The sequence below is a fragment of the Sminthopsis crassicaudata genome, chromosome 2 (genome assembly GCF_048593235.1).
Source record: "Sminthopsis crassicaudata isolate SCR6 chromosome 2, ASM4859323v1, whole genome shotgun sequence".
In the NCBI taxonomy this organism is placed as follows: domain Eukaryota; kingdom Metazoa; phylum Chordata; class Mammalia; order Dasyuromorphia; family Dasyuridae; genus Sminthopsis; species Sminthopsis crassicaudata.
In genome coordinates, this window is record NC_133618.1 from 409,521,139 (window position 1) to 409,665,317 (window position 144,179).

General features: G+C 36.2%; 1 protein-coding gene across 2 annotated transcripts; it reads left to right on the forward strand.

Annotated features, from left to right (window-relative positions):
• The first annotated feature begins 5,530 nt into the window (after nucleotides 1-5,530).
• ADRA1B (adrenoceptor alpha 1B) lies at nucleotides 5,531-110,810 on the forward strand. 2 transcript variants are annotated; one of them, XM_074291955.1, is made up of 3 exons: nucleotides 5,531-5,664; nucleotides 70,836-71,981; nucleotides 109,631-110,810. In XM_074291955.1, exons 2-3 carry the CDS (start codon nucleotides 71,033-71,035, stop codon nucleotides 110,197-110,199), a joined length of 1,518 nt encoding a protein of 505 aa, XP_074148056.1. In that variant the 5' UTR covers nucleotides 5,531-5,664; nucleotides 70,836-71,032; the 3' UTR covers nucleotides 110,200-110,810. The 2 variants fall into 2 exon arrangements, with proteins under 2 accessions (XP_074148056.1, XP_074148057.1); XM_074291956.1 differs by lacking the exon at nucleotides 5,531-5,664 and adding an exon at nucleotides 30,476-30,748.
• Nucleotides 110,811-144,179: the final 33,369 nt, after the last annotated feature.

Genomic DNA, 144,179 nt, shown 5'->3' on the forward strand with positions numbered 1-144,179 from the left:
GCTGTCAGACAGACTTGAATTCAAATGAAGCCTCAGATATTTCCTAGCTAAGTAAAGTGAAATCATTTTTCTTCTGTTCATCTCATTTTTCTCATCTATAAAATAGGGATAATAATTGGACTTACCTTTTTTCCCATTTCTCAGTAGTTATGTTGCTTTTGGACTTCTTGCCCCAATGTTCAGCACCTTCTCCTTCCCATCTTTTCAGCTTCCTTTTGTGTGCACTGTCTTCTCTTATGAGTTTGTAAAGTTCTGTTTTTTGTTTGTTTGTTTGTTTTTTGAGGCTGGGGTTAAGTGACTTGCCCAGGGTCACACAGCTAGGAAGTGTTAAGTTTCTGAGACCAGATTTGAACACTGGTCCTCCTGAATTCAAGGCTAGTGCTCTATCCACTGCGCCACCTAGCTACCCCGAGTTTGTAAAGTTCTTGAGAGCAGGAACTATGTTTTTATTTGTATTTGTGTTACCCAGAGCTTAGCACAGTGCCTGGCACATATTAGGAATATAAGAAATGTTTATTGCTTATTGACTACCTCACAAGATTATTGTAAATATAAAAATTAGGTAACATTTGTAAACATTAGATTTTAAATTTGATACTTCTAAAATTTGTATCTAAATATTATTTTTATTGTTATTATTTTTATCATTATCATTCATTATTACCTCAGATCCCTCCATTATTGCCAGTTTCCTCATCTGTAAAATAACTGGAAAATATGGAAGGAATGACAAACTATTCCATTGTCTTTGCCAAAAAAAAAAAACAAAAAAAACTAAATGAGATCATGAAGAGTTGGACATAAGTAAGCAACAAAAAGAAGAAAGTGTGAAGGAAATCACTGAGAAAGTCTGTAATGTATGCACATCCATCAATCAATCAATTACCCAATTAAGCAGGCACTGTGTCAGTGCTAAGCATTGGATTGCCAGGGAAGAGCTTCTTCCCTTACCCCTAGCTGTTGACAGCATACTGTTGTGGAAATAATACCAGATTTGAAGTTGGGAGATCTGAATTAGATCTAATCTGAATTAGAACCCTACCTCTCTTACTGCTTTTATGACCTGAGAAAAGTGACTTCACCACTCTGAGACTCAGTTTCTTTATCTGTAAGTAAGGACATTAGACTAGATAATCTTTGGAGAGGCCCTCCAGCTCTAAATCCTATGACACTTCTAAGCTGGCATGTTCCCCAGCTCTCTGGATTTTTACAATCAGGTCAGCTGCCTGCTCACACTCTATCCAGAACTTCACTTTTTGATCTTGAGGCACCTGAGGAAGTTCCATGCTAGCCATACTTGCTTTTAATTCATTTCTGCTCCTAATTCTAGGATAGTTACACCTTTGTACTACCTCCCTTCTGTCATCTCCCTTTTATGTGTCGTTTTCCCCTATAAATTCCTTAAGGATATTAATGGTCTTTCTTTTTGCCTATATTCCCAATGCACGGCACCTGGCATATAGTAAATTCTTAATAAATCTTTGTTCAATTTAATATAAATAATAAGATGAGGGAAGAAAGGGAAGACATCCAAGGGCATAGGGCATAGTCTCATAAATCCCTTTCCCTACCTCAGGAATGGAACTATGACTCCCTAAAACAAAATAAAAGTGCTAGTACTCCATCCTCTAGCTAGTGAATTAATTCTTTCTACATCATTTCCAATTTAAGCTCCTAGTAGTCAAAGAGCAAAGATGTCAGCACCTTTTTGCAGAAAGTTAAACTTGGTTGATATCAGCCAATGGCTGCCAGTGAGACCTTAATCTCAGACTATAAGGACAAATGCCCCTAAAACTGAAATATGTTCCTCCATCTGTATGAGGGTGTGTCATCCAAATTCATGGACATTGAAGGGCAAAGGGGATAAACAAGTACTGGGAAACACAAGTTTCTATTGAAAAGCCAAGTCCAGGACAGCTAAACTGGGATGAACTCTCACTTTTGGATAGCTAGACCAGGACTTCAACTGGTCCCAAAAGGAGAAAAGAAAAAAAAAGTGCAAAAAGAATAGAAATACAGTTAAAAACTTCAATAATGGCTTAGGTTCTGAAGGATTTTGGTCCAGCGACATAGTGACGCTCCAGGTTGAATTTCTCATGGAAGGTTAAACCAAATTTGATCCATGCTCCACTCTGTCTGGGTTTCTCTCACTGTCAACAAACAGAGCTGGGGAAGAATATTCAGCTGTGTCTCTTTTCCTTCTGACATTAAAACTAGACAATACTCCTCTGAGCCAAATCTTATTGATTGCCATATGATATCAGAGAAAACTCTACCTGAGCCTTTTTACAGTTACCTGAGTACTCATCCTACTGCATAGAATAATAAACTAAACAATGAAAGATGGTTGGCTTGGGCCAGATTTGAAGTCAGTGGCATTCATTTGTTCTCTAAAGTAGAGAAGGCCATATTACAAAGGAAATACTTTTCTTCAGTTTTTGAAGTATCTGGGAAAAGTCTAGGGCAGAATATATAAATACATACATATAAATGCACATATATTGAATTGTTTATATACATATACATGTGTGTATGTATATTTGTGTGTATGTGTATATATTATATATGTTTGTATGTATATAGAGGATATATATATACATACGTATATATATATATATATATGTATATAAATATCTTCTAAAAAGATAATCTAAACAGATCCAAGATGAAGCATATGTCCAAAAAGCAAACTATTTGAGGCTGTTCCACAGTGATGATTTGAGAGATCAGAGGGAAAAAGAAGCTGTTTATGTGTTAATTTCTTTCTTCATGGTTAAGAAAACTGCTACCACAATGTCTCTGCAGAAGGCTGTTTTATGCCATTGATCATATGTGTACAAAAGCATACTCTGACCTTGGGACCCTTCCCTCCCTCTAATTGGAGAATAGAGAGCCCTCCTAGAATGGTAAACAGGCCAGTCATCTCTCCTTTCCTACCAGAATGCCCTCTTCTGAACTTCTCCATCATATCCCTGGGGGTTTCTTCCTCTATCCAACTATTCCTTCCCTTTTCAGTTTGTTTTTATGAGCTTTATTCCTCTATAAGAATGTAAGCTCTTTGAAGTCAGGGCCTATTTTTTTTTCTTGCTTGTATTGATATTCTCAGTTTTTTGTTTTGTTTGTTTTTTGTTTTTTGTTTTTTGTTTTTAGAACAGAGCCTAGCACCATACTAAGTGTTTAAAAATATTTATTGACCGGCTAATTCACACACACATACACTTTTAATTTGGCATGATAACACTATCGACAGCATTATTGACAGATTAAGGAATCACCCAACAATTTCCTAAATTACAGCTCCAATTCCATGATATTTTTAAGTTGTAAACCCTGTAAATCTTTGCTGATATCCAAGACTGTATTTACACACTCAAAATAGTTTGGTAACTGGCTAGACCTGTAGAGCTTTTTATTATCATCATTATTATTTCATGATGTAGTCAAAACTATCAAGCTGGTTTGTGCATGAAGACAGCCTAATAGAAGAAATGAACTCCCCTTGGTGGTAATCCAGTGCTCTAAGCTCATATTGCTATTCCTATCACTTCCTTGCCTTTCTGCATGAAAGGCTGTTTCTCATATCCATAATGACCTTATTCTTTACCTCTGCCTTTTAGAATTCCCAGCTTCTAATTCTATATAATATATAACTAATGGATATTAGAGTTTTAAGGGGGCAACTTAGAAAGCTTTTGAATGACTTCTTCTCCTTTCTCCCTATATCACCTCATGTTGTGAGAGGTAGGAGAAAATTGTGTGTACCTGTGTGGTACTAATAGCATATTGCAGTAGAGAGTACTCTACATCTATAGTGGATAGTATTCTACAATGCCTCTAGGAATACCCTATCTCAAATGCTACTTCTATCTGCAGCCTTTCCTCATCTACCAAATGGTTAGTACTCTCCCCCACATTAGTCTCTCCCTCAATCCTTCTCCCTTCCCTACCTCTCTCATTATCTCTTTCCCCTCTCCTTCCTCCCTCTTTATCTGTCTCTGTCTCTGTCTCTATATCTCTCTCTCCTTTCCCTTCCTCTTCCTCTCTCCCTTTTTCCCCTTTTCTCTCCCTTTCTTTTCCCTCCCTCTCTTTCTCTTCTTCCTCCTCCTCTCTTATCTCTCCTCTCCCTCTCCCTCCTTCCACTCTTTTCCTTCCTATTTTTCATTCCTCTTTTCTCTCCCCCTTCATTTTCTTTGCATTCCTAATATTTAGCACAGTGCCTGGCATATAAGTGCTTGATAAATGCTTAATAACTGACTAAAGATGCACAAGTATTGATCAAACCTTTGAATGTGTCAGTTTGAGGTAACCCCAACACTGAACTTTCTGCTGCCAAGACAAATCACCAACTTAATTGTATCTCAGTCTTAGATAGTAGCGTGGGGACACTGAGAAATAGTTACTCAGCTACATGTAAGAGACAAGAATTTTCTATCCACCCTAAACTTCATATTTTCTTTATGAAAATTTTGTGTTGATTTACCCATGTACATGTTGTTTCCACTCCAGTAAACAATAAACTCCTATAGGCCAAAAATTATTCATTTTTGTTTTCACATCTTCAGTGTCTCAAATAGGCCTTTAAACAAAAAGAGGTCCTTAACAATTGATTGCTACATGTTGACTACTACTTTAGAACCAAATAGAATAATTAATATTTTGCTAGCAGGGGAAGGGCAAAAATAATTCATTAAATTCATCAATAAACAAGCCTATATTGATTTAAATATTTAAGCTCAATTATAGTCTCTGTACTGAGTACTTAACAGTATATCACTCTGAGTCAAGGGAGATAGCATGTGTGTTATTGTTCAATCATTTCAGTCTTGTCCAACTCTCCCTGACCTGTTTGGGTATTTCTTGACTAAGAAAGTATTTTGAATTTCCTTTTCTAGCTCATTGTACAAATGAAGAAACTCAGGCAAACGGGGTTAAATGACTTGTCCAAAGTCACACAGCTAGCAAGTTTTTGAGGACATATTTGAACTCAGGAAGATGAGTCTTCCTGACTTCAGGTTCAGCCCTCTTTGCACTGCCCCACCTAGCTGCCCTAAAATGCAAACTTATAAATATAATAAATAGGTACAGAATAATTGAGGGCTAGGAGTAGGGAAAGCATTAACAGCTACAAGGATTAAGAAAGGCTTCATATAGAAGATGGTGCTTATTATTGAGCCTTGAAGGAAACTATCTTGACGGTACTTTTAGAATTTGAAAATCTCCTGGTCTGGATGCAACGGCTAAAATTAAGTCCAATTTTTATTGACTATGGACTGAGAAAATAATCATTCAGAGCCATTTGCTAAGCAAAAAAAAAAAAAAATTTCGTTTCAGTGTATGCATGTCCCACATTATCCCCAAGAATCACAGTTTTGTGCTTACATTCTGCTAAGTATGGCCATCTTAAGAAAAAAATTAAAAACGGAGGTGGGAGGATGGGGGATTCTTCCCATTAGTATCATTCTGTCCAATCATTAACCAAACTGATGAAGCCATGACAGTAATTCAACTGCAAAGTTCACTTTCAGAAAGAAGGGAGGTCTGAAGATCAGAATGGCATTCACAGGAAACTTCTGGAGTCCAGTTGCAATATGAATGAATGCGTAAATCACGGAGAAATTTAAGAGGCTCTATAGGGAGGCCGTGAGTCTGGAATTAGCGCATTCGGTGAGTACAAAAACTTCTAGCTGATTGGACTCAAAAATGAAATCCACTTTCTGAAAAGGTTTGGTTGTTGAAAGTTGGCCCGGCCTCATTTGTTTTTCTCTGGCCCTTATGCAATCTTGTGGGATGCGGAGTCAGAAAGTCATAAATCACTCATGGCTGTGAAAAATCACCGGGTGAGGCAGATGCAGCTTCAACTGAAAGGGGAAACATTTGCACAAAACCCAAAAGACAACGTCACTCATTTGGTTCATAACTCACATTGGTATGAATTCCTACCCTTAGCACCATTTCTCCCACATTTGTTTGGGGCCTGGGCTTTGTTTGGTTTCCAATGGAGCCTGAAAAATGGCCTGTCACAATCAATCTACATTGATAGTATCTCTCAGTGGCTTTGGGGGATAATTTCCTAGCTTGTGACTTTTAATGGCTCTACTGAAGCTAAGAGCCCTCATTATCAACTAGGTCCTAATTTTGTGAATAAACACAGGAAAGGTCACCTGTGGCATAAGGGATACCAGCCAGGCTTTCCCTTCCCTTCCCTCCAAAAATCTCTCCCCTAACACCCACCCCCTTTTATGGTCAATCAACAAGCATTTATTAAGAGTTTCCTACGGACTATACTAAGTGCTAGGCTGAAGAGAAAAATAAAAGCAATTCCTTGACCTCAAGAAGCTCACATTCTAATGGGAAAGACAAAAAGTAAATAATCATATGTATACATGTGTATATTGAATGGATTGTGATATGTGTATATGTATATATTTAAACATGTATATACCATATATAATTGTATTTATAAAGTATATCAGAGTAGTTGAAGGTATTCTAAAGGGGAAGGCATTTGTCTAGATTTTTCCTATTAGCAATGCATTCATTGTTTTGAGGTTTCTCTTCATTTTTTAGATAAAAATGTTTGTGGTAGTACTAATACTTTAATCTCCTTTATCAGTTATTAATGCCTTTAGGATAAATTTGTTTTTCATATTTTTCTACAATGTAAGAATATCTCCCTCCAGAAATATATTTAATGTAGAAAAAGGAAAGAAATTGGGAGTAGATAATAACACAAGAATGGCAAAAGAGTTGGGGAAACATGCATGTGGGGGATTTGGGGAAGCTTATACAGCATAAAGAAGCTAGAAAAAGATAGCTGTAAGGGAAGAAATAAGACCATAAATACAAGCAGCCTGACTAACCATTTTGTCTTGCCCTAATAACATCAATTTAATTAAAATCAATTGTATTTCTTGTAATAGTATTACTTAGAAGCAATAGAGTACTAGGAATAAAGAGACCTGGTTTCTAGTGCCACTTGTGTCATTAACAGTTATGTAACTCTAAATAAATAATTTCAGCTCTCTCAACCTCAGTTTCCTCCTTGATAAAATAAGCAAATCATACTAGAATATCTTGAAGGGCTTAAATTTTATTTTCAACTTACCCGCTGGGAAGTATTAAATTCAGAGATCAGTTTTTTATTACTCTTTAGTCTTGAAGCTTATTAAAAAAAACAAATTCAGCCCTATCTTAGTTTATAATAAAACTCTCCTTTTCTCATCCTCATTTAACTTTCATTTTCTTGTATTTTATCAGCAGAGGTGTTGATGAGTTTTCTCCAAAATGATCCTCACTGCTTGTTCTTTTTTCTAATCTTGCATCTGATTAGAGTGACCAGATACCCCAGTTTTCTATTAATCTAACGGCTTCCAAGATAGTCATTTGGAGAGTTAATTTCTTCCCAATTAATTGCAAATTTAAAAAAAATTTTATTCAGTAGATTTTATGGTATAAAGCATAGGAAATTATAGTTTAATAGCAAAGTTATATGGTTTGAAACAAAGGAAAGCATGGAGTATGTTCTTAAATAATATTTTCAGCATATTCTTGTTTTTTTTCCTTATATTCTACTGAAATGTGCACCATAGGAAAGTACAGAATTAAATGAAGTTGGAGAAAATAATTTATTATTTTAAAAAATTTATCTACGGAAACTGGAAATCTCCCCACTAACCAATTACTACTCTGTTTTAAACACTAGCCTCTTCCTGCTACATCTGTAAAATATGGATACTCCTTGGAGGGGTAAAAACATGCACATAAAGTCTTAGACTCAGGATAAGAAGGGACTTTGGATGTCTTCTAAGACAGTCTTTATATAACACATAAGTCAAGTACCCTCTAATATTTTCCCTGAAACGTGCTTGTCGGATAATAAATCTAAAGCCAGAAGCTACTTCTGAACCCATCTAATCCATTCCACTCCAACCCACTCATTTTATAAGTGAGGCAGGTACAGGGATTTGCTCTAGGTCAATGTCAAACTCAAAGAGAAATGGGGGCCATTGAACCTTAAATATAGATATCTGTAAACTGTACATTGACTTAGAAAACTACAAATCAACATTATGTATGCTCTATTGTATTTTTATTTATTTTGTTTAAAATTTTCCAATTACATTTTCTTCTGGTTCAAGTCACATTTGGGAATATGATGGTATCATCCAACAGCTCTGCACCTGGTCACACAGGTATCAAGGTTCTCTTGCTCCTGAATCAATGCTCTTTCCATTGCACCACACTGTTAAGTGGGCCTCTGCTTGGACACCTTAGGGAGACTGAGCTCTCTGTATGTCTGCTGGAGGAACCCTGAAAGTGAAAACCAACTTAGGTCATGTTCTAATTCTATTAAAGACCAATCTCCCCTTGGGCCTCTCTTTCTTCTGGGTTTTAAAAACTGCTTTTGCTTGCTATTGAAAGGACAGTAGGAACTGGACCATTGTGGAATCAGAGAATATTAAAACCTGAAGGTCATTTAGTCCAATCTCTTCATTTTATAGCTGAATGAACAGAGGTCTGGAATGGAGAAGTGACTTTGGCAAGATAATGGTAGGATTTGAATCCAAGTCTCCCAACTTTTAGTCAGATGCATGATGTTATACCCAACTTGATTTATTTCATCTGTTGTTTCATGGCTAGTTTTCAAATGGGTCAAATGAATGATAAACCTGGATATCACTTGCATCCTGTTTAACTGCTAGGTTTAGTGTTTTTTTTGTTTTTGTTTTTTTGGGTTTTTTTGGCTCATCATTATTAGCACTTGTAGCAATAGTCATATAGTAAAAATAGAATGTTGGGGTAGGAAGGAAAAAAAACACAGGATCACAAAATTCCCAGATTGGGAGAGACCTCACAGACCATGTAATCTAACCTAAAATAAATGAGAATTTTCTCTCCAATCTCCCCAGTAAGGAATCATCCAGCCTTTACTTAAAGTCTACCATGGAGAGGCAACCCTCCACTTCCAAAGGCAGCCCATTTTGGATAGCCCAAATTGTCAAGAAAGTTTTGTTTCTTTTAAAAGAGATAATACTTCCATGAATCTTTCCAACACATTTTTTCCATAACAACAATTTACCTTTCTATGAAGAAGCATTTCTATTTACTGCACTAGCAGATCTGTAAATCATCCTAAAACAGATAACTCCAAAATAATTTTTGAATCTTAGAAATCATTTTTTCCAACCCTTATTTTATAAAGCATAATATACATAGTAGGTAGCCATCTAATAACAATTGACTGGCCCATCTGTGGCATCCTGACTATCTCATCTCCAAGGGATATTGTGACTTCTTGTCTTTATGAGGAGCAAGAGGAGGGCCTTGAACTGTCACTACCCACTCGTCTACTTTTGGTGCCGGCAGTATTGCTTTCAATGATCATTTTGCCAAGCTCATTTCCTGATAGGACAACGAGTATGATTTTAGCAACTGTGTGGTGGACCTCATTGTCTACATGGCCTCCAAGGAGTAAAGTGGAAAGCCATGGATCTTCATCCCCAGCCAATAAAAGGAGTGGTTTGGAATCCACATCCCTAACCTATATTGCTCTACTGGGGATCTGATGCCCCATTCACATCCTTGTCCCAAAGCCAATCATGTAGTGGGGGGAAGGGGGAGAAGCTTAGAATCCTAGGCAGTGTACTATCAATAAAAATCATTATATTAAAGGCAAAAAAAGGAGGATCCTAGTGAGATGTCTCATCCATCATCAAAAAGAGTATTGGGTTAGAATTATATCCATCTACCATACATCAAATAAAATATGTGTAGTCATGGTAAAATGCTTTCTTTTTAGGGTCAAAATAAAGGCCATTTCCCCTGGTCACTCTAAATGGAAGGGTAACAGCTTTCTCTTGTCAACTAAACTTCCGACAAATTCTTGTCACACACACACACATACATTTTGGTTAGTAAGCAAACCTATTTATCCAAGTAAATAGTAAGTAAACATCAGGGAAGTGATGCAAATTAGAGTAGACAATAGAAATATAAGAATAAATAAGTTCTTTAACTCAGGAATGAGATAAAATCTCAATTCTTCCAAAGAAAGAATAAGCTCATCAATCTCACTGTCTCATCAAGAAATCTTCCCTCCAATCTCTAGGATTGGAGGCACTGAGAATCAAGGGCTTTGAGAATTCAGCATTCCCATATGTCTTAGCTCTTTGGGGAATTTCTCAGCTGCCTTTCACAAGTTTATACCTGGACCTTCTCACTCTTGTCTCAAATTCCAATTCTTGATCTCTTTGCTTAAAGTTTCTCCACTCCACATAGCATCTGGTACTCAGGACTCCTTTGGCTGATCAGAAGTCATCTCCCATCTGGTATGCAGCAAAGTTGCAGGGCTGTCCTTCAGAGAACTGACTCAAAGGCAACTTTAGAATTTTGGGTATTTCAGAAGGCACTTGTCCAAAGATAATAACAAATACACAAAGTGGATCCTGATTAGCTATTCAGAACCATTAACACTGGCCATTTGGTTTTCCATGAATAAAATTTACTAAAAAGACCCAATAAGCAACAGAAAAGAAACAAACAATAGTCATGTTATTCTGGGTTTTAAAGCATATTGTTGGGAAGATAGAACCTATATTCATTTTATATGAATAATTTCTAAAGTATGACAGTCTATAATAAGACAGTATGGCCTTCTATGGAATTGGAGACAATTTAGCTTAGTAAATTTTTGCACAATCCTAGGCACGTAAATGATGGTAACAGTGCAAATTCAGTTCCATGTGCTTTTAGGGTTCAGAAACTTTTCCTCTGAAATCTAGATAATTTCTTATAAGTCATCAGCAAAAGCCTGTAGCCTGTCTAGTGGGGAAAGGAAAGGGGAAACCAACAGAGTTTATTTTCTTCACCTTTTCAACTCTCCCTCTCATGGCTCAGTTTCCTCCCTGATACTTTAATCTTAGCCCTTAACCCTCAAGGTACCTCCATTGGAGTCCCATTCTTTCTATAGTCATTTCCCTATCCTTAACATATGCTTCTTTCCATCCCCCAAAGTAGCTACTCTCTGAGAAGCAGTGATTTAATTTGATAAAATAATTCTCATTAATGTGCTAAATAGTTACTCTCAGGCAAATTTAATCTTGTAATAATGATTTAATTCTATAGTGATGCACGTCCTCTGTCCTAGGCACTGTGCTAGTCTGGTTGCTAAGAGATATATTTTAGGGTAGGGGAAATTTCAGAACAATCCAGAACATTATAATTGGATTAAGGTTTGACTCTGTTTGTATATTTAAAGGGGAAGGAATTGTGGAATTTGGGAGAGGGTGCTGTTTGGTTATAAATAATTGTTTTTTTGATCTCAGTAACCTTTTGATTCATATTAAATGATGATAAAAAAGTGGTAGTGATAATTTTGTATTGCTTCCTCTTAGCTTATTTTATAATCAAGACTAGCTTGACCATTTTAGTGTTAATTTGAACTGATAAATGAGCAATGGAACTACCAGATTCTATAACAACATCTAATAAGTTTACTAGTGACTAACAATTCTTTTGCACTTCCGTGGTCTGTCACCTTTTTGATGTGGGTACCCCCTCCATTGCTGTAGATGCTAACCAATCAATACTTTCTCATCCATGTGTAACTCTGTGCCCACACAATCTGCCAAAGACCTTCCTCCAGTTTTTTTAAAAATAATTTGTTGACACTGATGGAGTTGACCATACATCTTATATTTTTCTCTCCTTGAATGACTAACATCCCTATTCCTGGATGACATCCCTTTGTCTTACATTCAGTGAGGTCATCATTGGAACTAGAGTACAAACTATCTATTCCCCATAATGCATTACTTCTGAAGAATACTTTAGCTGCATCTCAGAAATTTTGGTATGTCTCATCAGTAACATTCCCTTTCAGGAAGTGACTAATTGTTTCAAAGATTTTATTCTTTGACCCCTCTCATTATTCAGGATGTCATTATAAAGTTTCCATTTATATCTTTGCCTTTTCCTCATATTAATTATTATTTTATTTTGTATGGTCTATAAAGTATATATTTAGTATATTTTTACATTTATTTATAATTTCTGAGCTCTAGCACAAGGTTTGTCAGTTAAATATTAAGCACCTATTATGTGCTAAACATTGCGCTAACTGCTGGGGATACGAAAAGAGGCAAAAAATAATCCCTATCTCAAGGAAATTACGATCCTAATGGGAGAGACAAGAAAATAAATAAATATAAACAAGCTATATACAGGAAAAATAAGAAATAATTTAAAGATGGAAAATAGTATAATTAAAAAGGGCTGAGAAATACTTCACATTTGAAGAGAACCTTTTAGTTCAAGGCAAATCAGGAAGCAGAGATAAGGACAGAGAACATTCCAGGTCCAGAAGATAGCCAAAGAAATGCCCAGATCTGAAAGATGAAGTTTCTTATTCATAGAACAGCAAGGAGATGTGTCACAAGTTTGAAAAGCATGAGACAGAGAATAAAACTAGAAAGATAGAAAGGGGCTAGATCATAAAGGGCTTTGAGGGCCCAACAGTAGATTTAGAATTTGATCCTGAGGAAAATTGGGAACCATTAGAATTTATTAAGTAGAGGAATGACATAGTCAGACTTGTGCTTTAGCAAAATCACTTTGGCAACTGAATGGAGGATGCAATGGAGTGGGGGAGACTTGAAACAAGCAATAATCCAGGCCTGTGGTGATAAGAACCTATTACAGAGTGATGGCAGTGTCCAAGGAGAAAAAGGGGAATATCTGAAAGTTGTTGGCAAAGGTAAAATTGATAGGCCTTAGTAATACATTGGACATGAGAGATAAGAGATAGTAAGGAGTCAAAAGTGACACCTACATTGTTTAGTCTGAGAGACTGAGGATGCTTAGGGAAGTAAGGAGAAAGAAGAAGACTTAAGGAAAAAAAATTATGAATTCAGTTTTGGACATGATGTTTTAAGATATTTACTGGACATCCAACTCAAGATGTCTGGAGATGTGAGTCTAGAAGTCACCAGGTAGGTTAGAGAAGGTTAAGTATATTTGAGAATCATTCATATAGTGATAATAATTAAATCCATAAGAGCTGATGAGATCACCAAATGAAGTAGTAGAGAAGGAGAAGAGAAGAGGTCCCAGAGCAGAATCCTATGGAACATGTATGATTAGAGAACATGTTCTGGGCAAAGGTCTTTCAAAGAGACAGATGGAATGATCTGATCAATTTTTGTCAAGGTACTATGTAATGCTATGAAAAATGTATATTCTTAAATGTACCCATTCAGAATACACCATAAATGTTTCAGATCTAATTGTCTAATTTTTTTTATGTTATATTTGACCACCTTAGGAAAAAAGTCTCCTACAATAATTGTCTTATTCGTTATATCTTTTTGCATTTTTATTAACCTTTTATTTTATGAATTTAGATGCTGTGCAAATTAGTTCATACATATTTAGTATTGATAATGGTTCAATGTCTATGGCTTCTTTAAGGATGATGTACTTTCCCTAGGTATTGTCAGTTGTGTTTTGTTTTGTTTTCTTTGCTTTGATAGCATGATTATTATTCCTGCCTTTTGGAGATATACCTGATGTGTAGTAAATTTTGTTTCAGTCTCTCATTTTTCATTCTCTATTTGTCCTTACTCTTAGTTGTATTTTTTCATATACAACAGATTGTTGGGTTTTGTTTTCTTATCCATCTGTTACTGTCCTTTTCTTAAATTCTTAAATAATTCAAATTAAATATGAATTATGATTGTTAGCTTATGTTTTCCTCCATTTACTTCTGTCATATTATGCTTTTTTTGAGAACTGTTAAATATAAGGAGAATTTGACTTTTTCCATTTCCATCTACAGAAAAAAAAACTAGGAGTAACAAGTAGATGTTCCAGGCAGATTTAGGCTCTTTATAAGGAAAAAAGAACCTAAATAACATCTATTTAGTATTCTTCTCATATTACTAGACTGATTAATGTCTCCATTAAGGGAGATTGAGGAAGGATCCTATCTGTATTCTAGCTTGTTAAATTGGAATTGCCAATATATTTCTGTAGAAATTTTCTAACTAAATCCCACTGAGCACTTTATTAAGAGTTAAACAGTGATGAACAATCTGGAAGGACAGTACCCCCTGAGACCATTAAGCCTATTCCATCATCAATTTTATTAAAGGAAAGAGAAAGAAAGGTGGTAAAACGGGGAAAAAACACTAATTCTGGAGGAGAAGGGTTCAAATTCTATCTGTGATGCTAACTAGGTGCAAGTAACTTAACCTCTGTGGGCCTCAGTTTCCTCGACTTTAAAAAAAGGAAATTGAATTGGAAATGCACTTGAAATTCTAATTCTACAAAGTATCTGATGAAATCCATAGTTTCATTTCCTTCTCTCCCAAACAAATTTCTACCACTACTTTATACACATACTCTCAACCTCCACTCTAATTAGCTTTTCTCTCCCTCACAATAGGGCTTCATCACCAACCAATTCTTATCCTTGACCTTCTTAGATGTCAGCCAGGCGCCTATTATTCATGATTTTATTGACATTTCTTCTAAATCCCAGAAGACAATTGTGACTCAAATAATTTGTCACTGCAGGACTAGTCTCTACACAATACAGTAAGTGGAGTTCATATTAGTTTCTCTCTAGCACTTTCTAACTGAAGATTTCAGATAACTTTTAATTAAATTACCTGCATGCAAACACTCTGGTTCCTACTTTGATTGCCTCAGGAATAGAGTTAAGCAACTTGGCTGGGGTCAATCAAGGACCCAGATTCCTTTACTTTCTACCCAGCATGGAGTCTACAAGTTCACAAAAAGTTATCTTAGCAAAGGCTCATGACGGCAATGACTGGTCAGTGTCCCCAGTGCAAAGATCATCATGTACTGACTGACCCATAAAACTTGTTGGCAGCTAAAATTAAATAGCTTTTCTGTGCTGGCCAAGTTTTTTTCTGCATAGGGCCTCCCTTGGGTCTCTCATGGGGTATTTTTTCTTTGGTCGATTCCAAAGAATAATAGGACATCTAACTTGAGAATCCAGAGAATTTGCCTCCAAGCTCCACCTCCAGCTCAGCTTTTAATGAGATCACAAGGAAAGTCACCAATACCCAGAATTCCTTATGTCTAATGAATGGACTTTGCTTGCTGAAGGAAGGTTTCCTACTTTGGCCCAACATCTTTATTTGGTTTCCAGGTTCTCTCCTTCTCCTGCACACTACAACAGATGTGGTAGGAGTAGGTCTCTGGGATTCAGCCTTGCATTTTGAAAAGCAGCCCATCTGGACAAGGCCCCTTCCTAAAAGGGACACATGATAGAGTTTCTGGGGAGGAAGCCTAGGGTCATAAATCAAGGCTCATTGTTTGGCTCCTCAGCAGTTCCTTCTCCAATGACTCACCCTTGCCAGCAGCTGAGCTACATCTATCAGTAGCGTTTGTTCAAAGGAAAGCACTAAACAAAACAAGACTTGAAGCCCCTACTTCTGCAGCTGGGGGCTGATACTGTCTCAGAGTGCTAAGGTCAACCAAGGGCAGAGCTGATATCTCTGGGTAACATTGATCCCCAGCTGGTTTATGCAGGTCAACGTAAACCTGCCCCAAAGGCCTCCAGACACTGACTCTGAGTATCCTACTGAAAGCCAGAGCTGGAGCCTGGAATCCTATGACTTTGTCTGGCTGCTATTTCTAATTCTTGTATGATATTGGTTCAGTTGGCTACTTCATACTTTCTCCGCAGAAACCAAAAAGAAAATATCTTATCCTTATGTATGGCCCCAAATTAACACCCTATGTTTACAAGGAGAGGGTTCATTTTGGGGGGTTGGGGGACACTTTGTTTAAAAATTTTACACCATCTGATCCAAGGATTCCACTCCACACTCCCAAAAGAGATTTAAGTATATCTTTTAGGTTGTATCTCCAACCAGGATTTGCTCTAGAAGCATTACAATTTGATTCACAAATAAGTTTCAAAGCAAAAAGGTAAGGGAATTTAGCTTTCCATGCAAGAAGTTGGGCTAAAATTTTGAACATAGAACAAGCTTTCTTTAACACAAAGGATTGTTGTGAGGTCCAAATGAGATCATATATGCAAACTTTAAAGAGCTATATAAATGTTAGCTATTTCCAAAAGAAAGATGCATATTCCCATTCAGTCAAAAGACTGTTCTTCCTTTTCTGACCTCCCCCAGGGACCTATATGATCTTGAGACTTATACTATCCTCAGGTCAGAGACCCTATTCTGCAGTAAAGCTCTCAAGGGCATTAGAATGTATTATTTTTCTCCCTCTCTAGCAGATCTTTTTTGTATTGGGACTTTTACAATATCCATAACTCATTGTACTAATATAGGGCAAGGTTCAAGTTTGTTCCTCCACATCATAGCTCTGTCCCTTACTGTACTATTTGGCTCCAAATCCTGACTGGTCTAAAGCTGGCTTTCCACTTATTTTAACTTATTCAAAGTATTTTCACATCTATTATCTTCTCTGATCTTCATGACAACCCTGTGAAGTAAGCATGTTGTTCTCTTTTTTAATTTTCTTAATCAACCTTTTTTTTAAAAAGCAGTTATCTACAGCCAGAGAAGGAACACTGGGAAGTTAATGTAAATTGTTAGCATTACTGTCTATCTACCCAGGTTACTTATACCTTCGGAATCTAATACTTAATGTGCAACAAAAAAAATGGTATTTACACACATATATTGTATCTAGGTTATATTGTAACATATGTAAAATGTATGGGATTGCCTGTCATCTAGGGGAGGGAGTAGAGGGAGGGAGGGGATAATGTGGAAAAATGAATACAAGGGATAATGTTATAAAAAAAATTACTCATGCATATATACTGTCAAAAAATTTTATAAATAAAATTAAAAAAAAAAAAAAGCAGTTATCAAGGGGCAGCTAGGTGGTGAAGTAGATAGAGCACCAGCCCTGAATTCAGGAGGACCCGAGTTCAATCTGGTCTCAGACACTTAACATGTCCTAGCTGTGTGACCCTGGGCAAGTCACTTAACCCCAGCCTCAGGGGGAAAAAAAAAGATAATATTTGTAAGATGCTTAGCATATTGAGGCTTTGGCCCTTTTCCCCTTATCCCCTTAGAGAATTACCTGGGACATTGAGAGATTAATTCACTTGCCTACAGATTCACTGCTTGGGATAGATGTAGCTTGGTCCCAGATCTTCCCATTTCTGGTCAGCTCATCTAAAATATGAAGTAAATGTTTGGGAAAGTTAATACTCAATAAACTCATTCATTCAATAAAATGATATACATTTAGTATATACAAAGTTCTATAGCAAATAAGTGCTTGTCAAGGAAAATGAGTGATCTCAGGTTTTGATGGATAAGATGACTTACTCATGATTGTGCTAAAAATGTGTCACAAAGCCATAACTAGGAACCAAGTTTCTCAAGGACTATTCTCCTGCCAGGTTTGGGATTATTTGTTTAAAAGGTGGAGTTATGAATTTATCTAATCATTCTGTATTACAATTTGGATTTGTGCTATTAAAAATGTCCATTCTTTTTGACCCAGAGATTCTACACTAGATACATACTCCAAGAAGATCGAAGAATGGGAAAAAAAGTTGACTATATCAATAATCAATCATTAAACATTAATAAATGTCTGTAACAGACACTGTGCTAAGTTGGTCATAGAAAAAGAGAAAAAGCACCCTCAAAGCACTCAATCTAATGAGAGAGATAATGTGCAAAAAAATGTATATAAAGCAAACTATATAAAAGATAAATAGGAAATAATCAACAGATGGAAGGCATTAGAATTAAGAAGGGTTGGGAAGGGTTCAAATAAAAGATGGAATTTTAATTGGGATATACAGGAAGATAGGAAAGTCAGTAGTTGGAGATGAAGAAGAGGAACATTTCAGGCCTGGGGTACAAAGAACATTCCCAGAGCTGAGAGATAGAGTGCCCTATTAATGAAATACCCAAGAAGCAAGTGTCACTGAATGGAAGAGTTCATGATGAAGTTAAGAAGGTTGGTTGAGAAAGAATTTGAATGCCAAACAGAATATTTTATATTTGACCCTGGAGGCAATAGAGAGCCACTAGAGTTAATTGAGTAACATGATCAAACCTGCATTTTAGGAAAATCATTTTTGTGGCTGGATAGAGAAGGATTTGGGGAGATATTTAAGTCAGGCAGATCTAGCAGCAGACTGTTTACAGTAGTCAAAATATGAGGTGATAAGGGTCTGCACTAGGGTGGTAGCAATGTCAGAGGAGAGAAATGGACATATTTGAAAGATGTTGCAAAGGTGAGATAAAAAGACCTTGGCAACACTTGACTATGAGAGGTGAGAAACAGTGAGGAATACAGGATGATTCTTAAGTTATGAACCTGAAGAACTGAGAGAATGATGTTCCCTTCTATAGTAATTGGGAAGGTAGGAGCCAGGAGAGCTTTTAGGGGAAAGCTAATGCTCCATTTTAATCATACTGAATTTAAGATGTTTACTGAATATCCAGTTTTAAATGTCTGAAATACAGTTGGATATGCAAGATAAGAAGCCAGCAGAGACTTTGAGACAGGATGGATATATTTGAGAATCATCAACTAAACATCAATTAAATCCCTGGGAGATGATCACCAAGTCAAGTAGTATAGAGAGAGGAGAGAAGAAGGTCCAGGAAAGACTCCTGAGGGACATCTACAGTTCAAGAGTGTGTTCTGAAAGAAGATTTAGCAAAGGAAACAGAGTGATTAGATAAGTAAGATAAGAAGCAGAAAAGAGGGGTATCCCAAAATCTTAGAAAGAATAAAATATCAAGGAGAAGAGGATAATCAATAGTATAAAAGACTAAAGAGGTGTCAGGGAGAATCAGTATTTAGAAAAGGTCATTAGATTTGGCAATTAAGAAATCCACTAACTTTGGAAAGAGAACTTTTAATGAAATGATAAGATAGAAACCTGATTGTAAGGGGTTTGGAAGAGAGAGGAAGGAAATGGAGGCACCTATTACAGATAACCTTTTCCAGGAGTTTAGCTACAAAAGGAAGAAGAAATATAGAACAATAGTTAAAGGATGGAAGAATTAAATGAAGATTTTTTTCAAGATGTAAGAGGCACAGACATGTTTATATACAGTGAGGAATAAGTTAGTAGAAAAGGAAAAAGTTGAAATAAGTGGAAAACGTGAGGTAGATATGGAGGAAGCTCTTGGAAGAGATGGAATAAATGGGATTACTCTAACAAGTAGAGGATAAAAAATAAGACTACTTCATCATGTGAGCCAGGGGTGAAGGAAGAGATGCTGACAGAAAACATCTGAGTGATAAGAGATGGGGAAGAGAGAAGAAAAGTGAGGTCACAGAAAATAGCCTCAATTTTTTCCCTGTAAAACATGAGACAAAGTTTTCACCTGAGGAAATGAGGGGAAAGGAATCCATAAAACATTTAAAGATGGATGAAAAGATTGGGAAGAGACAATGCAAAAAAAAAGAGTAAGATAATGAATTGATAAAAAAAAAATTATAATAGAATTGCCTACCAACAACAAGGAACTAGTAGAGGTTGTATAACATAAATTTGTAGTGCACAGGGTATGACTGATTGATTTTTTTTTCCATCTTCATTCAGCAACAAAGGCAGCTAATGATGAGAATGATCCAAGGCTGAGGCTTGACTGTGCATAACTGACAATATTATAAGGAGATTGGGAATTCAAGAGAGTACTATAGAACTGAATTGGTTCACCAATGGAGTTAAGATGGGGGAAAGAGGAAAGAGTGTTTAAGAGAGAGAATTGAGGAGCTGAGGAATTGGGGAGAATGAAAAGTGGGGTTTAATAAGGGCAGACAAAGGGAAAAGGGAAAAGCTAATAGTTATGGTCTACATAAGATCAGGGAAATTCATAATGCTTAAACATAAAGGTGGTACATTTGTGACTGATGACAAGATCAAGAGCATATAACAAAATATCTATGGAAACAAACTGTGGCACGTGAATGTAATAGAACTTTGCAACACAATAAGAAACAACTATGAAGTATCTAGAGAACCATGAGAAGGCTTACATGAAATGATATGGCCAGAAGCAAACAGAGCTAGGAAAAAAAATATACATAGTGACTTCAAGGTAAACAGAAAGAAACATAAAGAAGCCAGATAGCTAATTTAGAGTTTCTATAGAGAAGAAACTAGGATATTGAAGCATTTTTTTTTTTACTTTGATGGGCACCTCCCTTCTCTCCTCTCCTTCCAAATCTTTCCTTCCATTCTCTACCTAATTCTCCTTTATGTGTCAAGATTGCTAGTTTACATTGTTCTCCTGTTTCTACTCGCTTCATTGTGCTTCAGTTCATACAGGTCTTCCCAGGTATCTCTGAAAATTTCCTTTTCATCATTTCTTACATCACAATATCCACCTCTAATCCCTCACATTCATGTATTAGAACTTATTAATGACAACATATTTAATGGTTTTGCAAACCTCAGAGCTATTTAATGTGCTGGGCCTGGAGCCAGGAAGGATTAAGTTCAACTCTGTCCTCATACACCTACTAGTTATGTGACCCCAGGCAAGTCACTTACCTAACCCCTGTTCACTATGTTTCCTTAACTTTAAAATAGGAATAATAATAATGTCTATTTCCCAAGGCTGTTGTAATGATCAAATGGGATGGTAATTGTAAAGTGCTATAGGCACCTAGCTATAGGAAGCCTATATAAATATTAGCTATGATGCTAGTCTTCATTACTGTTATTATTATCATCATTATCCTCATACATTATTGTGCCATTCTTAAAATGCAAATTGAGGTATTAATCAGTCATGTACACCTTAGCATGAATTAGATCTCTTAAATCTATTGTAATTGACTGGGGGGGGGGAGAGAAGAACATCTGGGAATGGATCAATTTTGATTGAGGACTGGGATGTCTGTTTGGGATAAATGGGAAGGAAAGTTCTAGCAGCCACTCCCTTAAGGAAGGCAGACCAGGTGGGGCATTTCAGTGGGAATAAAAAAAAGAACTTAATGTGCAGGAGATACTGAGCAAGTAAGAGGGATCCAGTTTAAAAAAGTATCATAATTTGGGATATGGAGCCAGAGGATGTGGGTTCCAATCTAATGCATGTGACCTTGGGTCTCAATTATCTATAAAATTAGAGCATTATTCTAAATGATATCTAAGGTCCCTTCTAAGTCTAAATCCTAGAATCTAATGGGGAGGAAAGATGAAGGAATTGGGAGAAAGAATTTTCCTGATTATCCTCCAAACCACACCACAGAGAGCTCCTCCTTCTTACAGGTAAAGTTGTCCCTGGAATCTGGATCAGTTTATGTAATTTATCCTGCCTCTTACAGAAACCACACTGTTTACAGAGGCAGAGCTGTACAGTTCCAGAAGTGGAATGTGTATGGTTTTGATCTTAACCATATCAATGGCCTCAGCCCTGCTACGGCATTTTTTGTTGTTGTTGTTGTTTGTTTTGGATAGCTTCTGTGTTTGCTCAGATTAACAGGGAGTTCATGTATATTCAGCCCAGAGAAAGCTTCTTCCGGCACACAAAGTCAAAGGAATGCAGCAAATGTGGTTCTGTCCCTGGTAGACGGCAGGGTCTGCACACTTAAGAATGGCACAGTGGTTTTGGAGGTCTTTGTTACCACAATAAGCTCCTGTGAAAAGTACATTATGGTGGGAATGAAATATTTTGGTTATCTTATCGCTATCCATCACTGAAGCTCCTCAGGAATGATTTTATTCGTCTCCTTGGCTATCCATCACATTGGCTTGAGCTATAAAATAAAGATTCCCCAGGGATGCTGGATCCTGCCCTTCAGCCCAATGCCTCTGTGACTCATCCTGCAAACAGATTTCTATTCCATAGCCTCTAACTGCAAGGGGGGGATGAAAGTGCCTATATGTACATTTCTCTTCCTGCTGTGCATATGTGTGTGTGTGTGTGTGTGTGTGTGTGTATATGTGTACATGAGTCTGTGTGTTTAGTCTGAAAAGGCTGAATCTGTGGCTCTTTTTTTCAGTAGTGAGAAAGAGACAGATGGATGTAGCAGAACAAACACCCCAGCACCAATCAGGAATCCTGACTCCCTGGGGCAACCATGGGCAAAGCATTTTACTGATGAGGACTTTGGTTCTCCAGTTGTAAAATGGCAGGGCTGGACAAAATCATTAGAATTATAATTTAGACCAGAAAAGAATATTAGGAGTCATTGAATTCAACTCCCTCATTTGACAGATAAGAACATAGCTTTTTTTTTTTTTTTTTTTTTTTTTAATGAAAATTAAGGAAAATAAGTGTCTTCCTCAGAGTCATAAACCTAGTGTCAGAGAATTTCAATGCAGTTCTTCCTTAATCCACAATAAATCCTCTACCTTGTGGCAGCTAGATGGCTCAGTAGATAAAGTACCAGCTCTGAAGTCAGGAGGATTTGAGTTTAAATCTGGCCTCAGATACTTGATACTTCCTAGCTGTGTGACCCTGGGCAAGTCACTTAACCCAAATTGCCTCAGAAAAAAAAAATTCCACTACCTCTATGAAGTTAAAATTAGATCATACCAATTCCTTCGTTTGATTGAATAAGATAATGAATATAAAGGTCATTGTAAAATTTTGTTGTTTTTGCCAATAGGTTTTTTCATTTGTGTTTGATACTTCATAGCCCCAATTGGCGTTTTCTTCACAAAGATACTGGGATGGTTTGCCATTTCTTTCTCCAGCTCATTTTACAAATGAGGAAACTGAGGCAAAAACTCAGAGTCAACTAGCTAGGAAGTGCCTGAGACAATTTGAATTCAGGTTCTCCTAACTCCAAGCCTGGAGATCTATCTACTGTGCCACCTAGCTGCCCTAAAAATCTTTAAAACACTTTTTATCATCATCATCATTATTATCATCACCTCCACTGCCACCACCACCACCATCATAATTATTTTACACGTTAAAACAAAAGATGTACAAAATTCTGTCATTTGTCCAGGTAGTACAGGTGACAAGTAAAGCTAAAACTTCAATCTATATTCTACAAATTTAGAGCTTTTTCCACTCCACAAGATTTCTATAATTTCTTTTAGCTTGAAAAATTTTATAATTCTATATTAAAAGCTAGTTTAATCTAAAAATACTAATGACTAAGATGATTTCAAATTAAATTTTCATTAAATACCTACCAGATGCAAGGCACTGTGTAATGGAAGCACCACTTTCTGGATCATGGGTGCTTATAAAAGTTATAACCCACTTGGTGGCTATCAGAACTTAAAGAAGATAATCTTGTCAACACAATTGTGTCTTGTTATTCTCAGAGACTGGTTAAGATTGCTCTCACTACAACTCAAGGTTCTTGAAATCCTTTCAGAGTGGAAACCCACCTGTTATGCTTTCAGTGAAGACAGAGGTAGGAAATGGGGAGAAATGGAATTATGGTTTCTAATGGAAGAAAATTCTTCTGACTGTCCTAGAATTCTAGGGATAAACCCAACTTAATTAAAAGCATGTATCTCACCCACATCCTTAACATCCTGTCAGTCCTATAGGAGTCCTCTTAGATCCAAAAGGAGACTGCCTTTTTCAGAGATCAAGTAAATTCCTTCCACTCATCACAATTGCAAATTGTATGTGGAGTTTTGCTGGAGATAAGTAGCAGAGTCTGTAATCTGTATCCATTGGATAAGAGTAGTTCTTTAGATCAATTTTATATACCTTTGACACTGGGGTACCCCAGGGCAATCAACCAGACCTGGAGAAGTGGACAATAAATGGGGCTCTAAGAATCCTTGCAGTCACCCAGATATGGTGGTCTGGGATTTCTTCTCTGTGTCTTCCCCAGCTGTGTTGGGTATGGCCCTTAATGCCTTATCCTTACTGAGGACATCCATATGGGATCCTTCTCTATTCCTTTCAGGTCTTGTGTGACCCATAATCAGGTCTTGCAATGCTTGGAAACTAGAGCTCAGAACACATCTAAAAGGGAACTTGAATAGAAATCATGCATTTTAAAGATTCAGCTCCCAAGAGATGTATCTTACCCTTCATGACAGAGCAAACTCTCCTATCACTGAGGAACACCACCCTGCAGGGGACCCTTTTGCAGCAGACAGGGATTACAATAGCACTAGGAAGAAAGCCTTAGACCAAGCACTATGTGTGTTCAAAGAGCACTGTTCCTCTTGGCCTCTATCTTCTCCCACCATTCACTCTCACTGCATTTTTTAAACCAATCATTTATATGTCAGTTCACCCAAGATATTTATCCCACATAAAATATCTGCCTTCAATTCATTGTCAAAGTGCCAGTCACCATTTGTTTTACACTAGTTATGAATTATAAATATATGTGTATATAATGTATTATAATATATAATGATATATACTCTTTATGTTTATATAAATAAATTTATTGCATTTATTGCAGCCCACATCCATCAATAGCGTTTCTCCTATGTACTTCCTGTGGGGCTGCCTATTCTCTCCTTTCACTGAAACATGTTGTACCCCATTCTTCCCACAATGCTGGCAAAAAGGTGAAGCATCTAGATAGTGTTAGTGGATAAAGCACCAGCCCTGAAGTCAGGAATACCTGAGTTCAAATCCAGCCTCAGACACTTGACAATTACTAGTCGTGTGGACCTGGGCAAGTCACTTAACCCTAATTGCCTCACCAGCCCCCCCAAAAAGGAAGAAAAATGAGGAAATAAAAACCAATCCTAAGGAATTTATGACCAGAGGAGAACTAGAGATCATTGTTGATCACAAAATAGAAGATTTTGATTACATCAAACTAAAAAGTTTCTGTACAAACAATACTAATGCAAACAAGATTAGAAGGGAAGTAACAAATTGGGGAAATAATTTTACAGTCAAAGGTTCTGATAAAGGTCTCATTTCCAAAATATATAGAGAACTGACCCTAATTTATAAGAAATCAAACAATTCTCCAATTGATAAATGGTCAAAGGATGTGAACAGACAATTCTCAGATGATGAAATTAAAATTATATCCACTCATATGAAAGAGTGTTCCAAATCACTACTGATCAGAGAAATGCAAATTAAGACAACTCTGAGATACCACTACACACCTGTCAGATTGGCTAAGATGACAGGAACAAATACTGATGAATGTTGGAGGGGATGTGGGAAAACTGGGACATTAATGCATTGTTGGTGGAGTTGTGAAAGAATTCAGCCATTCTGGAGAGCAATCTGGAATTATGCCCAAAAAGTTATCAAACTGTGCATGCCCTTTTGGGCTTATATCCCAAAGAAATACGGAGGAGGGGAAAGGGACCTGTATGTGCCAAAATGTTTGTGGCAGCTCTTTTTGTTGTAGCTAGAAACTGGAAGATGAATGGATGTCCATCAATTGGAGAATGGTTGGGTAAATTATGGTATATGAAAGTTATGGAATATTACTGCTCTATAAGAAATGACCAGCAGGACGAATACAGAGAGGTTTGGAAAGACTTACATCAACTGATGCTGAGTGAAATGAATAGAACCAGAAGATCGCTGTATGCTTCAATGTTATATGAAGATGTATTCTGATGGAAGTGGAGATCTTCAACATAAAGAAGATCCAACTCACTTCCAGTTGATCAATGATGGACAGAAATAACTACACCCAGAGAAGGAACACTGGGAAGTGAATGTAAATTGTTAGCACTACTGTCTATCTACCCAGGTTACTTATATCTTTGGAATCTAATACTTAACGGGCAACAAGAAAATTGGATTTACATACATATATTGTATCTAGGTTATACTGTAATGCCTGTAAAATGTATGGAATTGCCTGTCATCTAGGGGAGGGAGTAGAGGGAGGGAGGGGATAATTTGGAAAAATGATTACAAGGGATAATGTTATTTAAAAAATTACTCATCCATATATATTGTCAAAAAAAATTTATAATAAAGTGACTTTGTTTTCAATTAAAAAAAAAAAAACAATCCTATAGGAAAGATTCATGAGTCATAGATTTAGATCTTTAAGAGATATTTATAGAGCCAGCTCTGTTGGTTTACCATTGAAAAATCTGAAAACCCACTTGCCTTTTGTTGTACTTATACCAAACAGCAGAGATGGATTTTGAACTCAGATCTTCCAGCTTACAAACCATCATGATTTCTATTATATCATTCTGCGTCGATGGTTTTGAAGTATTAGAAGACCTGATAGGGCTGTTGGTGATTTAGAGACAGAGATCAATTCATATCTAGTGTTTAGTAGAAATTTAGCCAGTTGTTGCCAAAATGTTTCTATAGCCCTCACACGAAGCTTTGTTCAAGTATTCTAGCTAAAGGGCTAGCAGGAGGCTCAAATATTACCCAAGAGGCTCCTAAAGGATTATTTCTTTCAAAGTTTAAAGTAAATAAGAGTATTCCTTCTAGAATTATGGCTTAGTACCCAACAAAGTAAGATTTTGGTTTTGCCTTAATGTTACCCAAACATAATGAGGTCCCTCAATGGCCTTCAAATTACTTCATTTTTGAAAGAATGACTTCACTTCCAGCCTAAAGATCCCTGATAAAAGAGCAAGGCTTAGTTGCTTAGACTGGAAGAAGGAAACCTGGGTCTTAGACCATTTTCTGGCAATTTAGCTGTATCCTACCAACCTCAAAGTTTTAAGGAAAGAGTTTGTCAACCATAAAATAATATATATTGTAATTAGAATTTATACAATATTTAAAGCTTGCTTTTCCCCAATCACATGTAAAAACAATTTTTAAAATTCATTTTTTCAAAGTTTGGAGTTCCAAATTCTGTTCTTCCCTCCTCTCAAAGAGGGTAAGCAATCTAATATAGGTAATACATGTGCTAATATGTAAAACATATTTCTATTTTAGACATTTTGTGGGAGAGAGGAAGGAAGGAAGGAAGGAAGGAAGGAAGGAAGGAAGGAAGGAAGGAAGGAAGGAAGGAAGGAAGGAAGGAAGGAAGGAAGGAAGGAAGGAAGGAAGGAAGGAAGGAAGGAAGGAAGGAAGGAAGGAAGGAAGGAAGGAAGGAAGGAAGGAAGGAAGGAAGGAAAGAAGGAAGGAAGGGAAGGAAGGAAAGTATACACTTCTGTCTGTATTTAGATGCTTTCATTTCTTTCTCTGGAGGCAAGTAGCATTTTTCATCTTGAGTACTTTGAAATTATCTTGGATTATTGTATTTCTGAAAATACCTAAGTCATCTACAATTGTTCATCAGACAATATTGTTATTACTGTGTACCATGTTCTCCTGGTTCTACTTATATCAGTCTTACAAATATTATATTCTCACAACTCTGGGAGATAGATGCTATTATCCTTATTTTACAGATGAGAAAACTGAGATACACAGAAATTGAGCGAATTGCCCAGGGTCACACAGTTGTTCTGTGACTAGATTCAAACTCCTGTCTTCCTGACTCCAGTTGCAACACTGTGCCACTTGCTGCCTCTGCTGTTGATAATGATAGTGGTGGTAGTGGTGATGATGGTTATAATGGTAATGAAGATAATGAGGAGGAAATGAGGTCTATTTACTCAACATTGCCTAGCAGAGCTAATCCAGTGACTTTCCATCACATTCTAATTGTAAAGAACCGATTTAATGATAAGAAAACTTCATAATGTAGTGTTCAAGAATATTTGGAATAGATCTAAAAGTCCAGATGTTTAACTATATGATAGGTATCAAGTATTTATGACAATAGGGGACAAGAATAATTAAGAATAATAGATTTCAGATTGCAGACTTCTGTCCCCAAAAAGGTGGGAAAGAAGACAAGGAATTCATGAATCCATATTTTTTTCCCAAGAAATTTTATTTTGTACTCTAAATAACAAATATCTGACAATTTTTTCATAACTCTGTGATTTTAGACAAACTACTTTTCACCTTCCCTCTTGCCAAATCAATTTCCTTCTCTATAAAAATGAAGACATTGTATTAAATGGTTCCTCTCACCTCATCTACCCCTGATTTTATAATGAAGTTAGGTGGTTTAGTGGATAAGGTTCTAGATCTAGAGGCAGGAGAGTACTTACCTCCTCAGATTGTTGTGAGTTAAAAATGAAATAGTATTTGTAAAATGCATCTAGCTAGCATGGATAGTTTGCTGGGCCTGGATTCAGGAAGACCTGAACCCAAATCAGACCTCCAGTGCTAGCTATGTGGCCCTGGGCAAATCACTTCCCTATTTGCCTCAGTTTCCTCATCTGTAAAATGAGATAGAAAAGGAAATGGCAAACCCCTCCAGTATCTTTGCCAAGAAAACACCAAATGGGGTCACAAAAGTCAGATATGACTGAAAACAACTAAAACAAAAACAATTTCCAACCAAAGCAGGATACAAATGCAGATTATTACTATTTTTTGTTACTTATTGAATTCTAAAGATAATATCTTCCTTATTGGACTATAATAGACTGTGTTGACTTAAGGACTAATATGTATATAAATACATGGCTACAGTGTTAAATTGTTCCCTTCTTGTTGAAAACAAGGCCTGACTTGTGAAAAAAGTTATTTAAACTATGTGGCAATGAAGAAATAAAGCCACTTCTATACCCAGTCAGTACTAAATTAACTATTTATTGTTGCTAATCTACAGAAAGCAATATGTCTTGAAACGAACACTGGTTTTGGATTTAGAGGACTTGCATTTAAAACTGGGTCAACCTGTGTGACTCTGGACAAACCACTGTTCCCCACTGGGGCAATGAATGCTTGCTTTCCATACAAGAATCTATGATTGCCAAAAAAATGTGTATTTCTATAAAAATAAAAGGATTTCTGCATGGTCGATTAGATTTAATGGTTGAGACAGTTGAAGAAGCAGAGTATCATGTTTATTCAAAGATCAATCATTATTGTGGGCAAAAAAAAAGCAAGAATTCCAAAATTCAGTTTTTTATATGAAACCCTTCTATGACATGGGTTGCCTTTAGTACATTAGAATATTCTTCTAATCCCCATCACTAATAATCCATGTACTTTAAATGGAGGGAGGGGAAGATCAGTTTCAAGCAACTGACTAGCATTTATTCAATGTTTACTATGTGTCATACATTGTGCCAGGTGTTTAGAATACAAATACTAAAATACCATTACCCTTCCCCCCCAGCCCAATGCTCACATTTTAATACTCTTTTTTTTTTCTATATGAAAAAACTTCTAATTACCTCATGGTGGGGATTTGTGATGACAATTGCATAAAGGATAGTTAAGATTATTATGTGACTATAAAATAGAGTAGTTAATAGATTTATATAAGAACTAATGATAATACTTCATTTTCAAAGCAGGGGCTCCTTATTTGGCACAGGTGCCCAATGGTACTTAGGTTTCTTTTCTTCCACTAATTATTGAATGAAAGCTATTTCCTGAATTATATTGTTCAGTCATTTCATTCATATCCAATTCTATGTGACCTCAATTGGTGTTTCCTTGGCAAAGATATTGGATTTGTCCTTTTCTTCTCCAGCTCATGTTATAGATGAGGAAACTGAGGCAAAAAGCGTTAAGCGACTTGCCCAGGATCCCACAGGTACTAAGTATCTGAGTCTAGATTTGAACTGAGGAAGATGAGTCTTCCTGCCTCTGGTCCTGACTCTCCACTGTACCACTCTAGAATTATCTAGAGTTTATATCCAGTGATCATACTGGAGATTTTCTGGAAATGTCATTGAAAGAATCCATTTTAATATCAGCACTGTTTTGTTGAGCCATTTACGACTCATTACCAGTGTGTCAGAATTCCAAAAATAATTTTCTTTGGCCAACCAGAATTTCCTAAAGGGAATAACTTTGGTTCTAGAAACTAGAGATAGATGTCACAGGATACTTTTGCTTCTCCCTTCAAAAAGAACATGAGTCAACAGTTCAGCCCATTCTAAGGATACCCATGATCATTGAATGATAGAATCTTGAGTTAGAAAAGGCCTTATATTTCATTTAGTCAAACCCTCTCACTTTATTGAAATTAAGAGGCAATGAAGTGATCTTCCTTAAGTTGCACAGTGAGTTAATGGCATCTAGTCCAATGCTCTTCCCACTAATCACATCATGAGTTGAATTTTGTTCTTTGATGTTATTGATTAAACCCCATGATCTTTACCAGGACCCCTGCCAACATCAGTAATCTCTTGGGGACATTCCTTCTGATTAAGCCCTCCTGACTTCAATGTCTGAGCCCTTCTTGTCTTATTTTCCTTCTCTGTTCTCATCCTCCATCCTCACTCTCCTATCAGCCTCCGCTGCACATTAATTGACTTTTGCAGTCACTGAAAGGAGACATGTGCCTTTCCTGGAAATTCCCCTTTTGGAGGGGCAAAATCATTGCCAGAGATGAGTTGTTACCAGCATGGAAATTAATCTCTCCACCTGGGATGAGGCCGAGTTGGCATGGCTCCCATGCTAATTGGCTTTGTTCTTGATTTAACAGGCCTCTGGAGCAAGGGCAATAGCCTCACTATGCCCAGCTGCTCCATAGCAATGTGTAGCTTCGGAATGAAAATGAGGCAGACATTTGCAGCTTCACACAGAGAGTGAGTCACATAGGGGCTTAGTTGGCTAAAAATGAGGGGGTGAGACTGGCACTGACAATAACCTCAAGGTAGTGAGTTAGATGGAAATCAAAGCTGGGCTCAGAAATGAAGTAGGAGTCAAGGAAATTGAAAGAGGTTGCAGAAAATAATCCTAATTTTCATGTCAGACTTCTCAGATGATATAGGTCAATTCAAGGCTAGACCCAAACTTCTCATGGGCTACACCATGTCCCATTTTCTTCCTTCTACCTAAAGGTAAGTACATTCCAATGCATTTGAACTGGATGTGTAGTGGGGGTGGTATGATGTTCTTAAAAGGAAAACTTGTTTGCCTTGTTATTCCCAAATTTCAGATATTCTTATTGCTTTATTATGTTCAAATCTCTCAAGATTCCTTACTTCCTTCTAAAAGATTTCTGAACATCTAGCTAAGTTCAGAAATTGCTTAGAATTTATATTAATATAAAGAACAAGAACAATTTACATAAAAATAGCAAGCATGGTGATATTCAAGAAATAAAGCATTTATATTCAACACCTGTGGCCCAAGCAAGCTACTTCACCTTATCCTAACTCCTCAGGTGGGAAGCCTGATTTCTCCCACACTCAGTTCTCTCATAAATTCCATGCAGAGAATAGAAACTAGGTAATAAGTGGTTTCTCAGAAATCCATCAGTCCCTCAGTGCAGAGGAAAGAGAGAGATTGCTCAGCTACTCACCTCACCTTCTAGGAAAGCTTTAACTGCTTTTAGAGGGTGGGATGAACTTGCCTTGAGAACTAGACAATCTCTGGAACTTTCTGCCACAGATTAGTTCAAATTTGCCATTTCTCTTTATTTGGTCTCATGGGTGTTAGGAATGTATGTAAGAAAAGCAAGATGGATGGATCTTTAATATCCACAGGCCAAAGCTGAAAGAACGCAGCTAGCTAGAGTCTTCCAGCTCCACGTAGTCATTCACCTTGTCACCTTTGCTCCCCTATAAATCTTCACCACCCAATGCCATTGGTACCACATGCCTTATTTTATCTATATAATATAACAAATCAGAAATCAGTCCCTTCAATCACAGTTCACTCTAAAGGTTACATCACCATTCATTTGTGATTCATTGTGTCTGGAAACATGTACCATCAATCATTCCCCTCTCATTTTGTAATCTTCAATATCTTGTTATTCATTAACTCCTCCCCTACTATCTACAAACATAACTAGAACTTCCTAATTCTTAAAAAACAATCCATCATTTGACCCAACAATCCTTTGAAGATATTACCCTATTTCTCCCCCTTAGAAAAAACTGTGTTTAATGTTTCCTCTTTTTCACCTTCCATTTATTCACTTCTCAGTGCTTCCAATTTAGCTTTGAATTCCGCCAATTAAACAAATCTTTTCTCTCCAAAGTTCCCAGTTATCTCTTAATAGCTAAATCCATTGGCCTTTTCTAGGTCCTTATCCTCCTTATCCTCCTAACAGGTTTTGATTCTATGGACCATTGTCCCCTCCCAAACAATCTCCTCCTGAGGACGTTCTCTCTGTCTGATCCTGCAGTCTGAGTCTCCTTTGTAGGACCATCATCCATGATCTTTCCCCTCTGTACAAGTGCATCCCTGTGATCTGACTTAGACCCTTTTTTTCTCTATATCTTCTCTTAGTGGTCTCATCATTTACCATGCCTTTAAGCCATCTCATCTCACATACTGATGTCAATTAGTTAGTCAATAAATGTTTATTAAATACCTACTATAGGAGCAGCTAGATTGTGCAGTGGATAGAGCACTGGCCCTGGAGTCAAGAGTTCTTGAGTTCAAATTTGGCCTCAAATACTTACCACTTACTAGATGTGTGATCCTGGGCAAGTCATTTAACCCCAATTACCTTGCCAAAAAAAAAAAAGCCTACTATGTGCCAAGAAGCCTCAGCTAAGTGCTAAGGATACAAGTAAAGATAAAAGATAATATTTGTTCTCAAGGAGCTCAAAATCTGATGATTGTGAAGAATATAAAGGGACTAAATCAAGGAAATATGGACAAACTGTATACAGAATTACTGTAAAAAATTTAAAAGAGGAAAGATGACTTCAAAATATGTAGTCCGCTTTCATCTTTAATTTTTATAACTTACTGGGATGGCTTGCAGTAATTTAAACCTTAAAATGTCTAATACAGAATTTTATTATCTCCCCCTACCACCCCATTGCCACCAAAATATAAAAGCTACCTTTCTCCTCCTTTCTCTTTGGACGGCTAGGTAGTATAGTAGATAGAGTTCTAAGCCTAGCATCAGGAGGTTTCTGGAGTTCACATCCAACCTCAATTTTCTTACTAGTTCTATGATCCTCTGCTTCATTTTCCTCACCTATAAAATGGGGATAATATCAGCATCCATCTTGCAAGATTATTGTATGAATCAAAATAATATTTTAAAGCCCATAACACAATGTCTGGCACATAGTAGGCATTATATTAATACTTGTTATCTCTCCTCCCCTTTCCTTCTTTCTGTCCAAGACACTGTCATCCTTCCAGTCTTATGTTGTTGTTATTCAGTTATTTTCAGTAATGTCCAACTCTCTATAACTCCTTTTGGAGTTTTCTTGGCAGAGACACTGGAATTCTCTTGCTCATTTGACAGATGAGGAAACTGAGGCAAACAGATTCCTTGCCCCAGAATCACCCAACTAGTAAGTGTTTGAAGCCAGATTTGGACTTGGGAAGATGAATCTTTCTAACTCCAAGCTTGGCCCTCTATATTCACTGTGCCACCTAGCTGCCATATGTAGGCCTAAAATTTCAATCATTCTCAACTCTTCTCCCTCACCCTTATATCCAATGAGCTGCTAAATTCTGTCAATTCTGTCTCCACAGCATTTTTTACAACTGTTCCCTTCTCTTCTCTCACAGTTACCACCTGAGCTCTCCCATATCACTTCCCACCTAGGCTCTTGCATTATCAGAATTGTCCTCCATACCTCCAATCTCTCTCTTTGCCAATCCATCTTCCACAACACTGCTAAACTGAAATTTCTAAAGCACAGGTCTGGTCTTACTCAGAAACTTTTAGTGGCTTCCTCTTATCTTTCTGATGATATGTAAAGTCTTTCTCTTCTCCCTCATACTTCTTTGGTTAACATAAATTCCTCAGTTTAATTTCCATATCTTTTGCAGTCTGGTTCCCAACCTATTTCTCCAACTTTTTCATATATGACTTCTCTTCCCATAGTTTATGATTTAGCGAAGCTGACTCATGGATGGTATTCCATTTTCCATCCCTGTTGCCTTTGATCTGACTTAGACCCTTTTCTCTTCTTTCTTTATATCTTCTACAATCCTACACAAGGGAGATGTGGCCATCGTCCTTACATGGCACATATTCTCATCTCTTCTCAGCCCCTAAAATCCTTTCTTTCAAAATTTCTGCTAAACATTGAACCTTTCCTGATATGCTCTTCTATCTACCTTTCCAGGCTGCTAATGCCTTTCCCCCCCCCAAAAAAAAAATATGTTGTATTTGTTTTATCTAAATTTTCTGTATACTGTTTTCTGCATGAGTTGTCTCCTCTAGTGGAATATAAGCTCCTTAAGGTCAAGAACTGTTTCATCTAGTGACTGGGACAGTGCCTGGAACATAAATGTTAGTGATTTGATTGATTCACCATCTGCATCTGAACTTATTATACATGACTCTTCCAATTTACTCACTTACTGCCATGTTTTATATATACATGTCATCCCATCTACTTTGTACTTAATCACAGGATAATTATTTCCATGTTCAGGCTGCTCTTTTTTCTCCACCTCTACCAGTTTAAGAGTCACATGACAGGGGAGGGAGGGAGGGGATAATTTGGAAAAATGATTACAAAGGATAATGTTATTTAAAAAAATTACTCATGCATATATACTGTCAAAAAAATTTATAATTATAAAACAAATAAATAAATAAATTTCTCTCAAATAGGTTAAAAAAAAAAAGAGTCACATGACAGCCTTGAATTCAGGAGGACCCAAGTTCAAATCTGGCCTCAGACATTTAACACTTCCTAGCTTGCCCTTCCTGGGCAAGTCACAACCCCAGCCTCAGGAAAAAAAAAAAAAAAAAAAAAAAAAAAAAAAAAGATTCACATGAATCTCTTACTCAACATGACAATTTAAGAGTCATCTTTTATAGTTCACCTTTCCTGATCCCCCCCTTGTAACTGGAGACTAGCTAGTCAGGCAGCTAAGTGGCACAGTGGATAGAATGCCAGATTTTAAAGTAAGGAAGACCTTAGTTCAAATCTGACTTCAGACACTGACTAGATGGTTGACCCTGGGCAAGTCACTTTATCCTGTTGACTCAGTTTCCTCATCTGTAAATTGAGCTACAGAAGGAAACAGCAAATTGTTTTAGTATCTTTGTCAAAAAAGAAACCCAAATGGTCACAAAGAGTTGGATACAACTGAAAAATGATGGAACAAGAACAAAACTAATTTTAACTAAATTTAATTTTTTCAAAAATGTTGATAATATACTTCTCAAATAATTTTTCTGCCTCCCTAAATTATATTCATTGAGATCAATCCCTAGAGGTAACACAGTATTAAACATAAGTATCAGTAGCTTATAAAAGTGGGAGGAAAAAAAGAGAACATAGTCTATCAGGAAGAGGATGCCACTCTGAAAAACCTTAGTTAATATATTTGGCGTTGAAGCCCCAGAATTGGGGGAAGGTATTTTAACCCTCAGGCAAAGTGTCAAGGACTCATTTCTGAAAATGTTCATAATGCCCTTGATTGCTCTTCAATATTTCTCCTGAGACTAGAGGTGACTCCACATAAGACCAGGGCAAAGTCATGCCTAGGAAATGGGAATGAGTTCAAACTTCAGGCTTCTAATCCAGTTTGAGACTTCTTGTCCCCAAATTTAATGGGTATTTTTTCCTTAAAGAAATTCATTTTAGGCTTCAGTTTTTATCAAAAATTGCCAGTATTGATAACCACTTGCAATGTAGAAGTTTGTACAGATGCCAAAGAAGAATATGGAAGAAGATAATCTTTGCCCACTTTGAGGTTTTGCCTGAAACCATATCAAATTGCACCTCATCCTCAGAAGAATTTGTTCCAATTGAAATTGGCCTTTGGAGACAGGAGACTATATGGAAGAGGCAGGTTATTGCAGGAAGGGGTGGGGTATCTCTGCCAAGTTTCTGATTGGTTTTCCCTCTTCTCTGATGTCACAGGTAGGGAGATGTCAATTAGTGAGAGTGACTCAGAAGCTTCTAGTGTGGAAGATTCCATTCCTGGGAAATTCCAGGAAGGCTGCCAGGCGAGGGTGTCTAGAGTAGAAATGAACTATTGTGAGAAAGACTAGGTGGGCAGGAAAAAAAAAAAAAAAGAAAGGATTTTATAAAGTATCACAGACGGCAAGTCCTTTTTAAAAAATCCCATTCTGTTGCTCTTCCTCTTGCTTGAATAGACCTCCAAGCTACATGGACCTGCTTATTGAAGCTTCACTCCTTGATTTGCTTATGAAATTAATGATTTCAATCCTGTTATCTTTCTAAATGAGAGAACCTGAAATTTGGCTAGAGTTTTAATCAATAACAAAAATAAACAAACAAGTTTCCTTTAATGAGCAAAGAACATTTTTCCACTTCAGTGATTTCAAGTTCTATTTGGAGGAACTTGAAGTTTTAAAGCTTGAGATCTGGCACCAAATGTTATCCAAAAACAGTCATATTTTTGCAGATGCACTTCCATAACAACACTACTTATAATTCCTGGCTCTTGTTCAAGAAAAATAATAATAATGCTAACAGTAACAATAATAAAGACTCACATTTCTGTAACTCTTCAAGGTTTATAAAATACAACTTAATTCAACACACTTTTATTGACTGTCTAGTTCACATATGAGTAACACAGACCAGAATATAAAAATGAGTAAGGCTTGAACCTTAAAATCTAGAAGAGGAAATAAATATTTATTTAAAAATAAATATAAAATGGCATAATAATGAATTAGATACCAACTTTCTATTCTCTATACCATACTTCCTTTCCTGGGAATTCTCAAAAGCAAGGAAAAATCATATCTTTCTGAGAAGAAGGAAAACTACATGAAACAAATAGCCTTGAAGCTTATCTCTGAAGAATTGGTAGGATTTCCATATGTCTTGAAATTAGAAGAGAGTAGATGATTCTAAGGCAAAGGATACCAAAGACAAAGAAACTGGGATAAGAAAGCATGAGGCATGAATCCAACTTTGTTGGAGAACAGTAAACTGTCTGATTGGCTGTAAACATTGGTAGAGCACGTATAAGGAAGTAGGTAGGCTAACAAGGCCATGGATTCCTAGCTAAGGTGTTTTGGTTTTATTTAGTAGAAATGGGAGAGCTCTTAAAGTCTTGAAGACTTTAGACTGACTAATTTTAAATGACTAAATGCATTCCTGGGATCTCCTTGTACTAACTTGGGAGGTAAGAGAATGATTTTTCATGAGAGGGGAGTATTTGATCCATACATCCCATTGTCTATAAAACATGACTAGCAGTGGTGGAAGAGAGGGAATTCCTTTTTCACCCCTATTCTTTGGAAAAACAAATGTGATGTAAAAATCAATCCCATGTTGAAGAACACATTAGGCCTTTAGTCAAATCTATTCTTTTTTTATGAGTTGCTCCATGCAGGGTAATGTGCTCATCAGCTTCGCTCCATTGGAGACCAAGTTGTAAGTATAACAACCCCCTTGACAAGATTCTCAAGGACACACAAAGTAGTGCCCAGCACTTGAAAGAGAAAAACATTTTATTTTTCCTACTAATCCATTTGAAAAGGTATAGCTTTACCTTCTCTGGGGAAATAGTCTATCTCCCCTAGTGAGCTGGTAATATCTGCCATTTCTTCCCTCTTTTGGAATTACTATGCTCAAGGACTCAAATACTTCTAGAAAAACAGCATCTTCCTGATTCCTTTTTTATGAAAAGTAACAAAATCTCTTTGCAATCAATCAGTAAGCATTACTAAGGGCCTACTATGTGTTAGGCATTATGCTGGATATGAGGAATACAAAACCAAAATAAAATAGTTGTAACCCTCAAAGAGCTTGCATTCTACCAGGAGAAACAACGTGTACATGTATACAAGGTAATTTGGGGAGGAGGCAGTAACACTGTCAGAAATCAGGAAAAGCCTCATTTAGTATACAACACTTGAACTAAACTTTGAAGGAAGTTAAGGATAATAAGAGGTGAACGGAAGGCAGCAGTGCAATTCCAAGTATGGGACACAGCACTGCAAAGGCACAAGCAATGAAGGATGGACTGGTATATGTGAAGGATAATAAACCAGTTAGGCAGGACCATAGAATGTATGAAAAGAAGTAATAGACAATATGCCTGTAAAGGTGGGTTGGAAATTATTTAGAGGAAGTTTTCTTCACTACTTTGGAAAAGAACCTTGCAGTAGTCTCTACCCAGTATGAAACTCCATAGGAAGCAAAAAACAGAAGACCCAGTAATTTTGTGAGTCAAAATCACAAACTTTGTGTGAGTTAGTTTTAGTCTTCAGGGGTTGAGCTACATAGAGAAACAGGCCAAGGGAGCCAAGTGAGTGATATTACCAGCAGAATACTCCATCTCTCCAGGCAAGGTACTTTAAGGCTACCATAAGAAGGGAAAGACATAGGGGCCCTGCAGTCCGTGAGATGTGAGTTGCCTGGGTCATATATGTTTCCCATGTGCATGCCTCTTTTTAGGGCACTCTAAGTGTGTGCCAATTCTTTGCAAAGATGCATGGATTATAGGTGTGGGAGAATGGTCCCCCATGAATGTTATATAACTTTTGTTCTTATGATTTCCTTCCATTAAATGCATTTGCTTGGGTATTTGTTTATTTGATCCTAGAGGAAATGGAGAGCCACTGAAGCTTTTTAAGGAGGGTAACCTGAACTTTAGGAAAATCATTTTGGAACCTAGTGAAGAATGGATGGGAGAGGAAAGAGATTTGAATCAAGGAAGTGACCTGGGAAGCTATCACAGTAATTGTCAAGAGATCATGAGGGCTTGAACTGGGGAGCATCTACATAGAATAGTGGTTATAAGAAAAGAATAGAGGAGAGAGAGGTTATGGAGGGTGCATGTGTAAGACTAGACAACTAATTGCCTCTAAGATATAAGGAAGAGTAGAGAGTGGATGATAACTCCAGAGTCACAACAAACAATAGTAAAGAATTCCTCATAACAGCCCTAGATCCTTGCATAAAATCTTACATATGGAAGGCTCATTTGTTATTTATTTAGACCTGTGATTTCATTATTGTGAAGAGCTTCCTAGCATAGAAACTCCTTCCACTAGAGAGAGAGAGAGAGAGAGAGAGAGAGAGAGAGAGAGTGAGTCCTATAGTTTCCTGGGGTACTAAGAGGCTAAATGACATGCCTATGGTCATATAACTATTAAGTGTAAAGGCAAGACATGAATCCAAGTCTGTATGATTGATACTAAGGGTGGCCCTCAGTCTGTCTGTCAGGTGCTTTAATGAATGTTCTAAGGAAGAAATGCAGAAAGACTAGGGCAGGGAAGCAGGCAAGCAAGAAGAAAAGGAAGGAAAGAAGGAAGGAAATTTCTCATTTACAATCTACAGGTAGTGATCTATTTACAACCAAAGTTTAGTCTTTTCCTCTAGGAGAAAGAAGTAGCTATCTACCAATATATACTAATACTAATATAGTTTAAATGGAGCCAAAAGCTCTTCCAAGATCCCTACTCTCATTGCCAATTACTTAGCCTGCCTGAGTTTCTAAAATTCCCTTCTCCACATTGAAATATTTCCTCTGGGTTGAGGCTCTATATCTCTAAATCTATCTGTATCTTCACAAAAATAAAAAAAAAATCACATTTTTTCAGTACTTAATGATTTACAAAGTACTTTCAAAATAACTTGGTGAGGTAGGATATACAGGTATTATTACTCTCATTTTACATATGAGAAAGCTAAGATTCAGAGAGATTAAGTTGCTAGTATTAGTCAGGATTTGAAATCAAGGTCTGTCAACTCCAAATTCATCACCATGGTTACCATATTATTCCAGGACACTTGCTTAAAAATATAAATATACAATATTTCCAGAGAGAAACTATTAGTACTTTACACTTATCAGATTGCTTAACCAGTCAATAACAACAACAATAAAATATTTATAAAACACTTGAAGGTTTGCAAATAATTTTATATATTTTACTTAATTTGATTCTCACAACAGACCTATGAAGTATGTGCAATTATTATCTCTGTTTTATATAGGAAGACTCTCAGGCTGAGAGAAGCTAAATGGGTTACACAGGATTATACAGCTAAAATTTGTGAGGCAGGATTTGAACTCAGTTCCTAGAAAATCCCTAATGGAACAAAAAGATAGGGCAAGTACTTTCTGATGGTAAGATACAAGGCATAAATGAGGATTTCCAGCTATAATGTAATACATGTTCTTACTAGCTTCTTATTTCTTTTGCCCTTGTCCAAGGTACTCTTGTTATTAGAGCATTCTGACTAGTACAGAACATTTGTCAGTAGACATTGAGTAGGATCACCATAATTCTATCTGGATATGGCCTTTGTACCAATTTACCTGAAAACTGGAAATGCAGTTTTCAGGTAGGGTAGATGAGACAAGGAATATAAAGTTACCAAATCTTAAAGTTGGAGGAGCTGTAGATGTAATTTAACCCAATCCTTACCTGAAACATAAATACCTTATACACATTGCCTGGCCTCAAACCTAGTAGTACTTTGTATGGAGGTGGCACTTAATATATTATCTGTTGACTTGAATTTATCATCTTTGTATACCTGCAGTGATGAGAGAGTCATGTCCTAGAACTGCTCATTCTATTTTGAACATTAATTGCTTTTCCAAAAACCTATTTTCTTTTCTCAATCTTTAATATTTTTTTTAGCTTTTCTGTAGCTTGAAACAATGCTGACCATCTTATGAGAAACTTTCTTTTAACTTGGTTCTTTCCCCATTAGGCTGTGAGCTTTTTGAGAGCAGAGATTGTCTTTGCCTTTTCTTTGTATTTCTATCACTTAACCCAGTGTCTGGCACATAGTAGATGCTTAATAAATGTTTGGTGCCTTGGCTCAGAACAGCTCCCTCCTGATTTCTCTATATGTATGGCCATTCCTCCATCTCCTTTTCTGTTTTATCATCCATCTCCCACCCTGAATCGTGGATGTTCCCCTAAGGCTCTGTTCTCAGACTTCTTTTCTCTCTGTCTCTTATACTCTTCTTTCATGATCTCATCAGTTTCCACAAATTCAATTATAATCTCTCATCAGAAGACTCTCAAATCTCCACACAGTTCTCCAGATGTGGTCTGACCAGAACTGAGTACAATGGGATTATAATCACTCTCATTCTGACATTATTTTTCTCTAAAAGTAGCCCGAGAGCATTTTAACCTCATGGGCTACCATATCTCATTATCAGTTAATGTTGAGCTTACAATCCACAAAAATGCCAAGATCTTTTTCACATGAACTCAGAAATTTTTTTAATGTCACATCGTTATCTGTAAAATCAGAATAATACTTCAGGGATAAAAATCCAGTATTTGACAAAAATTGCTCAGAAAATTGGAAAACAGTACTGCAGAAACTAGGCATTGACCAAAATTTCTTACCCTATACCAAGATAAGGTCAAAATGAGTTCATGATTTAGATATAAAGGAGAATATTATAAGCAAATCAGGAGAGCAAAGGATCATCTGAAACCTGTCAGATCGGTGGAGAAGAGAGGAATTTATGGCCAAAGAAGAACTAGAGAACATTATGAAATGCAAAATGGATAATTCCAATTACATTAAATTTAAAAGATTTCACACAAACAAAACCAATGCAGCCAAAATTAGAATGGAAGGAGAAATTGGGGGAGGAGGGATTTTGCAGCCAGTGTTTCTGATAAAGGCTTCATTTCTATAATATATAGATAACAGAGTCAAATTTATAAGAATATGTATTATTCCTCGATTGATAAATTGTGAGAGAATATGAACAGATAATTTCAGGTGAAGAAAGTAAAGCCATTTCTAATCACATGGAAAAAAAAAAGACTTTAAATCACTATTGCTTAGAGAAATGCAAATAAAGACAACTCTGAGGCACTACCTCACACCTCTCAGATTAGCTAAAATGACAGGAAAAGATAAATGTTGGAGGGAATGTATGAAAACTGGAACACTGATACATTGTTAGTAGAGCTACAAAATCACACAACCATTTTGGAGTTGTAACTATGTCCAAAGGGCTATAAAACTGCATACTCTTTGATCCAGCAGTGTCTTTACTGGGTTCTCTCTATAACAGGAGGAAAATGTGCAAGAAATTTCTTATGGCAAGAAATTGAAAATTGAGTGAAGCTCATCAATTAGGGAATAGCTGAATAAGTTATGGTATATGTAATGAAATATTATTGTTCTATAAGAAATGACAAGCAAGCTCATTTCAAAAAAAGCCTAGAAAGATTTATATGAATTGATGCTGAATGAAGTAAGCAGAACAGAGAACATTTTACATAGTAACAGCAAGGTCATGTGAGGATCAACTGTGATGGTATTATCTCTTCTTGGTAATGTGGTGGTCCAAGACAATTCCAATAGATTTAGCATGGGAAATACCATCCACATCTAGAGGGAGAACTATGGAGACTGAATGCAAATCAACATATACTACTTTCATCTTTTTTTTTTTCTTCTTCTTTCTTATATTTTTTCCCTTTTAGTTTGATTTTTTTTTACCACATGACAAATATGAAAATATGTTTAAAATGATTGCACATATATAATGTACATAAAATGTACACATAACGTACATAAAATGATTGTACAATATGTCTGATTATACCAGATTGATTGCTGTCTTGGGAAAGGGAGAAGTAAAAGGGAGAAGGAGAAAAAATTCAGAAATCAAAATCTTACAAAAATAAATGTTGAAATATATCTTTGCGTTTAATTCAAAAAATTAAATATTATTGAAAAAATGGAATAATATTGCTTATATTTCATTCATCACAGGGTATCTCAAAACAAGTGAGACAATACAAAGTACCTTGAAAAAACTCTTATTATTATTATAAAATAAAATAATTTCTGAAAAAAATTATTTCATCAAAAATTGTCTACATACTGTGTAGTGGCTTTTCTACTAGCAAGGGGTGGGAAAGCACTAGGGAGTGGTGGAAAAAATTGTGGATTAGTCTTGGAAAAGTACATGAAAGAAGGAAAATATTTTTAACAAAGTTGTGGATTGGTCTAATCTTTCTGGTAAATAATTTGAAATCATGCAACAAAAGTCACTAAATTGTTCATAATATTTTCCCTGGGAATTACATTAACGGTCATTTACCAAAAGGGTGTCTGTAACAGAAGAAAGGAATAAATTTTATTTTATGCATTTAAAAAACATACTTTTGAGGAGTCCATAGGTCAATACCAAAGGTGCACATGATATAAAAAAAAGATTGAGACTTCCTAATTTGCTAGGTATGTGTGTGTATACATTACATATACACATACACACTGTGCAATCATATATACATATAACATAGTTTTATATATATATATATATATATATATATATATATATATATATATATATATATATATATATGAAGAAAGAGGAAGCAAAATAGTCCTAGAGATGATAAAGCTAAAAATGATAGAGATTGAGGTATAATCATTACCACTTGGAGGTAAACAAAAAATGGAAATTAAGTGGGCATTCATTTCTTAGGGAATAAGCTAATAAATTATGGTTTCTAAATGTGATCATATATTATTACAGTGTTAGGAGCTGATGCATATTGAAGTAAAAAAATGCTAATACAAAATTATTATAGTAATAAAAATGAAAACAAGTCAACTGAAGGAAAACAATTGCAACAATTTTTCTGTGATAGCTCCTAGCTGCACGACTTTAACCAAGTCATTTAACTTTATTGAGTCTCAGTTTCCTATAATGTAAAAATCAAGATGATAGTATTTGTACTACCTACTTCACAAGATTTTGTGAAGAATTTCATGAATCATAAAGCACTATATAAAACATTTCTGTTAAATGATCTCTGAGGTTCCATCTTTCTTCCTTTTTTCTATTCTGAGTTTATGATTTAAGCATATTCCAATAAATCTGCCTTCTTTCTCTGTCTATTTTCAAAGGTCTCAGTTGCAATGTAATTATTAGGGGCGCCAGTGCTTGGAAAGAAATGTCCCTGCCCATGTCTACTGTCCCTAATGGACAGTCACAGTTTGCTCTCTTCTCTGACCTCACTTCCCAATCACAGTCTGTAGTTTTAATATCCTCCTTGCCCTAATGACCAAAGCAAGAGCAATTAAACTCTGTGCTAGGTCCTCCCTGCTTGCAGTTTCTCAAAATTACTTATATAAATTATATGTATCTGCTGTGTTATAGTGTATGAGCTTTGTTCACTATGAAACAACTAAGAGAATTCACCACAGGCCTTATAGCAAATCTCTGGTTTGCATTGGCAGGAGAATCATGCTGTCTTCAACGTAGGCAATTCTTCATTGTTCTCTTAGAAAGAATCCTTTTTTTTTTTTTTTTTTTTTTTTTTTTTTTTTTTTTTTTTTTTTTACTCCTCAGATCATAATTCCTTTTAGAATTGGAAACTACAGAAGGAGCAAGAGGCAAAGTGTGGCTGAGTTAGGAAGCTCATTCCTTCTGGAGCTCTTTAAAAGAGGATCTGGAGTTTTTAGTATCATGATTAAAGTTTAAATCCTCAATATCTCTGGATTTGCATTTCTTGAAGCCCCTGCTCTCTAGTGACATCCTACCTATTTATATGAGGGGGAAAAAAAGACAATGGGAAATCAAACTGTAAATACAAACTCTTTGCTCTAATAGAAAAATGTCGGGGCAGGATTTTATCTTTTACTTGTGTATGAAATATGATTCTTAAGGAAGGATTCTTAACCTGGGGTGCATATTATTACTATTGTTGTTTCTAACATTTTGATTACTGTATTTCATTCGATTCATAGGTTTCACCAGACTGCTAAGGGGGTTCCAAGACAGAAAAGGCTAAGGCCTCTTCCTCTAAGCCAAAAAGACATATTTTTAATGAAAAGTTGGGAAGTCAATTCCCAAAAGGTTCTGAAATATTGAAAGACAAGTGAGTATCACTCGAATAAATGTAAAGCCCTACCCAAGTTTACCTCTTTGAAGGGAACAACATTTACTTGGACATATAACTCATTTTAAAATGTGGTCACATCATGGTTATATTTATTTCTTTGTCTCTATTCACATAACTTTCATACTAGTTCAGAGCCTCATCACTAGATATCCAAACTATCCCAAGAGCCTACTAATTAGTATCTCTGCCTCCAGTCTTCTTTCTCCAATCTATTTACTATTTAGCTGCCAAATTGATATTCCTAAAACACAGAAATGACCATATAATTTCCATATTCAAAAATATTCAATATCTTCCAACTGTTTTTAGGATAAACTACAAATGCTTCAGCCAGCATCTAAATCCCTCCACATTCCAGCTCTCATCTAACATTCTAGCTTCATTTAATATTTAATTAATACAATATTAATAAATAATAATAATTTAATATTTATTAGGGAATATTCCCTAATATTCATCCTCTGTTTCGTGCAAGCTGTTCTACAGTTGTTCCCTTTACATGACATTCCCTTCTCTCTTGTTTCTGTTCCTTTGCTCCAGTGATTTCCTATGTCTGAAATGCACTCCCATCTCCTCTTCTTGCCTCATGCAATCCTTCCTTCAAAACTAAACTCAAGCACCTCATTATGATCAAAGATTTAGAGTTAGGAGAGACTTTAGGGACTATCAAGTTCAACCTCCTAATTTTACATTTGAGAAAACTGAGTTAATCAGAAGTGAAGTGACTTGCCCTAACTCACACAGCTAGAAAATACCTGAGCCTGAATTTTAACTAGAAGTTTCCTATCCCAAGACTAATGTTCTATAATTACATTATGCAACCTCTTATATAAACTCTTTCCCAATTCCCCAAGTAATTAACATTCTCCTTCCCAAAATTATTTTGCATTTTCTTGTGTCTGTGTTGTAATCTCCCCCTCCCCAGTTCTCTGCCCTTTTCTCCTACAATATATTAGCTCCTCAAAGCAATAGATTTAATTTTTTCCTTTGTATTCCTCTAGCACAATACCTTGCATAAATAGGCAGAAGAAATGAACATTTCTTCAATTGAATTGTTGGATTTCATTTATAGCTAAATGTAATATGTATGTTATGCCAACTTGGATTGTAAACATATATAAAAGTAATTTGGTAGGGGTAGTAAACACTTAGAAGTCAAAAATAAGATAAACATTTTATTTCATATGTAGTACATTGAACACTTTGATAGCAATTCAGCAATAGCAAGTGTATTGTGCAATGAAAGTTTTCCTTCTTCCAACTAAAGTCTGTGTGGTCATGGAGAAAGAGGGTGGGGGTGGGAGTGGGAAGTGAGGTTCATTTTTCCAGAAGCCATTTAGATAATGAAAGTCCACCTGGGCAAGTCCATTCTTTGTTCCTCTCCTCTTTTCAAAAAACAGGGAGCATAGACTGTGTTTCTAGGAACTTGGCACACCAGGAGCCAAGAGGTGGGGAGATATTTTTCTTTCCACGTGTCATATTTATCTCTTGTTGGGTCTGTGGTATAAACTAACACTGTAGGAATAGATAGATGGATACAAAATGTGCTCACTTAGTGGTAACCCCACCCATAAATCTGTTTAGCCTCCACTACTGTTACCTAGGGAACGCTCCAGTGGGGCCTCATTGGCGCAACTGAGAGCCCAGTGGTCTGCAGTCAAAGGTGCCCAGTTTTAATCTCCTTAGATGATCTGCTTACTATGAAAACATTCTTCGCCCATGACAGCCACTTCCTTCTCTAAGCGAGTCTTAGCACTCTGCAGAACTTAGGGCTCTGGCCATTGCTCCTTAGTTTCCTTGATGTGGAAAAAACTTTCTGCCTACATGCATAAAAAGAAGCAACTTAAATCCAGGGAGCTCTCTACCCTTTAAAAAGGAATAGTTTCACAAGCCAGTCTCCAGGAAAGGGAGCAGTGAGTTTTACAGAAAGATCAAGAAACCTGTCTCTCTTGTTTATTTATTAATAAGCTTCAGTACCTTGAAAATGCTTTTGCCCTTACCTCTATTTTCTTATCTGCAAGATGGGAACTAGAAGCTATTCTGTCTTTCTCACAAGTTTCAAAAGAAGATCAAATGAGATCATTCAAATTGATTCAACAAATATTTATTATTAGGAGATAATCAATTCAAAAATCTACAAACATTTATTAAATAAACCAGGCACTGTACTAAGAACTAGAGTACAAAGAAAGGCAAAAACTTTCCCTCCCTCAGAGTGATCACATTTTAATGGGGGAAACAGCATGTTAATAATTAGGTACATACAAGATATATAGAGTATGCGGAAGATAAGCTTAGAAGGTAAAGGCTTTAGCAGACAAAGGGGAGGTGAGTCTGGGAGAAATATCCTGCAGAAATTTTTATTTGAGCTGTCTTGAAAGAAAACAAGGAGACTAAAAGATACAGGTGAAGAAAAGAGCAATTCCAACATAGAGGACAAAAACACAGAGATGAAAGATAGAATGGCATGTATGGGTCAGATGGGTAGATTGTAGAAGATATGCCTCTACATTAGACACAAAAAATGTAAAGGTAAATGAAGCACAGTCCCAGGCTGCATGGAAATTACCATTTAGAAATGAGGTTAAGTATACAAATAATGAAAAACAAATAAAGTGTTACTGGCAAATGTCATAAAAGAAGTACAAAGCTCTGTAGGAATTCAGTTTTGAGAAGAATGAGAGATGAGAGAGAGAGACAGAGCGATAGAGACAGAATCAGAGAGAGACAGAGACGAAGAGACAGAGAGACAGAAAAATACAGAGAGATGGAGATAAAGATAGCATAGAAGGGTTTTGGGGTTTTTTTTGGGGGGGTTGATCTAACAAGTCTTTATGGAGGATGTGACATTTGAGCTGAACAATGAAGAAAGGTAGGGTTTTGAGGAGAAATGAGATTAGGACTGTCCAGGTAGAGTTAATAATATAAACACTCCTGTACTTAGTGGGAAAGCTATTGCAAGAAACTATAGGGATCGTGTGAATAATCATGGAATGTTAAAAACTGAAAGACTCCTTAGAGATCATCTAAATCAACGTTTCAGTTTACAGATGAAGAAACTGAGGCTCAGGGACATGTACAAGTTCATATAAATGGCAAATGATAGGGTCAGGATTCAAACTCAGATCTCTCAGCTCCTTTCACCAAACTCACAAACATTGAAAATTTATGTGATTGATTATCATATCATTATTTATTATTATTTCTATTATTTTGTTCTCATCTTAGTTTGATGGAATCCTAGGATATTTGATGACATGCTATTATTCTTTTTGTGATTGATGTTCTATAAATTATTGTGCAGGCATGTAAAATAACTGCTTCTAAAAGTCAAAATTTTAGGATATAAGATCATTTTCCCCTAACTTACTAAAAGAATCATTTGGATATCACCAACAGCATATGGGATCATAATGATGTTATATACTTCATTTTGTTCCCATGTTATTTTGATTTTTTTCCCCATTGGGTCTATATTTTAAGAGTTTTTCATTTTATATAATTTGAAGATTATGAGAATTTTGCATAGTGACATCTATGTTAAAATACTGTTCTTCATTTTTCTGGGTCAGTGCTAACTCTGGGTAATTATGGACAAAAGCTTTTGTGATAATATTCTAATTAAAGTATAATTTATCTGTCAGATTCTCAAAGCTATTTTAACATCTATATTTGTGGTGAAGAGATTTGCTGTCTATTAATTAATAATAACAAACAAATCACATTTACAATGTACCAGGCACTATGGTAAGAGCTTTCAAAATATTGTCTCATTTGACCCTCAGAACTCTAAGAGATAGGTGTTATTATTGTCCCCATTTTACAGTTTAGGAAACTGAAGTAAATAGAGGTTATTTGCCCAAGGTCACATAGTAAATATCTGAGATCAGATTTTTCCCTCAGGTCTTTCTAACTCCAGATACAGTATTCTATCCACTGATCACCTAGCTATCTTATATAAGAGAGATGAAGATATATAATTCTGGTAATGAGACTGTATCTTATTAGATATTATGCATGTACCAAGTTTTTGCAAACTGCTATGCTATGTTACACAGTTTCTACTGTTTCTTTGTATAACCTGCAATGATCAAAAAGCCTAAATTTTTTTTTCCCTCCTGAGGCTGGGGTTAAGTGACTTGCCCAGGGTCACACAGCTAGGAAGTGTTAAGTGTCTGAGATCACATTTGAACTCCGGTCCTCTTGAATTCAAGGCTGATGCTCTCTCCACTGCGCCACCTAGCTGCCCCTAGCCTAAATTTTTTAAAGATAACTTTTCTGTATTTCCTCATGGCAATAATGTGGTCTCACATCTTCAGCAGAATCTCCTTCAGTTTTGTAAATAATTCCACATGATTTGACCATTTCAATGCTTGTTGACATGTTGCTAATTGAATCCTTGTGTCTCACCCATAGAAGGCCTTTTGATTATATGCTCTTTAATCTTAACAATTTCATTAGTTCCATCCAAAGGTATAATATTTTTGTTTACATTAGACAAATCCAATGGCACATACCTATTTTAATTTTTATTATTATTCCATGAAGGGATAACTATTTCAGTTCATTTTAAATCTGTCGATAGTGTGATGTGAATATATTTAACAACTTCTTTCTTCCATGTTTGACAAAGAAGTATTTATCTTTCTTTAGTTGCCTTTAGTTGATAGGTACCCTGTTTTGCTACTATTGTATAAGTTTTTGTCTGGATGTTTTCTCAATCTATTATTACCCATTTTACTGTTTCAAACATATGGATTAAGACTGATGTTGTTTTCAATGTTCATCATCTTGTTCTCTTCTTTTTTGATGGAGTTCATATAGAAACAGTACCAAGACAAATAATAAAATTGCTATTATTCTTTTTATATTTAGGGATCTGCAGGCTATTTTTTTCCCACATGAAGATAAAATAGCTGGGTTTTTTATAATTATATAAAAGTATTAGGATATAAATTCATTTTCTGTGGCTATAAGCCTACAGCTTTTGTGAGACAACTATGGTAGCAGACAAGATAACAGGTATGATATGTACCTCAGTCACATGGATGTTTTGATTTCTTTTTGACTCCACTTTGAAAACTTTGGGAAGCTTTATTCCACATAGCTTGAAGATTTTGACAATTAGGTATGGTGAAGTTAATAAAATGGTTTTAAATTTTATAGATCAATGTCATATCCAGTTGATTGTGATCGGTATTTTTTGAGGGGAATGTTCTATAATTATCTATATAGATATAGTGTCTATATAGTTTGCTTGCTAAACTGTCAATGATATTTTGACATCTGTATTTGTAATATGGGATTTTGGTGTATCTGTTTGTAAAAGATAAGGAATTTCTGATGTGTAATTCTCACCACCTACCGGTGCCTTGCTAGGTATTTAAAGCTGCTAAATTTTTATAACCTGAAATGAAATGCTGTATAATGTCTGTCTTTTTCTTATATAATCTATATCAATCATTAATTCTGAGCTCCTTAAAGATAACCTGTTTGTAATATGTGGTCGCTATTACCTGGTTCTGGGTGACCATCATAAACTCTTTACTTTCTCTAAATAAATATGTATTATTTACTCAATATTTCTTTGTTGACATACTATGTGAGTGGTGCCCTAGAAAGGCCTTTTGATTTCACTCTTAGTTCTCAAATATTTTATAGGCTCCATCAGGAAAACTCCTTTCAGTTGTATTTGACAAATCCAGTGGCATATACCCATCATTAGTCTTTACTACTGCTCAATGAAATCAGGTCTCCTTATGCCAAATGCATTTCTGTAAATGTCTGACCTGCTAATTAATTACATCCTCTGATACAATCTATCAATCATCTTCCTTAATTTTGACAAGGAAATATTAATCTCTATAACTGCCTTAAAGTGTTTCACTAATATTGTATGTATCTTTATTAAGATATTTTCAGTTCTACTATAGTCCAACTTAGAGATCAAAAAGTATATATTAAGACTAATATTGCATAGCTCTTAATTGCTCTAATCATGTTCTTTCCATTGAGTTTTGCTTATATTATATTAGAACTTTGATTCAACTTCAATGTAATGTCACAGTTTTCTCCTTGAAAGTTTTATGCTCAATTTGATTTACTTTAAGAATATCAAGGTCTATGTAATTGTTACCTTTCCCAATTAATTGAATTTGACCTCTAGAAAGGAACAAAAGAACAATTTCAAAGAACTCTGGGAACACTTGTAGGAAATGAAGTAAAATGGGCAGAATTAGGAGAACAATTTATACAATAACAATATTTAAATTTGTTTTTAAATTTTATTTTCATTTATAAGCATTAATTTTCTCTTTCTTCCACTTGATCCTTCCCATTGGAAAAAGAAAAGAAAAGCAGGCAAACCCTTATAACAAATATAAATCACCATGCAAAACAAATATCTTATAGGAAGGGAGGGAGGAAGGAAGGAAGGAAAGAAAGGAGGGAGGGAGGGAAGAGAATAAAATAAAACTATTGAAGCATTTTTAAATGCATATAAGAAAACAGAAAGAAAGTTGGAAGGACCATAGAAAAATAGAAAACTACTCACAAATTCATCAAATAATCCTTCTATCAGTTTCTAGTGTCTTGTGGCTATTTTCTTTTTCTCTCCCTTTCACATTACACTTCCTCCCCCAAACTTTTGCAAATTTCTCCTATCTAATCTCATTAATCTGGATTCATGTTTCAGATAAGTATTAAACTAGATGACCACTGAGATTAGATGACTAGATAGGTTATATTCCCCAAATCCATGATTCCATGAAAGATTTTGTGATATTCTAGGAATTACAAGCAATATAAATTAGTGAAAATTTTAAATTATAGAAAAAAATTTTTTAAAGACTACAATTCATAATTGAAAGACCACTGGACAATGACAAGTCAAAAGATTTAAATAGTAGGATCTAAGCCCACTAAGCCAGGATCAAAAGGAGCCTTCAAATAGATCAACCTTGCTACTACACAATTTACCTCAGCAGTTGCAAACCTACCTTTACATATAGAATAAATAAATTTCATCATAATTATGACTTCAGTACCACATCACCACTATATGCATAGTGTAATGGAAAGAGAGCTGTCCTCAAAGCCAATAAGACAAGATTTCGAATTATGCATTTGAAATATTCTAATAGTGGGATCCTGAGCAAGTCACTTAACTTTTGTGCTCCAGCCAGCTCTCTAATACCTTAAATTGAAGAGAAGGTGCCAACCTACAATAGTAGAGGATGTTTCATTACCACATAGTTTCCTATACCAATGAAATAACAAATGAAAGTCCCATCTCTATCCCTTTGTACAAGACATTGAGGAAGACTTGGCCCTTGCTCCCAGAGAGTTTACATGCAGTTCCAGCCACAATAGTGAGGAGAGCAGGCTATTAAAAAAAATTGTGATCCAGGTGCTGACTGATTGCTTGTACTGCTGTGGAGGGGAACAGGCTGTTCAGGCCTTAAAAAATTTCTTGGATCATCATAAGATTGCTTCTAGTTCCAAAATACTATGCTTCTAAGTATATACAGTCACTTGAACCCATTGTTAGCAAGTAAAGATCTTTGTGGCCTTCTTTATTACAAATGATTTATTAATAGCTTCTCAATTTCCACTGTGCAATTGCTGCTTCTGGAGAATTCAGTTCAACAGACATTTATTATGCACCTACTTCACTATGTGTAGAGAACATTCTGATAAAATATGGCAGTGTTTATTCTTTCTAATAACCTAAATATGCGCTCATGCCTTCTTGTTTACATTATTTGTTAGCTTAGGGAACCTTATTTTCATAGACATAGCTAAGGTAAATGCCAGTTCTATCCCTGTCTGATGGATTACAAAGTCCCATTTGCTCATTCCTGAATCCCTAAGAGTTCCAATTAGGTTCTCAGAAATTAAAGCCAATAATTTTCTTGTACTTTGAACAGTCAGTAAATGTTGAGTGGGTGAGTGAGTAAATGAGTGATCAATGTGGACTACAATTTTGTGTGGAGGTTTTCTTAATTATTAAAATGGATGTTGGGAAAAAGTTGATGACATATAAAACTATTCATTACCTTTGACTCAGTGATCCTATTACTATATACTCCAAGATATTATTTTTAAAAGAAGAAGGAAAAGCAGGAGGTAGCACAAAAATATTCTTATGGGCTTTTTTCATAATTGAAAAAATCTAGAAACAACATGTATTCATTACAATTCATGAATGACTAAACAAATGGTATACTAACATAATGGAATCTAATTGAGCCATAAGAAATAACAACTGAGAAGAATTCAAAGAGATAAGGGAAATTTTATATAAAATGGTTCAGGGTAAAGAAAGAACAAAAAAACCTTTCTATAACCTGATGTGACTATTTTAAAAGTAGCATAAATAATCGGAACAAAATTCAAAGGAAAATAATTTTTAGGGGGAAAAAGATCTGAAGGGGATATAAAATAAATAGGTATTTATTTTTGTTACAGTTAATATATATATTTTCTTGTTATTGTTCAGTCATTCAGTCATGTCCAACTCTATATGACCCTATGGACTTTTGCCCACAGGGGTTTTCTTGGCAAAGATACTAGAATGGTTTTCTATTTTTTTCTCTATTGTATCCCTATTTTACAGATAAGGAAATTAGGCAAATAGGGGTTAAATGACTTGCCCAGGGTCCCACAGCTAGTTAAGTGTCTGAGGTTGAGTTTGAACTAAGATCTTCCTGACTTCAAGCCCAATGCTCTATCCATGATATCATCTAGCTGCCCTTATGTATTTTCTTAATGAAATATAAACAATCAAGTATGGTCAATTCATTTTCTTTACTTTGATGACTACTAGGTTTAGAATTTTTTAAGTTTTTAAAGGAAAAAGTTGAATTTACCCTTCTTTTATTCATATTATAATTATCCTTAGCATCACCGATAAATTGCTTAAGTGTCCCTATGGGAAATAAGAGTTCTAAGCAACATGGTAAAAATGTCTGTCCTCAAGGAACATAGAACTTAGCTGTATCCCCTTACTATCCTTAAAAGTTCTTATTAAAATGCAAACTCTGGTAGTTATACCTTATTAAGACATTACTCTTCATTATTGGAAAATAGTTCATCAGATTTGTTTCTAGAACCTGGGGGGGGTGGCTATAGGAATGGCACACAAAACAGGTAAGAGTTGATACAGAATTAAGAGTCAAGAAAAGTCAGAAACTAGGAGTTAAGAGACTGTGGTCAAAAAGAGTGCTAGAATGGAAGTCAGGTAATATGAGTTCACATTACAGTTTTCAAACTTTTAAAAAATGTTTATCAAAAAACTTTGCTTTGGCATATCACACAGATCCCTATCATACTTTCAAATGCATCTCCTTCCATCTACAATCCCTGAAAACAGTTATGTAAAATAGCAAGGAGGGAGGAGGTGTAATTTTGACTGGCAATAATTTTTTTTTTCTTTAGTCTTTTTCCATTTGGGAAAAGAAAGAATACAAATATGTTTTGTCTGAGTATTAACTTTTTACCTATCTTGTGACTATTTAAAGTCATCTTCCTTTTCTATCTTTAGTAATTGTGTATATTATTCTTTTGGCTCAACTCTGTTCATGTGGTTTTTCTTCTTATAAAACATGTCCATATGTGTTCAAATTTTTTACATTCTTCATATAATCCATATGGTCAATATTTTCCATTATGTTCATATACCACAGTTTGTCCAGACATTCCCCAGTCAGGTACAAAATTTGTTTCCAATTTTTTTACTAATTACAAATAATGCTGCTATGACTATTTTGTTTTCTTTTTTTTTTTACATTTTTAAAATTAATTTTATAATTATAACTTTTTTTTGACAGTACATATGCATGGGTAATTTTTACAACATTATTCCTCGCACTCACTTCTATTCTGAATTTTCCCTGCTTCCCTCGCCCCTCTCCCCTAGATGGCAGGCAGTCCCATATATGTTAAATATGTTATAGTATATCCTAGCTACAATATATATGTGCAGAACCGAATTTCTTGTTGCACAGGAAGAATTGGATTCAGAAGGTAAAAATAACCTGGGAAGAAAAACAAAAATGCAAACAGTTTACACTCATTTCCCAGTGTTCCTTCTTTGGGTGTAGCTGATTCTGTCCATCAATTGGAACTTAATTAGATCTTCTCTTTGTTGAAGATATCCACTTCCATCAGAATACATCCTCATACAGTATCATTGTTGAAGTGTATAATGATCTCCTAGTTCTGCTCATTTCACTCAGCATCACTTGATGTAAGTCTCTCCAAGCCTCTCTGATTCATCCTGCTGGTCATTTCTTACAGAACAATAATATTCCTGCTATGACTATTTTCATAAACTAGATATGTTCTTGATCTTTGGAAATAAACTCAATAATAGGATTACTTAGTTAGCTAAAAGATGTGAGTAGTCATTACTTTTCCTGTCCTCAATGGAATGTAAGCTTCTTGAAAATAGAAGAAAAATTGAATCAATCAATTAGTAGGGAATTAGTGTTCTACTTACTTCCCTATGTCATCCTACCAAAACCCCATCCCTGTCCATTTTGAATTTTTCCATCTTGGCAAGGGCATCTGAGAGACACAATGAAAGGGGCTTTAAGTCAAAAAAACTCATCTTCCTTAATTCAAATCTGGCCTCAGATATTTAATAGTTATATAACTGGGCAAGTCTCGTAACCCTGGTTGCCTTAGTTTCTTCATCTATAAAATGAATTTGATAAGAAAATGGCAAATGACTCCAGTATATTTGCCAAGAAAACCCCAAATGGGATCACAAAGTCAAAGCAACTGAAATGACTGATCAACAATATCACCATCCTAGCCAATTTGATGAGTATGAAGTGATACCTCAAAATTGTTTGAATTTGCATTTTTCTTATTATTAGTGGCTTTGAGGCTTTTAAAAATAATTGTTGGCAGTTTTGCTTTTCTTCATTTGAATTACTTATTCAAAAAAAATTTTAAATGAGAATTATTTGTTCCTATCCTTTGCTCATTTATATACAGAGTAATTCTTGGTTTTATCCTTATGGGCTGTGTAAAGACTGTGTCACCAATCACATCTGTGATCAATTCTTTATGGAAGACAGAAGCAAGAAAAAGAAGGATCTCTTCTACCAAGATTTCATCAACTCTACATAATCATAAAACACTAAATAATCAACTTCTACCAATAAGTTATTGCAAATATAAATAAGCTTCAAGCCCATGTTTTAAAAAAAAAGTATATTAGAATCTCTTTGAATCTCATTTCCCCCATATATTAAAAATGGAGATAATAATATTTGCATTTCATCATTTTTTAAAATCTAAGGATTATATAATTGTTAATTTGGAAAATGTAGAAAATATAGGTTGTACACAAGATTTTGCAAGGGTGAATGTTGAAGATTATGCATGTTTTTTGAAAATAAAAAGTTTTTAAAAATAAAATTTTTAAAAAGAAAATATAAGTTGTACACTGAAGACTGAATTAATGGAAGGGGTTGTCCAAAGAGAGAAGAAACTACACAAAAGATGATAGAAAAACACCCCAAACCCTAATGCATTGTTGGTGGATTCAACTGATTCAACCATTCTGAAGAACAATTTGTAACTATGCCCAAAGAAATATAAAACTATATATACATTTGACCCAGCAATACCAATAGTAGGTCTATACTAGTGGTATCACTATATATCAAAACATCTCTAAAGGAAAGATATCAAAGGAAAATGAAAAGGACCTATTTGTGCAAAAAGAAATTATAGCAGCTCTTTTTGTGGTGTCAAGAATTGGAAATCAAGGGTCTGCCCATTAATTGGAGAATGGCTGAACAAGTTGTGGTATATGAGTACTATTCTACTATAAGAAATGATGAGCAAGATAGTTTCACAAAAACCTAAGACTACTTACACGAACTCATATAAAATAAAGTGAGCAGGACCAGAAGAATGTTGTACACAGTAACAGCAATGTTGAACTATGATCAACTGTGAAAAACTTAGCTACTGTGATTATAATAGCAAGCCAACACAATTCCAAAGGACTAATGATGATAAAATGTTATCTACCACCAGAGAAATAACTGATGAACTCTGAATACAGATTGAAGCATTTTTTTTTTACTTTCTTCATTTTTCTTGGGGGGTTTTTGACTAGGTTTTTGTTTTTGGGTTTTTTTTTGTTTGTTTTTTGGGTTTTTTTGCAACATGGCTAATGTATTTTGTATGACTTCACATGTATAATTGGTAAATTGCTTGTCTTCTAAGGAGGGGGGAAGAGAATGAGGAAGGGAATTTGCACTCAACTTTTCAAAAACTAGATGTTATTTTTTTTACATGTAACTGGAAATTATTTAATGAAATAAATAAAAACATATTGGGGGAAAAAAGAAAATTACCCTACATAAAACTCACATCAAAATTTTGTCTATGGTAGAACCTGATTGTGCAAATGAGTTAGTCTGTTTACAGTAGAAGATATTCAGGGTAAAAAAAAGGGGGGGGGAGTGTATTATGGTCAAACCCCAAACAGAAACAAAGTTGAAAAGAAAAGTTTGATGAGATTCACTTAATTTTGGCTTCCAGTCTTCTCTGACTTCATCCCTCTATTTGAGGGAATGACTTGTCAAGGGAAGGCAAGGCCATTTATAATGGGAGCAAATCCTTCCAAGGTAAATTAAATAAAAACTCACTGATGTCTGGAAGGCCTCTGGAACCAGCTCCTCTAAGATGGGGTGAAAGAGGTTACTTTTGGACATTTTCCCCAGGGTGAGTAAATCATCTTACAGGGGTTTTCAGGTGCCCCTAAAGAGCTGGACTCCTAAATCTGGAGCCAGTTCAACTTTTGATAGAATTGTGTGGTCTTGAGGAAAGACAACTATGCACTGAATTTTGTTCTGTTCACTGCTCAGCTTAGTCTGCAGAATTTAATTGATAATAAATATTTATTCTGATTTTTGAATCCCACTGGCTACATGCCTGTAGACCCTTCCCCTTCCTCTTTCTCCTCCAAAGAACAGTGTATCTGGCACCTGATGATAATTAGAATATGCTGCTTCCCTATTCTCCCAGCCCAAAACTGTGTGAATGTTCTGCCCGTGAGACTCCTGTTTAAGAGCCCATGCTATTATGTGGTTGAATAGATGCACAAGGAAAATTTCTTTTGACACTAACTGCACTATTACCCATGCATTACAGAATGAGAGCCCTCTTTCCTGGCTCTTGGCAAAGACTTAGTTTTACATTTTATTAGCATACCATATTCCTCAAGTCAATTGCCCCAAGCTTAAATACTGTACTTACCTTAACCCCAAGCTCAAGGAAAGTTCTGCTTAAGGAAAGATCTCATAGTCAGTTTAAGGAGTACCTAGTTACCCCTGAGTTTCCTTAAGGTATTAATTAGGTGATACATAGAGATAGTGTTGGAATTGGAGTAAGAAAGAAAGAGTTTGAGTCCTGCCTTAGAACCTTATTAGCTATGTGACCCTGGGCAAGTCTCTTCATCTTTTTTAGCCTCAGCTTTCATCTTTTAAATTAGTGTAGTAAAAGTAGCTACATCATAAGGTTGCTGTGAGGATCAAAATAGATAATTTATGTAAAGCATTTTGGAAATGTTAAAGAGAAATACAAACATTAGCTATTATCATTTAGTGTTATTATTGTTTCCAAAGTCATATTGTTTTGGCACACTGACAAAGTTACACAATTTTTAATCTGTCATTGATCAAGAAACAAAGTCAGAGGTAACCATTATATCATTAAATCATATAAGTCATCAGATATAAATCAACTGTTTTCTGTTTTCAAAAAACTACTTTGGAGAAGAACATCATAGCATTTAATAAGCTAAGAAAGAAAGTATCTGGTATTGCTACTTACTACCTGTGTAATTTGGAGGGATGAGGTATCACTTGGTCTCTCTTACCCTCAATTTCTTCATATGCAAAATGAGAATTGGAATACATGTCCTCTAAGGTCTCTTCCAGTTTTAAATATGTGAATCGAAGAGAAAGCATCTCTTTGAACTAATTCATATTTTTCTTGCCATCACTGCAACCCATTTTTTTGCAGCCTCGGTAATCATAATTATAATAAAATTTGTATTTACAGGTGCTTTGTGGTTATAAAGACATTTTGTGTGCCTTAGAGCATTTGATCCTCACTGCTGAGTGAGACAGAGACGGTATTATGCCCATTTCACAAATGAAGAAACTGAGGGACAATGGTGAAGCCAACTGCCCATCTAAGATATCATATCTTATAAGTGGTAAGATCAGGATTCAATCTAACTTCAAAATTCTTTCTACTGAACTATAGTTCCTCAAAAATAGCACTGTATCCTAGAATTAAAACATGTCAGATGCTTTCAGACTGCTATTCAGCTTCCCCACCCCCTCCCCAATCTTTTCCTTATAAGAGCTGAGACATATGCCCTCTGGATCTGGATCAAATAAAATGGGCTAGGAAGAAGGAGTTAGCTTCTGAATGGATGAGAAAGAACAGCTTCTATTCCTTCTTTGCTGCATTAGAATATCCTGACTCTTACCCTATATCAATTTTCCCCTGACTACAGAAAACACACAGTCTTATTATTTGGCTCAGCAACAGGACCAACCTAAACAAAATTTGTGAAGTTAGAGAAGTTTGCCTTTGGTATGCCCTTGTTCATTTTCTCCCTTCCTCAACTACCCATCTTATAATTAGTCCCCTGTAGGACCAAAAGCCTTTCCCCTAATGACTATAGGCTTTAAAGCTGGAAAGGATTATAGGATCAAAGATGGAGATTTAGGATTCAGACATCACTTAAGTGACTTTTTTGGTCACTTTGATTTTTGCTTTGTTTTGTTCCTAGATTTGTTTTGTTGTCACATAACTTCTTTATATAGCTTTTTGTATCTTTTGTTTTTACATCACAGTCATTTCTGAATATTCATCCTTCCCCCCCCAATAAATAGCCTAGCTTTACAAAAAATTAAAACAGCTAAACAAATCCAATCAGCAAAGCTGCTTTGCCAACAGTTCAAACATCTCATTTTACAAATGAAAAATAATCAAAAACTCCAAAGATGCCAAATGTTTCATATTCATATAGGTAGTAAATAAAAGGGTTAAGATATGAAACCTAGATCTCCAACTCAAAATTCAAAGAAGAAAGGATCTGATAAACTGATAAACTAATTTATTCTGAGGTATTATTGACTGAACAAAGGCTGAATGAATAAATGAAAGAATATACCAACTCTACATAGTACATGTTTCCTTTTTTAAAAAATGTCTAGACAGAAGGCAATACTTTTTCCTCAAATGAAGAGTTTTTAATGGTGGAATGAGGTAATTGAATGAGGTGACCATCCACTTTACAATATTAGATCCTAAGTAAGTCACATAACTCTGTTTGCTGTAATCCACTGGAGAAGGAAATAGTAAACCACTCTAATATCTTTGCCAAAAAAAACAAAACAAACAAACAAAAAACTTCATGGATAACACTAACATGTTTTGATACAGAAGGTCACAAAGATTCAGGCACAACTAAATGACTGAACCACAAAATCATCCAGTTGTCCCCTCAAATGGTAAGCTGTTGCCATTATGAAAGACTGGTTCCATCCAATAACTTCCTACCCAAGTACAAGGGCTGATAAATGGAGCAGCATCTTTCTCCACTGAATCTTAGTTGATCCCAAGGAAAACTTCCAAGTAACTCCTTGGCCAAAGGTTTAATAAATAGTCTAAGAAATGCTGGGCATTTCCTGTCCCAGTATTTCTCTTTACCAGGATATGGGTAGGCAAAGAGTGATTTTCCTTGACATTTTTTTTCTTTCCAGTAGTTTTGACATGTCACTTCTTTGATCAGCATAGATTCCTTGAGTCTGGATATTATAGTCCCATGATTTTCCTGGGGAGAGAAAGTATTCTGGTGAACATCAAATTGACAAACCCTCAAGAGACTGAATTAAAATCATATGTTAAAGAAGTATCTGGGATCTCTTTTATAAGAGATTGCTAGAGTGAGAAAACCAAAAGAACCGTGGTGTTCATAGCTTGTGAAATGGTGTTTTGCTGTTTTGCTTTCAGTAGCATTTCTGACACACATGGGTGGGCAGGCACCATCAAAGTCAACAAAGGAAACTCCTGTGAGCTAAGAGCACTTGGTTTCTCTATGGTAAAGTTGGACTTATACTTTTGACTACATAATTACATGGCTTCTATAAGGTTGAGTGTTCCTTACTTGTGCTCAGAAATTAACTTTATTATTATTATTATTTATTTTTAAAATCTTAATCTACTTGAAAATCTAGGAGCTATTCATGGGTTTGATAATACTTGATCTGGATGGGAATTTTGACCCATTCTGATTCTGACTTGGTCGTTTTTGCTTTTCTTCTGGCAACCATTAGCTCCAGCTCCTGAGAGCTCTCTATATCAACATTTACCTTAGGGTATATAAGAGCAGTTCAGAACTCCCAAGTCTAAGAAATCTGCTAGCCTCAGCCTCACTGGCAGTTAGGATTACAGGAATGAACCATTATGTCCAGCCAGAAATTAACTTAAAATGACAAACTATACCTTTATACTGACCAGAAAGGTGGTATTGCATAAGGCTTAGAGGGCTAGACATCCAACCAGGAAGACATGGATTTGTCACCTTTCAGCATCTCTTCCTATTTGATAATCCCATGCAAGACTTTCTAAATCATGCACCAATTTGAATCTATCAAAGGCAATATGATATAACAGATTGAATACTAAGTAGAAGATATGAGCTATTGGGAACCCTACTCAAGTTCCACTTCCTGCTTATAAACATCTCCGGCAACTTTCACTGGCATGGATTTCCTATATATCTCTTGTCTTCTATATTACTCATTCTAGTATTAGTACACATATTTTGTTAACTTTGTTATGAAATATTTTTAACAGCACTTTTGTGATAGCAAAAAATAAACCTGGAAACTAAACAGATGTTCTTCAATGAGAGAAAATAAGCTTAAAAATTGTAGTAAATTAATGTCAAAGAATACTGTTGTGCTATGTGTTAAATATAAAGAAGTTAGAGAAATAAAGGAAGATTTATTTGAACTGATACAGAAGAAAGTCAGCAGAACTAGGAGGAAATATATACAGAAATATATAAAATGGCTATAATAGAGTAAGTTTTTAAAATAGCTAAAAAGGCAGCAAAACTGAAGTTAATTAAAATAAGCAATTTTGTCTTAGAGAAGAAATAATGAAATACATTCCCCTCCTCTTTGCAGAACATAGGAGATGAGGGGAACAGAATGTTGCATATATTGTGAGACATGTTCATTTTATTAGCTGGTTTTGCTTACCTGTTTTATATTGTTACCATGATTTCATTGAGAAGGATAGAGTTATAGTAGAAAATAACTGGTATGCAGCAAACAAGGCATCAATAAAACTTTTCTGTATTTTTTCCTAAGTAAAAAAAAGACCCAATTCCACCAGAGAAATTACTGATAGCATGTGACAAACTGATGTGTAAATTCATTCAAGCAACAAGTAAGGTCTTTATATTTTAAGGCATTTAAGAGCCAGGTCAGAAACTGTGCTGATTACATCAGTCTCTTGAAATACCATAGGCTTCTTTAGTAAGTCCACGGTCAATTAAAAGATTGGCCAAGAAATCCACACAGCAAAATCCAAGTGGATAAGAATATGTATTGTGGAGTTCTGGCCAAGACAGCTGCCCAAAAGGAGGCAGACTGCCCAGCTCCCACATATCTACTCCAGCAAAAACCTGAAATTTACACCAGACCTAATAACAAACCAGAAATCTAATGAGAAACTCCAGCAAATGACTTCTTCCACCCCCAAACTGCAAAGTCAGCCAGAAGCCAATGGGCAATAAGGAAAAAGAGCTGCAAGCAAAGCCAGCGCCAGAGCAGCCAGTGCCAGCAGAGGCAAACAAGCCTTTGCCTTATGTCTTGCAAGAAGAGAAACATGTGCAGCCCATAGGACTCTCTCTCCAAGGGAAGCAAGAGTGGAAGGCTTCCTTAAACAAGTTCCAGGGAGGTCAGAAAGGCCCAGACTGGGGATCTCAGAAATCCAGAAAAGCAGCAGACATGAGTTCAGGAGTGCTCAGACAGGGTACTGAGATGCCATAGAGAGTCCTAAACATCCAGTTCTCCAAACCAGAAATCTGAGAGGTCCTAACCTAGGAATCCAGCACAAAGATCCATAGGCCCCCAAGTGAAAACAAGCAGAATTAAAAAAAAAAATCCAAAAACATAGCCATTGGCAGAGCCTTGTCCTGGCAAAGAAATGACTAAACTAAAGAGACTCACCAGCATATATGAGTATATATGGATGTATTTGTATGTGTGTATGTATATATACATTGAAGATTGAAAGTCCCCCAAATGGTATAATTCTATAACAATTATAAACATAAACTCAAAGGAAAAATTTGATTTTTCATAAGTATTATGTGACTACCTAGCAAAAATGAAGCAAGCAATTTTTAAAAGTGAAGTTATAGAATGCATGTTAACCAGATTGTGACATATAGCTGAAAGGTTGTCTGAATTGATAATTAATTTATGAAATTATGAAATGGAGACAGGCATGTTCAATTCTCTGGTTATTCACCATGAAAGATCACAATTGGCAGCAGGAAATGGTACAACGGTTACATTTTATTGAGGCACTGATTGTTCAAGGACAAGCAATGAAAGGGGTATAGAGGCAGATAGTGTGATGACAGGGAAATAAGTTGGTGAAGGGAGGTAGGTGGAAGAGGATGGAAAGAGCATAAGGAAGAAAATGGGAAGGGAAAGCAGAAAATATCATTTATATAACCATGGATAAGATTTGGGAGCACTCAGTCACATGGATCTGATAGAGATAAAAGAGTGTTGGGAGGGAAGGGGTTTTGATGTCTAATTTTTATAGTTTTTTTTTTTTTGTTTTGTTTTGTTTTTTAAGGAACAGACTAATTTCTATATGTGCCACTTTGGGATTAGTTCATTAATATACCCAAATTACCTCAAAGTTATCAGTAAAACTTCAAAGTTAACATATCTACATCATCTCAAAATTATCAGCACCTCAATGTTCTGCTAGTCTGAAACTGTGGGCAATTTATCTTGAATCTATATATTAAAGTACTATAACCCTGACAGAAATACCTAGATGATGTCTGCTAATTCAGTACATAGTACCAGAATATCAATTATTTTCTTTGGATCTTTGGGATGGTTTGTATGTGACTTTTGGATTCCTCTTCGCAATCTTATTTTCTTCTATTGCTCCCTTTATACTGGCTACTTATAAACTTGCTAAACTGACTAAAGGAAGAGCAAAACAAGATACAATTTAACACAATGGCATAGACACAGAAACAGAAAAAGACACAGATATAAACAGAAACATAGATGTAGACATAGATGCAATGGAAGGTATTCTGGACAAGTCCTACAAATGGATAATGGTCTAGCTCAAAACTGAAAGGAAGAGAACAATGAGCAGGTGTTTTAACACCAATATTCTTTTAGTGGTGCTATATGTATATATGTGTATATATAAATCAAAGAATACAATCTCAGAAAAATCAATATTACCCAAAAGACAATGAAAAAACACATTCTGAGTATGTCTGGTACAACATGTTAACTGTGGTTTTATATATATATATATATATATATATATATATACACATATGTGTGTATATTTATGTATAGAGAGAACTTTTATTCTAGAAGTGGCATAAAAGACACTATCAAGATCACATGCACATAAAGCATGCTCTAAACATATGGTGAGAGAAATAAAAGATGAGAGCTACACTATTATCAATAAACAAACATTTATTAAGCATCCTCTATGAATAATTTGTGGCATAATATAGACAACTATCACACAGAATGAGAAGATGTGAAGGAAGAATCAATTTGATTCGATTCATTAAGGCTCCATAGGACAACTCCGAGAGAAGAACTGATAGTAAGGGTACCTCCATACCAATCAGACCTCATGCAGTAATCAAGCAGGATCATTGGACACTTTCATCAGACCCCCAAGGTCTTACCATTAGTCCTGCAGCCAAACTATCTTATATGAGTTGTCTCCCTCAATTAGAGTGGAAATTTTTTGAGGACAAGACTATATCACTTTTTCTATTTTTATCCCCTGGCATTTAGCACAGTTCTTGGCATGTTAAGTACCATATAAATTGTTGAATAAACAATAATTAATACTTATAATTAATAATATAATTAATATAAATAATAATTGAATAAACAATATTCAACAAACATTTATTACACACCTACTATGCTCCGGGAGAGAAGGGTGTAGTATATATATACACAAAGGCATTATTATATGTGCATTGTATAAATATTTATTTACATAAATGTATATGTATGCACATATGCATGTCTATATATCAAGACATTAATGTATAAGCATGTATATGTATACATGTTATATTGTATGTATACATATATCTAAAAAGACATTAAAACATGCATAAATAAGAGGGGTTTTATCTTTAATAAGTTCCCACTCTAGACAGAAAAGGGAAATAATAAATTTTGGAGAAGATGTGTGAAAATTGAAACACTAATACATTGTTGTTGGAATTGTGAACTGATCCAACCATTCTGGATAGCAATTTGGAACTTTGCCCAAAGGACAACCAAACCCAGAAATATTTGTATCCCAAAGATATCATTAAAAAAGAGGAAATGACCCACATATACAAAAATATTTATAGCAAGTTTTGTGGTGGCAAAGAGTTAGAAACTGAGAGGATACCCAAAAATTAGGGAATGGCAGAACAAGTTGTAGTATGTATTGTTCCATAAGAAATAATGAGCAGATGGATTTCAGAAAAACTTGGAAAAACTTATATGAACTAATGCTGAGTGAAATAAGCAGAATCAGAAAATATTACACACAGTAATAGCAACATTGTGTAATGATCAACTATAATAGATTTAGTTCTTCTCAGAAAGACAATTATCTAAGATAATTGCAAAAGACTCAGATGCAAAATGTAGCATCCAGATAAAGAACTATGGAATCTGAATGCAAACCAGAGCATATTGTTTTCACTTTTTTTTTCTTTCTCATGGTTTTTCTCTTTTGTTCTGATTCTTCTTTCACAACATAATTAATAGAGAAATATGTTAAATATGATTTTTATGTATATTCTAAATTAGACTGCTGTCTTGGGAAAAGAGAAGAAAGGGAGAGGGAGAAAAATTTGGAACTCAAAAATCATACAAAAATGAATGTTGAAAATTACCTTTATGTGTAATTTTAAAAATATTAAGAGCAAAAAGAAAAAAAGTCATACCTAATTGAGGGAGACGATTTATATAAGAGAGTTCATCTACAAGGCAAATGATAAAGCCTAAGGAGCCTTTAGACAGGTCTTGTGGAAATGCCCAATTGTCCTTCCCGGCTACTACACGAAGTCTGAGTGGACTATATATGTATGTGTGTATGTGTACACACACACATACACAAAGCCAAAGCATGTGGTCAAGCTGCTTACATTCTCTCTGGGTATGAAAAAAATTAATGTCATAGGGAGAAGCTAGATGGCCTAGTGGATAGAGCACTTGCCCTGGAATCAGGAGGACCTGACTTCAAATCCGAACTCAGACACTTAACATTTACTAGCTGTCTAATGCTGGGCAAGTCAGTTAATTCCAATTGCCTCTCAAAAAAATTAGGAAAAAATATCATTAGAAGGGATAATAGAAGCACTAAGAAATAAAAAAGAGAAGAGACTGAGATTCAAGCCTGAGGTAAAGGCCTATGCTGAAGTCCAAAATTGGGAGATTTAAGGTAATAAGTCTGATTTGCCTGGCATATAGAGTTCATAAAGGACAATTGCATACAATGTGTCTGAGAAGGTAGATTAGAACAGATAATAGAGCTATAGAGCCAGAAGGAATAGCCACCACCTATCCATCAAAGTGTTAGAGTATAGAGAGGCAAAGAAGTACTTTGGGGAAAAGCTGAATTTGGAATACAGAGGACCTGTCTTTAAATTCCTTTTCTGCTACATACCATCTGCATGATCTTGGGCAAAACCCATTCTCCGGGCCTCACTTCCTCATTTGTAAAAATAAAAGGGATAGTAATCCCTAAGTAATCTCTAAAGTCCCTTCAGCTCTAAATTTATAGTACTATTGAAGACATAGATAATGTCTTCTCATTTTGTATGACCTAGAGTACCTAGCACAGTGTCAGGAATATAGTAGTATTCGATAACTATTTGTTGACATAGAGGAAAAACAAGAGGCTGAACCTTCAGCAATTGTAGACCTACAACTCTGTTCTTGGAACATTAAACCAATCATTGAATCTTTCTGAGCTTTAGTATCTCTGCTTTGAAGCTCTGAAGGCTTTTCCAGTAGGCTACAAGACTCACCAAAGAAGAAGCCAAAGGGGTGAGGTAGACCATTTAAAAAACTGTAAATTTATAATGCATTAATAAAGAGAATGAAAAGCTTTCCCTCCTTCATTGTGGAATGAATCAGAGTTCTGTGATATATTCTGTCCCAACAAGTGCAGAGAAAATGGTTCCCCATGATGATAACTGAACAAATAAATCTTTAGCTCAGTAAAATTCACTCCCAGTGGTTGTTAGGCATATGTCAGGGAACTTGGGTGTAACAAGAATTAACAATTATAAATTCATTTATTAAAGTCCTGTTTACAATGTTTTTGTCAAGGCTAATATAACTGCCTATTTTGTGGTAAGATGTTCTACCTTCATTACAACCCTTAAGGGAGACTTGGAAATGCTAGTATTTGAATTCCACAAAGATACTTGAACTTCACACTTAACTCAGTTAACACTTTCACTTACTAACACCTGTATTCAGAACACAGAATTTTACTCAAATAGGAAATGATTATCCTTAACAATGAAAGCATATAAAGATTCCTGATTGTTAGAGTGACTAATTATTCTCTCAAATGGCCATTGTGTATGCCAGAACTCTGCTTAACAGGATAAATTTTTGGCATTTTCAAAAATATGGCTATCTCAAATAGGGAATAGTGATGGGACCCACAATTTAATAAATATAGGGATCTTTGAGGTGAGGATGATGAGGTTTAACCAAATGTTGAGGTCTAGCTAAGGGATACCTAAATAAAATTAGGATTAATTGAGGTCTAGTGGCAGGTTTGAGGTACAGGGAGTCAAATGGAGCTCCCCTACAACCCCTTTGGATTCAGCCAAGGATACAGAGTTAAATGAGTTCTAGTGGTGGCATGAGAGTCCCCTGTAAATGAATTTACAGGCCCGAAAACCTAGATTGATAAAAAAAAGGTTATTGTAGGGTTTGGAAGTAAGGTTAAAGACTGGTTAGTAAAAGGTATTAGATAGAGGAAGAAATACACCAAAAGCAATGGACAGAGAGTCTGTGATGCAAAGCATGGTGCTTGCATGTTTCAACTCTCTGCCAAGAAATTATTCCAGCTTGGCTTTTTTATTTGCTCGAAGGGACCTATGGGCAGTGCCAAGTTCTTGGCGGGCTTTTCAGATAGGGAAGAAACTGTTTGTGGGGGGTTGGGGAAACCTGAGCAGATGGGGCTAAAAACCCAAGCCTGCTCAGATCTGTCCACTCCTCTGGATTACTCTTTGCATTCTTGCCTTCCTGCCTACATTGCCACTATATTTCTTTTCTCTCCCTTCTGCAAACAAAGATGACAAATCTATGAGTCAGTCTTTCTAGGTTTTAAAAGCATGTGTAAAAGGTGAGGAGAGTGATTTTAGATATTGAGGACCAGCCAGTGATGAGGTTCAGGAAAAGAAATTACCATGGCTAAAATGCAGGATTTTTTCTATGCTGAGCAAAGTATATAGAATCTTGGGGTTTAGGCATCTTGAGTGGTTATTAGTCCTGTCCCCCTGTTTCTAAGTAAGATGAGATCTAACTGTTCTGAAAAAATGATAATCTGTCCTAATTTCTGGAGAGATACCAGCATAATCATCTTCAGTAATATTTTTCAAATGTTAATATCATACCTTGTTAGGAAAAACTTTTTTATGGGAGACAGCAAAGTGTTTTTGTTTTGTTTTGTTTTGTTTTTTTAATGGCATGAGTTGGATAGCACAAAACTTAAGTTTTAGTCCTGTTTTGTTTTGTTTTGTTTTGTTTTTTGCCACTGGGATGATTGAGCTGAATGACCTTGATCAAATCTTCTGAACTGGACCTCTTTCTACATTGATAAAATAAACAGCCTGGACTAGATAATATCCCTTCCAACTGTGACATGCTGTAAATGTTATTTAACCTAAGTCAAACATAGACCAGTTCTGAAGGTGAAACAGAAGAGTTCACAAAGCTGTCTCTAATGAGGTAAGAGATCTGGGACAAATTACACTGTGTGGTTCTTCTTCCTCTTTTTTTTTTTTAATACTAGTGAAACCAGGTTAAAAATTAATACTAAGGAAAGGCTTAAAGTAAAATAAATAAATAAATAAATAAAATAAAAAGTAGTAAAATGCAGCCTTTGGTTGGGGTCAGGGTACAGGTATGGGATAGAAGAGAAGCTATAGAGAGGATAAGAAGACCAAGGCTGAATTTATATGTATTTGTCTCAGGTATTTTTTTTTAGCACCAACTATCCACTGGACAGCACCAGCAGGTTCTACCAAATGAACTTAAATCTCTTAAATCACTTTGGAACCTGAGTATTTAAAAGATCCCTCTAATTAAGGATTTCCCTCTACCTTTCCTACCTCAGACAGAATTATCCTAGTTTAGTCTTTTCTCAGCTCTAAGTGGCCTACTTTCCTAGTGGAAGGATTCCCTGAATTTTCTGACACTTGCATCATCAATGAAAAAAGATAAACTCTGCAAGTAGCTCAGTCCTCATCTTTGTTATATCAGTTCTGTGACTTTAACCTTTTAGATATTGTCTCTGATAGTGAAGATCACAACCCATTCCTACCTCCTCTGATTCTCATTCCACTTAATTATTGTCCTTGTCTCTCATTAATCCTCCCACTCAATATATAAGGGGACATCTTGTAAATCTCTTGGCTTTGGCCTTTAGATAGCAATACAGCATATGAGCTGCCAACTGGTTATACCTTACTTTCACTGAATAACTAGATCTAGTCATATGGTATACTTTCCAACACTGAAGTGCAACCCACTGTTTATAATACATTGCAGAATACTCACACCAAACATGAGCCTCTCCCCTTTAATTCTTCAGAGGCAGTTGTGTTTCATGGCTCAAAAAGATGTAGCAGAACATTGTTTTTAAAGCAAGGCCTTTGTTTTAGGGAGAAGTTTTGTGTTACTATCAACTCTGACCCTTACCAAGGTTAAAATATATACATCTATAGATATAGAAATATAAACATGTGATGAGTCTAGGGAGGGCTCCATCCTAGACAGGGAGATGACACTGGAGGGACTATAATTCTGAGTATTCATGTCTTTTCTACTTATCTTACTGTGGATTTTCCCCCTTATTTTAGGTGGTATGAGAAGTTTTACTTACCCGCACCCAAATGGTCTAAACTTCCACTGTCACCATCCAACTCAAGGCTCCCACCTGCTCCCCTTTCCCCTCCCCCACGAAGGGGCTCCCTCACCTGGGCTTTGGGTCCCCTTAGGGATTAGACTCCCCTAAAGTGGAAAAGTGTCCGCTGAGGGAGGCTCTCTCCCTAAATTCCCCTCCATCACCTGGGCAGGATGGGGGAGGAGTGGGAGTGGGATAGAGTGGCTTCCAGGCCTCTTTCCCCAGTGACAAATGTTTTAATTAAGCCCCGCTGGTGTGTGTGGCTGTGGTTTCAGCTGTCAAGGCTGGGGAGAGCCTTAACTGAAACTGCATTGCCCCCTAGTGCCTCGCGGTGTCAGGACAGGACGGCTCTCCCCTCCTTGATGTCACTGCCATGCAGAGCCAGCCCAGCAGCTCATTGAAGGCTGCCTGCAGACCCTCCTCGCAGCTCCACCGAGCCAGGCGCGCCGCCACCACTGCTGCTCCCTGCAGACCCGCAGAGGGCAGAGGGGAGAAATCATAGAGCGCCCCTCCTCTGCGCCAACTCCAGTCCCTTTCCCCACTACTGCCCCCTCCCCAGTCACTGCTCCTGGTTTGCCTGACGTGGACAATTAAACTTGAAGCTACCTCTTCCCTCTCTCCTCCTTTTTTTTTGACAGGCTTCCGAAGATTCTGAACAGTCAAGGAGGGACTCACTCGCTGCCGTCTGCTCTGGGAAATGCCTGTTCGGTAGGCGAGTGGCTCCTGCCCAGTAGTGACGGCTGAGGTGGAGGGAAAGTTTCAAGAGAACTGAGGTACTTCGTGTGCTGTCCTTGAAGCTTAATTACCCTCCCGGCTATGGAGGGTGGTCTTTAAAATGAATCCCCTTCTGGACGTGAGCCACAATATATCAGCACCTGCCTATTGGGAAGAACCGAGTGGCGGAAACCTCACTGGTCCTAATCAGACGGCCACCAATTCCACTCTCCCCGAGCTGGATATCAGGAGGGCCATTTCCGTGGGCATCGTGTTGGGCGCCTTCATCCTTTTTGCCATCGTGGGCAATATCCTAGTGATTCTCTCCGTGGCATGCAACCGTCACCTGCGGACACCCACCAACTACTTCATAGTTAACCTCGCCATTGCGGACCTGCTGCTGAGTTTTACCGTCCTGCCTTTCTCCGCTGCCCTTGAAGTACTCGGCTACTGGGTGTTGGGGAGAATATTTTGTGACATCTGGGCTGCAGTGGATGTGCTGTGCTGCACCGCGTCCATCTTGAGTCTCTGTGCTATCTCGATCGATCGATACATCGGGGTCCGCTATTCTCTCCAGTATCCAACACTGGTCACCAGGAAAAAGGCCATCCTGGCCCTGCTCAGCGTGTGGGTGTTGTCCATGGTGATCTCCATTGGCCCTCTCCTTGGGTGGAAGGAGCCTGCGCCTAAGGACGAGAAGGAGTGTGGGGTTACCGAAGAGCCGTTTTACGCCCTCTTCTCCTCCTTGGGTTCCTTTTATATCCCGCTTGCTGTTATTCTCGTGATGTATTGCCGAGTCTATGTCGTGGCCAAAAGAACCACCAAGAACCTGGAGGCGGGAGTCATGAAGGAGATGTCCAACTCCAAGGAGCTGACCCTGCGGATCCACTCCAAGAACTTTCACGAGGATGCCCTCAGTAGCACCAGGGCCAAGGGCCACAACCCTAGGAACTCAATAGCGGTTAAACTTTTTAAGTTCTCCAGGGAGAAAAAAGCGGCCAAAACCTTGGGCATTGTGGTCGGCATGTTTATTTTATGCTGGCTTCCGTTCTTCATTATTCTACCACTTGGTAAGTTGGGCACGGGAAGAGGAATCGGGGAAATTTTGAGGTAGCCAATGGTGCAGTGGATTTAAAGACAGAGGGTCTGCGTTCAAATCCCAGCTCTGAAACTTTACTTCTGTGACCTTAGTCACGTAGCTCTTGTGCGTCTCCGTTTCCTCATCTGTAAAATTAAGGGTTTGGTCTATCTAATAATCCCCGAGGCTCTTGGATTTCTAAATCTTTACTACTATGAGCTGATGGTGGTGGAAGTGGTAGTAGAGAAAATCGTGATGATGTTAAAAGCTACTCGATGCGGTATGATCCCTTTTTGGTCCGTTTTGGTTTCCTGTGCAACGGCTTTGCGGCTAAGTAGCTTGCTACGAACGGTTCAGGTGTTAGTTAAACATACTAGTTCCTTGCCACTTGAAATAGACACAGAAAAATCAAGTACAGTGAATGATTCACTTGGCATTCTCTGTTTAATAATTAAAAAGGACAGTCAGCTCAAACATCACATAGGCATCATTTTGGTAGTAATGATGTGTTGGCTAGGACAGCGTCACTAATGCTGCATACAAAATAGTTTGTTGGTGACTGCAGAAAAGACAGTTGGGGAAGAGTGGGGAGGCAGCTCTTGCAGAGGAGAAAAAAAAATGCAGCTTTCATTCAAAAGCTTCGGCTCAGAGTTGGGTTCCCCTAAAGCTTTTCAATGAATGCTTTCTCCCCTCATTGCTGGTTTGGCCCTTCTGCATTGCTGGGGTGGGGATGGAGACACTTTGTTATCAGTTTATAAGGCATTTTACTACTGCTCCCTGCTACCTTCATCCAAAAGTCTCTCAGTTATCTAATGACTGAAATATAAAAGGGAAGAAAGTTCATACATTGTCCATTTTCACCCAGAAATTTTCTATAAAATACCCCATAAACAGCTTGAACTTTTCCCTTGCTTTCAGTAGTAAAATCAATGGGCCTATATAGAGGTGAGATGTTTACCTGACTAAATTACTGTCTAGGTTTCCTTTTGCCTGTCATTGTCACAAATCGAATAGGTCCAAAGATATTTTATATTTCTTGTAAGGTATGTGTTCCCTGGAAGTCTAAGCCCCAGTGAAGAAATAATCCTGCATCAATAGAGTTGTGACATACAATCCACATGGCATCTGAAACCATTGTGCATACTCTGAGTATCCTGTCTCATAACCCTAGAGGAAGTCACATACCATGACAGGAAGCAAATATGCATCTCACTGGACTCTGCTATTCCTAAAAGAAGAGGTACTGGCTGTGCATGTCATGGACCATAGAAGACATTAAATTAGAATAAAGCCACAATTAACCAGAACTCAACTATATTTGGTAGATGAGAATATGGTACTTCATTTTGCATTTAAGAAAAATAAGTTGGCAAGAAAGCAAGTTGCTATCAGGTATTTATCATGTATGTATGCATACATATACATATTTGTATATATGTATGTGTATATATTTAGATATTCCCACAGCATTATAAACAAATTATTTATGCCACAAACTATGTGATTTGAAGCAATTTACTTTTCTTTGGCAAGCTTATTTATAAAATTAAAGAGTTGAGTTGTATTGGGGTTCTTAACCTGGGATTTGTGAATTTGAGGTTCTTTTTATGTTTTGATAACTGTATTTCAATGGAACTAGTTTCTTTTGTATTTTATTTATGCATTTATAAAAGTTATTCTGATAATGGTGTTTCACCACCACCAAATTGCCAAGGGGCCCATGACACAAAAAAAGCTTACTGCTTTCTAGACTAGATAATCTCCAAGTTACTTTCCATGTTCTATGTTCTAGAACCATTCTAAATACTTTTAAATGAGAATTCAATTACAGAATGATGAAGCTGAGATCATCTGATATCCTCATCAGAAAAGGTGATGATACTACCTGGTGATATTTACTAACAAAGGACAATTGATTAATATTTTTAACAATTAGTTTAATCCAAATGCATTTGTCGTTACTATCAAGTTAACAAGAAAATATCATTACCCAGCACACCATTTCCCAAGCATTCTGGATACTTGAGATTTGACTGTGAAAAATGATATAGAGAAAGAATTCTGGATTTGGAATCAAAAGATCAGGGTTCGAATTACAACTTTGTTGCATGTAGCATTTCATATAAAATTTGATCTCAGTAAATTCAACTGTAAAATAAAAGAAGCTAGAGTAGATTGATCTCTAAGGTCCTTTTCATCATTAAATTCTATAACCCTAAGCCTATAAGTGGTAGAGACAGCTCTTACTGGGTTTAATGCAAAATTTCAGAAATACTAACATGAATATAAGAATTTCTATAACCCAAACCAGGTTCTCTTCTTGATGTCCCTACCTCTCCCCTTCCCATTAGCCACTCACCAACCTCCTCCCACTTTCTTTCCACCCTTTCATATCTCATGCTCTCTTGTTGCAGCTCTTGGCTTTTCTCCTTTTCTTGCTTTATTTCTTTTATGAAATGGTAAATACCTTGAGCATTATCTAGGTTCCAGAAGGCTCTGCTACAGAGCTAGGGAAGGAGTGTGTCAGTAAAGGAAATTGGCTTTTTGAAATCTAAGGACCTTGAAATTGATAGAATGAAGAAGCCTGCCAGTAAACACTGCTGACCCAAAGGATAGAATGAAAAGAGCACTGACCTGGGGGTCTTGAGACAGAAGTTCTAGTCTTGAAATGACCACTAAAGAAGTGATTTCACTTAGCCACTATGGGTCTCAGTTGTCTCATTTATAATCAATTAGGGATGGGATTCCTGAGATCCTTTCTTTCTAAGTAAGTAAAACATAAAAGTTGTAAAGGTGATCTCTGATATTACACAGTCTGCACAAACACACACAACAAATTCTATTCTTCCTTCCATTCTCCTCACCTTCCCAAGGTCTTCTAACCCTGATCCCATCAAAAACTCTCTTTTCTCCCTCTCTTCCTCTTTCTCTTATAGGCTTTTCAAAAGGATTATTGCCCTCATATCTCAGGCCCTTTGTATATGCAAAATATGGACAATGGAAAGTGAATGTAATTAATGCCTTGAGGTAATTCTATCTCATTCTTATCCCTTTTCTAGTCACGGGAAGCTTCCTGATCACCCACATTGTGGTTGTAGGAGGACTTCCTGATTCTATGGCCTTGTGAAAAGAGCTCAGGGGTCAGAAGATTTGGCTCTTCCACTTTATTAGTTCTGCTACTTATTTCCATCCCTTCTGGTTCTGAAACCTATGAGTTATAAATTGTGTGACTTTGTGCTGAGGAACCATTCTGAGTCTCAGTTTCCTCATTTGTAAAATGGAAATAATATACTTGCTGCATTCATTTCATAAAGCTATTGTAAGGAAAATACTTTATAAGACTTCAAATACCATAAAAGTGAGATATTATTGGTATTGTATTGGTATGTAATGTATTGGTATGTGTGGTATAGACAGTATCCTCCTGAGAGGATATGGCCATATCCTTTCTTAGAAATGTTAGTTCTTACCAGGAGTAACTAGCAGAGAGGGAGCAGTTGAGGTTGGGAGAGGGGAGGGGAATGCACATTTAGGAGATGACTTGGAATGGGACAGGATCATTGCAGTGAAGGGATATATCACTTTTTTCCAGGAAAAGCAAATACTGGATTTAAACTTCAGCTGGGTCCAATGATAGTCAAGCAAAGAGGTACAGATGGACTTAGAACACACAGCTCAAAGAATCTTGAATGGGGAATATAAATCATAAACTGCTTGAGATTTCTTTTTTAATGAGATCTGTGATTTCATTGTGGGAGCTCCCAATGAGGAAACTATCTGCACTAGTGCAGATTGATGAAACCTATAGTCTTAAATGCTTGGTGGGCACATTAAGAAATGGAATAACTTGTCCAGAATCATGTAGTTACCAAGACTTAAATTCAGGTATTCTCCACTCTCCAGCCAGCCAGCCCCTCTCAGTCAACATAGGCTTTTCAGCTTCTGCTCTCATTAGGAAAGAAAAAGGAAGAAGGAAAGGTAACATTGGCAAAATGGTGGTTTTTCAGGACAAGCAGGTGGAAGTCACTTCCAAATTCAAGACAGACTTACAGGTGCCTGGCCACAATAAGATTTCCATATTTGTGTTTGTTATTTCTAGTGAGAAAGAGGAGAAAGATTCCCCAGGGAAAAGAGAAAACAACATACCCCACAGTAGGGTTCTGTTTAGGACCCTGATTGTTTTTTCTCTCTCCCTTGTTTTTATTTTAAGGAGAAAAAGCCAGCCTGCAGACAGGGTTCCATTTCTCTGCCCCTACTGTGCTCCACCTGTTACATACACAGCCCCCCCATTTCCTTTCTCCTCAATACTCTCCAATGTGGCCCCAAACAAAGTCAGACCAGGGAGGGGAACGGACTCCAAAATAAGAAAAAGACACAAAGAAACAAGGATCTCTTTATTCAGGTCCTGGAACACAGGCCCAGAGAGAGAAGGAGAGACAGGGAATAATCCGAATATAATATAGGGGAATTTATACTGGATGGGTTGTTGGCGAGATGTCTGAGAGAATCATCAGCTGCTCAGCATTATAATTAAGGCCTTGGTCCTCCCCAATACTGTGAATGCTTGGTCAGTGCCTGGAGAAATGGCTGTGCTATTAAGTGATGCACACTGCAGTAGGAAGCATTAGGAAGTAACCAAGCAGCCAACTGGTAGCTGGGCTTACTGAATTGTTTAGAAAACACTGGAATCTTGCCTCACTCCAAATCATTCTTCTTTCTTTTAAAATGCTGAAAGGCACCAGGAAGCCATTAAACAACTAACTGCCTTCCTCTCTTGAATAAATGAAGGTCAATTTCAAAGGAATAATTGTGTTCCCTATAGCTTTGGGACCAAATAGGGATCCCGTACCACTGACTTTTTTCTAACTATCTCATTCAAATACTGGGTTTATGAATTTCCATCTCTAGGACATGTGAAATGGAAAGGAAAAATCCCTATGCTGACAAGATCCTCAGCTTGTGAGGGTCCTCCTGCTTGTGGTTTCTAACACAGAGAGGGTTGATTTATAGGGTAGGAGTGGCTCATATGGAGGCGGGCAGTGGGATAAGCTTGATGGGCAGCAATCTAGGACTTACTCATGGAGGAAGGAGACTTCATCCCCACCCATAAGATTTCTGCCCTTTAACTCAATCATTTCTACTACAGCAAAAGATGCTGGTCAATCCTGAATGTTCCTATTACAAAATAGACTCTGTATTCCTTTTTCAGAGCCCTGGTCTTCCTATTAAAGGGAGAAGGACTGAAAAGATCTGGTATACAATGAAGGAAGGAATGAATAAGCATTTATTAAGGGTGTATATATATATATATATATATATATATATATATATATATATATATATATATATATATATATATATATATATATATATATATATATATATATGTAATTATAGATAGATAAATGGGTGGAGGGAAATGTGAGAGACACAGATAGACAACAGAAACAGTCCCTGATCTCAAAGAGCTAACATTCTAATAAAGGGAGACAACATATGTATTAATAGGTTTCATCTGCAAATTATATGGAAAGGTCCCATTCTTAGGAGGTAGAAACAAAGCATGGTAATTCAGTTTCATTGGTATTGTTTCTATTGATAAAATCATGCCCATTTCTAATGCTGGATCATTTGACAATGTCAAAGACTTTGGTGGTCTAAGCATTATTTTCTGACATTTCAATAAATGTAGTTGTGGAGGAGGACAGAGCTGTAGTACCTGCAAAGGCAATTGCCAGGGCACATTTCCACAAGAGTTGTTCCTGCAGGTGATGGTTCCAGCTGGAAGCAGGGCTACTGGCATGAGAATCCATCTATGGGGTTTTCATCTGCTCTTTGGCTCAGTCTTAAGATTTCTCAAACCAGTTCTCTGTACTTATTACCAACCACACATAAACATACTACAAACACACCCCTAGTTGAGCAACTTGGATCCACATTATTCTTCAAGGCAATGGTTAAACTTGTTGACAATTCTATGGATACTTTTGATTTGGCACTTAGGTCAAGACACTAGGAATGGTTTGTAGACATTGCACAAGTTGAATAGGTAGAATATGTCACCAAGAAAATGTTGAGAGACTTGGATGAGAGTATCCAATAAAGAAGCAGGAAAAGTAATCTGTAAGAGCCTCTGAGCAGATTGCAGATGGTTAATTACCTGAATGCAACTGAAATCCTTCCCAGCCAAAGATCCCACATGCCAGTGTGCATAAGGAATTAAGGAATGCCTGAAAACAAAGGTTTGTGAGAAGGAAAAAACGCTTTTTAAGTGAGAAACAGTGTCTTTAAAAGGCTTGGCAGACACTGCTGCTGAGCATTAAAAACCTTCCTAACTAGTATTTAATGGAATAGTCACTTGGTCAAGCCAGAGAAGGAGGAGGTAATCTTATCCCTGAAGGACTTTGTAAGGAAATACCTTTCTGAGACCATAAACATGTCAACTGCTGAACCTAGAATCCACTGTCCAAAGTGTTCATGGAATCATAAAGATGGAGAAGAAAGGGACTTCAGAAGTCATCAAATACACCCACCTCATTTTAGAAATAAGGAAACTGACTTGCTCAAAGTTCCATAGATACTAAGAGTCAGAACCAAGATTCAAATCCAGATTTTCTAACTCTTGAGTCCAGAGTTCTTTCCATCATACCATGTTATTTTTCTCAGAGACAATCCCCATGGTTCTAAATGGCCATGCCATTTCTCAGCCCAAGAGCAAGACAATTCCATAGTTCTCTTCCCTGGCTTTCTTCTTAATATATAAACTATACCTCATCATATCCATTTGCAAAGAAGAAAAACCCACCACTAAGTTCAATGAACATTTTACACTGGTACTTGCATGTACCAGTTACCATCACTGCCTACTTCATTATTCTCTCAATGTATTGATTCATTATTTTCAGATTTAGTCCCACTTGATCTACCATCAGAATAGAGAGGATTGGAATAGGCACAGACAAATGAGGAGGTATTTTTACACAAGAACTGCCCACAGAGTATAGAGACCAGGGCAAGCAAATTCAGCTATTGCTATGATAACTCTTGCATCCTCAAACCACTGCTACTTCCTGCTGTTCTTTCCATGACCTGACTTCTTGGCTCCAGTGTTTTGGTCTCATTTACTATGAAAGTATGGTGCTGGGTATCCTGTAAGGTTTAAAGGATCTCCCTTGAATAAAGCTCCTAAGTCTGAGAAGACTGGCACCATACCCTCTTCATTCAGCACCTCTGAGCTACTCCAAAACAACCCTGCCACGGCCCTTTCTTTGTTGATTCACTACATCACCCCAGCAGAGTCATCTTTTCCAAGAATCATATCTTTTAATTTTTTGATATTCCAGTAGTTTACACATGCAATAATAGCACAGTTAATCTCCACCCACCATAAGGGAAATCCTGTTTTATCAAAGATTCACATGTGCTAAAGGGAGACATGACACATGTTACTCAAGAGGCAGGAGGGGAGTGGTATCAGAAACTCATTTTAATTCCACTTACCACAGCACAAGATTTAGCATAATATGGGCTAGTTTGGATTTAGTCCAGTGGGAAAAGTTACTGAAAATGCCAGAAAGACCTCATTAGACCATTATTTCATTTCTGACACAATACCAAGCATAAAACTAGAGGAGAACTTTATAATAGAGGAGAAAAACCCAAAACATGCCTTCCAAAGAGAGTATAGAGGTCAAATTTCAAGACTTATGACCTGTTTGCATGCTTCTTCCCCATCCTATCTTCTTGAAGATTATCATGGAAATAATACCCCCATTTTATGTACCTAAGCAGTTTAGAGAGATAGAGTATTGAACTGGGAGTCAACAAGACATGAGTTCAAACCCTGCCTCAGGTACTTATTTAGCTGTATAACCTGAGCAAGTCATTTAATCTCTCTTAGCATCAGCTTCTCCTTCTGCAGAATAGGGAGAGTAAAAGCACTTACCTCACAGGGTAGTTAAATAAGATAATAGGATTATTATTATTATTATAGTAGGATTAAATAAGATAATATATGTAAAGCACTTTTGCAAACCTTAAAGCACTATATAAATAATTGTTATCCTTTAAGAAGGATGAGCTGAAATATATGGCTAAACCTAGCCACCCTGACCCCCACAGGCCTCTGTCAATAATACATGCCCTCTTCCTCCATGGTAAAGGCAGGGTCCTCTTTGCCACAAATTAATAAATAAATGGATAAACACATAAATCAAAGCTATTATTATTATACTCACCATCAACATATATTGTCACCTGAATCTGTGATCCAGAGCTAGAAGGGACATTAAAAGTCATCTTACCCTCTCTTTTTATAGATGCAGAAACTGACACCAATTATTATGAAACTTGCCCAGAGTCATAAGGTAGATGACAAATCCAGCCATCATACCCTCCCCACTCTCACAATGATAAAAGCCAGAGTTCAGTTACCAATATACCCCACCCAGGGTATACAAGATAAACAAGAATCAAGAAGGACCTTGGCAGGCAGCTTCTGAGAGACTGCCAAGCCCTATTCAGAATGAATTGAATTCCTCTTCCAGGTGGCAGCCCTTCAATATTTGAAGACTGCTCTCATGTAAACCCTTCCCTTAACCTTTCTGTGTTTCTCTTCTCTTAAAAATCCCCAGTTCTTTCAATAAAGCCTTACATGACATAATCTCCAGGGTCTTCACCATCCTGAATATCCTCCTCTGAATGATCTATATAGCTCATGAGTTCTCTTCCTAAATGGTGGCACCTCAAAGTGAATACAAAACTCCAGTGTATTTTGACTAGGTCAAAGGACAACAGGATTATCAGCTTCTTATTCCTAGAAGCTATGTTTCTATTAATGTAGCCTAAAATCTCATTAGTTTTCTTGACGGTCATATCACTTGCTACCCTCTAAAACTCATAGATTATGGTGAGACAAATTGTTTTCTCTCCATATCTCCTCTTTCTTGTATTTTGTAAAGTAAGTCCATTTTTGTTTTTAACCTGAATCTAATTCTTTATCACCATTAAATTTTACCTTATTCAGTTCAATACAATATTCTAGTTTGAGCCATAACTCTTGTCAATCAGTATGTTTGGCAGTTCTTCCCAACTCTGTGTTATCTGTAAATTTGATGGAAATGCCACTTGTTGGTTAAAAAAACTAAACAGCACAGCACTCTGTGTGTGTGTGTGTGTGTGTGTGTGTGTGTGTGTGTGTGTGTGTGTGTACCTGGGGTACCCCACTATAGACCTTTCAAGTTCATATAAATACTTTTGGGGTCTATCCATTCAATTTTTTACAAACCCATCTAATTGTTTTATGCTGGAAACCAGCTAGCCCTTAGCACAGCCACTGGCACATGGTGGGCACTTAATAAATGTGTCTTCCTTCCTTTCCCCCACCCTTCTAGCCCATACAGCTCCTTCTTTTTTACAGGACTACAGAAATAATTCTACTAAATGTTTTGCTAAAATCTAGATAAATTATGCCAACAGCTTTCCTTTAATCTACCAATTTAGTAATTCTATCAAAAAAAAAAAAAAAAGAGGAAGAAGGGTGAAAATGATCTGGAGTTATATCTTATTGCTGAAGTCATACTGGCTTTCTAATATTACCATTTCTTTTTTGAGTTATTCACTAGTTATTCACTCTTTTAGCTTAGCATATTCCCATCATTTGATATAGTGCTTTGCACACAGTAGTAACTTAATAAATGTTTATTCATTGGCTTGCTGATTTAATAATATGCCCTAAATTTTTTTCTCCAGGAATTGAAATCAATTTAATTCAATTTAACAAATACAATGAAGTTCCTGCTGTGTTTAAGATAATGTTGAGTACTAAGAATAATGGCAAAGAGGAAAATATCTCGGTCCTCAAGGAGTTTACAGTTTCCTTGATCTATAATTTACAGATTTTTGTTCTATTGCCCTTTCTGGAAAGCAGGGCATTTGCCTTTCTCCAATTCTGCTATTCTCCACAGTCTATCAGAGTTCATTGATAGTAACTCATCACCTATACCTGCCAGTTCTTTCAGTACCTGAGAATATAGTTCATCTGATCCTGAAGACTTGAACTCATCATTACAATTTTCTTATCTTGGATACTAATTCTCTGTTAGCCATATTTATTCTGTTCTTTTCCAAGTCAGAGTTCATTCTCTTTGGCAGAGAAGAACAAAAGCAAAATAAGAAAGACTTTCTGTATTCCCTTTGTCCTCAATTAGCTGATCCACCCTGAATAGGGTCCTGTCCCTTCTGTAAGCCCCTTATTTTCCCAAAACATAACTTTTTTAATGCTTTTTTTGTTGCCATTAGCTTTCCCAACTAGCTTCAATCCATTCTGAGATTTAGAGCTCCTGACACTAGCCTTATTCAGACATACCACCATTCTTTATCCAATCTCTATGACTGTTTGCTTCCATCTTTCATGCATTTTTAAAAATCTAAATCTGTTGGTAAAGTCCCTGTGCATCTATATCAGGCTCTTTAGACAACTCCTCTTTTTACCCTACATTGAAATTGTTTCTCCTTGTACCTATCTATAGAATTTCATTTCTGAGAGCCTCCTCTCCTTCCTGAGCTGACATCTCCTTGTGGAATTGTGATACATAAGATAGTACCTATTCTTTTTTAATATCTGCTTTCCTATAATTTATGGTATATGTCAGACTAACACTAATTTTCTTTTCTTCTCTATCACAAGCTTTAGAAGGTAGCAATCAAGTCCTCTCTTGATTCTCATCATTTCTGCCCAGCAATCAGTTTCTCCTGTTTGTGAGAATTAGGTCCAGGAAAGAATTTCCTCAGCTCATTTTTCCACAGATTACAGAGTCCTGAGTACGGTGCTAGAGGCTAAGAAGACAAGAAATAGAGATAAAACATGGTCCCTGCATCATGGCCCTTTCAGTCCAGTAGAAGGATAAGAAACCAACACCAAGAGTGAGGATCACAGACTACTATCAAGATGGATGGAAAGAAGTTAATTGGTGACAACGGAAAGGCAGAGAGAGGGTCTTACATATATTGCTTCTGTTTCTCTCTGCCAAAAAGATCAATCTCTGACCTGTTAAGGTCTGAATAAATATGGATAATAGAGAATTTTTACTCAAGATAAGCTTTAAAAAAATTGTAAGAGAATATCTTAGTGATGAGTTCAAGTCATCAGGAGCAGATGAACACCATATTTTCGGGTGCTAAAAGAACTAGTAGGTATAGGCAGTGAGTTATTCTTGAAAGATTGTGGAGAACATTAGGATTGGAGAAGGGAAAATGTTCCATTTTTCAAAAGGGGAACTGTAGACCAACAAATAGCTACTACAATAACAATATTACATGAAAATGCATTAGAGAAGTACAAAACAAGGTATTTTGTGAAATCTGCAGAATGAATGCCAACTGGAATAATCAGGGAAGTCTTCTTGAAAGAGATGTCATTTTTATTGTGCTTTAAAGATTGAGTAGAAACTTTGCAGGTTGGGGAAAGAATAAAAAAAGGCATAAGGAACAATGTGGGCAAGGCTCAAAGATATGGGAGCACATGCCTCTTCAAGGACAAATAATTCAGTTTGACTGGAACATAGAGTACATGGAGCTAAATTATATAAAGTAAAGCTGGAAAGATTAGGTTGACTAGATTTTGGATAGCTTTAAATTCCAAATAGGAAAATTTGAACTTATTTGGACAGCGATAGAGAGCCACCTAAGATTTTTGAAGGGAACAGTCAGAATCATAGACAACAAAGAATATTCTATCTATGGAAAGAAGAAAGAGTAAAATTGTGAAAACCTAGCTTTAAAAGGATCTAATGTAATAATACAAGTGAATTGTAATGAGGAAGTAGATCTGAGAACAGAGTGAATGAACACTAAGTGTGTTTTAGAAAGGGAATTGATAAGACCTTGGAAACTAATTGGATTTAAGAAATAAGGGAAAGAAAGAGTCACAGATAAATACTAAAGCTTTGAATATGGGAAGCCAAGGGAATAATGGTTCCATAGATATAAATAATGAAGTCCCAAGAAGTGAGTGTGGAAAGAAATATAACCAGTTTGGTTTGGACACACCAAGTTCAAAGTGTCAAAAGAACATCTAGGTAGACATGGTATGGAAGAAGCAGCCAAGGGAAGATACAAGAATATTGAATTTGAAATCAATGCCCCTGAGTGCAAATATCTGCTATTCACAACTTCTGTGACTATGGGAAAATCACTTAACTTCTTTGTCTGTTTCCTCATCTACAAAATGCCAGTCTTAGATAAGATGATTTGTAAGGTCCCTTTTGTCTCTCAGTTCTAGGATCCTGTGTCCTGTAGACCAGTAGTATCCAAACTTAAACAAAAATTGCAACCACTAAACCCTATAAAAATTCCCTACTTCAATCATATTCACTTAGAAAATCACATGGTAACATCATCTCTGCTTTATTATATTTTTATTAACTGACTTCTGCTGAAAGCAACTAACCGTATAGATCCGAAGCTAAAACAAGCAAATCAGATTTGGTAATTGTGTAATAATTGCATATGGTTCAGCTAGGTGACACAGTAGATAGAGTGCTGGGCTTGGAGTCAAAAAGATTCAACTTCATGAGTTCAAATGTGTCCTCAGACTCATTAGCCGTGTGACCCTGAGCAAATCACTTAATTCTGTTTGCCTCAGTTTCCTCATCTGTAAAATGAGTTGGAGAAGGAAATGACAAACTACTCCATTATTTTTGCTAAGAAAACCCCACTTCTGGGACTAAAAAATGGAAGGGAATAGATGAGGATGCTCTCCTCTTTCAAAAAGAGAGAAGCTGTTGATGCTTCCATGGGAAATCTCAGGAAGTAAGAGATCTTCTACCATAAATGTATTAAGTTTAATCTGAATTTTGAAATTTAACAACAGAATTCAATCTGTGTTTTGAAAGAAACTAGGGATTCTGTGAGATAAAGGTGAGGAGAAAGAGAATTCCAGGCATGGCAAGCAGCCTGTACAAGTACATGGAGGCTAGAAAGGAAGTATATATATACAAAAGTCATGTACAAAACTCATAAAGTAAGTCACTTTGCTTGTAACATAGAGTGTGAAGGGTAAGGATATATATACAAACTAGAGTGTACAGGGCTTTAAGTGCTAAATGCAGAAATTTATATTTCATTCTAGAGGCAATGAAATCAAACATCTAACAATTAGCAAGCAACTAAGTGTCTCAGTGTCCTGAAGTCAGGAAGACCTGAATTCAAATGTAGACTCAGACACCAATTAGCTCTGTAACCCTGGGCAAGTCACTTAACTCTGTTTGCCTGAGTTTCCTCATCTGTAAATTGAATTGGAGAAGGAAATGGCAACCTTCTCAATATCTTTGCCAAGAAAACCCCAAGTGGGATCATGAAGTCAGAAATGACTGAACAACAACATAAACTAGTATAATCAAATGATATATTGTGGAAAGAAAAAAATGGAAATGCTATAGGAATTCAGAGGAAAAAAGAGTCAGAGAGGGATGAAATAGACAGATGCTTTGTTGGAAGAGATGTAGCATAAGGTGAGCCTCTAAGTTTGGGTAAGAGTTAAAAAAAAAAAAAAAAAGCTAGAAAGAGGAGGGCATTCCAGGTGAGAGAAATATTTTCACACTTATCCTTCCCACCCCTATCCTCACCAAAGATGGACATGACAGAGAGAGAAAGTCGTCCAATAAACCAATAGAATATGATTTTTCTACTGGCATATTTGTGTTGCTAGGGGCTCTTGTCAACAAAGCAATATTGGCTTCAGCTCCCCGTAGGATGTCTGTGCCCCATTTGAATGCTCACGTACCCCCTCTGTGTGTCAAGCCTATTAGAAGCCCTGTAAAAATTACATGGACTCTAACATTGAAAGTTCAGAGTGTAATGTTCAGAAACAGAATGTTCCAGCACAAGGAAGGGATGCCATTTCTCAAAGATCCCTGTTTGCCCTATTTTAGTGATTGCTACTAGTGGTCTCTTGCTCAACCAGTTTTGTCTCTGGGCAGTGCATATTTGGAGGTTGGGTTATTCATGGTTCTAGAAATTCTAGTTTAAGATTGCCTCCCATTAGGTGTGTACATATGTAACCATGAAGACTGAACTTAGGGTATGGGATCTGTTCCAGATTGCTGTTAATTGTGTCTCAGAAGGGAAAAAGGTGAACTTGAACTTTCATTTTAGAAAACCCTAGCATACTGGTCCTTGGCAGTAACTCAAGATAGCAGATAGTAGCAAAGACAGGTGATTCCAGCAAGGATTAAAAAAATAATCATATATATTTAATCAATCCATAAACTCTATAGCCACTAAATCCATTACCAAAGCTAATGAAAAGACTATCCCAGCCTCCTTTTTTGTATTCCTCTTGGGATACAAAAGGATGTAGAAAGAACATAGACTTTTTTAGACCCATTCACTTTATTCTAAATAAAACTTGTAATATTTTTTAGAATAGAGAATTCTAAATTGGGCTAAATAGCACAGGGGATAGAACACCTGCCCTGATGGCAGTAGGCCCAGAGTTCAAATCCAGTGTCAGACACTTAATACTTCCTTGCTGTGTAACCCTGGGTAAGTCATCTAATCATACTTGAATCACAAAAAAAAGTAATAATTGTTAAATTAGGGAATTCCCAGTGAAGAAATTATTCTACCAATGCAACTTATCACTGGCTTCACAAGGACTAGATAAAACATTTATTAAGTACAATGTGCCAGATACTGAGCTAAGTCCTAAGGAGACAAATATAAGCAAATAACATATTGCCTACAGTTAAAGAGCTTATATTCTAATAGAGAAGACAACATATAAAGGGGAGCTATAATCCAAGGAAATAAAATGGGCCTCTCTGCAAGATAAAGATAAAGAGATCGCTTACTTATCAGAGTCTCGGTGGTAGAATTTAGGGTTCCCGTGGAAGATAAATGAAGATGATGGTTGGAGCTCAGACATAAGGGTTTGGAAATGGTGAAGTGGAAGATATTTGCCCTATATCACAAATATGTATATGTATGTATAAAAGTACATATAACATGTACTAACATGTTAGAAATAGGATCTAGACCTAAGTTCAGTCAATAAACATTTATTATTCACCTGATGTGTATAATAACTGTGCTAAGTGCCAGAGTTATAAAGAAAGGCAAACAGCAATCCTTGTTCTCAAAGAGTTCAGAGTCTGATATGGAAGGCAACATGCAAAAAACAATGGACAAGCTCTATATAGAATAAATTATAGATTAAAAAACAGAGGAAATTAAGGCTTCCTGTAGGGGATAGAATTTTATTAGGGACTTGAAGGAAACCAGAAAGAGGAGATGGGGAGGGAAAGAATTCTAGATGTGGAGACAGGCTATGAAAATACCCAGAGTTGGAAGATGCAGTGTCTTGTCTGAGGAACAGCAAGGAGGCAAATGGTACTTTATTGCAGGATACATGAGAGGGGTCTAAGGTGTAAATAAACTGGAAAGGATGTGCTGAGGGACAGGTCATAAAGATCTTTGAACACCAAACTGAGAATTCTATATTTGATACTGGAGGTGATAAGGAGCCACTTGAGGTTATTGACACGAATGACATGACTATTCAATTTAGAGCACTCTGGAAAGCACTGAATTTGGGGAAGATCATTTTGGGAGCTGAATAGAAGATGGGCTAGAATTGGAAGGAATTTGAAACAAGGATACCAACCAGCAGGCTATTTGTCACTTAGTCAAGAACTGAAGTAATGAGAGCCTGTCCCAGGCAGGTGACAATGTCAGGTGAAAGGTGGAGATTCTTACAAAAGACATTTCAAAGGTAAAATTGACAGGACTTGACAACAGATTAAATTTATGTAGTGAGAGAGGGATTAGTCAAAGATGATACATAGGGTATTTGCCAGGTGAGTAGGAACATGATGATACCCTTAACAGTAATAGGGAAGGGAAGAAGAGAGAAGTAATCCAGGGGAAAAATAATGAATTAAGTTTTTTCCATGTTCAGTTCAAAATGTTTATGGAACATGCTGTTCAAGATGACCAACAGGCAGTTGGAGATTGTGAGACTGGAGATCAAAAAAGGTTAGGGTTGAATAAGTCTCTCTGAGAAACATCAACAAAGAAATAATTGAATTCATTGGATTTGATGAAATTTCCAAGTGAGGGATTAAAAAAAAAAAACCCAAGATAGGAGTCTGTGAGACACCAACAGATAGTGGACATGATCCAGCAGAAAAGACTGAGTGGTCAGATAGATATGAGGAAAACCAGGAGAAAGTGATGTCATGAAAACTTGGAGAGGAGAGAATACCAAGAATAAGATGGTGGTCAACAATGACAAAGGTTACAAAGTAAGTCAAGATGGGCAGCTAGGTGGGTAGAGTACCAGCCCTGAAGTCAGTAGGTCCCGAGTTCAAATCCAGTGTCCAAATTAGACACTTAACACTTCCTAGTTGTGTGCAAGTCACTTAACCCCAGCCTCAGGAAAAAAAAAAAAAAAAAAAAGTCAAGATGTCAGTCTTGTAGGAACAAGACCTGCCCTCAATCCACTACAACAAGCTGCCTCTCCTCTGACTTTTTTTCCTTGACTTCTCTTGTGACCTGATTTCACTTAGATACAAATGCTAATAAATGAGGGGGTAGAAGCACTCAAATGCATCATACTTTGAACTTTCAGGAAGATCCTTTCCTGAAGATGATCCAAAAATCTTAAATGCTGTTCAGGATAAACTGATTTGATTCCACACAAGTTTTTCTTTTTTTTAAGACTAGCTACTTATTGGTTGTGGTCCTGAGAGTTTTCCTACCTTGTTCAGATATCTCCCTTATAGTTGCCTCACTAGGGAAGTGATCCAAAAAGGCACACAAGTGCTAACACACTTAGAGCTAAGTTGAAGTTCACTTTTTTTTTATTAATTTTTATAATTATAACATTTTTTTGACAGTACATAAGCATATGTATTTTTTTTTTTTACATTATCCCTTGTACTCCCTTCTGTTCCGAATTTTTCCCCTCCTTCCCTCCACCCTTTCCCCTAGATGGCAGGCATTCCTATACATATTAAATATCTTATAGTATATCCTAGGTACAATATATATGTGCAGAACCGAATTCTATTGTTGTTATTGTTGCAAAGGAAGAATTGTATTCGGAAGGTAAAAATAATCTGGGAAGAAAAACAAACAAACAAAAAAATGCTCACAGTTTACACTCATTTCCCAGTGTTCCTTTTCTGGGTGTAGCTGATTCTGTTCATCATTGATCAATTAGAATTGGATTAGCTCTTCTCTATGTTGAAGATATCCACTTCCATCAGAATACATCCTCATACAGTATTGTTGAAGTGTATAATGATCCCCTAGTTCTGCTCGTTTCACTCAGCATCAGTTCATGTAAGTCTCTCCAAGCCTCTCTGTATTCCTCCTGTTGGTCATTTCTTATAGAACATATACCATAATTTACCCAACCCTTCAGTTGATGGGCATCCCTTCATTTTCCAGTTTCTAGCCACTACAAAAAGGGCTGCCATAAGCATTTGGCACATACAGGTCCCTTTCCCATCTTTAGTATTTCCTTGGGTGAAGTTCACTTTTCAAAGTTGAAAGCTGACTTCCTTTAGAATGAGACACACTAGCCGTTACAGGACTGATACAGGAGAACCCAAAAAGAAAAAGCAGTCGCCTACCATGTGTAAATTGCATATGAACAATGCTAATAATATTATGGTGGTACCAGTCAGTGGATTACAAAACATAGAGTGTGAGATCAGGATTATTGACCGAAATAGATTTAAGAAGACAGTTACCTATGAGAGAATAAAAGAGTTACAGTAGGAAGAATGAGTTCATAAAGAAAGATTCCTTCTAAAACCCAGGCAAGCTTCTTCCCTCTAAAGAGAACTGAGAATCCAATGAGTAACAATAGCCATTCTATATTTAGATGTTAACATAGAAAACATACTACACAATTTTTACATATAAACTTCAAATTGGTTCAGAAAGATTCAGACAAAAATTGAAAATAGTTTTAAACATCCTTCTAAAAGAGGGGTTCTATGAACTTTTAAAGATAGAGAGAATATATTTCAACATCATTGTTTTTTGCCATAATCCTATGTATTTTGGTTTATGAATTTAAAAATATTACTCTTAAAAAGGGATCCCATAGCATATACACACACACACACACACACACACACACACACACACACACACACACACACACTCCTGAGAAGCACTACTCTACAAGAATGAATAGTTGGTTTGAGAAGGGCCTTATTCAGCCAGACCAGGCCTCTCAAGCAGTAGTCAATTTATCCCTCTCAGGTCAGATTGAATTTTAATCATAATCTTGAACATGATTGCCTTTCTGAAAAGGAAGTTTACTTTGTGTTCATGTTATTTTCTGATGATGCTAAATTAGGAGGTGTTCCCACAAGAGGAGAGTAGAGAAAAGCAATTCATGTAAAAACAGCAAGATGACAAATTTAGAGCTGGGACCTAATACAAAGATTATCTACTCCAATAGCCTCATTTTACAGATGAAACTGAAGCCAGAGAGGACCAAGAGTGAGCAGCAGAGATAGCATTTTGAACCCAGATCTGAACTACAGATCCATCACTTCCCAGGACACCCTCACAAAAGCAGGAAGAAAATAATTGTGTAATACTATATTAGAAAGTCTCCACTCAATCTATAAAGAGATCTCAAAGCTAAATTTAGTTTGCTTAAAAAAAAAAAAAAGGTAGATGTAACAGTGAGGCTGAGATAGTCGATAGAGCACTGGATTTGAAGTCAGGAAATTGAGTTCAGATCGAGTCTCAAATATTTAATAGTGTGTGACCTTGGACAAATCATTTAATCTCTATTTCCATTTTCTCACATGTAGGAATAATAATATAATAATAGCACCCACCTCTCAGCATTGTTAGGAATATAAAATGATATAATATTTATAAAATTCCTTGCAAGCCCTAAAGCATTATATAATATGATAATATATATTATAGAAAAAGTAATAAACATATATGAGATACTCAAACAATTTACCCCTGCTATACATAATACTCCCCACATTCTATCTTTTCTTGCTGAGGAGTGCTTCAGATTTTTTTTGACTACTGTGGTGAAAAGTATGAAGACTAAGATCTACTTGGTGATAAACCAGGTAAGACTTGAAGATAGCTCATGATCAACCTTTGGAAATCCTTACATAACTCCTTCCTTCTTTTCTTACCTCCACAAAGTAAATTTAACCTCATTTCTTCATTTCAATTAAACAAGCATGGACCTTTTAAATGACTCTAAAGTGCCTGGAGTCCCCAAAACAAAAAGTAACAGTTCCTGCCCTCAGGGAGGTCACTTTCTAATAGGGAATACAATTTACATAAGATAAATATTGACCATGTTTTCCTGGTTGGGAAGGATGAAAGGAAACGCTCACCAAAGCTATTTCTGCATACCTATGGGGATATGTTTATCACTTTAATTAAATCAAGGTGAAAAGTTAATTTTTTTTACTCCTGATAAAATCAGGTTAATGGGTTAAGTAGAAGCACTAGGAGGCTGAGCTGACCCTTCTTCACCTTTTGTTTTGACCTTTCAGCAGCAAAACAGCATGATTTAAACCACAAAAAAATTCTTTTAATATAAACAGGAAGAGTATTTCACTTCTGGTATTTATTACTAAGAAAATATACAATCTAATCAGATTCCTGGGCTATTAAGGGACACTTGTCTCTGTTACAAGAAAGTATCTTGTATGAAACCAATAAAGTAGAATGGAAAAGAGAAAGAGAGAGCAGAGGGAGCCCAAAATTGGATCCTTTGATTCATTCGGTTCAAGACAGGGTGTGGACATAAAATAAATCAGTAATGTAATCATTCTAGTGTTGCAGGCTGAGTGGAAGATGTGACTGTGTTCTAACAATCTGGGCCATCCAGTCCCCTGCATGTTTCCCTTCTTTTATCCCACTTGTTTTGTTTCCTTGTTTATCTTAAAAAAAAAAAAAAATCATAGAATCTGAATTAGAAGGGATGACCATCACATGTCATTTTAATCAATACCTGTCTGAGTGGGAATTCCCTCTACAACAATCCATATACACTTTTCCAGACTCTGAGTTAAATCCTACATTGACTAATACAAAATCCTGCTGTAACCTATTCCACTAATGAACAAGTCTAATGACTAAGAAGTTTTTCCTTATATCAAGGTGAACACTGTCTCTTCGTCACTTTTCTGCTTACTTACTTTCCTCTGTACCCAGAATGATCTAAAATAACCATATCCAAATATCAGCCCACAGATACAAGTTATAAAAATGAAAGAATAACATATTCAAGATCATACATTTAGAGCTAAGAAGGGAGCTTTCACTCAAGGTTACATAGATAGAAACAAGAAAGGAAACAAGCATTTAAAAACACCTCTTAAATACCAGGCTCTATGTTAAATCTTTTTTAATATCTTTTTTATTTTTCCAAATACATGCAAATCTAGTTTTCAACATTCATCTTTACAAAACCTTGTGTTAAAAATTTTTTCTCCCTCTTATCTCTTCCCATAGACAGCAAACAATCCAATATAAATTAAACATGTATAATTCTTCTAAATATATTTCCATATTCATTATAGTGGGCAAAAAAAAATCAAATCAAAAAGAAAAAAAATGAGAAAGAAAGAAAAAAAAAAAGGTGACTCCACATTCAGCCCACATAGTTCTCTCTTTAGATGCAGATGTCTCTCTCCATCACAAGTCTATTGGAACTGTCCTGAATCACCTCACTGTTGAAAAGAGGCATGTCTATCAAAATTGATCATCACATAATCTTCTTGTTGCTATATACAATATTCTCTTGGTTCTACCTACTTCACTTAGCATCAGTTCATGGAAGTCTTTCCAGTTCTTTCTGAAAATCATCCTGCTTATCATTTCTTATAGAACAATAATGTTCCATTATATTCATATGCCCTATGAACCATTCAACCAACTGATGGGCATTCACTCACTTTCTAATTCCTTGTCACTATAAAAAAAGGCTGCTATAAACATTTTTGCACATATGAGTCCTTTTCCCTTTTTTATGATCTCTTTGGGATAAAGAACCATTAGAGACAATGTTGGATCAAAGGATATACACAATTTGATAGTCCTTTGGACATAGTTCCAAATGGCTTTCCAGAATGGTTGGATTTATTTACAATTCCACCAACAATGCATTAGCGTTTCAGTTTTCCCATGTCCCCTCCAACATTTACCATTATGTATTCTTGTCATTTTACGAATCTAAGAAGTGTGAAATGGTATCTCAGAGTCTTAATATGCATTTCTCTAATCAATAGTGATTCAGAATATATTTTCATATGACTAGAAATAACTTTAATTTTATCATCTGAAAATTGTTCATATCCTTTGACTTGTATTCTTATAAGTTTGAGTCAATTCTCTATATGTTTTAGAAATGAAGCCTTTATCAGAAATGCTGAAAGTAAAATCTTTTCCCAAGATTTCTGTTTCATTTCTAATCTTGGCTGCACTGGTTTTGTTTGTACAAAATCTTTTATTTTAATTTAATGTAACAAAAATAGAGCATTTTGCATTCCATAATCTTCTTTAATTCTTTGGCTATAAATTCCTTCCTTCTTTACATATCTGAGAGGTAAACTAGTACTTGTTCTCCTAATTTGCTTATAGTATCACACTTTATGTCTAAATCATGAAACCATTTCAACCTTATTTTGGTATAGGATGTTAGATTAGTCAATGCCTGGTTTTTGCTATACTATTTTCCCATTTCTCAGTAATTTTTTTATCAAATAGTGAGTTCTTATCCTAGAAGCTGGAATCTTTGGGTTTATCAAATATATTGACTATTATGTCTTATGTACATAACCTATTCCACTGATATACTATTCTATTTCTTAGCCAGTATCAAATGGCTCTGATTACTTCTGCTTTATAATATAGTTTTAGATCTGGTTCAGTTAGTCCACCTTCCTTTGCATCCCCCCCCCCCCCATTAATTCCCTTGAAATTCTTGACCTTTTATTCTTCCAGATGAATTTTATTTTTTCTAATTCTGTAAAGTAATTTCTTAGCAGTTTGATTGTATTTCTAAACTAAATCTTTTACAAATATTATCTCAGTTGATCCTCACAACAACCCTGGGAGATAGGTGCTATTATTATCTCCATTTTACACTTGAGGAAACTGAGGCAGGCAGAAGTTTAAGTAACTTGCCTAGAGTCACATAGCAAGTGTTTGATGGCAGATGTTAACTCAGATCCTTCTGACTCCAGGACGAGTGTTCTGTCCAGTGTAACAATTACTGTTAGTAGTTATTATTAGGAGAACCAGGATTTTAAAAAAGGATCTCTTATTCTACATACAACACTCTTCACCGCATCATGTTGACCATCATTTTATTGATAATGTGTGGTACAGAAATGGTGAGGGATCACCATTTAATGAAAAAGCTAGAACAAGCTCTAGAAGCAAAGTAAAGTTTATTATGCTTTCTCCCAAGAATCTAGAGTCCCACCCATTGAGCAATTGTAGGGAGGAAGCACCTTCTGGGGCAGGGTTAACACTTTTAATCCCTAATGCAAATACCTCTTTCCACCACTGACCCTCATCCTCATTGGCTGAGGATCTTATATTCTAAACACAGGAACTACCCAAGAAATTGAACTTGACCAATAAGTACATAGTTGCCCATATTTGACTGAAATAGGGAGAAAATGATGTCATGGGAGTATAGCAGAAAGGGGATTTAAGTATGCCCTTGACTCAATCTTCAAAGTCCTTCAGGCCTACTCAAATTCTGAAGTAGATGAAGCCTTACTCGATTTTCACAACTGTCTTGAAAGATCTCACCTCATCTCGTTCAATAAGGACTCAAAGAATGTGATTTTCTCAAATTTATAAATTGGTGGCAACAACTGAGATTCCTATCTCCTAGATAGACAGCTAGTTAAGAAATAAGATATTGTCCACTAACATGTTAACAAGATAGCATGTTTATCTCTCACTCTACTCAACATTTTAATAGGAATTTCAATGTATTATTTTCCTGCATCCAAATGTGCAATTAATGGTGGGAATTTTAGGTACTGTTACAAACAGATGAGATATATATTTGGGACAAAGAGGCTTTTTGAACAATACTCAAATTCTCCATCCACTGTTGTTGTTAATTTTGAAGAGGACCAGGACATCAGGAAGGTGATGCTATGACATGTACGTGAATTGGATTTGGGGGGAGGGCTGTGCACGGTTACCTGCATTACTTTCCCCTCTTGAGCCATCTGGATCCAGTGATCAGGCATAGATCAGGACAACTAGAAATAGCTCTGGATGCAATGAGAGACCTTAGCCTTTTTAATCTAAGGTCTTAACAGGTCTAATAGATAGGAAAACAGAAAAGAAGGAAAACTAAAAAAAAAAAAAAAAAAAAAAAAAGGATTCTTTTAGTCCTGAACTGGATTTCTGAAGTAAGGGATGGAGTAAAAGGAAGAACAGGGATCTGAGTCTTCAGATAGGTGGGAATCCCATTAAAAAATTAAATAAAAACTAGTGAATAGATTGCCAACATTTAATACAGTTACCTTTGAGCTGCATAGTTGAATGTAATAAAGATTCGTTAAAAAGAAGTTGCAACAACTAATAATACCCTAATTTAATTAGCTTTCACTGGGCAAACTGCTTTCAAGAACCTAATTGAGTTATTTGCTGCTTCTGGCCACAAGAGAAACTGAATGGCTTTTGTTATCTTCCAGAATATCTAGCAAATGTGTGGCTTTGATCTAGAGTCTGAAGTGTTCAATGTGGCTGTGTTAGTGGCCAAAAGATTTGCACCCATCCTAGTTAAAACAAGAGACAGCATGATCCTAAGAAAAAGTAAAAAATCACAGCTTTCCATATTCATTCTAATCACTGCTCAGTTTTTCCAACAATTGTAAAGATAGAGACAGATAGAGACAGAGAGAAAGACATGATAGAGATCAAGGTTGAGATCAAGAGATAATACTTAATACTACCTGCAAGTAACTAGAATCTATTTGGGTCCATATTTCATTGCTAACAAATCCCCATTTTTCCCTCAAATTCTTAGCCAGACAGTGTGGCACATGTGTACACACACGCACACACACACACGCACACACACAGATAATATATATATATATTTACATCATTGTGATGTAAAGGACATTTACTTAAATAAAAATACAAGATAAACAATATAAAAATAATGACAAGCAGCATACTCCAACTACCAGTTTCATAAAACCTTCTCCCATCTTCCAGTTGGTCCTATAGTTTTGCAGTCATTTATTCTCTTCTTCCCTTTCTCTTTCATTTTGTGGCTGCTCAGCTCTGTCCAACATTTCTAGTCTTACCCCACTAGCCATTCATGCACTGCTTCTTGGGTGATATCATCACCCAGCCAAGGACATATCCTCCTTATTCTAGTAATAGCACAGAACAATCTTTTGAAATAGGTAATATAAATAGTATTATACCATTTTTACAGATAATGAAATGGAGGCACAAGGAGATTTAGTGACTTACTCATAGTAACATTCTTTTCAATCTAAATCAAGTATTCTTTCCACTATACAATATTGCTTAGGTAGAGAAAGTTAAATGCTTGGCTAAGATAGGCAACTTTTTCTTCTAGTGGTTCCATTTTTTTTTATCTTGGAAACATATTATGTTTAAAAATAAGAGTGAGGCTGTTTAGAAATTAAATTGGAAATCTGGGCATAAATTTGTTTCTATTCAAAAGGCAAAGGGCTGTGTAAGCCAGGGAAAGTTTAACGCTATCTGTAAATTCAAGAGAGAAATAAATGGGCTCAATTTAAATCTCTGAATAAAAGAATGTGGTCATGAGACTGAGTATGGAACATAAATAGTATCACCAGATACATTATTAAAAAGGAGAACTGCAATTAATGAAGCAATCTAGATTAACTACATTAAGGTCTGTGTGAGCTTTTTATTCTTCCTAATCTTCTGGAACATCTTCAGAGTTACAATTGTACCCAAGATTTCAACTATGCAGCTTTGAAGGATTGAATAGATTAATTACATTGCTATTTGCTAATTAGCAAGCAGTGCTATCTTTTCCCATCATTTTATAGCAATTAAACTTGGGATCCAGTTTGCTCACCAATTTTCATTAGCTGACAAATGTCTTACCATTCTTGAATGGCCCTTATCCTTGATTTTGCTATCTGATTTTGGATAAATCCAAAGCTTAATTTTCTCATCTGTAAAATGAGAAGCTTAGATAATGTCTAAGGTCCTTTCCAGCTCTAAGGCCCATGATCCTAAGTAACTAGTTTTGTGTATTTATTTCCTGGACCATGCCTGATGATTTTTGAAATAACAAGAACAAAACAAAACAGAGTAGTAATCTACTTTTCAAGCTCCTGTCTTAGCTGGAATCTTCTGTTAACAAGTTATTGCATAATAGTCTACACTATTTCAGTGCTCTCTTCACCATGAAGCCTCCTCTGATTCCCACAGGTAGGAATGATTTCTCTCTCCTCCAAACTAGCAAAGCATTTTGTATTTCTTGTTGTGTTTTCATAATGTATCTCATGATATTGGTAGGATAAGGGGGTTGTATCTACTTTTGTCCCACCTTTTTTTTTTATAAATAATAACTTTATTTTCAAGAGATATACAAAGATAGTTTTGAACATTCACCCTTGCAAAACCTTGTATTTCAAATTTTTCTCCCTCCCTTTTCCCTACCCCGTTCTAGACATCAAGTAATCCAGTGCTGCATAAGAAAAATCAGATCAAAAAGGAAAAAATGAGAAAGAAAAAAAAGCAAGCAAATAGCAACAAAAAAGGTGAAAATATTATGTTGTGATCCACATTCAGGCCACATAATTCTCTCTTTGGATACAGATGGCTCTCTTCATCACAAGTCTATTGCAATTGATCTGAATCATCTCACTGTTTAAATGAGGCACGTTCATCAGAATTGATCATCACATAATCTTGTTACTGTGTACAACGTTCTCTTGGTTCTAGTCACTTAGCATCAGTTCATGTAAGTCTCTCCAGGCATCTCAAAATCAGCTTGCTAATTGTTTCTTATAGAAAAATAATATTCCCTAACATTCACTTACTATAACTTATTCAGCCATTCCCCAACTGATGGGCATCCTCTGTTTCCAGTTTCTTGCCACCACAAAAAGGGCTGTGACAAATATTTTTGCATATAAGTCCTTTTGCTTTTTTATGATCTCTTTGGGATACAGATCCAGTAGAAGCACTGCTGGATCAAAAGGTATGCACACTTTGATAGCCCTTTGGGCATAGCTCTAAATTGCTCTCCAGAATGGTTGGATCAGTTCACAACTCTACCAATAATGTAATAGTGTCCCAGTTTTCCCATCCTCTCCAACATTTACCATTATCTTGTCCTGTCATTTTAGCTAATCTGAGAGTACCTCAGAGCTGTCTTAATTTGCATTTCTCTGATCAATAATTATTTAGAGCACTATTTTTTAGAAAACAATAGAATCATTGTGATATATTAGTAAAGCCAAAATTGGAATCAGGAAGATCTGGGTTCAGATCCTGCCTCCAACACTTATCAGCTGTATTATTCTGAGCAAGTCACTAAATGTGCCTCTGGAAACTACCTAAGATTTCACTATTAAGTCATAAACAAATTTTGATCTTACATCCTGAAATCACAAATTTTTCTCATGTTTGTATACTCAGACAATAAGCTTCTTGAGAACAGAAATTATATGCTTTGTTCTTTTTATCTCCAATGCCTTTTTTCCATAAGTACTCAAATGAATGAATTAGTGAAGAAGTAAGTGAACGAATGAATTGATGGAAATGGTGAGAGTAGAATGCTATTATGAAATTATTATGTTATCATGATATGATATTATCATGTTAGAGCATATACCTGAAATCTGGTTTGACTTAGATCAAAATGAGCTTATCTTGATATCCTGCTACCCTTTCACCAAAACCACTGAGTTTAGAGTATAGATGAATGACTAGTGTTGGTGTTTTCTCCAATTGTGTCTTTTAGAAAGCATGATTGAAAGGATGAGGATCTGCCTGCCAAATGTAATTCTTTGCAAATAAGCATTTTTCATTATCTCTCTTGGATTCCATTTGGTTATGGGTTGGAAATACCCATGTTGTTCCCTCCAACTGGAAGCAACAAGTTTGAAATAGGCAGAGAAAGACTAAGGACCTAGGGTTTTGTATGTTCTAAAAGCTACCACTGAACAGGTAGATGGATTATTTCTTTTTTTCCTAAATTCTTGCTCCTGGAAATAATGGATCTATTTTTATAACAAACTACTAAGTTTCAGTGACATGTTTAGGATTGAGGATAAAATATCACAGCTGAAAGAGGCAGAGAGGGAAGCATTCTCTGTTCCTGGGTGATATGCCCTTTTACATGACCAAGAAGAGAAGTGAGCTCCAAGAGATAGGCAGGCTAAGGCTGCCAGACTGCCCTGAGTGCCAGGCACACAATATACCAATCATCCTGAAGCGTAATCAGAGACCCCTCTGGCTTCCTTGTCTATCCATCTGTCTTTCACTTTAAACCCAACATAGCAAAATCATCTTTTTTCAGAACTAGAGTCTTTTTGCTGTTTTACTGCCTGGCTCTCTCCTCTCTATTGAGCTCATATTTTGTTTTGTTTTGTTTCCCTGTCCTATGAAAATGTTGCCCTTCCTTTCCCGCTCTGAATTTAGCTCTTGGCTTTGCCAATTGTACATCAAGGAAGAATTTATGGACTAAACATCTCTTGTCCCTCGACGCTCTCCTGTACAGACTTTCACGAGGTGGTGATATGATAGAAGAATGGTTTTCAGACTTTCCTTGATTTGGCTAGCCAGAACCGCCATTTTATTCAAAGCCAACATTCAAGCATTCCTTTTCTTAGTTTAGCTTTTTTTCATTCCCCTGTGAAATCTTTCTTAATCTTTATTTTTGTATTGAATTGGCAGGTTCACTTAGAAAACTAAATTAGTGAAGGAGAGAACAATAAGGCATCAGCTCAGTCAAAGGATACACATTCTTCTGCCTCTTCACAAAAGTGTAGAATAAGAGCTACAAAGGCTTTTAGGGATCACAAAAACCAACGTTTTCATTTTACAATTGGGGAAACAGAGGTAAAAAGAGCTTAAGTGCCTTGTCCAAGGTTATATAAGTAGCTAAAGTTAAATATTTGTAGGTGGGTAAACGTAGGTAACAGAAATAGCAGCTGAGCCTATATCCTGTGATTCCTAAATTTTCCAATGGATAAAGCAATTCTTTGAACATAGCATAAGGATTGAGCAATTGGTTCCATTCTCATTAGAGAGATGTTGAATAAGCACTTCATAATATCACAGCTCTAGAACTGGATGAAACCTTAGAAACCATTTAATCCAATGCCTTCATTTTACAGGAAAACTGTAGACAGGCTGTAAGTTTCAGAAAAAGGATGAGAATCTAGCACCTCCATTCCAGTCCCAGTGCTCTTTCCATTGTACCACAAACACCCAAAGAGAGGTCACTACTCTGGAAATAAGCAGTTTACTACTAGCTAGCTGAATGAATTTTCATCAGTCACTCAACTTCGTTGAGATCCCTCTTCCTAGGATGATATTGTCTATGTTATCTAATAATAATGTGTATGTGTATATATATATACACACATCTGTATACATGTGTATATATATATATATATATATATATACATATATATATATATATATATATGTCTTTCTCTCTAGAAACTATCTTTGCACCTTTTATCTCATTTGATTGTGATCCTGTGAGGTAGATAGTCTAAATAAACTTCTCACCAGAATGGGTAATTTGCCCAAAATTACATCCCTATTAAGTGATAGAATTAGAGCTCAACTCTCATCCTCAGGACTCTTCCTGCTATATATAGCATGATGCCTCACAGAAATGGAAAGAAATGAGAGATATAAAAAGATAACAGTACTAAGTGGCTGCCAAATGAATAGTAAACATTAAAGGAATTTAAGCAGAGAAATTTCACTATTAGCTGATATGGTCAGAAAAGACTTCATGGAAAAGAAAAGATTTGGGTTGTACCTTGAAGAGTAATTAGAACTTAGATATGTAAAGGGAAGTAAGAATAATCATTCCAGGCTGTTACCCACCAATCTATTGTAATTTCAAAAGCCAGTTTGGTTACAAGAAAAGCTTTAGATTACTGCACTACCTGTGAAAGAAGAGAACAAATAGATGAGTCAGAAAGAAGAGGGGGAAATTAATGTAACAAAGGGAAAGGAAGGATAAAAGTGATAAGAAAGGATAATAACTAAAGATACCTTATCATTGGTACTTTATTGATTCCTTTCTCTCCCTCCCATCAGCCAACCAAATACTAAAGAATATAGTCATGGTATGTTTCTTCATGGAGGCTTTCATCCAAAGATTCATCCCGCCCTGAGCTAGCACTAATTTGTTTACCTATTCCTTGGAAAGAAGCCAGTTCTATAAGCCCTATTTGTTCATATTCTAAATGTTTTTCCATTTAATTTCTCTTTTGAATATTAAGGCAGTGTTTTGTAGAATCTAAAAATGAATGAAGTAAAAGGCCCTTAGAGATCATTTTTTACAATCTACTCACTTAACAGAAGAGAAAACTGAGGCCCTGACAGATTAATTAACGATTAAATGCTAAATTATGTGATATTTATTGTCTTTCATTCTCTGAAGAGGACCATGACATCAGGAAGGTGATATCATGACTTGCAAATGAACTGGATTTAAGTGAGAGAAGTTTGTGCAAAGTTACCAGCCTCACTTTCTTCAACAGAGCCATCTAGGTTCAGTGACAAGATATAGATCAAGACTATTGGAAATATCTCCAGATGTAGTGGGAGGCTTTGGCCTTTTTAATCTAAGGTCTTTCTCACGTCTCAGTTTGACTGAGGCAATGCCAATTCGATGATTAAGTCTAGATAAGAAATGAGGCAAAGGATGGCCTCTTTTACCTAGTCAAAAAAACAAAAAACAAAATCAGTCTGGGAGGAAAGATCCTTTAGGTTTCTGGCCAAAATAGAAACAATTACTCTTTGCACTCATTCTGAGCCATCATAGCCCAGTGACCAAGTGAAGATTGGCCTGGGATTTATTGTTGGCCAATCATTGAAAGCCAGAGAGATTAGAGTTTAAGGCTTGGTCCTTAAAGAAAAAAAAAAAAAAAAAAGCTAGCCTGGAAATCCCAAGATATCTCACAAGGTTTCAGCAATTAAAATTTTTATTCCTTTGGGCAGAGCACCAGAAAGTAAAGGTATGATCCCTTATATGGATAGAGGAAAAGGAGGGAGAAAAGAAGAGGGAAGAAAAAGAGACTTGTGTTGCCCCTACTGGAACTACAATGGGACAACGGCTTCTACTCCCACATCATTGTTAGTCCTTCATTCCTGAAAAGAATCATGCTATCAGGAAGGTGATAATAATTAAAATTTAAAGGAGATGTATATGGGATGGAATGGCTAGAAAAGACTTCATGAAAGGAAAGCCTTCAAGATGAGCCTTAAAGGATAGGTTAGATTTAGAAAAGAGAAAAATACATGAGAAGTCATTCCAGATAAAATGAACAGCATGAATGAGGTTATGGAGAATTCTGTCAATTAATAAATATTTGTTGTGCAACAATGATTCCCAATATTTCCATTATATTGTTATGCCACAGTCTCCTTGAAATGTTCTACCTCAGTTTCCCTGCACTAGTTTCCCTTATTGTCCTGAGTTTCCCAGAATTGTTCTATCTCAGTTTCCTTAACTGTTCTGCCTCAGTCCCTTTAAGTTGTAAAACCCCTCTGGTTCATTAAGACTGAGGAACATTTGCTCTAAGGTTATAAATTACCAATGGGAAATGAGGAGCAGATCAGACATCCTGGCTCCTAGCTCCCTCTGCCTTCAAAGAATTTGTGAAACTGTCCCTCTAAAATAATCCAAGAGATAAGACCATCCCAGATACTTCAATTGACATCCTTACTTCTGTTTATTCAAACATCCTGACTCTAGTTTTCAGTAAAGCTTTTATTGCTCTTCCCATCCTGACAGAACCAAAGGTTCTGTAAGAACTTTTCGCACTCTTCTTTTCTTTGTTTGAAAGCTATAAAAGGGTTTGGCATTCTCCCATTTGTCACTGGATACTTTGAGACAAGAGCCCTATCCAGTTAATTCAACTCTCCAATTAATAAAATATTAAAAACTCTCTAATCTCCATCTTGCCTCAGTTTCTCCGGCATTACAATATGATCTGGGAAAGACAAAGCTGTAAAAAGTGCAGTCCTTGCACTCAAAGATCTGATGATGTAATTGAGAAAATAAGATATACTTCCAGCCCAGGGAAAGATAACTAACAAATCTAGAGAGGATTCCAAATAAATGGGAGAAAACAAGTACTATAAGAGGAAGAAGAGGTCACAAGCTAAGATATTCAGAGAAACTTAATAGATTTAAGACTTAAGTGGAGTGCTTAAGAGACAGATAAAAATTAGGTGGGAAAGGATGGCATTAGGAAATAAATAAAGACAGAGGCAGAAGAACACATGTCATCTTTCAAGAAGGCACAAAAGACTAAGCCCATAGACAGGGCCAAATTATAGTGTTTTAGACTTTTATTTCATAAGAAATGTGAAATCATGAAAGGTTTTTGAGTAGGGGAGTAATTTATAAATAGTTGTTACTCTGAATACCAAGAGAGCTGCCCATCATTACTCCATTTAAATATTAATCAATTGAAACATTAGGGTAAGATCCAAGTCTGAAAACAAAGTTGAACTTGGGGGAGAGGAAGCTGCCCAGGAGGTTAAGATCAGGTATCTGCCAGCTAGTCTTTATTTAGGGGTAGAGAAGCTGCAGAGTTACAGCTGAGATATTAGCTCTAAATTTGGAATCCTTTGGAAGTGAAACAGAGTTCCATCATCATCACCAGCCCTAAACAACATGATAAAAAGAGGACTATGCTTTCCTAATCTCTCTGCTTTCTGTCCTTTTTCTCTTTAGTGTATTCCTTCTATCACCATTCAGGAACTCAGCATCCATTGAAAAACTGTCATGAAAGTGTCTGAAATTCATTCATACTAAAATTAAAATGACTGATAACAGCTTTAATGTTTCTTTCAACAGGAAAGTAGGGAGGGAATCACAGAAGCTTTTAACTAAAGGAATAAATCACCACTGGAAAGAAAAAAATATTAAGGATTTGGTTAGGAAGGGCAATGAAAAATTCTGATAGCCTCTAAAGACTGGTTTCTTATTGGGAAGAATTTGTCTATCTGAAAGGAAAACAGGTTCCCTAAAAACGCAGGTGACCATAGAGAAGTAGAGGCTAACAAACTACTGCCTTCAAGCCAAATTCTGCCCACCTACTTTTGAACAGCCCCTAGATTTTTACATTTTAATAAAGTTTTATTGTATTTCAGAGTGTAAAAACCATTCTTTGTTTGTTGATGCTGTCCTTGAAGCCATCCTGAGAATACATTAGGAATACATTAATTAGAAAGCTGCAAACCATCTTCCCAGAAGCCAAAAAAGTATTAGTTTGACTATTTGGCACAGCCTGGATCAAGGGAAGCTCAGGGCAAAAAAGCAGAAATCATAACTTACATTTGTGCAGGGTTTTATAAATTGTAACTTTTCACTTTTCCCTCATTTGATCTTTCAAACAGCCCTGTGATATAGACAAGGGCAGTTAGTATTTTCTCCATTTTACAGATGAGGAAATTAAAGCTCAGAAAGATCGAATCAAAACACGACTATAGTTAAGTGGCAGAGCAAAGATTCTTCTGACTCCAAGTCCAGAGCTTTTAACATGTTTTCAGATTAGACATGGTTGACTTCCTAAACACTTTCAATTACTCTTGTCATTTTCCCTAGAATTGAGTAAACACCTGGCACTTCCAATGGACTTTATAAAGGAGACAAGACTAACACTTGCTGTGGAATCTGACTGTAACATCAGGCTTTTATTATAAGGAACCGTTTTATAGCCAAATCCTTAAGAGAATATAGTATGATATATGGGGCTTCTACTTTGATTATCTACCATTCAAACTTTTTAACACCTTGTTCTCACCCTATGGTAATTTATCTTTTACAATGTTATACAATATAAAAATAATATTTATTATTATTAACTTATCATTCATCATAGTAAGCTCCAGGCACATATCTCCCTACCTGCAGCTGGTGGTGGTGGTAGAAGTAGTAGTAGTAGTAGTAGTAGTAGTAGTAGTAGTAGTAGTAGTAGTATCATACTAAGTTCCAAGCATATAGCTCCCTACCCAGCTGGAGGAGGAGGAGTAAGAGAAGTAAATCATAATAAGTTCCAGGCACATAGTTCCCTCTTGTTGAGAGGAGGAGCAGGAAGAAGAGAAGGAATAGAAGATATAATAAATAGTAGTGGTGGTAATAATAATAGTGGTGGTAAATACCAATAATAATAATAGTAGTGGTAGTAGTTGTAATATTAATTGTAGTAGTAAAATTAACAGTAGTAGTAAAAGTAGTAGCATACAGGAGTGTTGTTTTGTTGTTGTTGTTGAACTTCCACACACTCTCTGCTCCTAAGGCACTTCCATAAACATTTCACTTTTTCCTATGAATCTTATCATGACCATAATTCATGAGTTTAAAGGCTCATAGGAAGGCTCATATACCTAGAGCTAGGAGGGACTTTAAAAGCCATCTAGCCCAAATCTCCCCTTTTACAAAAGAGGAAACTAAGACTCAAAGAGCTTAAAACATTGTTTAAGTTTTCAGGATCAGATCAAGATCTGGAAGTGCCTGCCCAGAATACTTGTTTGCTGATGAAGGAATTGAGGCTCCAGGAGATTAAGTAATTTGAGATAATGGTTTATGGTTAAAAAGCAGAGGCAGGATTTGAATTCAAATCTTGTGGTTCCAAGTTCACCAATGTTTTTAGTATACAACCCTGCTTACAGAACATGCATGAACATTACCAGTTATGAGTGACACAAAAGAGGTTAAGCGACTTGTGTAAGATCACACATGGAGCTAGTAACATTCTACAGACACATACACATACACACACACCTCACATGCCTAGTTCAAGATTCAAGCTTTCCCTTTTTAAATATGCTAGTTCTAAGCCTTTTATATACCACAGTCACTTTTCAATAAATCCTCCTCCTCCATTGAAACTTCCTTTATTGCAAAGAAAAACAATTAAGCAAAAACAGCAAAAAGATCTGATGGTATATGCAAAATTCCACACAGAAAGTCCACTTCCTCTGCACTGAGAGAAACTGGATTTCATCATTGGTCCTCTGGAACTAAGATTGATTATTGTACATAATCTGAAATCTGGTATCATTTAGTTTGTCTCCATTTACATTAATGAAATCATTATGTTTATAGTTCTACTAGTTTTGCTTCCTTCCTTCTGCATCAATTCAATCAAGTCCTCTCTGTGACTCTGTAACACCCAGTTTTAATGAATTGCCAGCCTATTTTATAGCCTCTATAACAGAAACTCTCAAAGTCTGGGACTACATAATTCCTGTCTAGTTCTAATGGATGATGCCTTCATAATCATAGGCAAATTGAATGAAAAAGGTTACTTCCTATTCTAATAAAGGGAGTATGACATAGTGTAATAGTTAGAGAACTGCCTCTTGCTGAAGTCAGCAAGATCGGAATTGAAGTTCTTCGGACATACTAATTATACATCCCCTGGCAACCTCTCAGACACTATAAGACTATAAACTAAAGTTGCCTACCTATACTGGCAAAATAAATGTTCTCATTGAGTTCCCTATGCCAACGAAATTACAAGTCTGGAAAAAAAGGTAAGGTAAGAGACTAGGGGGAAGCTTTTCAATATGTTGAAATTGTTACAGTAATATCCTTTCATCTTTGTTCTTTATAAGGTCTCCAGAGTGAAACTTAGAAGGTCATAGGAATATTCAAGTGATGTACATGGTCTTATTCAAACATTTCCTGCTCTCTGTCCCCAAAAAAGAGGGAAATAATAAATACCTCCTTTGTGAATACTATCTTCAAGTTCTTAGTCATTTCAATCTGTAATCACTTTTAAAAAATAAGGTTTCTAAACCCTTTTATAAATAAGGAAACTAAGATAGTGAGCAGCCAAATGACATCCCCAACATCATATAATGAATTAATGATACAACCAAGAATAGAATTCAGGTAGCCTGACTCACAACCCCAGCCTGTAAGATCCTTATGGTAGGAGCAGCTCAGATCTTTTCTCCTCTGGCTCCTCCAAATTCCTGTAACAGAGACACACACCCTAAAAAGAATGGAATATTAGCAGGCATCTTTCTTCTGTTTGGACCAAATGCCAATTATTTCCCTAATTAACTATTTGTGCCAACCACTAGAACAAGCTATGCATGGCATAAAAGGGCCCCTTCTCCTGCCTGCTACTGTTCTGTTGTAAGGAGAGGGAGGTCAGAAATATGTCTGGAATCTTATCCCTCCCTACTCAGGCCCTGAGAGGTTATTGCTGATTCAGTCTCTTACCCAAGCAAAATAGAAGCTGACTCTGCCCCTCTGTGGTAAGACTGAGAATAAGTGCAGGAATTCACTGCTACTTAATTCAATTAAAACATTTATCAAGTGCCTATTCTGGGCAAGGGCCATATTGGCAATGTTTTTGATCTCAAGATTCATAGAATATGAAAGCTAGACAGATGCCTTAGAAATCTTCTAGACATCTAGAAATCTTTTCTCATTTTAGGCTTTCTCTCCTCAGAGGCAAGAAAGGATTGTACCTCACTTATAGACTTTTCTACCATGCCCCTCCCTCCCTGACACATTGATTGACATGAGTAATCTTATTTGAACTGCTTTTCTTTCTTTCTTTCTTTCTTTCTTTCTTTCTTTCTTTCTTTCTTTCTTTCTTTCTTTCTTTCTTTCTTTCTTTCTTTCTTTCTTTCTTCCTTCCTTCCTTCCTTCCTTCCTTCCTTCCTTCCTTCTTTCCTTCTTTCTTTCTTCCTTCCTTCCTTCCTTCCTTCTTTCCTTCCTTCCTTCCTTTCTTTCTTCCTTTCTTTCTCTTTCTTCTTTCTTTTATGTCTTTTCTTTCTTTTTTATGTCTTTTTTCCCTTTTTCTGTCTTTTTTTATTTCTTCCTTCCTCATTTCCTTTCAGGCAATTGGGATTAAGTGACTTATCCAGAGTCACATAACTAGTAAATATCTGAAGCAAAATTTGAACTTTGGCCCTCCTGATTCCAAGGAAGGTACCCAATCTACTGTCCCACCTATTTGCCCCAAAATCATTTTCAAATAAGTTATGTGTAATTAAGAAGATGAATTTTTGGCAAGGGAAAAAAAAAACCATGTGGTGCATTTCAAAGCCATCTAGTAAATGAAGGAATTTCTAGATTGAAAGTCATGAGACCTGAGTTCAAATGCTGCCTCAATAAAGGTATGCTGCATTCAAGGGTATGCCCATAAGTCAAGCCATATGAAAATAAGAAGGTAAATCTGCTATAAAGAAAAGAAAATCATATTGTGTATTCCAAAGCCAAATATAAAGGAAGGAATAATAGATTTGGATTAATGAGATGAATTCAAATACTGCCTCAATCACTTTCTAGTCATACAATCTCAGGCAAATCATTTGGCATTCTTAAAAGTCAATTCATTTCCTCATCTGTAAAATTAAAGTGTTGGAGTGTCTCCTAAGATATTACCTAGCTCAGGGCAGCTAGGTGATGCAGTGGATAGAGCACGAGCCCTGAAGTCGGGAGGACCTGAGTTCAAATTTGGCCTCAGACACTTAATACTTCCTAGCTGTGTGACTCTGGGCAAGTCCCTTAACCCCAATTGCCTCAGGAAAAATAAAAAAGAATATTACCTAGCTCATAAGTTATGAATCCATGATCCTATGAAGTAAACTGAACCAGGGAAATAATATCCACATTGACTAAAATAACATAAACTAAATGAACAATAAAATAAAGTACAGTAATTATAATGTCCAGTTATAGTCCCAGAGGAAAGATGAGGAAATGCCTTTCTCTTTCCTCTGTTTGGAGAAGTGGGAAACAAACTATGAGCAAAGAATGTTGCATATGTTGTCTGATGAGTTCATGAGTCAAGTGGTTTTCTTTAAATCTTTTCCTCTACTACAAGGGAAGAATTGCCGTGAGAATATCCCACAAGTAGAAGAGAAATAACTGTGATACTTCAACAAAACTTTAAAAAAAGGAGGACACTGGACTGGGAAACAGGAAGTCAGATTTATGGCCATGAACTTGCAGTATAACTTTGGACAATCGCTTTGGGTTCTTCTTTGGGTCTCAGTCTTCTCATCAGTTAAGATGGGAAAGAGGTTGGATTAGAATGAGTTCTAAATCCCTTTAACTTTCAAAAGTTGATGGTTTTATACCTAGCTTTATCACATAGCCATTCTGAGTGCTCTGCCAAACAATTATTAGGGTATGGTCCCTTCCTAACCTAAGATCACCCTACAGAGAAAAGTAGTCTGGCAGAATATTGCTATTTGTATGAATTACTGAAATGGAAACATTTATGAGAGCAGAAATGGAAACATTTATGAGAGCAGCAATGGAAAGCAATCATATTTCAGCAGAGAGTTACAGGCAAAGATACTGTTAAACTGTTACTTTTCTATTCTTGTCTCTCTACCCCACAGGATCCCTGTTTGCTACTCTGAAGCCCCCAGACACTGTCTTCAAAGTGGTCTTCTGGCTTGGCTACTTCAACAGTTGTATCAATCCCATTATCTACCCCTGCTCCAGCAAGGAATTCAAGCGCGCCTTCCTCCGCATCATCAGATGCCAGTGCCATCGACGGAATCGGCTAGGCTGGTGGAACTACAACTATCGAGCCTGGAATCGTGGCTCCTTTGAACATTCTCGCAAGGACTCTTTGGAGGACAGTGGGAGCTGCCTAAGTGGTAGTCAGAGGACCCTAAACTCAGCCACCCCCAGCCCTGGATACCTGAGCAAAGTCACCCACCCACAGGTGGAGATGTACACTTTCTCAGAATGGAAGAGCTCTGGCACCTTCCTGAGCCCACCCCACCCAGAGCCACCAGGGCGTCACCGAGACACAGGCCACCTCTTCACCCTCAAATTCCTAGCGGAACATGAGGGAAACCCAGGGCTAGACAGCAATGGGGGCTGTGAGGTAGCTGCTGACATGGCCAATGGCCAAGCTGGCTTCAAAAAAAACATGCCCCTGGGGCCAAATCAGTTCTAAGGGACCATCCCTAATATCCCCCCTCATCCCGCTCCATCATTCATTGGCAGACCCCACACCTGGTTTCCTGCCCTGGGGAAAACATAGGGGAACAAGGAAGTTCAACTCTCAATATACACAGATTCCCAAAGGGAAATTGAAGGGAGGAGAGAAGTGAGCAAAGGATAACTGCATTTCTGGCAGGTGCACGGGTGCCAGACTTGTTTCCAATTATAAGGAAGATCTAGGCCCAGAGCAGGTAAAAAGGAATACATGCAGCTCAATGCTTAGCTGCTGTGGAATTGCTAGGTGACAGCTACAATATAAGCATATATGAAATGAGTCGCGCTATATATTTCTATATATATAATATACATATGTATATAACAGTAGATATACAATGTCTATGTATGTGGTATGCATGTATATATGTGTGTGTGTGCATGGGCACCCCAGTGGGGAAAGTATGAATGTGAGTCAAAGAGGAAACCAGTGGCGTTTTGTTTTGTGATTTAACTTTGTACCTCTCAGCGGTCTCAGTAATCGCTGTTCAGCCCTTCCCTGTATTTCACTGAACATTGGCACTTTAGGGGGGAAAAAAATCAGACATTAAAAGTCATTTCTCATGTGTTTACTGTTGTAGTTTGTGACTTCTTGTTCTATTTATAGCTCTGGCCTCAGGATTCCTCCTCTTCCAAGGCTGTCCAATCCCCTTCTCTTTCCTTCCTCTCTGCTCACTTCTGGACTACTATAATATCCTTCCTAAATGAGTCCTTCATTTCCCAGATGGACTCTTTTCCCTCTCATTTTATTAAATCTCAGTTTCTTAGAATGGTTGGTTTATGAAAGATTTCAGGTAATCTCACAGGTCATCCAATCTGACCCTTTACCTAAAAGATTAATCTCTTCTACAAATTTCTTCTTATATCACCTAGATTAAGCATCCCCTTCTCTGTCAGCTGTCCTTCAAACTTGAAAATACAAATTCAACATGAAGAGATCTCTGGCTCATAATCAAACAAGTTCTCATGATTTAGCACTTGTGAGAATAATACTCTCCTTGAGCATCTCAGAGCACAGACTAAAAAATAATCTAAGCCAATTCACTCATTTTCCAGGTGAAAAACTAGGGTCCAATGTCTTTTTAGTAACTTATCCAAGACAACTCCACTTGCTTAATGATGGGGTTGTTACTAGAACCTATGTCTAGAACCTACTCCAGTATTCTTTCTACTGGATCATAATACCATTCTATACCAAGCCATCTCATCAGGCTATGAGAGACCCTGCCTGCCTTTGGCAAACTGACTTTCTAAATCTCACCTCAACCTTACAGAGTAAAGGGTAGCCAGAAACATGTGGAATGAAAGGAAATTAACTCCCTCCTACAATTTTCCCTTCTCCCATTCACAATAATCCATCAAATAACTTAATAACCAGCAAATAAATGTATTTCCCAAACTAGTTCTGTCTAGTTCTATGTTTTGATTATCTAATCTCATTACTGGCATTAGCACCTCATAAAGGAGGGATTCTCCAAACCACTCTGCTGCAAAATCAAGGATTTTCTTCCCACACAGATTTTCTAGAATGGAACCCAGAAACAACAACTCACCATAATTCTCCCTTGGTTCCAGGTGATCTAACTGTGTTCAAAGATGATATGGACAATTTACAATGCTTTTAAAAAACTACTGAGGAAGGTCATCAGGCTTGGCAGCCAGTAATTCAAATCAATTGAGCAAAGATTTATTAATCCTATTGCAAGGTACAGTCTTAGGTACTAGGGATACAGAGGTTGAAAATTACAACAAAGTCCTTGTATTGAAATATCAAAAGGGGAATAACACAAATAAATATGACACAATACAAACTATAATAAAAATAAATGAGGAACCAAGATTTTTAGAAAGGAAAATTTTAGCTGAGGAAATCCTACTCTGTGTCAGAAGGTTAGAGAGTGGAAAATACAATATAGATGTGCAAGGTCCTGGGCATTTTCTCTCAATTCATGCAAGCAATGGTAGTATTTCAGACTGGTTACATCACTCTTAAGGTTTTAAGGGTGACCCAAAGGAATTATTTGATTCTCTCCTATGCTATCACTTTAAGCTTCCATTTTGGTATACATTCCCTAAATCAACTGCTGTGATATCATCTAACCAATTAACATGAAATAGCTTTTAAGAAGAAAAATTGAAAAAATATAGCAAGAACCCAAATACAAAAACAGATTCCGCAAATACTGGGACACATGTTCCCCTCTACCATCTTGGTGCCTAGAGAGATGTTAGAGTAGCTGCCAGTCTTCCTACCAACAAGTTCACTTTAAGGTATAGCTTAATCAGTGGACAAGTGTCTCTCTTGCTTGTACAACACAGTCTCAGTTGCTATGGTTAATCTGCTGGGCTACGTCAAATAAGTTTCTCTGTAGATGGTTGCAGCTTCTCACAAATTCTGCTGCCTCTTCCAACCTTTGCAAAGCTCATAAGTAATTCCATCTCCAATTGTCCAATGAAAAGAATAGTCACAAGGATTAAGGCAACATAGGAACCAGGTGTTCCAGACCTCATTACATCCCAGTGGGAATGACTTGAAGACCTTCTCCAACCAAAAGGGCTCACTATCAGGAATGAAAAGAAATATAATCAGTCAATGAGTACCTTTTTGTTTATATGCTCATTTCCAACTCAGCAGGCAATTAAAAGATTTTTCTTCACTACATAACAAGTGGAAAAAACTTGACACTGAAGTAGAAGAGTTGGTTTGCTCCTTCTATATCATCACCCATTGCCAAAAAGGGTTTTACAAGTTCCCACTTGCGTCCCTTACCCATGTTCCCAAGATTAAGCCCTCACTAATCAATTTCTCATTAGTTAGAGAAGAAAAGAAAGACTATTGAGCTATAAAAAATTGGTGTAATGCTTTTCTTGTAGAAGAAAGATGTAAATCCTCTGGAGAAAGCAGGTTCTTGTGTTCTAAGAATGAATATCCAGAAATACGGGAAGAACATACAAAAAAATGTTAGTTGGATATGGAAAAAGCTATTATCTATCTACAAAATAGTATTTTCCCATGATGCTATGCAGCTGAAAATCAATATCCCACTCTCTAAAGAATCAAAATTGCAAGCATCTGCAACTGGCAAGAGAGATATATAATTAGCATAGCGAGTGTCAGAATAGTACTAATGACAACTTATGAACAAAACATTGTATAAAAGTATCATCTATGAAATGTCTGATCAGAAAAAGAGATAGGCCAATCATATAGCAATGCCAACGGATGATAAATTGACAGTCTGAATATCATACTAAGTCTCACTGAATGTTAAAAGACCTAAAAGAAGACCTCCATATTGGAGACTATATCAGAAGACAAGAACTATCCAAGAAAATATGAATGGTTTGGAATTAAAAAGAAAGAATCATAATTTTAAGAGCTGGTAGGCACATCAGCAGTCATGTTGTCCAATACATACATCAATGTATACAACAAGTGGTTAAGAAAAATGATCATTAATAACTAATGATTTGCTGAGATTCAGAGTTTCTCCTTTTTCTAGTTTCAAGAATTCAGTCTCTAAAGGTTGAATTAATTTTCTCTTCCATCTGACCTCACCCAACTGTACAGAGAATCTTTAGTCTAAGGTGAATTCCATTCAACTAAGCTTGAATAGAGACAGACACTTTTGTTTAAATTCCCCAGGACTAAAGGTAGTATGGGCATAGATATAGTCTTTCTGTCCAAGGGTAATGATATCATTCTCAACTCTTCATTGTAATATTCATTTGCTTATTAATTGTTAACCAATAAGGGTTGGTTCCCACCCTAGAGAATACCTACTGTTTGAAGGGTATGTAAAATGTGAGCCTGACACTATGACTGCCTTTGATCTAAGAGAGATGACCAGATGACCATCCTTTTTTAAAATGCTGTCATTTTAACAAAATGACCAAATCACCCAAAATTATGTCTTTCTTGAATCTTTTTAATCACTACATAGTCATGCAGCCTTTTATCAGACATCCAAGAAGGAAACCACCACTGCTCCATAGTCCATTTCACTTCCAGACAGCTTTAAGTGTAAGAAGCTTTTCCTGATATCAAGTCTAAATTTGCCTCTTTACAAATTCTTTCCATGGTTCCTGGTTTTGCTCTCTGGGGCCAAACAGAACAAGACCAATTCATCTTCCACATAACAGTCCTCCAAATAATTGAAGACAGATAGCTCATCCTTCCTAAGTCTTCCTTCTTCAGGCTAAATGTGTACAGTTCCCTCAACCAATCTTCATATGCCATCAGGTCAAGACCTTTCATCATACCAGTTTCCCTCCTACAGAGCTATTCCAGCTTGTCAGCACTCTTCTTAAAGTGGAGCCCAGAATTGAAAAAAATAACTCCATTTAAAGCCTAATGAGGCCAGAGTACAGTAGGATCACCACCTTCCTGTTTATGGAAGCTATACCTCTTTTAATGGAATACACAACTACTTTAGCATTTCATGGCTACCACATCATACCACTGACTCATATGGCTCACTAAAAACTTCAGATCTTTTTCAAACAAGCTACAGTCTAACTATAATTGATGTTTGACACTTAGGTATTAACAAATGCTTGCTTACTTATCTTGTTCTAGTGAAGTTGCTTTATTTAGACTGAAGTATAAGATTTTATGTTTTTCCCTATTGAATTTCATCTTAGTTCCAGCCCAATGAAGTTCTTATTTGCTGAGCAGTTTTTGGATACTATCATGCAATGTGTTAATCATTCCTCCCAGTTTTGTGTCATACACAGATGTACACCAGATGAGAAAGATAGCCACTGGTGAGAACAAAGCTCCATAAAGAAACAAATGTAACAAAGGTCTGCTGTGTTCCTAAAGTCATAACAGGGAACCTCCAAAACTTACAAATCTAATGATCACTATGCCTACTAATGATTTAGGTGAGGAGCAAATGATACCACAAGAAGGAATTTAGAAACATTTCTAAGAATTGTAAAATGCTGGACAAGAAACTAAGACTTCAGAAGTACAAGTGGTGCTTAATCATAAGAACTTATTTAAAATGGGCTTACTATTGAATTAAGGACCACAAGAAGTAAAAGAAAGAATTTACATATGGCTATGAAGATGGTGCTGAAGGATAGGATGTGAATTTCTGGACCACAGGTTAGGGAAAAAATAATGGGCTCTTGGCACAGGATAGAATGAAAGCCCATAAAAATATATTTGTTTGAGGCCTCGTGAATCTGATCAATAGGATTTAAAATTGAAAATTGAAAAGGCAGAAAACTGCACACACACACACATACTTTTAAATACAAATTACATACCCACACACACACACCCCAAACCAAATAACCATCAAGAGACAGGCATGACAAAGAAAAATAGAAAGGACCACAGGAGACAGTAAAAAATGTTATCAATAAAATACATGGCTTCAAGTAACCATATACAAATGTAGAAAATGTGCATAATAAATAGAGTAACTTAGATGTCCTAATGCAAGGGGAAATTTTAATACTTATGACCAGGATTTGGTGGGTTAGAATTCCTGACCAGAATATGGCCTTGGGAGGTATACTTTATTCAAAAGATATGAGAAGCAAAAGGCAGAGGGAGATGGAGTAGCATTAAATATTAAGATAAAATTATGTGAGAAGACCCAAGAATTTTGAATGAAAACATAAAGAAGAATATTTGAGGATGGAAAGCAGAAGTAATATTTCTATGCAGCACATTACAGGCCACCCAGACAAATTGGGGAAATTAGACAAGGAGTTTGAGGCAGATCACCAAAAAAGAAAAAAGAAAATATGATATACAATGATTGAAGACTTTATTCTTGATTCACCTTAAAAATAACTTCATTTTTCAAAAGGTAAAAAAAGAAACAAGCTTACCTGCTTCTGGCCAACGAGAGTAAGAAAAGAATTGAGTGCTGAAGTACAGATGATAGGTGCCTTCAGGGTAAGGGACCATTCCATCTTAGATTTTCAGACAGAGAAGAAAGTCCAACAAGTTAGTGTTGGAGGTTTTTCTCTAGAGAGAATGAGTGTTGTGTTAGAATTACGTCTTTATGCTCCCTTAAATATTGTTAGTCTAAGAGATATATTTGGCTTCCAGCTAACTTCTGATCATTCTGTCATTTGGAGGAAAAGGGAGATAACAAGCTTTTTAATCCAAGTTTTAACCCCTTTATCACCAAAAGCCAAGTCTACAATGAACATACATAGCAAATAGCAAAGAAGCCCATTTATCCAAAACATAGCAAAACAGAAATCTGAGAAGGTAAACATAGGAGAATTTGTTCTAGACAATATAAATTGAAGGAGCTCTATCTTTGAGAGCAAAATAACCTTAGCTCAACCAAGAGAGAAAATCCTGGCTCTCACCCAAGGAGAAACTCTCCATAATCACTAGTGTAACAAGTTAGGGATAGGGAATTCAGACAGGATAGAGACTGTCAGCTCCTTTTATGTCTTTCCAGAGTTTTTTTCCTTCAACAATTTAAATTAGAGTTCACCTCTTCCATCTTTTCTCTCAAAGCTGGAAGCCAGGAGAAACCTTGAAATTTAACTTGTAGCACAATTCTCAGATGAAGAAATTGAAATTATTTCTAGCCATATGAAAAGATGCTCCAAGTCATTATTAATCAGAGAAATGCAAATTAAGACAACTGTGAAATACTACTACACATCTATCAGATTGTCTAGAATGACAGGGAAAGATAATGCAGAATGTTGGAGGGGATGTGGGAAAATTAGGACATTGATATATTGTTGGTGGAATTGTGAATACATCCAGCCATTCTGGAGAGCAATTTGGAACTATGCTCAAAGAGTTATCAAACTGTGCATACCCTTTGATCCAGCAGCATTGCTACTGGGCTTATATCCCAAAGAGATTTTAAGGAAGGGAAAGGGACCTGTATGTTCAAGAATGTTTGTGGCAGCCCTCTTTGTTGTGTCCAGAAACTGGAAACTGAGTGGATGCCCATCAATTGGAGAATGGCTGAATAAATTATGGTATACGAATATTATGGAATATTATTGTTCTGTAAGAAATGACCAGCAGGATGATTTCAGAAAGGCCTGGAGAGACTTACATGAACTGATGCTGAATGAAATGAGCAGGACCAGGAGATCATTATATACTTCAACAACAATACTATATGATAATCAATTCTGATGGATGTGGCCCTCTTCAACAGTGAATGAACCAAATCAGTTCCAATAAAGCAGTAATGAACTGAACCAGTACACCCAGCAAAAAAACTCTGGGAGTTGACTATGAACCACTACATAGGATTCCCAATCCCTCTATTTTTGTTCGCCTACATTTTTTATTTCTTTCACAGGCTAATTGTACACTGTTTCAAAGTCCAATTCTTTTTGTACAGCAAAATAACTGTTTGGACATGTATAGATATATTGTATTTAACTTATACTTTAACATATTTAACACGTATTGGTCAACCCGCCATCTAGGGGAAGGGGTGGAGGGAAAGAGGGGAAAAGTTGGAACAAAAAGGTTTTGTAATTGTCAAGGCCGAAAAATTACCTATGCATAAAATTTTTGTAAAAAATAAATAAATAAGCATCAAAAAAAAAAAAAAAAGAAAAGAAAAGAAAGAAAGAAAGAAAGAAAGAAAGAAAGAAAGAAAGAAAGAAAGAAAGAAAAAAAGAAAGAAAGAAAGAAAAAAAGAAAGAAAGAAAGAAAGAAATTTAACCTGTAGAGTATCAAAGGGGAATTGAAGCCCTTTAATCACTTTCCAGCTCCTCCCTACTCCTCACACAGGAGAGGGTATTCATTGCATTCAATAAGGAGATGGTCCTATACTAATGGGTTTTGGGGAAGGAGTTACTCAGGGGAAAAGTTCCTAAAATAGAATGGATTCTATGATGATCATAATAAGAGAGAAGACATCTGCTCCACTTTTAACTTCTCTGTTTCCTCTCCAAAGAACAATAAACTTTTGTAAAGGATTGGCTTTTTGCTGAGTCTTAACTGACAGTAGTGTTCCATGTTCGATCACTGATTGGCATGCTTATGTACCAGAAAATTCCTGTGTACCCAACTGGTTTAGCTTTGTTCACTGACTGATTCTTGCTCACTCACCCATACCAAGAATTTCCTCTGTATCCAATAACTCAGTCAGCTTTGTTTAGGTAAAAAATGCAAGGTTCTCCTGATCATGATCAATTTATGAAATTTCATTAATCAATGTATGTAAGGTTAACAAACTTTCCCAATCACAGTGATTGATAAGAAGCAATCATGGTCTCAGTCATCTGCTAATTAACTTTTCCTTAAGGTCTTTCTCCAACTTGGTTCCTGTGCATCTGCCCAGCAACAACAATCTAGATATTAAGGCAGAAATCCCTTAGAGTACCATGTTGTACACTGAAGCCACCACTCATATTTACCTAAGGAACTGAAGGGCTAGGGATCTGAACCCTTAAATATGTATGAGTAATAAGCTATCCATGATTCCTGAAGGCTATATTCCTTTGTACCTTACCCTTATGCACTTTAACTATAAATAATAAAATAAAAATGACTACACACATTGATAGCCAATGTAAGGAAGGCTATGTTTTAAAAGTGCCTAACTGCTCTTGATGAATTCATGTCAATTGGTTCAGATGAACAACATTCTTGGTTCCTAAAAGAACTGGCAAATGTGATAGCTGAGCCATTATCAATAACATTTGAGTAAATTAATTAATAAAAATAATCTATTAAAGATCTACTGTGTGTCAACTACTATACTAGGTGCTGGGGAAATAGGCAGAAAAAATGAGGCAGTCCCTGTTTTCAAGGAACTCATGCTTTAATTGGAAGGGACAACATATGTGAAAGGCAAATTTTTAAAAACTGGATTTCCTAAGGCTATAGCTATAATATAAATGACAATGCCCAAAGAAAAAAAATCAAAAATAATGTAAGAGAAATGGATGGTGAAAGACATATGTCTTAATTAAAAAAAAAAAAAAAAAGATAGACTAGAGTCCAAAATAGAGGCCACTGAACTTGATTTCAGTTCCCAGAGAAATTTTAGAATGAATTTAATCATTATGAATGAGGTCATTAAGCATCTAGAAAGAGATGAGATACGTATAAAACCAGGATGGCATCATGCAGGACAGGTTATACCAGACTAACCTCATTTCCTGTTTTTGTTTTGAGGGGGCTTTGGGACAGGACTATATAAATGAGGAAATATTTTGAATATACTATCTCTAGATTTTTTTTAGTTAAATTTTTATTTTAATTTATTTTCAGCTCCAAATTTTCTCCCTCTATTTCCTATCCCACCCTTTGAGAAGATAAGAAATATGACACCCATTATAAATATGAAGTCATATAAAATATATCTGAATTAGCTATTTTTTCAGGGAGGGAAAGCAAATAAAATAAATGAAAAAAGTATTCTTCAATCCTAGTTCTCTCCTTGCAGATAAATAGTATTTTTCATCATAAATCCTTTGGAGCTGTAGTAAATCATTGTATTGATCAGAGCTACTAAATTTTTTTAAAAATTTTTTTATTTATTTAGAATTTTTTTCCACAGTATATATGCATGAGTAATTTTTTAATAATATTATCCCTTGTATTCATTTTTCAAAATTATTCCCCCCTCCCTCCATTCCCTCCCCCCAATGACAGGCAATCCCAAACATTTTACATGTGTTACAATATAACCTAGATACAATATATGTGTGTAAATACCATTTTCTTGTTGCACATTAAGTATTAGATTCCGAAGGTATAAGTAACCTGGGTAGATAGACAGTAGTGCTAACAATTTACATTGACTTCCCAGTGTTCCTTCTCTGGGTGTAGTTATTTCTGTCCATCATTGATCAACTGGGAGTTGGATCTTCTTTATGTTGAAGATATCCACTTCCATCAGAATACATCTTCATACAACATTGAAGTGTACAGTGATCTTCTGGTTCTATTCATTTCACTCAGCATCAGTTCATGCAAGTCTCTCCAAGCCTCTCTGTATTCCTCCTGCTGGTCATTTCTTACAGAGCAATAATATTCCATAACCTTCATATACCATAATTTACCCAACCATTCTCCAATTGATGGACATCCATTCATCTTCCAGTTTCTAGCTACAACAAAAAGAGCTGCCACAAACATTTTGGCACATACAGGTCCCTTTCCGCTCTTTAGAATTTCTTTGGGATATAAGCCCAATAACAGCAATGCTGGGTCAAAAGGTATGCACAGTTTGATAACTTTTTGGGCATAGTTCCAAATTGCTCTCCAGAATGGCTGGATTCTTTCACAACTCCACCAACAATGTATCAGTGTCCCAGTTTTCCCACATCCCCTCCAACATTCATCATTATTTGTTCCTGTCATCTTAGCCAATCTGACAGGTGTGTAGTGGTATCTCAGACTTGTCTTAATTTGCATTTCTCTGATCAGTAGTGATTTGCAACACTCTTTCATATGAGTGGATATAGTTTCAATTTCATCATCTGAGAACTGTCTGTTCATATCTTTTGACCATTTATCAATTGGAGAATGGTTTAATTTCTTATAAATTAGGGTCAGTTCTCTATATATTTTGGAAATGAGACCTTTATCAGAACCTTTAACTTTTAAAATATTTTCCCAATTTGTTAATTCCCTTCTAATCTTGTTTGCATTAGTATTGTTTGTACAGAAACTTTTTAGTTTGATGTAATCAAAATCTTCTATTTTGTGATCAATAATGATCTCTAGTTCTCCTCTGGTCACAAATTCCTTCCTCCTCCACAGGTCTGAGAGGTAGATTATCCTCTGTTCCTCTAATCTATTTATTATCTCATTCTTTATGCCTAAATCATGGACCCATTTTGATCTTATCTTGGTATATGGTGTTAAGTGTGGATCCATATCTAATTTCTGCCATACTAATTTCCAGTTTTCCCAACAGTTTTTTCCAAATAATGAATTTTTATCCCTAATGTTGGTATCTTTGGGTTTGTCAAAGATTAGATTGCTATAGATGTACCCTTTTTTGTCCTTTGTATCTAATCTGTTCCACTGATCTACCGGTCTATTTCTTAGCCAATACCAAATGGTTTTGGTGACTGCTGCTATATAATATAGCTTTAGAGTAGGTACACTTAGACCACCTTCCTCTGACTTTTTTTTCATTAGTTCCCTTGCAATTCTCGACCTTTTATTCTTCCATATGAATTTTGTTGTTATTTTTTCTAGGTCATTAAAATAGTTTCTTGGGAGTCTGATTGGTATAACACTAAATAAATAGATTAGTTTGGGGAGTATTGTCATCTTTATTATATTCTCAGAGCTACTAAATTTTGACCAACAGCTAGGTGATACAATGGATAGAATACCAGGTTTAGAATTGAAAAGACTTTTCTTTGTGAGTTCAAATCTGGTCTGAGACACTTTGAAAAGTTAGGATTTTCTGTAAGAAATGTCCAGCAGGAGGAATACAGAAAGGCTTGGAGAGACTTACATCAACTAATGCTGAGTGAAATGAATAGAACCAGAAGATCGCTGTACACTTCAATGCTGTATGAAGATGTATTCTGATGGAAGTGGAAATCTTCAACATAAAGAAGATCCAACTCACTTCCAGTTGATCAATGATGGACAGAAACAACTACACCCAGAGAAGGAACACTGGGAAGTGAATGTAAACTGTTAGAACTACTGTCTTTCTACCCAGGTTACTTATACCTTCGGAATCTAATACTTAATGTGCAACAAGAAAATGGTATTTACACACATATATTATATCTAGGTTATATTGTAACACATGTAAAATATATGGGATTGCCTGTCATCAAGGGGAGGGAGTAGAGGAAGTGCGGGGATAATTTGGAAAAATGAATACAAGGGATAATGTTATAAAAAAAATTACTCAGGCATATATAATGTCAAAAAATGTATAAATAAAATTTTTTAAAAAAAAGAAAAAAAGAAAAGTTAGGAGCTTTTATCACCAAAATGACCAATCATAATTCCAAAAGATTAGTAAATGATAAAACAGATTACCTACTTCCTAATCATTTTTAAAGAGGATTTTGGGAGCAGGACAAGAGCTAAATTGTGTAGCTAATAAAGCAGTAGCCCTGAAGTCAGGAGGACCTGAGTTCAAATCCAACCTCAAACATCTAACACTTAATATTTAACACTTAACATGTGATATAGGGCAGGTCACTTAACCCCAATTGCCACACACACACACACACACACACACACACACACACACATACATACACACACACAACATACATACACACACACAAAAGACAACTTGGAAATTTATTTTGGTTTGACTATATGTGTATGTTCTTTAGATCAAAGACTCTTAAACTTCATATATGGTCACATGACTGAATGTGAGGGTCATGAAAAATCTGTTAACAGTAAAAGGTATGAAAATATTCCAAGATGGGGCAGCTAGGTGGTGCAGTAGATAGAGCACCAGCCTTGAATTCAGGAGGACCCGAGTTCAAATCTGGTCTCAGACACTTAACATTTCCTAACTGTGTGACCCTGGGCAAGTCACTTAACCCCAGCCTCAGGAAAAGAAAAAAAAAGAAAGAAAATATTCCAAGATTTAATGCTTTATGTAAAAAATAAACAAGCACATCCATCTCATTAGTATGCAAATTTGTTCCATCTTTAATAAATGGTAATATTACATATATCCCAAAGAATTGTTTTAAAATAAATTATGATTTATTATAAGTATTTTATTTGTATGCCTATTGTATATACTTATATACCTAAGGTCATGTAAAAATTTCTCTAGCTAAAGAGGTCCCAAGTAGAAAAAGTTTAAGAATTCCTGCTTTAGATCTCAAAGTAAGCAGTGACAGTAAAGGATGGGGAATGAGGAGTGGAGGATGGGGGCAGTAAGGGTTAGAGAGTGGGAAATGGGGAATAGGAGGTCAAGAAGGCAGTCTTTGATGATATATATTATATACATACATATATATTAAATATATATACATATATATTCAATACATAAATATTTTTTAAAAGAAATGGATTCTTCAATATTTTGATGGATACATTTTCATTGATATAAGTAATCCTTCAAAAAAAAATACAACTCATAATCCATCCATACCTTCTCATCCAGTGTGATTTTTACTCATTTCTTCCTTTGAAGTCTCCACAATGGTTCTTTCTGGGTATCTTCTCCTGAGTCTCTTGATATTACTTGGGTACCCATGGAACTCTTGTTCTATGAAAATTTGCTCACATTACGTGACTGCTCCACTTTCTTTTCCCACCATATACCTATTTGATAATATATTTATATCACTTTTGTATGAAATTTTGCATTGGAAATAATACTGCAACCAACTAATGTATAAGATGTATCTTATCATTGTCCTTTGTGTGATTTCTTATTTTGATTCTTCAGAGATTATGATTCACAATCTCTCTTCAAGATTCATAGTCATAGAGTATCACCAGAAGAATACTGATTTTTAAAAGATAAGATAATTTCTGCAGAACTGTAAAACTTACCAGGTGCAATGCAGTTCTCTGGTCTCTCCTTTTCATTTCCTAAACATGCTTTTTTGACAATCTTTTGTGAATATCCAAGGGGTGAGTGTGTGTGTGTGTGTTTGTGTGTGTGTGTGTGTGTGTGTGTGTGTGTGTGTGTGTGTGTGTGATGAGGGAGTAACTCTATGGCTTGTCCATCCTGATGCATATAATCTTCTGTACAATAATCATTCTTCACTATTTCAGAGTCTTCCTGTATGGATAATTAAGAGATGAACTTTTGAGAAATGATGTATTTTGTTTAGGAGTGTTTACAAAGTTTCAGGATTTTATCAAACAGTCAATAGCTATTAAGTGCCTACTAGATGCCAAGCACTATACTAGATGGAGGGGTACAAGTGTAAAGAATGAAGTTATCCTGCCATACAATTAATTTAATTACAAATGGGAGTAGATGAGTACATATAAAATATATGTAGCATCAATATAAAGCAAATACACAACATACACATACACACAAACTAATTAAACATAAGGTAACTTGAGGAGAACACCAGCAGTTGGGAGGGGCAGAAAAGATTTCAGGCAGTAGATGATGCCTTAATTGTACTTTAAAGCAAGAGAGGGACATTATAACATGAAAGGAAAGAAGATGTATGTTATATACACGAGGGTCATACAGTATAAAGACAGAAAGATGGGAGACAGATATAATGTCAAGACTAAAGAACTCAGAGAAAGTCACTTTGATTGGATCACAGAATGTAGGAAGAGAGCTATGTCCAATGAACATGGAAAGATAGATTGGGACTAGGTTGTGAAGTCTTAAAAATTAAAGAGAGAGTATTTTGTTTTTGAGAAAATAGGAAGCCACTAATGTTGATTGAATAGGGAAGTCACATGATCACATTTGTCCTTAAGGAAAATTACTTTGGCAGCAAGGTGTAAGATGGACTAGAGTGATCATTTTCTTGAAAATGGAAGACAAATTGAGATGCCTTACAATAATTTAGATAAGAGGTGATAAAAAGAATGAGTTACAATCAAACCTTGGCTTTTAATGAGTTTAACTATACTTTCGATACATTTTCCTTAAAGTGGAAAAGGCTCCTTTCTAAACATTTGTCCCATTTCAGCTGAAGCACTAGTTTAGCTCTTTACAAAATTTCCTTCTTGTCTATTTTTTACTTATCCTAATTTCTGAGTCACAGATGTAGGTTCTTAGCCCCATGTTGGGCGCCAAATATAGTGTTCTCATTGGTTTTCTGGAGATCTTGGGAGCAGCCTTCCTTTCAGCAGAATAATGACCACAAGAATAGCCAGGTATTAAAGTCCAGAAGTCTTTATTGTTTCCTTTGCCTGGTGCTCAGCTAGCTTTCTTGTGGCCTTCAGAAGGGACTTGGTTTCAGTGAAGAAAATGCAGGAGGACAGGCCTGCCACCACATGGTGGGAGATTGGATGAATGAATCTGTCTCCAAGTCCCCCAGAGAGCCACCAGGAGCCTGACGGACTGAATCTGTGTGTGTGTGTGTGTGTGTGTGTGTGTGTGTGTGTGTGTGTCTTGGCTCCAAAAGCTTGAGTTCTCAACCCCAGTCCTTTTGTCTTCCCTGGCCCTGTTAATCAATCTGGCTGAGACTCCTAGCTTATATGCTCTACACTGAATATAAACTAATCAGCATATCACTAGGAAACCACTATTTGTTGTAAGATTAAATCAATCATACTGAACTTAGAGAACTGCTAAACTAGATAACCATTGTTTTTATCAATTCCCCTGACTTAACACCTTGTAAGAATCCTTGTTTCAGAGTTCTGGCCCATAACAAGAATGGAAGCAAAAGATAACTTAAATATAGAAATGGAAAGGTTTTCCAATTGGTCAGATATGAGGGAGTATGGAGTCCAGATAATGTTAAGAATATAAACCTAAAAATCTTTCTTCAGGTATTAAAGCTAAAATAAATTTAATCAAAAGAGAAAAACAGGAAAATTATACTGTCACCAATATTATTTAATATTATTTTATATCATTAAAAAGAACTAGACATTATAAAATACCTGAAAGTATGCCTTCCTATAAGAAATCCTAGTGATGAATCCAGTGAGTCTCAGGCATGCCTTTGTTTAAATTTGTTTGCTAAGAACCCTGGAATGTGTTCAAGTTATCTGATAGAATTTCAGGAAACTTAAGAAGGGTCAGCCACTTCTGGTATCTTAATTGATAGATATCTTTTATGGCAGTCCTGTGTTACCCCAGAAATCTGACCAGTTCCCCCTAAAGGAACAAACAAATATTCTCTCTGGTGGGCCTCTTGTGATGGAACATCCTGTACCTGGGAGGCTGCTATACAAGCGTCATGTATTAAATGAGAATACTTAGCGTAGTGCCTTCTTTGTTCTCAGCCTATAAAAACCCCTTAATGGAAAGAAACTGAGGATTTGGGTTAGGAATCTTGTACAAACTTGCTTAGCATTGACTCCCACTCAAGACTGAATAGCTGTATCCATGAATCCTCCAAGCCAATGAAATTCAAAGGTCAGTGCTTCCTTGGAGGGGTGATGATGTATGTTGTATGTTTTTTATTCTTTTGTTATAATGGCCACTGTGTTTGTTAATTGTATATTACTTTTGTGCTATGAGTTTCCTCTTCTGTTATGTTTATTTAAATCAAGGTTCTGAGTGGTAATAAACTTATACTCACCCTCTTAAGACTATGCCCGTTGAAATGCAAATTCCAAAACTAAATTAATCTTATACTCCCAAAAGAGACAGAGGAACTATGTGAACATAATTATAAAACATTTTTTATACAAATAAAGTGAGATCTAAATAATTGAAGTAATAATTATTGTTCATGAATAAAGTCAATAGAATAAAAAAGCAACAATTTTACATAACTAATCTATTTTTTAACACCATCCCAACTAAGTTACTAAAAGATTTTTTTACTGGGTAAAAATGATAATAATAAAGTTTATCTAGAACAACAAAAGGCCTGAAACTTCAAAGAAACCAGCAGAAAAAGACAGATGCAGATTATTAGATTTTAACTACATTATAATACAAGAATATTGTTGAAATTTACAAAGAATAATTTTGATTATCTTAAATTAAAATTATTTTGTATGAATAAAACTAATGTATCCAATAATAGAAGGAATGCAAATTGGGGAAGAAGGAAAGAAAATTTGGGAGGAAACTTTCATAGAATATCTCCCAAATGGGGACAGCTAGGTGGCGCAGTGGATAGAGTACCAGCCTTGAATTCAGGATGACCTGAGTTCAAATCTGGTCTCGGACACTTAACACTTCCTAGCTGTGTGACTCTGGGCAAGTCACTTAACCCCAGCCTCAGGAAAAAAAAAAAAAATATATCTCCCAAATAGAATGTAATTGTGTTGGAATATTGCTGTGGTATAGAAATTGATAAGCTAGTTGATTTACAAAAACATAAAAAGATTTGAACCTATGAAGGAAGATATCTACCTTCAGAAAAAGAGCTGACAAGTGGAAATATGCAGAATATGGTCTTATACATATGTGTGAGTGTATATATGTATATATGTGTGTGTTTCTAGATATCTATGTATATGTACATATATACACACATGTATTCATATATTATATCTATGTGTAATTGTAGTCTTCTTTAAGGTACTGGGGGGAGGAAAAGAAATAAAGTGATAACAAAATAAAACCTACAAAGAAGCAAAAAAAAGCTGACTAATTTTGAAAACAATGTGTGGTGTTTGTTATGTAGTTTTTTTGAAAATGAAATTTATTATTTCATATTAAATCCTGTCTTATGTTCTTTTACATACATGGAAATGTTTTTTTTCTCTTTTCACGTTTTGTATTTAAGTTTTAAATCAATTAAAAATTTATCCCCCAAAAAAGTTTCTCAGGTTTAAAGAAGAAAAATTTTACAGAAATAAAGAAATTTAGAAGAGGAAAACGTCTTCAAGAAAATGTAATGAATTCGGTTTCAAACATATTAAGTATTAAACTGTCTCTAGGACATCCAGTTTGAAACATCAAAGAGGCAAACTGGTGATCTGGAACCAAAGCAAAAGGGAGACACTGGAACTGAATATAGAGATCTATGCATCATTTGCATAAAAATGATGGTTAAACTCTTGATAAATTATGAGTTTACCAAGTGTAGGGGGGAAAGAGAGCCGGAGACAAAGCTTTGGGAACAATTAAAGATATGATATAGAATAAAAGCTGTCAAAAGAGGATGAGGAGCATTCAGCCAAGCAAGGGATGAACCTTGACAAAGTACTGTCATAAAAACCCAGAGGGGAAAGAGTATTCAAGCAAGTGTGGTCAACAATGTCGAATAAAGCATATGAACCAAAAAAGATTAGAATTGAGAAACAACCATCAGATTTGGCAATGACAAAACTGCAGGTAACTTTGCAGAGAGAAGTTTCAGTTGAGAGATGATATTGGAAATCAGATTGCAAAGGGCTAAGGAATGAATAAAAGGAGGGAATGTGGAAAGAACAAAAAAAGTTTTTCTAGGACTTTGAGAGAGGACAGTTGTAAAATAATATAGATAGCTTGAGGAAATGGCAAGGTCTAGTGAAACTTTTTTAAATATAATATTATCCACAAACAGGAGCATTTTGAGATCCTCATCATCTACAAGGAATCCCTCTTTGATATGAACATTTTGCACTCAAGGAACTTATATTCTAAAAACAGGAGACAATACATATAAAGAAATACTATCTAGAAGAGTTTTGATTTAAGGTGTCACCAAAGTGGTAAATTAATCCATTGTTGTTATTATTCAGTTATGTCTGACTTTTTGTGACCCAGTGGACCATACTTTTCCTGACAAAGATACTAGAGTAGTTTATCATTTCTTTCACTGGTGAATTAGGGCTAAGAGGGGAAATGACCTGCTCGGATTCACATAGTAAATGTCTGAAGATGGATTTGAACTGAGGTTTTCATGAGTCCAAGACCAGAGATATATCCACTGAGCCTCCCAGCTGCCTCCTAGGCAAAAAAAAAAAAAAAAAAAAAAAAGGTTAAATCATTTATCCAAGGTCACATAGCTGATGTCAGAGGTAAAATTTGAACTCTTCTTGATTCCAGTCCAGCTGCTTTTGAACTGATCCATAGAGAACTCAACTGACATATTCTTTTCCAAAAACAATAATAATAAATATTGATTGTATTACAGTGCCCACTATGAGTTGGTAGGGCAAATAGCAAAACAGCATAAGTATATAACTGATATGAAACATAGTCTGGGGATGCACATCCAGCTAGATATACTGGACTAGGCAGTTTTGAACTTAGTTACCAATTAAGATTGTTCAGCTCCAGAAGAAGATTTCCAAAACTATAACAGAATACAGAGGATTGACTGTCTCATTTTCTACACTGGTATCCTCAGTGCTTAGCACAGTGCCTGGTGTATAATAGGTACTTATTCATTCATTCATTCATTCTCTGTTTTCAAAACTCTTGGAAGCCCATATTTTCTTTCCCTCTTTTTTTTAACATTCATCTATGAAAGAAGTTATTTAGGGTTAAAAATTCATAATAGTTAATAACCTCTTTGGGCCTCTCATAGTTTTGTTAGGAAACAAGGGATTTTTATGAAAGATTTCCAAATGATGCCCTTTTAAAAAGAGATGATCTACAAATTTGTGTAGTGAGATTCTCTTAGTGGATCATCTACAGTTCAGAGTCAACATAACGTAGGCATTCCACTTTCTCCCATCAACCTTACCAGAAACATAATAATATCTTGTGTTTCCATAGTACTCACTACTTGTTTCCTCCTTTATCAATGTAGGTAATGCAATTACCAATGCAAATCTTAACCTCTTCATCCTCCACAATTCTTGTTCACTTTTTCCATAAATCCTCCAAAGAAAAGTTTCTCAAGGTACTGAAAACTTTCAGATCCTTTTAATGTTTCATACATAAGAGTGAACCCTTTAGGCTATCCATCAGTATATACATCTTGGCCTGTATCAAATTTAGGAAAAATTCACAACATTTTCAGTAACCCAAAGCTTTAGCCTGCCACAAAAAACTATCTCCTTAACAACAAATATGTTACTAGCAATGCTAAATCATTGTAAATCATGGAATATCACAAACTTAGAAAAATAAAAATATTTTGATAAATAGAAAACTTATTTGTTATCTCTCAGTCTTCTTATCAAAATATTTTCATATCCATTATCTTATTTGATTCTTTCAATACCTCTTTAAGAAAGGAAAGGGCATTATTCTCATTTGGTACTCTGATACTTTGAAAGTGTACCCGTTTGAGAAAAAAAAAAAAAAAAAAGATTGGTGTCTCCAACCACTCCTAGTCTTTTTCCTATTACACCACACCCTCTGTGCAGACCCACTTTAAATCATCTCTTCCTCCATCAGAATTCAATCTGAGGGAAATGATGAAAATTTCAGGGGCTAGTAAATTGTGAAAGTGAAAGTCCTTCCCACTGATAACTTGCTTACGTCCACTTGAAAGACAGGAATACCATTAGCAGTAGCTAGAACCAAAGTTATCCCTGGGGAGATATGGGACTCTTTATGGGACTTATAGAGTGCTATCTACTACTTAACTCTAATTTGTTTAAGCATTTAGTCCCTAAAAGGGACTTCAATGTTCTCCCTGAATCATAAGACAGAAAAAGAATGGGGGTAAGAGACAAATCAGTAGGAGTCGATAGGGAAGTCCAGGCCCCCACCTGTTTTGTCTTAGCAATGAGAATTGGGTCTGATCATCAATTAACCAATCAATCAACAAATATTTATTAAGCAATCACATTATGTGCTAGGCATTGTGGGTATGGGGGAATACAATGACAAACATGAAACAGTTTCTGATCGCAAGGTGTTATGCCACATTTCTCAGTTTCCATAATTATCCTGACCCAATCCTGACTCAGTTTCCCTGCTTTTCAAAGCTCAGTCCTGCAAAACCTCCCTTCCTTCTTTATCAGAATATTTGATAAGGATAAAAGATCTTACATTTTAGAATATCAGAATGCTTCTCCCCATCCCAAGCTATAGGAATGTCTGATACTGTCTTATCAAGATGCCTCTCCCCAGCTCCAGGGTTCCTCTCTCCATGCCTCCCATCACCTTCTCAGAACCGTATTATCAGAGTCCTGTTTCTCTCTCAGCACCCTGACTCCCCCCCTGCCTCAGTCTACCCCTGTATCTGAGCTACACTATGCATATATAGGTCATTGAGAACTCTCATTGTGGGCTGGATTCTTGGAGATGATAGTCTCATTCAGTCCTGGACCAAACCATGGAGTCATTTGGTCCCAGTAAATCTCTCCCATTTAATAAATTATTAAATACTCTCTAATCTCTATTTTGTCTCAGTTTCTCTGCCATTACAAAGGATACTGGTGAGGAAAACAAAATATACATATAAATATACACAAATTAAATATAAGGAAGTGGGGAAAGAAGTAGAAGGAAGCAATAGCAGTTGAGGGTATTGGGATAGTCCTAGAGCTTTAAAGAACAGTGTCAAGTAACTTTTTATACCAAGAGTAGACCCACATTCCTCCCAATACATTAAGGAGAGGATCAGTGTTCTGACATAGAAAAAGACAGATCATGGACCAGTTGGACTCAGCTCAAATCAAGGAAAATATGTTATCTGTCATATGTGGATAATATAAACAGGTATTTGAAATGGAAAAATGAAGAAAAAGAACAGTAGAAAAAACCATGTATTTTCCCTTATTCTGATAATATAAGAGAGGGGTCTCTTTTGCTAAAAGAGCTGAAACTTAAGTTTGGGATGTAAGCTAAGAGAGAGATAAGGAGAGAATCTGAAACTCAAAAGTTTTTTTTTTTTTTTTTTTTAATGTAAAAAGAATTGTTTTAAATGTAACTGGGAAAAATACTAAATGGATAATAAGATTAAAATTTAAAAAAAAAGAAAAAAGAAAAAATGCTCTAAATTACTATGGATACGTGAAATGTTAATTAAAACAACCCTGAGGTACCATTTCACACCTATCATATTGACTAATATGACAAAAAAAGGAGAATGATAAATGTTAGACATGAGGGAAAATTATTGGCAGAGTTGTAAACTGATCTATTTTGGAGGGTAATGAAATTGGGCATACCTTTAGATTCCGAAATATCACTAGTAGGTCTATTTCTCAAAGAGATCTTAAAAAAAGAAAAAGAACCTAATTGTACAAAAATATTTATAGCAGCTCTTTTTGTGGTGGCAAAGAATTGAGGGGATACCTACCAATTGGGGAATGGTTGAATAAATTGTAGTATGTGAATTAATGGAATTGTTCTATAAGAAATGATGAGCAGGTAGATTACAGAAAAATCTGGAAAGACTTGCATGAATTGATATTACGTGAAGTAAGCAGAACCAAGAGAACATTGTACATAGTAACCACAACATTGTACAATGATGAAGTATGATAAATTTTACAGTCATCTTGATCTATATCTTGCCACTGGATCCAGATGACTCTGGATGGGAAAATGAGGCAGGTGAGCTCCCACAGCCCACCTTCACTTAAATTTAACTCACTTGCTTGTCATGGCATCACCTCTCTGATATCATGGTCTTCTTCCAGAACAAAGGACAAACAATAATCTCTGTGAATAAAACTGGCCTGACTCCTTCCTTCTAAAAGACTCCTTCCTTCTAAAAGACTCCTTCCTTCTAAAAGACTCCTTCCTTCCTTCCTTCCTTCCTTCCTTCCTTCCTTCCTTCCTTCCTTCCTTCCTTCCTTCCTTCCTTCCTTCCTTCCTTCCTTCCTTCCTTCCTTCCTTCCTCCTTCCTTCCTTCCTTCCTTCCTTCCTTCCTTCCTTCCTTCTTTCCTTCCTTCCTTCCTTCCTTCCTTCCTTCCTTCCTTCCTTCCTTCCTTCCTTCCTTCCTCCCCTCTCTCTTTTGCTCCCTTCTTCCCTCCTTTTCTCCCTCTGTCCACATAGGGTATCATACACTTACCTAGAGATTTCCTCTTTTGTACCTCTGAACCCTCCCAAGATATCTTGGGGCCTATTGGCCAGATTTCTTTCTTAAGGACCAGACCTTAAATTAAAACTAATCTGATTATAATTGGCCACCCTTAGGTCCTAAATCAAACCCCAATGACCAAATGGGGTCATCCTGATTGATTCAGATTAAATGTAAATAGCAGTCATTTTTGCTTTGGCCAGAAACCCTGAGGGTCTTTTCCTTCCAGATTCATTTTTTTTGCTTATTTATCTATTTAGATTTTTTTGGACTAGGTAAAAAAAGGAGATTCTTTGCCTCAATTGCTACCTAGCCTTAATCACAGAATGCTGCAAAAACTATACACTTAGTGGACACTGACAATCTAATCAGACTAAGTGGGGAATAATACCAGTATAACTAGCAGTATAACATAAATCAAAAGATACCAACCAAGCTGCATCAGTAGTATGAGTTTCCCCTCCACATATATCCCTCATCAACGGATATTCCCTATATGAATGCTTCTCCACAAGGGTTTCCTAGGTATATCCACTTATCCTAGGGATGTCATGCGGGTTTATGGGGAGGAGGAAGGGAAGGTGTTTCAGGTTTATAGGGAAATTGTATTGTCATTTTTCTTACTATGCTATCTCACTAAAAGAATTGAGCAATTTACCAAATATGATGCAATATACTCTCTCCCTCCTGTTAAATTCTAAGCCCAACTCAATGTCCATTTGTAGTATCACCTAAGATAGACAGATAGATAGATAGAAGAAAGATAGGTACATAAGATATGATGCAGTTATATATTGAATGAGTACTATCGAATGATTCATCTAATTGTATGTCACATTCTGGACAATATATATTCTTTATCCACTTGGTTTTTCTTATGTGAATAGTTAAGCCAAACTCTTTTGTAATGGTTATGGATTTTAATGAAATCCATAACAATGCAATATTCCAAGGTTTGATGTAATCAGCATGATGTCATACACAAACAGAGCATCTGGAGAATATCACCATTCATCAAAATTTGTCTTCAACTTAGACTCCATTCTGGATCTTTGCCATGAAAACAGAAAACATCTGTGACAAATATACATCTTTGTTTTATACATCAAATGAAGCATAACTCATCAGAGAGTATCTGAAGAAGACTATTTCTATTGTCATATCTTTCAAAGAATTTTACATAATTCTTATACATACACAGAAGATACCTTGCTGAGGGAGAGCCATTAAGGTGATATTTTGCTCTACAAAAGCAATGAGCACAAACTTCCCCCTGAGACAAAAGCCTGTCTTTTTAAAAAATCAATATTCTGCCAGGGTTATTGTACAGCTGAATCATGGAACACTATAGTCTCTCAAGAATGGAAAGTATCACCCAGAGGGTCAGGTGAGTGTGACTAAACTGTACCACATTATAAATAAGAAATCACAGAGGAAAGTTAGAGTATGAGACAATATTAAATAAATATATATTTTAAAAAGGAACTAGTCATGTTGTTGGGGTTCTAGTGGCAGTCAGAGAGTTGTGGGAATCCACTTTGGGTCGGCACAGGTCCTTTGTGGAAGAATTCATGAACCCAAAGAGTTTTAGGTGGCAAAAAGGGAAATTTATTGTTGGATGAGAAGTCAGCTTTGCTAGAAGACTGACTTTCTAGTGGCGAAGTTCTCTTAGGGAAATGGAGACTGGCACTGAGAAGAGAATGTCTTCACAGCAGGCAGGGTCCTGGCAGTTATGCGGAATAGGCAAAGCATAGTACTTTGGACATTCTGCAAAGAAATGAGAGAGCAGATCTTGGCTGGGGAAGGGGGGAGGAGGAGGGGGGTTGGAGGAAGTTTTTGCTGATCAGATTAGGATCTCCCAACTGAAATTACTTAGAAGAATTTTTCAGCCTGAATTTGAATGGAGATCTGGCTATCAAGGGAGGAGAGGGGGGAAATGGGGGGAGAGAGAGGGTGATTTGCCTTAGAAGTGGACCAGCTTGAGAAACACACTCTCTCATAGACTCTCTGGAGTCTGGGAGGCCAGTAATCAAAGGGGACAGAATTTCAATTAATTTTACAGATCAAAAAGGAACACAGTTTCACACCCCCTGTCAATATGGTGAGAATGAAAGATATCCAATGACTATTCTATGGGTTTCTTACCTGTCAATGACAGGAAAAATCAAGGAAAGCTATAATAGTATTGTATAAAGTTTGTGGGAGGAGTGGCCAGGATAGGCCTGCATTATCAGACATTCACATATTAGTGAAAAACATTGATACATTTGAGTGGTGAGCAATTTTCATGAAATTTATATTAATTATGATCACTGGTGGTTTACTAAAAATAAACATATCTGTGGGAGCTTCTGAGCAAAAATTTCTGAATGAATGTAACTTCACAATGAACCTTAATTCTAGGGTAGCCTATCTAGAGGCAACATGGATATGGGTTGAGGGAGTGCTCCCAGGGTTACATATAGCAAAGCTTCTCAAAGTTTGGGTTGCAACTGTGCATGGAGTTATATAAATGAATGTGGGGGTCATGAAATTATGATTTATTATCATTAAATGTTTGACTTACATACCTTTATATCCACAGTTGCATTAAAATTTCTCAGGCAAAAAGGGATAGTAAGAGGACATATAGAATGATTATCCTGATAGCTCCTCCCCAGATATAATTTTAAATCTTCCATAGGGCTTGTAGGGAATACTGTGATTATGGTAGAAATAGAATTTGAAATCAGAATCATCAACAAGCATTCAATAAATGCTTGTTATGTATGGACACTGTGCTAAGTGATAGGAATGCAAATATGAGGAAAACAAATACAGTTCTTGTCCTTAAAAAACTAGTATTCTAATAGGGAAAGACAACAAACAAAAGGGAGCGGAAAAGCAGAGGGTGGAGTGTGGGAAAGGAGGAGAAGGTGTGGTTTAGGAAAGGAAAATACTGAAGTCTGGAGAACCATAAACAGAGCCTGAGAAGGAATGAAATTTGGTTGACCTGTGCATCTCCTAAAAATGGGAGTTCTGAGAGGAACCCACAAATGAAAGGAGAATGTGGAAGGATGTGGCCAAGTTAGGGAATCAAAAAGACCTAGGCTTGAATACAGTTCTGTTATTTACTCCCCATGTGACCTTTGGCAAAGGGCTAATCTCTTATATTCCTCATAGAAAAAAGGGACAAGATTGGATTAAATGATCACTAAGGTTACATCCTGCTCTAAATCCTACACCTTTATTTTGCCCTGCCTTAAAGATTGCTGTTGTCTTTACAGAGGACACCAAGAAAAAGTAAGAAATGGCTCTATGACCTTTCTATTTCCAGAGAATTAACATGAAGCCTCTAGCTGCTCAGAGGAAGGCTCCAGAATAGTGGTTGACAAGTGATGGGTTGTTGTTGTTGTTTTTTAATCACTCAATACTCATCTCTAAAAATCAAATATTAGTGGCAGGTGTTTTTGTGTCTTTCAAATCCCTGAGAAAGTATCAATTTCTTCCTTATAAATAGTTTTCCTTTTTTTCCTCCTTTCTCTTTGGTAATTGAACTCTTCAAGACGGGGAGCCCTTCAGATGTGGGCTCAGGAAGGGGCTTGCTAACCATAGTATAGCAAGGACTTGAAAAATGTTCATTAAAAAAACCCACTTCTATGCTATCCCTTCTCCTCTGCCCTTCCTTCCTCAGAGTAGAGACATCCTTCTTCCTTACGTGCTGAAACTTGTAAACATTTCTTTAGATACTGCAGTGTCTACAAACCTTTCCAACTGCTTCCTTTTCAAAGGAGGTATAAGGACAAATGAGTTGAATCAAGAATTCAAAGGTACAATGATGCCATCTGCTGGATATCTCTCTATTTGAATGCATAGTAAATTCATAGGATTTAGAGATTTAGAAATTTAATCTTACCTTCCCATTTTACAGATAGGTAAACTGAGATCCAGAGAAAAGAAATGACTAGCCTACAGTTATACAATTAATAAGTAAAAAATGCAGTAATAATAGGAAGGAATTAACCTTGGGTTCTCTGACTCCAAAATTAAGGTTCTTTTCCCTTTACCATGTTGTCTCTCTCACTCATCTATAAATTGGTGGCCCCCACTATCAGTTCATTTGTGTTCAGATTCAGATCCTCTTCTCCCATAAGACCTTTTCAACAATCACAGCATCTTCTGCCAAAAAATAAAATAAAATAAAATAAAAACAAAACAAAACAGGAAAAGAGAATTTTTTAAAATGTGATAAAATGACTGATGATAAACTCATATACAACTAGACATGTCATCTGGGGCTTAGTAGAAAGAACTGAAGATAGCTAGACAAGAGAAAGAAAGACTTAGGGGTGGGAAGACAGAAGTAGAAATGATTGCTGTCTTCTAATATACAAAGTTCTGTCGATGTATTACAGTAATGACAAATTCAAATAGAAATGGGGACCATTAGATCATACATAAAGATCCCTATGGGCTGCATATTTACTTTAAAAAATCATATATTAACATCATCTATATTCTATTAAATTTTTATTTATTTTGTTAAATATTTCTTAATTACTATACAGCCTGGGTCCACTACAATGTATTCTATAATTTTACTCATTACAGCAAAGAAAACATTCGATTCCTCCTTAATCAGTTCTCTATCCTATTTTCCAAAGCAACCATCCCCTCTTCAAGCCTCCCATGGCATCTCTCCCCCAAACCTCATAGCTGAAGTATTCTACTCCTACTTTACAGAAAAAAAGAGACCATTTGTGGGGTTCCTCTTTTTCCCTTCCTTCTCATTTCACTTCATTCAGACATCTTGACCAACTATCTCTTCCATTAACTCTATCTCAAATGGGACCCGAGTTCAAATCTGGTCTCAGACACTTAACACTTCCTAGCTGTGTGACCCTGGGCAAGTCACTTAACCCCAACCTCAGGGGAAAAAAAAATGAAGAGATGACCTCCTTTTTACCAAAGTCAGCCCCTCTATATTCATCCTTGATCTTTATTGCCTCCTATTCTTGCCTCTATTCTGTCATCTTCAATCTCTCTTTATCTACTGGTTCCTTTATTATTGCCAAGGAATATTCTTCTTTATGAAGAAGAAGAACCACATTACTGCTCCCCTTCCAGTCTATACTCCTTGAAAAAGTATTTTTACTCAGTATCTCCACTCCCTTTCCTCTTGGTCTTTTGTAACTTTTGATCTTAATATTCAGTTAAAACATGCCCATTCAGGTGAAACCGTCCTCCCCAAAGTTACTAATGAATTGACAAATCAAATAGCCTTTTCTCAAATCTCATCCTTCTTGACCTTTCTGTAGCATATGACATTGTTAATCACCTTTTGCTGAAAACTTCTTCCTTTCTGGGTTTTTTTGTGGCACTGCTTCCCTTCTGGTTCTCCTATGTCTCTGATCATATTCTCAGTTTCTCTTAATGGTCCTTCATGCAAGACTTGTCTACTAACTTGTATCTCCCAAGGATCTGTCACCTGGGATCGTCTCTTTTCATTCTAAACTATTTCATTCTCTCATCTCATAAGTTTCCATGGAGTTTGATTATCATTTCCATAAAGACTATTCCTAGATCTATGTATTCAGCTCTATTCTCTCTCCTGTTTTCCATTTGTTTCTTGAATATCACTAGCTGTCTGTTCCTTATGCATATCAATCTCAACATGTCAATCTCAGAACTCATTATCTTTCCCTTAAAACCCTCCCTTCTTTTGAACTTTCCAATTACTGTCAAGGGCACCATCATCTACCTGGTCACATAGATTCACAATCTCAATGTCATCCTCAACAGCATACCCTCCCCTATATATCTAACCCATTGCCAAATCTTACCATTTCTATCTTTATAATATTTCTTCTAGATGTCTCATCCCAACTCACATGAACATAACCCTAGCTCATCATCTCTCACATTGACTGCTGCACTATCCTTCAAACTGGTCTCCCTGTTCAAATTCACTTCATCCCAATCCATCCTCAACTGCCAAATTAATTTTTCTTTTTTTTTTAGAAGACAAATTCTTTATTTAATATTTTCCCCCAGTTAAATTTAAATTTTTTACATTTGATTTTAAAGCTTTCTACCTTATCTCCACCCCCAAACCCCATTAATAAAACACATATGAAGTCATACAAAACATTTCCATAAAAGTCACGTTGTGAAAGAAAACATAGATTTTCCCCAAAAAAGAAAACCCTCAAGAAAAATAAAGTTGAGAGAGAGAGAGAGAGAGAGAGAGAGAGAGAGAGAGAGAGAGAGAGAGAGAGAGAGAGAGAGAGAGAGAAAGAAAGAATGGTTTAGGCTTCAATCTGTATTCAGACACAATCAGTTCCCTCTCTGAGTATGGATAGGATTTCCCATCATAAGCAAACCTTCAGATAGTTGTAGATCATAGTTCTGCTGAGAATAGCAAAGTCATTCACAGCTGATCATTCCAGAACATTGCTATTACCTTGTACACAGCGATTTTTTAAAACAAAGGGCTGATCAACTCATTGCCCTGATCAATAAGTTCCAGTGATTCCCTATTAACACCAGGATCAAAAATAAGCTTTTCTGTTTGTCATTTAAAGCTCTTCATTAACTGGCCCCTTCCTACCATTTAATTCTTCTTAGACTTTACTCCTTTTCACAAACTACTCTTTGGTCATTTGGTCTGCTTACAGTTCTCCTAACACAACACTCTATTTCCTTTTTCTGTAATTTTGCACTGGTTGTTCCCCATGCCTGGAATATTTCATCCCTTCACCTCCAATCTTTGTTTTCCCTGACTTTCCTCAAAACTCAGTTCAAGTGCTATTTTTTCAAGAGACCTTTCCAGGTCCCTCTTGTTGTTAATGCCTTCCTGTCTCAGGTTACCTTTCAATTACTCCAAAATCTATGTATGTGTTCATATTATACATATCTATGCAGATAGATGCTTATGTGGATGAATATGTATATACATACATACACATATATATAGTATTCTTAGTTCTTTACCTGTTGTCTTCCTCATTAAATAGTATGCTCTTTAAGGACAAAAATTGGTTTTGCCTTTCTTTATATCCCCAGGATTTATATAGTACCTGTTCCAAATTTGGCACTTAATAAGTGCTTGTTGTCTGACTGAATTTTGAAGGGGTGATCAGAGCCAGTAGAAAGAACTAATAGAAGTTTCTATTCCTTATATTAAATTATGCCTTAGAGTTAGAATTAATATAAGGGAAAACTTTCAAAAAATGAGAACTCTCCAAAAGTCCAAATGATTTCCCATTAATGAAGGTATTCAAGCATAGATTGGATAGCCATTTGTTATAAATTTTGCAGGATCTTAAGTAAAGATTAGAATATGTGACCTTCAAAGTTCCTTATAATTTAAAATTCTACGATTGTATGATTTAATTTGTTAACCATCTCAAAACTAAAATCACACTTATGACTTAGTCCATCTAAATTTGGGTATATTCTCTCACACAGTCTGTGTCTGTCACAGTCTGACCCAGTCTCAGTCTGACCCAGTCTCCTTCAGCAGTCTGACTTTGTCCCCAGTTTAAATACCCTATTATAATTACATACTTACAATATACTGAATATGTGTGAACTAGAGAACCATTACATCACCAAACTAAGTACTAAGTATATATGTGAACTAGAGAACCATTATCTCATCAATTCCAACTTCTCCAGAGTTCCAGTTCTCTAGAGGAAGGCATTAGCTGATTCATTTGAGGTATTTATGGGATTAAATGAGAATTTGCTTTGATTTCTTATTTATCTAAATTTCATAATTTACCTCAATTGCTGTGAAATTAACCATGTATAAGCAGGAGTTTAATCTCTATTAGTATTTCCCATAAACTGTTCATTTCTGTAGCAAATATAATCATTTACTCAAGGCTAAATCATACAAGTACAAAAGCAAAATTCTTTTCAGAAAGTTAATGAGTGGTATCTGTATGTTTCTGTTTGTAGTTTCTTAGTAGAAATAGTACTATCCTCAAAAAATTTGAATTTAGATCTTCATTTTACTACTAACTGGTTCATGTTCAGCAAGTCATCCTCTCTAAGCTCCAACAGCAACAGTTGATTGTAAATGAACTAAATGATCCCTAACTTTCTTCTCTAATTCTTTAACCCAGATTGTGGTCTTCATTCTGACACTAATGAACTATTACTTCATCTCTCTATGCTTTAGTTTCCTCATCAATCATCAATTAATATACATTTATTAAGTATCTACTATGTGCCACGAACTGTTCCAAGCACTGGAAAATTCAAATGTCTATTTCAAGGATTAAATGAGATAGCATATAGACTTTTGAAAAGTTTAAAAACAGACTCTACAAACATAAGATGTTGATACTGGATGATATAAATGTAAATATTCCTATGGCATCTGGAACATAGTAAATGCTGTTAAAATCCATGTTGAGTGACTGAACGATTAGAGTCAGTTTTCCATAAGACTTCTGTGGCTGGATTTTTTTGAACCATTATATTAGGACTAAATTTATTATAAAAGTCAGTGTAGAAACAAAACAAAAGTGTCCTAAATTTACTTGAGATAGAATTCATCAAGAACTCAAGATGAAGTAAGCATTAGCCACTGTGCTATGTGCTCTAAACTAGAGCCAATGCACTGTGGTTTAAAAAAAAAAAAAAAAAAAGTAATTTTTTTTCCAGTAAACCATAAATGTGCCATAATTGGACAATGAACTAGAATATTTAAAGTCTGCCAGCTAGATGATATTGTGCTTACCTTTTAACCCCAATTTTTAATAGCTATATCTATTTTTTAATGCAAAGGTGGGGTTGAATGTATTGTTATTTACTAATACCTTAACTAGTTAAGAAAACATTTGATTTCATCAAAAAAAATCAGAACTGGGGCAGCTAGCTTGCGCAGTGGATAGAGCACCAGCCCTGAATTCAGGAGGACCTGAGTTCAAATCTGATCTCAGATACTTAACACTTCTTAGCTGTGTGACCCTGGGCAAGTCACTTAATCCAAGCCTCAGAGGGAAAAAAAAAAATCAGAACTGAGTATGGACAGTTCCTGTATACTTCTTTGAATAAATCATATCAAAATGTGAGAGAATAGGCAATGCCCTAAATAATTTACATAAAAGAAAGAAGTTATTAGAGAATCTGAAAGAAGAATCCTGAAGATCTGCAAAGAGGCAAAGACAAGGAACAAAAAGGAAAGTCATTGGCTCTCTTGAAGAAAGGAAATTATCATTTATACAATACCTACTATGAGCTATACCTCTGCTAAGAGATTATTTTACAAAAATTTCATTTGATCATAACAATAAACCTGGAAGGTAGATGCTATTGTTATCCCCATTTTAGAACCAAAAAAACTAAGACAGAGAGTTAGCATCTTTTTTTAGGATCACAAGGCTAGTGTCTGAGAACACAGGTCTTCCTAATTCCAGACCCAACACTCTATCCATTGAGGGTTTGGCCCAAACTAAGGGAATTCCCAAGAAAAAAACAACCATTTCCCCAATTCCCTCTCCCTACACCTATATATCCACAGATATTATTTAATCTGCTGTTTTGTCACCCAAATATTTGAATTTTGTCTCATCCACCAAAAAAAACCAGTAATTAACTGGAGATAGATATAAATGTAAGGTTAAGCAGAGATCGCAACCTTTGCCTAAGTGTTAGGAATTTTCCTAATTTGGAGTTCAGAGCTTTTCATCTAAAATAGCCAATCGAAAAATTCTTGAATTGTGAGGGTCTGGTCGTCTGCTCAATTATAATCCTTCTCTGGGAGGAGATCTGTAAAATCTTTTCCTCTGTGTGCAGGTTTCTTGGGAGCTCTGAATCTCCTCCAGCTCTTGTCCTTTCAGCCCAGAGTCAATTCTCTCAGATCCAATGCTGCTCTTCTTTTATCCTCCCAGAGAATAGGCATGTGAGAACTCAATGGGGAGTGGGGAAATACTTTCATCAATGAACTTGCTCCTCTTAGAATTCCTAAGGTGTAAACTCCCTTTAAAGGCCCGAACCAAAGGTCTAAGCCAGAGAACTGTCAAGTCAACCTCAACTCTCACCTTGTCATTGTCCAGACAACCTGAGTTCTCACCTGGTAATCCGAACATCTCCTCCTTTCTTTTGATTTAGAACATAGGGTAGTCATAACCTTGAAACATAAATCCATCAATATGAAAGGTATTACACATAATTACAAAAATTACATAAGCACATAGTAACATAGTAACATAGTACCATAATACATGCTAGAAGTATATAACAAATAACATGATCAAATAATCATAAATTGAGAATTTATAAATGTCCATAAGTTTATTGACCATTAGTCTCATCTTGTGTTAGGAAATCCAATGATTCCTGCTGGTTTTAAAGTTCTTTAACAGTCTTTTTATTAGCCATGCTCTTTTAGTGTCAGATGTTTCTTAGATCTTCTCCTTTGTTTTGAGGTTTTTCTCTTTTTCTGTCTCTCTCTAGGTGCTTGTTCCCACCTATCTGTTTCCTTCTTCATCTGTTTCCTTCTGTCTGTTAAAATACAAGCAAACCTATTGTGCAACAAGAAAATGGTATTTACACACATGTATTGTATCTAGGTTATATTGTAACACATGTAAAATGTATGGGATTGCCTGTCATCGGGGAGGAGGGAGTAGAGGGAGGGGGGGATAATTTGGAAAAATGAATACAAGGGATAATATTATAAAAAATATATATAATAAAAAATAAAAATAAAATAAAATACAAGCAAACCCTCTCTCCCAGGCAGTTAACCTATCTAATTTCCTTCTATTTACCACTTTCTAAATCTCTTCTCATCATCTGGCAATTACATTGGAGTTGTTTGCACTGGACACCGTCCTGTTGGTTTAAAAGGCTTGTATTCTCCCCAAGTGTAATCCATTTTTGCAATCTGATTGCCTTTTGGCTGACTTATAAGGTAATCTCTTTCTGCCATGTGATTGCTTTTCTGCTGGCTAATCAAATCAGAGTCCTGACCTTCTAAAGGCTCTTTGGGTGTAACATCAGCTGTCATCATGTACCAAGTCTTTTTTTGCCTGGGGCCCTGGACCTGGGCCTCTCATCCCGTTTCCCTGAATTATTCTACACTCTGATGCCCAATGGAGTCCTCTGTTGCATTTTGGACATGGGGTTTCAGGTCTTCTTTCACCCTATCTTTTCACTCTATCTCCATATTTACACTGAGCTCTTAGATGTCCAATTTTTCCACATTGGAAACATCGACGAATTTCTCTAGAAGTCCTTTGCCAAGAGGGACCCTGTCTTTCCATGTTCATCATAGTCGGGGTGTAAAAAGCATTTGTTCCCACTGTGGCACATCGTCTTATGATCTCCTCTAAAGGAGCATCTTTGTCTAATCCCCATATAATTCTTTTGCAAATCTCATTGGCATTTTCCTTAGCCAGACATCTGGTCATTATTTCTGTAGCTGCATTTTCTCCAATAGTTCTTTTGACAGCAGTTTGCAAACATCCCACAAAATCCGCAAAAGGTTCATTGGGA

What these genes read in the sequence shown, in the direction of transcription:
- ADRA1B (XM_074291955.1), top strand. Translation starts at nt 71,033, where the DNA reads ATGAATCCCCTTCTGGACGTGAGCCACAATATATCAGCACCTGCCTAT. An exon ending in CTTCATTATTCTACCACTTG is followed by an intron (nt 71,982 to 109,630) that starts GTAAGTTGGGCA and finishes TCTACCCCACAG; the next exon opens with GATCCCTGTTTGCTACTCTG.